The following is a 121,896-nucleotide window of genomic DNA, read 5'->3' as shown; positions in this document are numbered from 1 at the left end:
AACTATTTTCAAACACTGTAGCTACCAATTTCACTTTTGCCTACAGTGTCATCCATACTATATCATGTCTGGAATAAGCTCCTTTGTGTTACACTTGATGCTTTACATTCTCAAAGCACATCCAAATATCAGCTAAATGCTGACTGCATTAAACCCTACAATTTAATCACAGAATGTCTGTTTAGTTTTATGGCCAAGTTACATGCCCCTGAGAACAGAGTTTATGCAGAAACACTGGCACCAATAACACTAGTGGATGCAGCTTTATTTAGATGCAGTTAGCATAGAAAGCACCTGAAATTATTTATATTTTCTTATTTATAATAGAATAACTCTGGATATTTTCATAACTATATTAAGAATACATTTGTTAATACCCATTTTGAAAAGATTATATTTACACACAAATACATGAAGACTTGTTGCTGAAAGAGCAAGAAGGAAAGAAAAGAAGGTGCCTGATCCTGTGCCCTTATATACAGGGGTAGTGCCATTAAATCAACTCACATGAGTATGGGTCCCTTGTTTGAGTAAAAATTACAGGTTCAGGTCCCTAACGCTTTATGCATATATGATTTTGACAAACTACTATTTAAACTGTTTTTTACAAATACATTCTACAGTAACTGTGTCTATGGGCTCAGGCGTCCAGCCCTGAGAGAAACACGAAGTCTGTCCCCTGCATTTTGTAAAATCTACCACGTGGGGCACGTCCCAAAGTAGCTGCTTTAACAGCTCTGCAGTGAAATGCACGCATTCTCCCTACTGCAGGACACAATCCCTCAGTCTGCGTCTGAGGTAAGCCCCTTTGTGAAAGGTCACTCTTCCACTGATGGTAAGACTCACACAAGTGAGTCTTGGTGCAACAGTAAAACTTGCTCAAAATAAAAAACAACCAAAAACCAATTCAAAATAGATTCCAATTTGCCATCCAACTTGTTTGTTTTTATATCTACCTATAGATGTTGCTGTCCAAAAAAGAAAGAGACTTCAGTTCAAGATGATAATATTACATTATCTGTAAAAAAAGAAACTGTAAACTCTTCTGAGTACAGGGACTTTACATTCTTCATTAAAGTTGCTCTAACACTCTGAATACAGTCTTGGTTTGCAACATGTTTGAGAAGACAAACTAAACATGTTTGCAGTAATTTGACAGGAAAATGGAATTCTTTCCAAACTGAAAGAATATGAATTCTATATGACAATATTTTTGTAGGTAAAAAGTGCAAATTTGCATATATTACCTTCAAGCATTTTACACTGCTAGCTACAGGGAATTTCAAAGCATCCTTCATTTTGATATGATTTACCAGTTAAATAGTACATTTTGACCAAGAGTCATAAAGTAAATTTGACTGCTGCCTCCTGACTGTACAGATGCAAAGAACACCTAGAAAGGGGGAGAAAGAAAAAAAGGAAAAAAAATTACTGTCAGTGTACATTTATGAAAATATTTTTATCTATACGTAAAATATGAGAGAACATCACAGTCCGAAGTACAAGTATATATAAATCACACCTCAATTTTGAAAAAGAAAGTTTTTAAAGGGAAACAGTGCTTGTACTACAACTGGGGTATATTTTTTGCTATATATATTTTTCTATTTGGAAAATCACAAGAACACACTTTAAAATAATTAATCTAAACAGTTTAGGGGACCCAGTTTTCTAAATAAATCAGTGGGACTAAACAGGTTTCAGAGAACATTTATCCAGCACTGCTGTGGCATATGCAAGAAATCATACTTGATTATCCATTCTCCAGGTGCCTTCAATATGTGAAATCTTAGTACTGTTTTTTTTTTTTTCTTGTTTGTTTTGACCTTGATGGCTGCTCTGAGCTGCATGTAATTTTGGCAGCCCAGGAGAGGCGGTCTTGTATTTAGGCATTTTCAGAGCTGGCTCACCAGTCCTCCCCACTGCATGTGCTGTGCTGGAGTCTGCCCAGTCATCAATGTCTGTATTTGTTAGCACCTCTGAAATCAGTTAAGGCTAGGTGGAACAGGAGTTGTAACATCCCTGGGTAAAGTAGGGCTGTGTCAAGGTGTGGAATATCCACTGCTTTGTGCGTTCACTGACAACATTTGCTTTGGTTGGGAAAATTATACTAAGGTAAGAAAAAAACAGTGTAAATACATAGTTACAGAAATTAAATGGTCTTAGTTTTGTAGATGAAAATTACTTGGTTTTGCTCTATTAATACACTGTACTCATCTCCGTACCTTGTCATTTCTTTCGCATAGAAATTTTAGCTTCTGCGCTTTCTTGTGCATAAATACTCCTTCCAGATTTCCTGTTTCCACAGAGCGCAATTCAATTGCCTTCTCTCCCCAGCCCATGACCTGATTAGATTGAAGGTAAGCTAAAAGAAGAAAAAAAAGATTTTTTTTAAGTTAAAAAATGCCACCAGTACACTTGCCTGTTACTATCTGTACACAAGTAATTAATCTCATGCAAGAATGTTTTACAGAAGTGAGCCCCAAATGCAGATACAGCCAGTCATTTGTGGGAGTCCAATATATAGCTGGAATACAGTGCTAGTTTCAAAAAAAGGGATTCACACACAAAACCTTTGCTGATACATTTTTAAAGGCTAAATTCTTAGCTTCTGATGCAGAGCTTGAAAAAAGAGACTATGCAGAGATGATCTTAAAGCAGAAAAGAGTGTGTTGAGAGTGTTTTATGTTTCTAAGCATTTTTTTCCTATTTTTCTTTAATTCTATTCCTTACTATTTCTAATGACTCCAGTCTAGTGGCACTATTGTCCTTTGTTTTAACTCCTCTATAGAAGATCGAGGGTAACCAAAACAAGATTCATTCACCTCTTCTTTAGCTCACTCAAGAGCCTGGAACCTTTCTTTCTTTGTTTTTCCTATAATAGTTGTTATTTTTTGTTGTACTATGGATATAGGCTGTGAAAATTAGCTGTGTGGGCTGCTGCTATTTAACAGCTGAAAGATTGATTCTTGCCTTATGTCAACACAGATCGGAAGCATTTCAGTTTGATAACAACATATTCTGAATGACTCAAGTTTACACAAGAAGTCTTGGGAACAGTACCTGAATTTCAGTTTCTCACTTATTTTGGACTCTACACTTACCGTAAGTACACTATCAAATGTGCAACTTGTGCCCATTTGGTGTCTCATCCTTCTTTCACTCTACATGTCCAAGAAAAATCTTGACTGTCTTCTCCATAGCCATCTATTAGGAAGTTAAGTATGTTTGCTGCTAAGTTTGAGTTAGTCTGAAACCTAAATGCTTTGGAATCTGAGACTAAGGCATGATTCATTTACTGTCCTTAGCTACTGTCTTCCCATAATTTGTTTTTGGATATAAGCAAAGAAGACAGGTCTTTCCCAACCTGGATGATTCTAAGATATTCCAGCATTGCAGAAGCTTACTGTGTTATTCCCTTCAAATCTGGCAACTGGATGAGAAATCAGGATAGTGATGAAGGAGTTAACACTACAGACTTCAAATTAGGGACAGTTTCAATTAAAATCCTCTGATTACTGTACGTATTGGCTTCCAAGGTAAAAAACACATTATTTATGCTCTAGATAGCCAATGCTCAGAAATTATTGTTCTTGCTCAACTATGAGTTGTTTTTTCATTAGTCCGAGAACTGTGGTGCTCTGAAATATTCTAGAGGGAACGTGTGCATTTGACTGGTTTTTAGCTTCAGAGGACACTGCCTGCCTGTCCTGCTTTTTTAACGCAAACAATGTCTGTTCCTTAAAACCTTCCACGTTGATTTAGATTTTGTCTAAAAACTAGGCTTTCCATACACACTGATAACACAAAGCAAAAGCCTGTGATCCTGCTTTACAAGGACAGGAGAAAATAAAGGAAATATATTCCAGTGGTTGTATATTCTTCTTGTAGCAGTTGATTTAATATTACCTTGGAATCCTTGTTTTATAATCCTTGTTCAGATGTGTGAAAACTATACCTCCTTGGAAACATGTCCGTTTTGGGTACAGCGTTGACATTTTAGTTCCCCCAAAGTCTATTAATTTTCCCCAAATCTGCTTAAGTAGGCTTCTCTTTCAGTTATTCTTTACACACTGAAGGCTTCCCTGCCACTAGAGCTGAAAGCAAGAAAATCACTTCCCAGTATCCCAGTCATGTGGAAAGAGGAATAAACCTCTCCATGAAAAGCAAAACAGCATTGACGAGCTGAGGATAAGAGAGAAGAGGGTGGAGAGGAGGGATATTTTTTGAAATCAAACACCTGAAATCAACACTTTTTTTATTCATATTCTTTTCTTTATGCTTAATTTTCTAGCCTGTATGACAGGGTGCTGTAGGCAGCAAGAAAGACTCATTCTGGCTCGCTGCATGGCAGCACCCATCTAACGTGCAGTCACCTAATAAAGCAGGCCTAGACCACACAAAGTAAAGAAGCTAAAGATACAATACTCAGACATCTGCTATTTTTGATAACATCTGACACCACATTAACATTTGCAAACACACCAAACACGCAGGTAGGCTATGATTCCGGGGGGTGGGACAGCAAGGCAGGTCTGTGTACATAAACGATAGAACGACGACATTCTGTGGCTACAGTTTAGTATAGGGCATGTAGGTCCACCATGAAAGACCTAATCCACTCAAATTCTCCTTATCTTTTCCATTTGTGAAATCCGCACTCAAGTTGTCAATACCCTGTGTCTGTATCAGCCGTATCCATGTCTTTGGCAGATTTCAATTTGATAGCATCCTTGCAGGTCCTTGCATCCTTGAAAGCCCTGGATGACTGAGCTACTGCTGCTATATTCAGATTGGAACTGATCTCCCAAGCAGTATTACAAGAGGAACATAATAATACAGATATTCCATCTTCAGCCACTGATGTTCTCCTGGCTGGCCAATATATTGAGAACTTGTCAACTGACGATGGCAAATGTCAAAGTACAACTAGCACAAAACTCATTCCTGTAGCAGAATCAAGAAGTTTTTTCTCAAATTGCATCTGAAGACATATATGCTAACAGAAAGACCCCATTATACCATATTTGGGGTTATCCACTTATAAAAATTTATACATGGAAATTAATTTGGAGGGTAGCAGGCTGTGAATTTGAAGTTCAGTACTGAGTCTTGATAACCTTCCCATGAGAACACTTGCTCTAGAATACAAACGTGCCATGTACAATGAACTGCAAGTGGATTAGATACTCAGAATTAGGTCTTCTTGCTCTGGAACAAAAGCTCCTACACTATGTGCAATTTAGGAATAGTTCGAGTCCACTCTTCACTTCATAAAGCTTTAGATAAAAATATTTCGTGCTTCCAGCTGGCAACGTTTAAATATATTTATATTATGATGCAAGATTATACTGGTTTCTAGCAATCCTAGACACAGAGAGCTAGCTGCTCTTGTCCTTTGGACAGTAACTCAGCAAAAAACAAACAAACAAACAAACAAACATATATTAGCTCAGACTGATGTGCCAAAATTGCTTAAAGTTCTGGAGCAAAGTCACTCAGAGTTACCTGAGGCTCCTCTGCCTCACCCAGACTACCACGTATTTAGAAGATGTACAGTTGTGCACGAGCTGTGGTTCTTGTTACACCAATTGTGTCAGCTGTATGCCCTGGAGATCACAGAATACACACCATAAACTCAGTAGAGGGAAGTGGGATCAAAATCAGCCTCTTAACATCATGAAAGCATTAGGAACGCTCTAAAATTGGGTCGAGACCACCTACTTGGTGTTTCCTGTTCACAGCGTGTATTAGCATCGGGTTGAGGAGAGCCCCCATTCACGGAAGTGACTGCTTCAAGGGGAAACGGTTGAGAGGCAGAAAAGGTGAACGAAATTACTGAGCCATACTGAAACCATTAGCTTTCTATGAAGTGCCACTGACATGAGCTAATGATCTCTTAGTCTCACATCAGTAGCACACTCAGTCTGAGAGAAGTGCACTTGGTGTCACAGAGCCCAGGTACCACTACAATCTCACTTCCCTTCTTCAGTTTTCTTTTTGTCTTTAAATTCTTTCTCTTCAAAAATGCCTTTTCTGATCTCATGTGCTGAATTTGGCTCACTGCCCTAAGCAGTTATTCCCAACTTATCTCTACATGAAAGCAGAATCAGATCAGCTTTTTAGCGAAATAACATAAAATCGTGCTTTTCTGATTAGTGTTACAGAAATAGGGCAGGACGGGACCTTAATGCACCTTCTCCTCCATCCATATCTCTGTGCCACACCAGTATCACTTGTGACAGTTGATCGTCTAATCTGACCTTAAAGGCCTCTAGCCATAGAGACTCCACAAATTCCCCAGGCAACTGATTCTGTACAAACCAAGAGGTTGAAATGAACAAACCAAACACGAATTAAAAGATTCTGACCCACTTTTGCATGCGTGAGTCATGATACCAAACTCCATTTTATGAGGTACAAGGGTACACTGCTTTACTGAATTCCTTTTAGGAGAGGGTGAAATGCAACACAACAATAAGTACTGAATTTTGCTTTTCTGGACACGTTTGAGAAAATTGCCTCAGGCCAGTATGCAGCTAGGCAAGAACTTTAAAAGAATACCCAGTGATTTTGCTGGCAGTAAGAGATAGCAACTATTAGAGACCATACAGATCTTAAAACTGACTACATTTCTACTGAACCCTTCTTTGGCCCTTCAATCCAACCCCACATGCTCTGTGAAATCATGACTTCTATTGATTCCTGCCCTCTTTGGGAAAAGCATGTGGTGGTGTTGTTTTTTTTAATTTTTATTTTGGGGCGCAGCGAGATAACATTTTTGGTTTGTTTTAGACAAATGAAAGGGAGATGTGTGTGTTGAGGGCTTGAATGAAGATAACCCACGGAGATACCAACAGCGTTCTGCGATGTCGCAAAGCTCAAACCCAGCCTCAAGCTCTCCCGTGATGCTGCTGACCACTGATTAGGGACTGATTAGCTACTTGCATGTACTTCTGTCTGCTGCCCATGCTTCAGAAGTCACTGCCCAGAGGTTAAGCAATTTGGGGGAGGAAGACAGGGAAAGGAGACAGGAATTTCTCTTGTGCAATTCTATTAAATAGTTTTACTGCTATTACTTACGTTACTTATATAAGTTTTATAACTTATAACTTATATTACTTATATAATATAAGAATATAAGTTGTTTTTTTCCTTTCCTTTTCTTTTTTTTTTTTCCCCCCTGGACAAAGACCTAACACATACAGTTCCCTAACCACCCAAAAAAGAGCTACGACTAAATAAAATTTTGACTAGGAATCTTATTGTTTACTAAATACATGTTTATATGCATCTCTGTTCCAAAGCACGCCTGCTCTCAGTTGTTGCTTGCTCACTTCTGCAATTATTATTCCAGTGTAACTAATAACCTAAGTGAGAAACATGTTTAGGGCGTGAGGTGGCTTGTTTGTTTGCTGTTTGCTGGGGAAAACACTGCATGGGAGATGTGACCAACAAGAATCATTCAGATATGAGCAGGAGTTTCCTGTACATGAGTTGGCCAGCTAGTATTTCAAGGACTGGTAAGTGCGTTGAAAGGACACTACTGCAGTAATGCAACCAGCTTTTGGTAACCCTATCTGTTTTTCCACATAACATCATTTTGATTTTAATACGTACACAGCAAAGGAAATCAGGACTTTTATTGGTCCCCTACTCTTTGGGAATATCCGGTTTTGTGCCAACCTGCCAAGCAGACATACTGTAAATAATTCATTACTTGCACAGAAGGGCAAAAGTGCTCTCAAATTATATTAACTTGATGTTTCTTAAACCCTTTTAAAATCTTGTTTTATAGAAAGAAAATATAACAGCTCTATTTATATTTAGCCTTACATATATGAAATATCTTTCAGATTAAACATGGATAGAGTACTTCTACAATTTTAATTTCCCATTGGATTTGAGTTTCCTCTCTCCAATTTCTTATTAACAGATAGGTCACAGAGGTTCCAATTTAAAGACTGGGAGAGTAAGCTATATTTAGTTTCCCTGCCCTAAATCTATCAATTATAATGCACTTTTTTTTTTTTTTTTAAAGTCAAGAAACACTTTATCAACTACAGAAGTTTTCTTTCAAAATACTTACTTAAAGAAACTAAGAACTGGACAAAAGGTGGCTAGAGAGCACCCTGAGGTTAACACAAGACCCTCCTGTCTAAAGCACAGAGTGAAAACTTTTGAGATAAGCTCATGCAGACTCCTGTCAGACCTTGTGAAGTCTGGAAATTCCAGAACAGGATCTCTTGTGAAACTTGCAACTTCTCCCTACATTTGGCCATGTAAATAACACTGTCAGACTTCTCTCATAAGAGTTCATGTTTCTGTCTGGAGACTAGAATATCAGAGGAACAAGAAGATGAATAGGAGCTGGTGGGAAAAAATTTAATAGTTAACAGAGCGGTTTAAAGTTTGGGTTTTGTGTTGAGTAATAGGTTGGGTTAATTGGTTTTTAGCTGTAATGTGAATGCAATCAGAAGTCAAATTGATCTTGTACCACATCACAACAACTGAAAATTTCTGTTTCAAAGAAATCCAGCTCTGAGACCTCAGTGCTGTGGCAGCAGCAATAATGCAAGAGTTCTCCAGTTAACATACTGGAAAATTTTCAAATGACAACTGAGAGGGGGTGTTTGAAGACTGCCTCCCTTCAGCTGTGGAATCTGCAGAATTATAAACAACGAAAGAGTGACAGAGTGACACCTTTCCTTCCAGAGAAAACCTACAGTCTTGCTCTTTGAGCACTTGGGGATGCTTTGCAAAGACCTATCTGTTTACTCAGCCCTCTTTACCTTACCATCGTAAAAATTTCATCTCACTCACTCTTTGCTACCTCAGTAGCGTGCTTCATTGGATCTGCCTTAGCTACCTGTCTCCAAATGGGATGCCTTCCCATCTGGTGGAGCCCATCTCTCTAGACTGACCACAGAGAAAATCCAACAATTCAGACGGACAAGACTGCTGTACAGTAAAATTCTTTAGACAGGATACCACCCTCAGAGGTGTGTCTGCTCCAACCGCTTCCTATCTAACTGCCCTAAAATACTTTAACGAAAATGCCTAGGTCATTTTGCACTGATGGCTTTCCATGCAAATCATTATAATGGTTGCATACTTAAGAACAAGAGGAATGGCTACATGAGCATGTGGAAAGGAGAATGTCCAAATGGCATCTTTCTATTAAGATGTAATCAACCTTGAGAAATTGAGAATCTCATACCTATCCAGATGTAGGCAGAAAGAGGTTTTAAATGAGAGTAATTAACTGGCACAGAGGATCATATACTCAGCTGGCCCAAAGTGGTGAAGCTTTATTCACTTCAGTGCCAGCAGGGTACATGCAAGGAAATTTTTTACTGAAGTTAAGGAATTATGATTCCCAGGCACAAGAACGCTTTACAAACCTATCTCACGTTTCTGTAGGTTTGATGATTCAGTACTTTCAGCAAGGTTAGGAAAAAGGACTTAAGCTCCCTCTGGTACACTTCTGAGGCATTCCTACAAACTCTGTCCAGATGAAGTGAAAAAAAAAGCTTTGAGGGCAATCAGGACCCAGTGTCACAAACTGCAGATTTCCAAGCAGCAGTCATAAATAATTGCAATAATTCTTGCAATATCTCCCTTTCTAAAGTGAGATGTAATAAAGCCTTTTGTTCCTTATGTATCAACATTTGAAACACACTGTCTAATTACCTGATATCAGTGAATCTTTAGGCCATAGCATACAGTAAAAGCAGTACAACTAGAAAAGCCTGTAATAGCTACAAATAATCTATGCTTTAGCAAGTATTAAACATGAGATTAGGGTTAATCTCAAGCAGGACAGTTACATAAAGGCAGCTTGTTTTAAAATTCCATCTCTTCCCAAGGCAAGAAAAAGGAGTTCTAACCCACAAGGTACACGTGAAAAAACAAAGAGTTTAAATATTTATGAAAATCCGATATCATATATGCACACCACAAGGTGTATAAAACATGACAGTTTTTTTTAAAAAATGGTTCATGTTAAATAAGCTTGCTGCGTTTTTTAAGGCCTAAGGAAGTACTTCCCATAATGAAAAGGGTCTTGAAAGCTGTCTCCTTGAGATAACATTCTTCAGTGCAGCTTCCAATTACATTCAGTACTTCTTGTTAGAACTCTTCCTACACCCTTCCCGAGTAATTGCTCTTTGATTATTGATTATTTCTTAGAGTGTTTCTAACGTTAATTCAGAGGGGATATAAAATTTCAACATATCAAGGATTATTAGATTTTCATATGAGAAATGGAGAATTGACTTGATAGATTTTAATTGTGCCCTGCAGCTCTGAGTAGGGGCTGAAAAGCAGAGATAGGTGTATTTAGTGGAGGGAAGCAAATACTACACAGTCAGGTTATAACCTCACACCTGATTCTTGGAACTGAAGTACTTCTGTAGCTGAATTTTATAGTAACAGTGCAAAAAATACAAGTTCCCTTATAGCAATGTGTGTTCCAGAGGCGGGTTTCTTGCTCTCAGTACTGTTGAAAACCCTCTACAAATGATAGACTTGGTATTTCCTCAAGGGTGTTACTCTACTGATTTTAATGGACTTTTCCTAAAGCTACCCGACTAGAAGTGCAATGAGAAAGGTGAACTTTCTTCATTTTTCACTGTGGCATCCAGTTTCTGCCAAGCTAATAATCTGCTTTTGCACAATCTAAATGTCGTGGGCTTTTGCTGTTTGTTTGTATGTTTTAAGATCCGGAAGAACAGGAATGAGACAAAAAAGAAATTAAAAGCAACTAATAATAAAAACAAAAATCTTCCTGTGTTATGTTCTTGGTTTTCCCCACACTTAACATGAAGCCCTCTGGGGAAGGTGAAACAAGCAGCTGTCCTGTGCAATACAATGAGAATCTCCTCCTACAAAGCCACTGGAAACATGGAGAGACTGAGAATCTGTTGGAAATACCCTGTACTGTGAATTTGAAGTGATAAAATTAAGGGGCCATCTGACAGCAGTTACAGACCTTTTCAATAACTCACCCTGCTATAGTTGCAAATTTTTACGTAAAAATGCTATGGGCTATGAACAATCAAAGCAGAAAACAAGCACCTTTGTGTCACTAATTCATGTAATTCTCTCTGTGAAAACTCTCTGGAGGCTGCACCCCCAGGGAAGCTTGGCTGTATAGTAAGGGTATGATGCAATAAACGGTATGACAAGAATACAAACCCCGTGATCCAAACTTGAAGACCCTGTTGCAATCGTTGGCTGTTTTAACATAAACATACATAAACCTCTTTACTCTCCAGATATCTGTTTTGCTCAGAAGTTGCTTTATGTGCCACACAACCACTTTCGCATAGATACAAACCTCATAAAGTAGTCAGGTTTCATGCAGCAGAACCTTACGTTTAATAAAATGCAGTTTTTCATACATACCTACAGATGCTGGCATTTCTCCCCACTGTAAAACAGTTTCCTTTGTGAAATGCCCATATATATCAATGTAGATGCCTTCATCTTCGTAGGCGAGTAACAGTTCCATTCCGCTGGTGTTTGGGAGGATGATAATGGCATGTGGGCGAATAGTTCCTTGGATCTAGAATCATATTTTGCTAAGATTTATATCAGAAAATGGACTGCAATTTTAGTGACTATATCAATCTAACTAGCTTGACAGAGCAATAAAAAGAACTAGCTCATGGAAAGTGAAAGAAACGCCTGTTTTCAGAAAAGCTGTGCAGTTTGCAAGCTAGCCCCTGAAATAGGTTTTCTCCTCTCCTCCCCCCTTTAGATATTACAGTAGGTTTGCAAACAAGGCAATGTTCAGTATTTCACTTTATGTTTACTAGGATTAACGGGTTTCAGGAAGCCATGGAGCCACTGAGACACAATAATACTGACTTATTTATGAAACACCTGCATTATGTAAATATAAGACAGGTGAAATAAATTTGAATTCACAGTTATTTCAGAAGATGGAGGAAGAACAAAAGCTTCCATGTTCCAGGAAACCAGTGCTTTCACTTTCCATGATATTTCCCTATCCCCTTTCAAGCCAAAAAAAAATGTAAATTTAACAGTATTTACAGCAAGCTGAACATTGTACCTGGACCTTTCAAACACAAGCCACTCTATGTCCTTCCCTTCCCACATTCTTCCCTACAAATAGTTCCCCTTTTCAGTGTTGCTCAGCATATGTTTTCTGCATGCCACAAGAAACAGTGCATTTCACTCACACAAGTTATTTTAACAGCTGCTCGATGCACTAGAATCTCTCCCAGAAGCCAACACATGTCCCAAGTGAAAAAAAAAAGAAGTCAAAGTATACAACTATGGAGGTGGGGTTTTATGAAAGCACTTTTGAACGAAAACGAGGAAAACCTTAAAATCATTAAGAAAGCATTTCTTTTTGTTTTGTTTTTAAAAAGCACTACTCAAAACAGGATAATTAAGCAGTCAATTAAACCACTACAATGAATCTTTCTAGGAAGCACATGACTGGAGTTTCTGCATCATTTTCACAAGCCAGCAACACACAGATCTGTTTTCTTCAAGCACATACATTACACATGCCGGAAGGGCAGAATGAACAGTAAAGAAGCACCGAAGCTGTACTTGCCCAACTGAATACACCCAGGCCAACCACTTGACTCCGTGCCTCCGCAACAACTATCCGTAACACTAGAACGGGTATCCAGAGCCGCAGAGCAATTTTAATGCGTTGCCTTGGTACTCGCATGAGCGATCGAAGCAGGTAAGAGATGGAGAAAGAGGTGGGGAACCAGGAAAAGAGGCTACCAGAAAGCAAGAGTATCTAAAGTCAGCCTGTTGAAGTCTGCTCTGTTGTCACTACAGAGCTCCTTGAGAAAATCATCCAGTCTATCAGATGCTCTTTGAAATAATAAAATACCGAAAAAGAACTACCGTAGCAGCAGATTTATTTCAGGTCTAAAACTCTAAAGGGAAAATATATTTTTAGTACATGCTAACTTTTGGTTGAAGAGCACACGCAAATGGAGCCAGTCTTAAAGGTGCCCCACATCTTCAGGACAATCACCTGGGAAATCTCTCTCATCATGTGCATAATTATATCCGCAGCCTGTTGGAGAACTGCAGCCACTCAGAAGGCTCCCCTTTTCCTCTGCCTTTCACATCTTGGGCAATTATGCTGATGATCTTTGTGACAAGTCATTATTCACCTCGCTTAGCAACCAACTTCCAGGGATGGCACGCAGGCATCACGCTTACATTTATCAACTGATGTGAATTTTCCATAGCTGCATAGTTAACAAAGCTACTAATTGTTGGATTAAATAAGCCATCTAACAACACAAATATTAAGGCCCTTAAACAAACAAACAAACAAAAACAGGTCAGGTTTGTAGCAGGTGATTCAGCAGCCTGTTCTAAACACCTAGAGCAGTTTGCAATTAAGAGAAGTTTATAAACCATCATCCGTAAACACTGTGGCCATCAGAAAACACAGGTGTGACAATTTGAAGGCTGTCACTCGTCAGGGTAGCAGGGTGATCAAGTGGCTTGCCACAGGGCATGGGTTTTCGTTTGGTTTGAAAACACTGAGCTGAGAGAGGGAGGAAAAAATAAATAAAGAAATTAAAGGGTCTTGGACCAGGCTGCAACATGCAGATGTGGGATGAGATCCCTCCAAACCTCGAGTGTTACTGGAAGTCCCATCCCTTGGCATACACGGAAGCAGTGGCACCCATCAGCTAACACTCTGCCTGTGTGGAGCTCTGCTGACTTCAGGGAGGGTTTTCCCAAGTGAGCACAGAAGTTCCCCTGCTGGGAGCCCCCCATCAGACCAGAGTCATGGGAATCCACTAGCTTTTTGGACTTAATCCCCTAAATTTCTGTGGCTTTTGGGACCCACAACTTTGAAATGAACCATCTAGAACAGCTAAGAAATAACAGGAAAAAAAAAAAAAAGAAAAAAGAGCACAGATTTCATACTGGACAGCCCCATACCACTCTTACTTTTGCAGAGTAATTACTTTGCTTTTAACTCAATTTAGGCTGTTTTTAGCAGTCAACATCATCTCTCAGCGAACAGGTACACCATGCAACATGTACCTGAAATCAACATCTTCATGCCAACTTCTGCTTGAAAACCTAAGCAGAAAATCCTGAATTCTTTTTAATGTAAGGACTGATTTCATGGGCAACTGAGCAGTAAGAAAATCAGCAAATTTATTTGGCCTGGAAGCTGGGTTTCTGCAGAGTCATGACTAAAAGGCAAATCACATTTGTAGATCACATGAGCTCATGTAAATCATGTAAAATGAATGCAAGTTTGCTCCACAGTGAAGAAATTAGGATTATTCATGTGTTCACCTGTTAACCCATGTGAATGCATGTTTGGACTCAATTTATACGTGGCTCCTCTAGCTACAGGTACTCTTTGATGCAAAGATAACATGCCTGAAAGCAGATCAAGATTTAAACATATGCTGCACATCTTTTTAAACCAGGCCAAATTTCAGCTCAATTTAGTGATCAAGACAGAAAAACACATTGGCAGATTATGAAAGTCACCGAATTCAATATTGTGGTTTTGTATGCTTTAAAAAAGTCTTATATTTCCAGGATAAATCAATTAAAAATAGTACTGTCCATACAATGGCTTTCTGACATTAAACCGTTAAAACTGATACTCTAAATCTGGGGGGAAAAAAAAAAGCCTTTTAACAGAACTTCACTATTACAAAAGCATGCAAAAAGTCATTTTCTATTAGCTGGTATACAGTAATTATCCTCTTACCCTCTGTTTTGAAATACAGCACACCACTTAACCTGATTATCACCAATATACAGCCCAAATAACAAAGGTGTTTATGTAACTTTTTAGAGTGTCTTACATGTGTTGGAAGGTAGAGGTCATACACAGATCCAGAGTCCACATCAATAGCGTGAAAACCAACTAGAGAGCCATAGATCACTTTTAATCTTTGTCCATTTTCAACAGTCAGGTCAACTGACAGCGGTTTGTGATGAAGTGAGGTAAAGGACTGCAAGAAGAAAAATACACTATAGAATACAATAATGCTCTTGGTTTACAGATCAACATACATAATTTTCCTTAATCATTTTCAGAACTGAAAAGTTACCCGTTTTTGCTCTACCAGCACGTTACATTTAAGGAGCTAAGTATCCATCAACCTTTGGGCCACAAAGAGAGTTGGATAGTTCACCTGTGTTTTGAAAAAATCCATATTCTAGAAATGGACTAGGCAAAAATTAGGCTAAGTACCATTCATGTTACATTTCCTCTTTCTCCGAGGGAAATCAGCATCAGCTTCGTGAATTTAAACGTACATCTTGGCACAGCACTGAAACAAGTTGTTCACATCTAACAGAATCATGACTGTGACAGTTTCATGCCTGCCACCTCCAATGTATGTCAAATGAGCTACATTTTCTTTAAAGGAATATTCATTTTTATCTTTAACTAGAAATAAATGTTATAAAAAACAACAAAAGTCAAAAGCAAGGAGTAGATGAGAGACGGTGGTATGTCTGAAGCAAAGTGAAGTTTAACTTACCTTAAAAGCCATGAATTTGTGGTAAGGCTTCGGAGCCCAAGCATAAACCTCCACTGAGTTTTTCAAAGCAATTACAAGGAATTTGATTCTCTCGTATTTTACTGTAATACAAGAAGAACAATTCCTTAGGTATCAGACGCTTAAATCAAAGACCATCTCATTACATGAAATAATTTCAGTGCATTATTTGCAGAGGAAGACGCTATCCACTAAGGAGACTAATGCATTCTGGACATCCGTGTTTAACATCACCAGTGTCAAAACCCTGACTGCAAACATGTAGTCCCTTTATTCTCAGATAGCAACATTTATATATTGATTCTCATACATCTGTTTCTCTTCCTAGTCAGAAAAAAAGGTCTTGACCCTACAGCTAAGTCAGTCTACTTTATTTTTCAAGTATGAGCCCACACCGATGTTGCCGGGTGTGACTACGCTGCTTTTGCTCCACATGCTGAATTTTCATTTCACTGTTCATGTGTGGGGTTAAATCTCCATGTGCTAGTGTGGGCGAAGGACTCCCATGTTTCTGAGATGAGTAAGCATTTAGGAGAGATGAGCCATTTCTCCAAGTTGATTAAGCTCATGTTGGGCCCATTGAGAATAAACAAAGAAACATGCATTGAAAATTGAGGCTTCTTTCACGCTGCCAGAGGCAAGCATTTGGTTTGGAAACAGAACACCAGGGCATCACATCTCAGTGCATTCTCCCTTCATTTTATATTCAGCGTCTGCTTGGAAGACATTTTTAGAAAATGCAGGTGCTATGCTAACTGAGCTAAGGTTTGTTGCTGCTTGCAACAGGACCAATTCACACTGACCCAAACATAGAGCAGAAGCATTAAGAGTAGATAAGGGTGGATACCGATCAGGGAAATCTTGCAAAGGCTGAGATAGGGAAAGACAAAAACAAACAAACCCTACCAAAACACAAAACAACACATCCTTTTCTTTTGCTAGCTGGAAAAATGACTATAAGAACAAAGGTCAAGATACAAGAAGATTCACCAACAGGTAAACAACAGCAGCTGCTTTGTCAAAGAAGTAAACTTGGTTTGTCATATGTGAACACAGAAGAGCACCAAATGTTTGCCTAATTCTAGAGTAACTTAAAAAAAAAAAAAAGACATACCAAAACCAAAAATGAGCAACTGAAGTGGAATATGTGGTGCTTAGCTATAATCACAAAGAAAATGACACATCTGTTGCACATTTCTTTTTGGATTTAACCCGTAACATTTAAAGCAACGAGATCTAAATGCAAAGAAATGTCAAGCAAAGCATTTATGAGAGCCAGCCACATCATCGTCTCCTGCGCTTGTCTATATCATTTCTCTATTTGACTTAGGAAAAAAACAACACCGCCACTTTCATATACCATCTTTCAATAAAGCAGAACTTATGCTATACATTACACCCCCTCAGACAGTTAAATGACAGAAGCTATCACAACACTGATGTTCACCTTCACAAACGAAATACCTGAAAGCCAAAGAAATGCAAGATGGTATTTAAACTGCTACGGTACATACGTTGCCAGTGTGTAAATTTAAACAGAGGTATATTTAGGTCTTTTATGATCAAGACACAGCAATGAGCTCTAGGACATCAATCTCATCTACCTACAGACATCCTACAAACATGATTTCCTAGTACTGTACCAGTCCAGTTCAGCAGCAGTTACTCAGGGCCAGGAGGGAAGCTGGTAGCCTGGGGGTGGAAAACATCACTCTAATTGAAGTCTTAAGTAACTACAGAATTTCTAAACCCCTGACTGAGCAGCAGAACAGGGCTGGCACTCCCTTCTTCCAGCCTTCATGGGACATAGCCATAACACCATGTGCAAGAGGAGGTGCAATCTGGAATGACAAGGGGCAAAGCATCCACCATGTAAAGCAAGCAGGTTTGAAAGCAGTCAGAGATATTATGCCCAATACAATTTCGAAACACAGCTGAAGAAAAAGGCTGGTGTCATGAGATGACAAAGGATGATTAAGCATCTCTCTAAGGAAAAAACAAGGCCTTACCAACTTTGTAGTGTACGCAGCCTTCCAGGTCACCCACTGACACCCAGCCTTGCCGCTTCTCCACCTCTGGATCATTGCGCAAAATCTTATTTCTCAGCCACGATAAGTAATAGACCCTCAACTTATTCTTCTTCCCTGGGATTTGCAAGGGGGAAGAGAAAAAAAAAGATATAACTAACTTATTGAAGCATAAGATCTCCCCCACGTAAAAAAAGCTGGAGTTCTGTGACCTTGAGTACAGCAGATCTTTGTGCTCGTCAAGGTGACAGACAAATCCAGCAGCACAAAAGAAAAGCCTGGGGTGATGATGACCGCCAAGGGGTAACTGGAATATGAATAACCCTATGACATTTGGCATATGTGCTCTTGTGAATTAAGCTTCATGTCAGGTTTTAATTTCTGACTACAATTCTTTCCTCGTGTCAAAGAAGAGGTCTCTATAGATGCATGTATCATCAGAGATAATCACATTGCCTGGTGTTTGCTCTCTGATGTGAAGGAAGGAATACAGATATAACCTACCATGGGTATTTTGAGTAAGTGACTTTTTTAGTTCTAATTAACTGACAATCTTCATTACAGGTAACTATTTTCTTTTGGATGCCTTTCAGGGTGAGAATTACTTTGTCATCTTTTAACTCAGTCAGTCTTTCTATTGCTTTGGTTTGTAAATAAGCAAGATCAAGAGCAGGTCAGTCTAAGGAGGACCATGTCAAAAGCAGCTGAAACTGGCAATGTGGGACAAACAGCTCTTACCATCACCTACTACAGCGAGTCTGGAATGTAGAGAAGTGGCAGCCATTCCTTGTTGGACCTCCATTTCTTATGTACTACCTTGAGGCCACTCTCATCTGTGGATAATAACGGCCTCAGGACCTCGAAGGGCAGAGTCCAAGCTCTTTGTCAGAAAAGACTGAAGGTACTAATCCATTTAGCGTTACCAGTGCTTTCACAGCACGTATCGCTCTTACGTGACTGTTCATACATCTCATTGACCACAGAATGACGTTATTTAATGATATTCGAACAGAATTGCACTTAGATAGATGTTCACCCATTGCAGAAACATGTAAACAGACTGACAAACTATAACTTGCTGGGAAACACTCTATTTTAAGAATATGAAACACTTCATAAACTCTCACAAACCATTTTATACATTAAACAGGTAATGAAATATCCCAGAGCCCCATCTAAATCTGAAATGAGAATCTAAGTGTTAAAAATTCAAGAGAGTTTTCCTATTAACAAGAATAACTATCCCGTGATTTTCTGTAAGAGGAAATTTCTCAACCTATTTTATAACCTAGTTCTTCTCTAATTACTTCCAACCCCAATGCAGGTCAGATACTTTTAGACAGTGAACTAACCTGATATAGTAATTAGCACATTGAGTCCTTCTAGAACATCCATTTGCTGGAATCGTCTCCTTGTAATCAGTGAATAAACTCTTCCCTGCCCACTTCTGTCCAGTAGCCATAATCCATTCTCCGTTCCCACCAGTAAATTTACTCCTGTTGATACAGAGAAAAAAATACTGCATACATCACCCAATGATTCAGAAGCCAAGTGTTAATTGTTTTTTAGAATCAATTTTTATTTAGTCTTCTTAATGGTACCTGATAATTTCTCCGTTGCTCTGTGGATGACCTCCCAGAAAAACAGAAGGAAAAAAACAATCCCAACATTACAATTTTTACCCAGCAGAACACTTATATGCCCATGTAACCTGAAGCACGAGTAGTTCCACTGAAGTCAATATTGATTTAAAAAAAATAAATTAAAAGAAAACTCTGCGAACTTGAACTTCTCAGGTGACTTGTGTGCTTGTAAGTGCTGTAAAAGCCTCAGTTTAGCACCACTCCTCCGTCAACACAGGAGATCCAACTGAAGGATATAAGGGTCTCTTTCAAATTTTTAAAAATATAATTCCTCTTTTCCCCAAATGCAACAATCAAAATGCAGGAAGAAGACCAAAGTCACCGGAAGAAAAGCTACTGATATAAGCAAGTGGAGTATTTGTTTGAAAACTGGTTTTTGGAAGAGTGCTTTCAAATGCTGAATTAAAGGAATGAATCCATCTGAAATCCAATTGTTCCCCAGGAAGTGAAGCTTCAATGAGTTACTGACACCAGAGGATGCACCCTGTACAAAAATAGTGTTTGGCTGGCATGATGGCTACCTTTCCTAGTCAACAGGTTCTAAAGAAATGACATAAAATTTCCTGCTGTAACGAGCAAACTTCTCTACTGGCTATGCTCTGATGAGTACCTGGTGCTCTTCAACCTCAATGCAAAGTTAATTTACAGACTTTGCTCCATAGCTCTGTTCCTAATTTAAAATCTTGGACTCCTGCAAACATACATTACACAAAACCTGCAAAGCTATAAAAACTAGAAATCTGCATTTCCGTTGGATAATGTTTCACCTACTTCATTCATTTTCCATTCCAGACTCAGAAAGTGACGACAAGTAAACGTCTGAGCGAGTCCCATAGAATGCATCTGTTCTTCACAGGTAGACAGATGGTTAGAAGAACTCAAGAGCTTAGCTACAGTGAGACTGGGACTACATCAACAGTGGTTGAAAACTGGTCTGACTACACTGATCCTGTGTTTTTTTTTTTAATGCCATGTGAAGCTGACCCTACAAAAATGGTGATCTAGCAAGGTTCTAAGTCCTGACAGTGGAAATTATGGAAGTCACCCTCTTGGAAAGATTGATGCCTGACCTGCTTCAGTCTGTGGTGGCTAAAATTCTGAGAGGAAGGTTCTTGGAACCTCTGGTTTGGATAATTTCCATTGGGTCAGGGTTATGCATGATTAGCTATACTGATATGCAGCTAAGACAAACTGAGTATCATGAACATTTTTGCTTCACATTACCAAAACATTTGCAACTTTTGGCTCTTCCAGCAAGCGCAGTTTCAATTTTGTGCTTGATCAAAATGTTTTCTCATTCTGATGCACAAAATCCCTTGCAACTGTAACTCATCTGTTTGCCATCTTCCATCAGGAATGCAATATTATGCGAGTGACGCGTAGGTATGTTCTCAGAATTTTCTGACAGGAGAGGTGTGATACAACTGCGAAATCTAACTGCCATATACTGCCAACCTCTCCTGCTGCTGCCTTCCCTCTACACACACGCCCAAGCACTTCTGAGCTTACCCCACAAAGCAGCACAAAGGACCTCCGAGTTGAATTTCTTCTTGTATTTACGAATTTCTGGACTGTCGCTCTGCGGGCGGATATTTGTTGGGTTAACGTTGACAACAGAGCCCTTCCTTGCATTTTCTCTCCTGACGGGCTCGGGTTTTGCACTAGATGCTGAAAAAGAAGATATATGGAATAAAAAATAAATAAAAATTCAAGTGTTTGGCTACATCTCACATTTGACCTGTTTGCGGCAGAATGAGACAAACTCCAGAAAAGTGAAAAAACACTTTTGAGAGCATCACATAGCCAAAGAAAACCACACATCTGGAAAACTCCTCAAACATTCCTGAGCAAGCACTGTGGTGACACAGCAGCAGAGCTAGCAACATCTGGAAGAAGCACAGTGGCCATGCACTGAAATTCATAGCAATGTGGAGCTTAAGTTTCTGGAAGTGTTACTAACAGTTTCAGTTGCCAAGTGATAAGCTTCTCCCTTCCCTCGATTCCCACCCAGAATAACAAGAACAAAACAGGAATGAGATTTTATGAGGGGTAAAGCATACTCACAAGAACTACAGGGAGGTCCAACTGGACTGGTGGGAGGGGTGATTGGCAGAAGTCTGGGATCTATGAATGAAGTAAACGATGTTGTAGATGATGTACTGCTCTTTGAAGGTGTACTTTCAGTGGACGGGGTCTACAATGAAACACAAGAGCTGCTTCAGGATGATGACACTAGGGAGCAGACAGCACAGAGCCGTGTGGGTGTCTCTGAGGTTCAGGTGAAACAGCATGTTGCATAATTAGGTGTAATGAACATGCTTAGAGCAGTAGATAGATGGTACAAATTGAGTGACAAGAGGAAGCGTGAGCTAGGAGTTGTGTCAGGATTCTTGACCAGGCACTGCACTGCAATGAAGTAACTGGTCCCCAGAAGAATCTCCGTTTATGTTTCTCACTCCCTGCTGTTTCATCTGCAACAGGTCCATGCCTTGTGCACTGTCACCTGACGCTGGGATGGAAAGCAATCCAAAGACAATCATTAAAGGCAGATGAGCATGCTGTGTTGCTGGTGTTACAGGTAAAGGAGCAGAGGGTAAAAGCCCTTCTAGCTTGTGTGAAGTGGAGAGAGAAGGACAAAAACGTGGAACAGCAAAGATGGGTAGGGATCTTGAACTTTCTTATCAGTCCCCCAAAATATATCTTTTAGATAAAAGAAGGGGTATGGTGAAAAATCTCTCCTTTATAAGAGACAGGATAGATGAATTCAAATGACACTCAATCTCAGGCTCTCATGGGCTGGAGGGAAGTGGTGGTACAATTCATTCAATCTATAAACTTATCTCATACCTTATTCACAGATTTGTTCTGAGGTTCCTGACTAGTCAGTGGCACTTTTGGTGGGTTCACGGAGGAATCTGAAATTTGGCTCTGCTGAAGAAGATCTGGCAGGAGATAGTTTTGGTTGTTTATGCTCCAGAGGCCTTCTTGGGTGCTAGAAATTTGTTTCCCTAAAATCTGATCCTGCACATGAGAAAACATGGTTAAAGTCCACATTTGATATAATTCCAATGCACTATGCACCCCCTGTTAATTAGGGCAATAAGTAATGAGGATATGAGTAGGGGTGCTCTATGTAATCTATTGGATGAAGACAAACACTACAGAAAGATTAAAAAATAGGAAATTACAAAAGCATGTGGCAAACACCTGAGATATCAGCCTTGGCTTCCACCCCCAAAGTGCTCCAGAAACACTGCTCATCTACTGTATCCCATGCCATAGGTAAGGAAGGAACTTCATCCTCAGAAAGGCTTGACAGAAAATCAAATGACTTGTCTTAACAGTACAGATTTGACCTCTACCGTGGTCAGAAGTAGGTACTTCTCAGCTCAGGACCCGCATATAGTTTAAAGCCCCTTACCATTCATTTCATTGCTACTTCCCACTTACTGAATTAGGAAATCTTATTCTAGAGGGATCACATTCAGTAGGATCCAGTATCAGCATTTGCAGTACAATGAGGTCTGGTACTGTGGCCCTCCTTGTAGGATCCTACTAGCAATACTATGCAGGCTGTGAGGCACCATACAAACTCTCTCCCCGACAGACTAAAATACTGAGTCACTGGGACACTGAAGTTTCTGGGAAAACATGGCTAGAAGCTTTGAGAGGAAGAAAGAGGGGATTTGTAAAGCACGCAGTGTCCCAGATGGGGAGGGCAATGCAGAGGAACCTACCCCTGGCCATGAAAGGTCTGGTTACCCGAATACCATCAGCACTGGAACACAAAGTGTCAGGAGCCAAGTGCTAACCAACGGTATTCCTCCTGAATTATACCAAAGCAAAAAGCACCATCAAACTCAAACAGCTTCTGGCTGGTTGAATTCAAGGCACGTCTATACATTGCACTGGCTGATAAACAGCCTACTGAAATCAGCTCAGCTTTTTTGAATGCTGGTCAATATATCCAAAATATAGCAGATAACTCTGAATGAAAGGCATTTGCCTTTTAAAAGCCAAGTAATTAACCAGGAATAAAATCGATGCTGTAGGCATTTTACGTTTTTAATTCTGATATTTTAAAAAGCAACAATAAAATGCATGTCAGTATTTGAGTTCAGGGAAGCAAACCCGTATGGCACTTTTTTTGTTCAGTTTTAAGTCAGATTCAGCGGAACTGAGCCAAACTCCCATTTGAATCATTTGAGCAGCTTGGTACACCCTAACCACTTCAAAATGGGGCAGGAAATGGATGTTGAAAGAGTTCTTATGAGTCTTATGGTGGCTGTGGGTGGTAACACAGAGGTGGGAGGAACGGACAGGATTCTCTGTGAGAAGAGAAAACACTGGAAGGCATCAAAGAGATTGGTGAGAAGAGGTGAGAATCACCTATCTGTCATCCTTCCTGGGTCATTTTCCTCAAATCTACCAGAAAACATGACCTCTACTCTTCTCCTTTCTCTTCCACCTTCATTCTGAGTCTCAAAGACCCCACCTTTCTCCATATCCTCAAGCAGCCTATGTTCAGCACCCAGATATCGAGGGAAGGAGGAAGCGCTGAGCTGTTCCTGCCATGAGAAGGAAATGGGCAGGCTCAAGCTGGAGTGCCAGGAAAGAGCTCTGGCACTGGGCAAAGGAGGCGGAGAGGGCCTGGAGCTGGTATTGTTTTTTCCCCTCACCCCTACGTAGGTGGAGATGGACGGATCTGAAAGTAAAATTATTAAATGCAGTAGAACCTTTTCTGTCATGCTGTTGCTCTGAAATGGTAACCAGGAATATTCTTTCATTTCTGGCACAGAACAATAAGCTTTAAAATAATGCATTAGACTCAGTGCAGGTTGAGGAAGATGAACAGCATGAGCTGCTGAGATCATGGCTCAGTCTGGTGCCCCATGTATCAAAGCAGGATCTTTTCTCCTTAAGGATGCTGCGAGACAGGCAAAGTGGGACTCCTTTGCCAGCCTGGACAGATTTCTCTCTGGTCTGAAGCTTACGAAACACACCAGAGGCAAAGGAAACTCCTTTTTCTTCCTAGCTCTGTCACAGCTTACACAAGAAGCTCTGGGGAAAATGCCAATTTCATGGCAATTTATTTTCCCTATCTGTGAAACTAGAATACACTCAGTAATACGTGAGAAATGCTCTGAGGTTGAGAGCAAGTCTTATTACTGTAATTTTTTTGTTTTCAACCACAGAGAACATTGTTCTGCTTTCTCTGTTTTCATCTTTTCTGCACTAATATTTATCACAGGGGAAAATCCACACAACTTGAAGTCTCTGCTAGAAACTATAGATGGGAAAGAACCACAACATGACACACGAGGGAACGAGTGTTTTTGCTAAGCCCGTGCGGAGGGATGAAGTACTTTTCCTGTCTTTCAGTAATATTTTAAAAAGAGGTACTTCTCTTTACATTGGAATAAAGAAGGTCAACATTTTTAAAAATAGCAACCATGCACACTGACTGTAATCAACAGGATTGCTTTTTGCAACCTGCCTAGCGCCTTCATGCAGTAAGTTGGCATCAGCCACTACTACCGGGTCAATAATAAGGACAAATAAAGAGGTGCAATTTTGAACCTAGATGTAAGCCTGTTTGTAGGAAGCATAAAGCCTGGCACAGTACGCACTTTTTTAAAGCTTATAGCTGTAATTTGAAGTGACAGAGCAGGACTTCAGAGTGAAAATGCTGCTGAGAAGGAGTGGATACAGAGTTTATCACGTACGTTAACAATTTGACTCTCCCCACACTGTACCCAAGCCCTTACAAATGGCCAAATTACCTTCTGTTCTGCAGCAGTGCTTTGGGGTTTCAGTTCAATCCCATCTGGTACTTTTGTCCTTGAGAAATCTGCCACTCTGCTGCTCAGCAGTTGCCTGGTAACAAACTCCAATTAATGAACAGAACTACTTCAGCGGGAAAAAAAACCAACAACCCCAAAAAATACAAAACCCTACACCAAAACCCACAAAAAACACCTCCATATACACGAGTTCTCCTGAGCATAATTAACATTCACTAGTTACACGTAAGGGTTCCTGTACAAAAGCCAGCTGATTAGGATGTGCCTGGATGGACTGGTGCCCGAGGACTGCTCCCAGTAGGAAGCTCTCCCCACCTCAGTGGAGGCTTCCCTTCCTTCACCCATCATTTTGACAGGTGCTCAAGGCAAGTGACAGAAGGCCTGTCGAGCAGCCTTCAAAAACTTCAAAACTTCTCCCATCTCCCCTCGTACACTACCCTGAGGGGTGAAATACTGGCCATCCTGTTCCCAAAAATCCAGCATCGGCTGCACGCGGGGAGAGCTGTTGCTCCTCTGTACACTGCTCTCGCCCCCTGGGACAGACTGCACTGCGACTTCGTTCTGCGCAAGAAACGTGACCATCCTCACTTCACATGTAAGGCAGCAGAAGCAGAGAGACAGAAGGACTGGGTCAGGCCAAAAGCCCACTAAGCCCAGTATCCAGTCTTCCATGGTGTCCAAAAGCAGGTCCTGATGGACAGAGTAAGACCAAGGCGAGCATCTCTTGTGATATACCCTGAACGAGCAGTGGTATCTGTGTTTTAAAACAGTGTGAATGAGTGTGAAGGAGTAAAAGGGTTATTTTTTCACCCCTATGGGAGGTGTAAATATTTGTGTGCTAAACTTAGGAGGAATGGCAACACATGGAGCAGGATCACTGATTAGTGCAAGGTCCTGATCTTAAATGACAGCAACCTCCTATTTACTGGTGGGAGTAAGTACTTACCAGCCAAGAACATACCTGTGGCCACCTTATTTAAATTTGGTAATGAACAGCATACAAGGAGCAGAGGGAAGAAACTTAACTATACAAAACGAGCCACAGGAAAAGTGTGGGTTTTTTTTGTACGGGAATTGTGAATGATGCAGGTATCAGAGAAGGAAGCAGCCTTCTAGAGTGGGAGAGATGAGCATGAACGGAATATACATGCTATACAAGCAGGTAGGATGACGGCTCGTGTTCACTGACATCCCTCCTTAAAACAAAAAACTGGTGTTTGCTATTTACTCACTAGTAATAATGATGTATTTCCCAAAGTATCTATCTTTCAATATAAATGATGCTCAGCTGAGGTGAAGGGACTTCATTAAGACTGCACTTCCAGTTTCCATGAGGTTCTCACAGTGGCTGTGTGCACAGAAGGCCAGCCTAACAGGGATCAGCCTGCTGACCCCATTTCTCCAAAAGACCGGTGGGTCTCACACACACAGGAGATGCAAACAACACATGCAGATTTCCAAAGGCAGTGAGGCCTTTGGAAACAGCCTTTCCAAAGGCTGTTCAAATCATTAAGCATACAGGGATATAACAACCTAACACTTATGTAGCAAAGTCATTGTTACAGGGCAAATCCATATTTTTATGTGGAATCTTTCTGAGGTCTAGGATGAATTCTATGACCTAGAACGAATAAAACTTCACAGAGCAAAAAGATGTGGTTTGGAGAGGAACAGTAAGAAAATAAGGCATTACAGCAAAAAGACAGCTTTTTCAGGTGAATAAACTACAATATTTTTTTCTAACATTATCCCTCCTTATCCCTCAGCTTGGAAAATGAACTTCAGAAATGCAAATCGGGAATATACGCAGGTACAAAAACCTTATTCAGAGGAGCACAGTAGAAAGGACTGGTATCAGGCCAATGCTAGAGCTTGCCAACAGCATTACAAATCTGTGCATCTCTGTCTGAGGACTGACAAAACCACATGTGCAATTATGTCAGAAGAGCAAAAGCCCCATCCTAGACAGCTCTGTATTGCTGAGATGCACTTCGAAGTAAATACTGGAACTGAAATAAACTGAAGTTCTCTTTGCAACAAAATTAGAAGTTTTGTTCATCAGTACTGAAAACCCATTTTGTTTCTTGTTCCAAGCAGCAGGGCTGACTGACTGATCCCCTCTTTCACTCGGACAAGCAAGGGATTCATGCTCCATTATTTCACAGCAGAATACACATTCTGCATGACAGGTTAAACACCACAAGATGTCAGTCACAAAATCATCAAGAGAAACTGGAAAGCTAAAGAGAAACAGCTCATGTGAGATCAGCTTGGTAGAAGCTACAATGTACAATCAGCAATCGTATAAAATAACAATACTAAAAATACAGCAAATTCTACAAAATCAAATCCTGCTTACACCTCCCCCTTTATAAACAACCCAGGTGAAATAATCAGCTTTTCAGTGGTAATTATTTCCACTAGAGTGAACAGACCATCTGAACACAAGTGCTACGTTTGCCTTGCTTTTTGCACTGCAATCTGCATTTAACATAAAGATATACAGTTCTCCTTTTTTCTTTTAAAAATTCCATTTCAACGTAGATCAATGTGAAGTAATCTCTGAAGAAGCACTACCTATTGATGTTCAGTTAAAACGAGACATTTCCTCATTGTCCCAAGGCAGCAGGTCATCAAAGCTTATTACATTGCACACATCTGATGGAGCAAACATTTACCCCCAGGAGTTCATTATAGTGAGATTAAACTGCTTAATTACAGCTGACATAAATGACTGATAGCAACTTCAGAGGGGAGGCATTTATGTATGCCAGTTTTTTCCAGATATTTATAAGCGTGTAATAAAAAGAGAAAATAAATCAAGCCAACCTCATGTGGTTCATGTCATCTTCATCACTGCTGCCGACTTCGTCGCTTGATGAGGAGTAGTCTGCTGCTTTCCAGAACGAACTGGTGCTGTCCTTCCCCTTGGCAAAGGAGCCTGGGCTCTGAATAGAAAAAACTCAGTTTTTCCTCAAGGAAGAACCCATTGCTAAATAGCACGGGCAGGATTTTACTGTCCCAGCAAGGGGTCTTCAGACACCCCAGTCCTACAGGAGCTCAGGGACGTGCTCCCATGTTACTAGCCTGCACGTGACTCGTCTTCAAACTTCCAGCCCAGCCTCTCAGATGGACTTACTACCTAGCTAGCTATCTCAAGCACCAACAGAGGAGATGTCTGAACAGATGTGCCCTCAATGAAAACCATGAATAAATCCAAAATAGCAGTGGATATAGAAGAGCCTACCTCAATCTGGCCTGGATGAGAAACTTTTTCAAGCTTCTTGTGCAGCTGCAGGTGGTTCTGGGCCAAAGCGGTCTCTCCCTTGGCTGCTCCTGGGTTCCCTGTAAAAAACTTCCTTTGAGCCAGTTCTCAGCTCCCACTTCCACTCTGCCCTGGAGGGAAGTGGGTAGCAAGGGCCAGCACCCACAGGGCTCCTCAGGGTTCTGCCCGAGGTCAGGCACTGGTGACAGTGAAGCTGTGGCCCCGTGCTTCCCTCCCAGGTGCAGGGCTGGGGACCCGCACGGCTACTGAACACCCAAGCAATCAAGACCAGAGGAGCTGAGGCCACCCAGACGTGATGATGCCATCTTAGGAGGGATGCCTCCAAGAGATCAAGTGAATTTTCCTTTTCATTAACCCCCATAAAGCTACCTGGGAAGAGCCAAAGCAGCCCTGGAGAGATGCTGTCTTCTGCACACAACTCCTGATACGAGTGAAGGGAGAGAAGGCAGATGTGCCCCCACCCTGCCAGCAGGGCACACAGCTACCTCATTCAGCAGTTTATTTCATGACTGTCCCACTGCTACCAACAGGACTGCTTGTAAGATAACAGGGGGGAGAATTCAAGCTCATGCAAATTAAGATTTGTATTTGGTAATTTAGCTAGTTTTATCACAATGGCTTCAGGTACTCATGCATTTTGCAAAGCTTTTAAAATTCAAAATTCCTTATTGGTCAATGAGTACCTAAGCAACTCAGCAGCAGTATTAGTTTTAAAGTATTTATAGTCCTTTCCTGCCCAATTCACTATCCCTGTGGGTCTGGGAAAGCAACAAACTCTGGAACACCATATGCCAGAACTAGCTGTAATTTAACGACACTTAAGAATGCAAGGAGACAGTTTAAACCACAAGGGAGGTTTTCTATTCTTTCCATGGCTGGTGAGGTTTTCATTTCCCCATGCCAAAATAGCACAGGAGTTACACATCATGCAGACATTGCAATGTTGAACTGGGCTGTTGTACGCTGCTCATCATTATGCTATTATTCAAACATAAAATGACATAAGAGAAAAAAGAAACAAACCCCAAGCAGTTTAAACTGTGCTCTGGTTTTCTCTTGAAGCAAAGCTTCCTACTCTGTATGGTTAGTGAAAGCAAAATTGACTTGGTTGTGTAAATGTAATAAATAAGCAATTTGTTCTTCATTTATCAAGGGTTTTCAAATTAACAATGCGAGCCTCAGTTTAAAAATAAATGACCTCAGCAGCTCGCTGCTGCGGTTTCCAAACATTTTTAGCATCCACCCTGCCTTGACTTGGGCGTGATTCCCCATGTCACCCATCTGCATCAACCTGGATGTAAAGCACTGTAAAACACCAGTGCTTTGCAAAGAGCTACACAAGAAACTGCCCTAGAGTTCTCCCACAGAAAAGGCACTAAGGAACAGCAAATACAGGAACAAACCCCTCCTCTTCTGCTCCATGTTCTCTTCTGCCTGAGTCTCAGTTCACGTCTCAGGAACCAGAGCCTGTATTGCAAAGAAGTCTGCACAACCATGAGCAAGCCCACTGCGTTCTTCCATCGCTACCAGCGACATCAAGATCCCTTAAAACTTGCACTGTGCTTTCACTGGATGAGGCTATCTCCACGTTTAACTTCCTTTCCCTTTTTCTGTTTCACTATCTTTCTGCAAGTAGGAGTAGAGGAAGAATGTTTCACAAGCTGCTACATGGAGAGTCTTGTGTTTCCTTATGCTTCTTTCAGCCAGCACAGTATTAGAGTGTAGAAATATTAGTGTACAGCAACTGCTCATCTGTATCATCTTATTAGTGGGCAATGCAAAAAAGCAGCATATGGTTATGCAGAAAATGCCAATGGGTGAATATTAGCATTGAATTAGATCTGTGTATGTAACGTTGGCTCCGCTGAGTTTCAGTGGTGTCACTAAGTGCAACAGAACTGACTTTTTTTCACTTCTTAATTGACGTAATTAAAATTTTCTGTGTGGAAGTACATTCACAGTCATTTTTTTTGACTCAAAAAGGGAAGTATTTATATTTTAGGAACATGGAACCCTAAAACCAAGAGGGCTATCAAAAGCTTATCACCAGAAGACATCATTAAAAAAAAATAAAAAACACAAAAACATTTACAATGGAACATCTGACACCCTACAGAAGTCCATTTCCTGTGCTAGGAACTCTGGACATTGTGACTAATGAATCATTGACTTGGGAATCACCTGAGGTTGGTCGGCTGCTCTGATGAGATCCCATCTCCCACTGCTTGCTGCCAGGAGTGCTGCTGCTGTTTAGCTTCAGAGCATGTCCCCCAGGGGACAACTGACGACTGTTACTGAACAGAAGGACAAAAAACACATTAGGCAATTTGCGTACAGGAATGCAGCCTAGAATGCCTCCTAGACCACTGCACCAAGCTCCCTGCTGTCAGTGTATGATATAATACTCTTAATAAACAAAAACTTGGCATTCCTTGGTGCTCCAGGCAGGGCCACTCAATAGCAAGAGAAGACAGAGGAGACAGTTTCCTCTGGGAATTCATTCCAGGAGAATGCAGAGTCCCAAGTCACCACAAAATACCCAACTCCTTGTAATTCTCCCTTGGTCTCTTCAGACCAGTCTCAATCCTGGTTCCAAAATCTCATGGTTTTTACAAATAATGAAACCTGCTCTCCTACCCTCCTACAAGATACACCATCACCCACTTATAAATGGAGAAAGGAACATACAAGACAGTAAAACAAGCTGCCAAGCTTGCAAAGCAAAACTGAATCTCACTCAGTAATTCCAGGCTAAGAAGCCCCTCACTTTTAACACTGTGGTTTGCCTTCATGCTTCTTTTCTGCTTTGCCTCCTTTAATTCTTATGTAGAGAGCATTTAGGGTTTGACTTCACTTGAAAGTTGTTTCAGATGATGTTTCTGACTTTGGTTCAACAGAAGTAACCGTTCCAAAATGCTGTACATCATTCTGTTAGGTCAGCTAAAACTACTTCCCTTTTAAATCTCTCCAACCCTAGTTCCTCACTGCATTATGTTCCCTTATTAGACAGCCTGTGGGGGCTACCCTTCACCACTGAGCTCTCTGCATCCTTGGTCTTTTCTTCTGGGATGCCAAGTACACTCGCCTTAAGGGCAGACTGCCGGAATACTGCCAAATACAGCATATTTGTCTGTTCAAGCTACTATCAGGCAGAACAAAGTTGCAGCCACAAACTTCACAAACTATAATTAAAGTGCCTAGACATGGAGTTGAGGCCAGGGCCTAAGTCACTGAAGTATCCAGACAAAGAATTCCTCTTTGAAACAATGATGTAGGCCCTAAAGTGCCACAACAAAGCATCTCCATGAGCACCCTGACCAAGCCACTAGCACCACCTGCCCCTGCTATCCTCAGGTGTCAACAGGCTGGGGTCTCCAGTAACCTGCACCTTCAGCAGTCACTTGCTCTGACCTGAAGGGACAGTAAAGCAGTACTAAATCACAGGCAGCAGTTAAATTACTGCACTGCATAACTGGGAAACCAATGAAGAACTTGCATGGAAACCGCTCAGGCAAGCCAGGCAGACTGAAACAAATGAAACAATTCTTTGCAGGAATTATTACAGGTGGAACAGCCTTTATATATTAAAAATATTGCTTTCCATTAGAATGCAGAACTACCTTGCATGAAAAGGAAGCAATCTACAATAGGTTTGTTTGTATTTAAATCATGTACATTAGTCATTAAAAGGAAGCTAGCTTAGATGCTTCCTTCAGGTTTAAGATCAAGAGATTTAGTTCGTTATTTATTGGATGAGCTGACACAAAACACAAAATAAGTGTAACTGCCATTAAATGAGGTATGAACGGTTTCAGTGTTACTAAAACAGTTTTAGTGTTACTCAGTTTTAGTGTTACTGAGGTTATGGCTTTGTTTTTAAATAAACTGGATTCAGTTTTCCCATTGGCAATAAATCAGCATTAGTATAAGCATAAAACACTTAGGAGCTTACCTTGAATGGCATCTCTGATGGCCAGGTTGATCCCTGCTGTGAAATTTAGAGGTTGTCCTTTCTGGAACCTTAAGGATTTAATCAAATATTTTTGATTTGCTACTGATAGACTCAGTTAATAAACCTAACGCTTACCCTGTATTAATACAAAAAGGAGACTAACCAACATAAAAGAACAAGTGGGCTTCAGTGGGACCTGTGGATCTGTCTTTCATGATATTGGCACTGGATGCTGCGAGTCAGCAGCAGGTACTTCCATTTTGCTTTGAGCCTCTGCAATCTATCAGGGTGCAGTCTGTGAGAGGTTTGCACCTTTCCCTGGAGTCAGCATTATTCTTGGTCAATATTTAAAGCAGACAGAGAAACACATCTGCAGTCATTAACGCAGCTTTACCTAGGTGGTGGATTGCCTTACGTTGCTATCAAAGTGTGCATATTCAAGGGGAGGGGAGGAAGGTGGGGAGAACAAAAAAGGACAGACACACACATCCCACCTGCAAAGTAATAATACGAATTCACGCACATGCATGCCCATACATACACACATCCCCACACAGGAGTTCTGCCCTTTTTCTTAGGAGTTCTGTTAAAAAAATAAGTACACCATCGCCTGAATTATACAAACTAATGAGCTTTTCTGCAACAAACCAGGTTGTGCACAGAAAGGGAAGCTACAAATATTTGGTCTAACAAAAGATGGGTATCTGCATTCATTGATCCCACAGATACTATACACATACACTGAGAGCACTGACCTGCCTAATCAGTACAGAATCGTATCTTTATAGTCTTCTTTCTAGATTAGTGAGACCCAGTAAGCGTGTAAGTGATGGGATTTTCACTCAGCTTCATAAAGCCAAAGGGGGTAGATACTACACAGAGCAGAGGAACTGGGCACAGACAGTGCCAAACACCCAGCATTTCACATACCTTCGGGGGTTGTTCTTCATTTTGAATCTCACTCCAGAACACGTCATCTTGTCCAGGGCTGACTGGTATTGTTACCATATCTGACAGCGAGCTGCTGTGGTATGCATCTTTACTTGCCCGGAAATTGTCACACTTGAAACAAACGAAATACAGACTGAATTGTACTTCTCTGCCTCTACAAGGTGTCCCAGTGCCAACAGATACCAACAGTTCTCTCTGAGAGATCAAATTTTTATTAAATGTGTAACGAGTATTGTGTTTCAACACAGACTTACCTTGTTCACTGTAAAATTATTGATTTCCAGCATCTTAAGCACAAATATTTCAGGGTGAAGGCCACAATATAAATAAATAGTAAAAACATATATGCTATATGCACATCTCCCATCTTTATGTCTGTGGAGAAGCTGAAAGGTCACTGGCAATGCACAGAGAACTGCTGAATTGAGTGACAAAAATTACTGCTAAGTAAACTTCATACAAACCTGACCAATGACCCGCTTCAGAACCAAGACAGTACAATAATTGGGTGAATCCCTTCCCCTATCTGAGATGTTCCCTTCCAAGCTAGTCTTTGCAAGCCCACCATCAACCTACAGCCATTGCAGGCAACCTGCCACCTGGAAGTGCTTCTAACTCTCCAACAGAGTGCCCTGGCCCTCCTCTGTAACAGAGCTTTACAGGTGCTTTAAAAAAAATAAAATTTGAGCCTGCTGTAAGCAATTAGAAACTATGCCCACACTACATACACCTCATGCACAGTCACGTCCAGGTGCTCCCATTGAGATCACCTGTGTTTAAAAGCTATCAGCTATCGTTGAGGGTATCATGTTGGGACATTAGGACAGCAAACGCCCTAATTGGGGTGAGAGGAGAGGGGGAATACGGTGTTCATTCCAATGGAATAACATGTTAGCAGCGTACAACTCAATCTAAAATACTCAAGATTTGTTCCTCTAATTCTCTCTGTACTAAAAAATAAAAAGGAAAGGTCCTTTAAATTCTGTGCATTAATAATCTATCACACTCGAGTCTTCCAAAGGGGAAGAAAGGAACAGAGCTAAAAATGTCAACCGAATGTACTGATCCTCCCTGAAATGAGAAATCCTCTTGGACACGAGATTGAGACAGAATACATGGAAATGCTGTGTGAGCTGGGCCCATCTTGAGGGATTCCTATGCCAGAACCAATTTAATGTTACAGAGATAGAAAAATAGCAGAGAAATGCCTGAAGCTATACTACTTTGGGCTTTCTCTTCTCATGCAAAGCAAGACCAGGGCTCCCTGGGGACACCCACAGCCAGCAGGAACACTACGAGATGCCTGTCAGCTGCTGTCCTTCCCCAGTCTGGATTGAGCTTCTGTACATTACCAGTGGGAAGCACCTCTTATCTCAAGCGGACTGCAAAACAGCACCCTGACCACTTCCAGTACTAAGAAACAGGCTGGTAATTTTTGTCTGAGTCAAAGTTTTAATGTTTGTGTCCCGATCAAATTACTACAGCTCAGCTCAGAGGCAGCTGCAGTTCAGTTTCCCCAAAGAATGACTCAGACAAATATTTTATTGATTTATCAGCTAAGCGTATTAAAATTTTCACTAGTTCCCTCGAGCGAGAGACGTTACGAATGCACAGGAATATTATTTACCTAATATGTAATTCATTTCTAAGTGAAGTAACCTATATTAAAAAGTAACACATGGTAACTGAGAACTGCATACAGGTTTTCAATAACATAAGACAAGTATGAACCTCCTGTAGCTCTAAAGATCATTTAAATATCTCTAAGCAGTAATTCTAAAACTATTTAAAGATGCCAAACACCCATTCAATTGTCCCACCACCACCTCCAAGTCCAGCAAGGGGAAGTCAGCTGCAGAAAACCAGTCCTGACGAGTTCACCTGGTTAAATATTCAGGTGCTTTTTCTGCCTTTTGGGGAGAACATGTTCTGTTCGCTCTCTGTAAAGAAAATAGCTTTTTCAGCAGTTAGAACATCTCATAATCCGTGTCCTTTCATTTTGTCAAAATGACTTTTTTTTGTCCAACATGATTGTCACTAATAATAGTTTTCAGTTAACCAGAATTATTTTAACAGCAAAGTGTTCCCCTGAAGTGACTCATCTTGGGGATCGGAATAGGCTTTACAGCAAGTGTATTATTATCAGAATATAGGAAGATTTTCGTCCTTGCCAGTTTTTCAACAAGATACTTAACTTTCTTCCTAAATTTCAGCTTTTGAGTCCTGCAGAGTACCAGAAAACTACTCGTGCTTAAAAGCAGGGATGAGCTTTGCTGAATCATGATTTAAGTGACTGAGAAATTCTCAACTCCACACACACCCTCTGCAGATGGTACCCACATCCATTCTTTGGGCAGGGACAGACCAGTACTCTGGTTTCATGTAAAGCTAGGAAGTGATGCCTGTTTCTGGGATGATTTCTGTAGGACCTACAAAACCTTGCGATTCCACAGCAAACCAAAAATGTTTCAGATAACCCCCAAATCATAGCATTTGGCCACATTACTCCAGACAGAAGAGCAGATCTAGATAGCAAATCCTACAGGAGAACCACAGAATCAACTGAAAAAAAAGGAGTTCATTTCAGATGTGGGCTAAATCCCTCCTCTACTCAGACCCTGAGAGACACTGGGCAGAGAGGCAGACCCAGTGACTTTACAAGTCTCTGTGAAATCCTGCAGGTAGCCCAGTACAGCCCACCCCACAACACTGCAGCCAGCGAGACCCATCTGCTGCTGTGCTGCAGCTCACCAAAGGCAAAGCAGGTACAAAGCAGGTGGAAATGACACACTCTGATATGGGAATATCTCACATTTCCCTCACCAGACAGACAGGGTACACGACACTGAGAAATCCTGCTCCCTGCTCCTCGGGAGCTGCATTAAGATTTCCAGGGAAATCGTTTTGACAGAGAGTTGGGCAATAAAGAGGTGCCACACAATATCACAGAGTAGGATCGTTTAAAATAAGAAGTCTTTTTAGTCTGAGCAGAGCAGTGATGACAGATGATCCCTCTCTGACAAAGCTGTCTGGAAGTTCTTCAGCACAGACATCTGTGATGGATTCACCTTGCATTTTAACTCCACAGTTCACTTTTATTTTAAATCAACAAGGCACCAACGTACTGAACTCTCCGAGTATATTGCTGTGAGTCTTTTAGTCTCCAGGTGACTAACTGGCCCATCGCTCATTTTGCCTTATCACTTTATAAAGTTAATATATGCAACATTGCCAAACACTCAGCTATTAGCATCAACAGCTGCTGCCAACGAGCAGAAGGAAACACAACCCTTAAGAAGATTTATAAATTACCCCTTGAAGTTCATTGGGTTTCCATGCTAACACAGCAGGTGAGACCATGGATCAGCTTCTCCCTGTCCACATGGTCTCCACCTGCCAGAGCACTGACTTGTGCATGGGTAACAGGGCAGCTGCCAGCAGGGAGTGAAATCACACTAACCACTATATATCGTGTGCTGCTGTTAGCCTTAAGTAACACCATTGCTTTACATAGCATTAAAATTTTATAGTGTAGTTTCTAGGAAGGAATGTGAAAGAGAGTGATAATACTGCTTTATTCCTCACCACTCCCCAAAGCAGCTGGGAGAGGCACTACCAAATAGAGAAGCACCAACGAGGTGCAAAGGGATGAAGTGACTTGTCCTAGGTCTGGGTCACAGCCAGGCAAGGATGTAGCTCCTTTCATCCATGGAGCAGCACTTTTACAGGGCAGGACTCTCGTCTGTAAACCCACTGCGCTCCTGCAGAATCCCAGATGCCCTGCAATACGCTACGGGCCTTCCCACTCCTACTACAGGGCCGAAATATTCAGCTCAAGGAAGCTGCCAGTCTCTGCCAAAGGCTAAGATACAAACATCCTTCTTGCAGACCTTGCACCAGCTCTCCAGTGAGTCAATGCTACGAGCTGAGCCATCAATTTAGCCCAGTCACAAAACTCATGACTTAAAATGACAAATGGGCCGTGGAAAAAAAGGATGTGAGAAGATACACCAATATTTTCCCAGGGAAAAGCTATTGGGGCCCTTTTTTTCCCAGCAGATGTCTGTGTTGATTTTTCCATCACCACCAGACAGCAGCAACCTGAACAAGAAAAGCACAGCAGACTTGGACTTAAAGTGGCCAGCTATTACCTGCCTCACACAGACTCACTCTCAGGCATATATGGAAGCAGGATAGGGGAGCACTGGGCCATGCAGCCTGCCCTGTGAGCACCCAGGCTCTGGGGAAAGGAGGAGGGATGAGAGTTTTTTCTCACACTTCAAGAAATACAGCGTGAGGAGGCAAAACATCAGTGGTGCTGCAAGAAGGGCTGAGTTGGGACACGCTGAGCTCAACACGATCAGTATGCAGAGATGCTAACAAGGGCATGACTTTTCAGGCACATCCATATCTTTCATGCAGGACATAAATTCACAAGAAGCTCATGACAAGCAAGATTTCAGTGGCTAGCAATGAGCATAAAAGCTTGGGATAGCACCTCATAGTAATGACTTGCAATTGCAAGTAGCCTCAAAGAAGTCAGAGGGCCCACCCTGCTGTTAGGGCTCAGCAGCAAGGCAGCATGAGATGCTCCCAAAGCAGCTGAGTTGAAAATAACAATCCAGGCACCCCTCCTCGGTCTCATCTCCCTGCTTTGGCTCCAGGATCCAACGGGCCAGAAAGTGAGGCCACCAGATGCCGTACGTAGCAGTGAGAACCCTAAATCTGCTCTCCCAGAGCTGGTAGAAATAGCAGGAGTTAAAACAGTGTGAAAAGGATTCTGATGCAGAACTTTATCAGAGTGTTCTCACTCTATACACAGTTTAGGTACAACTTCTAACCTCTAACACTGAATTTTGTATATACTGTGGTATACAGCCTAAGATTCACGGATCTTACATCTGTAGTTGAAACCAACGGCTTCTTCAGTAAGAGGGTGAAGTGCTGATGCAGCACCTGAAGACTAGAAATGGGACTTCACAAACCTTCTGGGCTCTATCCGCAGGCAAAACCTGACTCTGCATTGGCAACTAGTCCTCGTTCCATCTCTATATACGTTTAGATTATTTCATAAGATCACTAACAATCTTGCTTGTGTAGATGGTCTTCAGGGATAAACATCTTGGCTTCAGACTTGTTTTGTGAAGTGCCACATATATTTATGGCGCCATATAAATAATACATCATCCAGGGACTGTAACAGAACAGCCTTTCAGGCTTTTTGTGAAACATCTAACAGTAATATCATAGAATCAGCAGAGTCAGACATCAAGTGTATAAAAATAACTGTTATCTAAACCTGAGCTGCATTTGCCCAAGTCTAATTCCACTTGTAACTTAGCAGCACACAGTGGCACTAAAAATCTGAGGCAGATTGCTGCAGGCTTCAGTCGTTTTTGCCAGGAGCAAAGGGAAACATGTCTCCGATGTGCTGTTCTGCTTAGGCACAACCAGTGCTTTCTTGTCCCTGTCTGGGCAGCAATGCCATACCTGCACTAAGACAGCTCTCTGCAGGGCAGGTGTGCAGGGGCTGGAGCTGCTGCCGGAGCCCACCCTCGCCTGCGGCGCGACGTCATGCCCCAGCACTGCAGGCCACTGGAGGGAAGGCTGGGTGCTGTCACTTCTCTTTCTTCGGTCCTCAGCCTGCAAAGGAGAAGAGAAAAGGCATGATGTGCCAGAGCTGCAGTCGGCTTCATTCTAGGCCATTCCATTTGCTACAGGCTAAGATTTTAGCTGGGGAGGAATCATCTCTCTGTATTTACTTACCTTTGACAGCACGCAACCTGTTTTGTTGTGCATTTATTACCCCCTTTCACAACGTTGACATTCCTGCAAGTGGCTTTGTTAAAACACTTTTAATGCTCTATTGTTTGGTATTTTAACTGCCCTATGGAAAAGACTGCGGAACACGATCTAGGAGGAACGGAGGTCCTTCTATTTCCTGAGGGCACTGCTCATTATAAAATCTCCGTCCTATGGTTTTGACCCCATGGCTCTTTGCAGTTTTATTCAACGTGACTGATTTCCATTCTGTAGTATAAATCTATTTTGTATCCTCTGATTTAGCAGCCTAGGAACAGTTCTACACCACAAGCAAGAATAATGCCATCTCACACCCAGCTGTCTCTGTCTGGGTGGAATTCCGAATGGTCTCACTCTATCTGGATGTTTGTGCCTACGTCAGGATGCTAAGTGTACTCTGAACACAGCCTAGGAACCTGCTGAGGAGATGGAAAATGATTCTCAAAGATCTTGATGGGAGGTGGGGGGAAGCCAGCAAAAAAGGTATTAAAACAAGCAACTACAGTTAATGCCAAGAAATTCTCGTCCCAGAAAACGTCACTGTTACACTGCTCTTGAGGCCAGATTTTCATTATTTGCAACTGCTAAGAATGAAAGGCAAATTTTACCAGGAGCAAGAAAGAAAAAGTGAAAATAGAGTGTTTTAACTAAGCTAGAAATGATCATTTAGCTACCACCTTTGCTCTCAAACAGCATTTGCATGCAATATACTGCAACCCAGATGCAAGCAGCCAACACTTTGGGCTCCCACAACTGACTCCAGCCCTGGCGCAGGCACTGAACTGGTGCAGCACCAAGCCCGAGCTCAGAGTCCTTTCTTCGCAGCTCATCAGCTTCTGGGATCAGACACAGCACAGGAGTGAGCTCACATCTGCACCCATCGGGGAAAACCTGCTCTGACCTGCCTGCCATAGGAAGAGCTCAAAGACAAAGAGGACGAATTACCCAAAAAGGGCTTTGTGGTGCCAAACATTAAACTTGAGGTGTTGGAGGGCTATAGGGTATTTTTTTAAATTACTTTTATTGTTTTTAATGTCTCAACAATAATTCCAGAGAGATTTCTTATATCAATAACTGGCCCTTGAAATGCCACTGATCCCTATAAATTATGGAAAAAAATAACTTACTCTAGAGTAGGCTGTATCTATCCCTGTGCAGATCTCTCCCAGTGCAGAAACTGGCACCTTTTCAGCTAACGAACTGGGAAAGATCAGTATTAGCAAGAAGGAATTCATTGAATTATTACTGTTAAAAATAGTCAAAACTTTAAAGCATTTTTGAATTGTCACAAACCGTTATGAGTGCTAACATAAAGTCTCAAATTCCAACCAAAAAAATGCAATCCTGTTGCACTAATTAGGATTTTAGTGGAAAGTGTCTTCCAAGAAGTTTGTGATTAAGTAAGTAATATTGTAAAAGAATTTGCCCTCAAAACCAGACTATATTATAGCAGCCATGATGACAAACAACAGCATCATGCTGTGAATCCAAAAGGCAGGCAAATCTGTGGATATGATTTCCCTTTTTGCAAACCGTTTGCTTCTGTATGTGCCTAACTTACCTGCAACTAGTAGCATTTTATTTCACGACTAAATTAAAAGTTAACGGTGACTGCCTACACTGAACTGCATAATACTTTTCATTCTGCTATGAAGGGTTCATTTACAAAATGCATGCCAAAACTAAAGAGTATTTGAGCTGACATTTTGCAGTTTTTTTCACTTTTAGCTACAGTGAAGTAGAAAAGAAAGTTAAATGAAATAAAACAGTTGCATATTCTCTCCACCCACCCAAAGCCTAGCAAAGGCAAAGCATTTCTATGTCTTTGGTGACGTGTATTTAGCAAAAGCAACTTACTTCTCTGTCCACACCCAACTTACTCCCCAGCCAGAATAGGACCCAGCCCTCTACCACCAACTAAATACCAATTTCCAAAAGAGCTCATTCAAATTTCAGTAATGTTTTGTTTAACCAGTCAATGCAACAAAGCCTTTGGATCGAGGGCGTTTTTTGACAGTTAAGTTTTACTTGAAACAGAATCAGGCATTCTCTTGTTTTCACAAACTGCTGCTCTAACAAGGGCCTTAGTATCTGTTCTTTTCTTGATTTCATGTTGCTGCTTAGCTGTTTGCAGACTCTATCCAGTTATTGATATTCACCATTTCAACAATCCTAGCAGAAGAGTTTCGTTTAGCTGCTTATCAATATAGAAAATTTCACTCAAGGGAGCCAGCTGCAGCACGTGCACACACACAGAGGTGATGTGCGTGCCCACACATCAGAGTGGGCACTCGCTTAAAGACTGCAGCAAGATGTAACTAAGCAGTGCTCTGCGTTCCTCCTACACACGTATGCACAAGCTCTCCTCGTGCTTTGTTTGGGTATTTAGGGAAGATGCCTTGTCAGGAATACACAGACTACCACACCTAATATTCTACTTGCACACAGCCGCCCCGGAGGAGGGGACTGCAGGCTGCTGAGATTTCTGACACTGACCCAGCCAAATAATGTGACAATCGCACCAGCTGTAGAACTGGGCTCACGCACTGGGGGTATATCAAAAAGAAAAATGAGCATGCTAGGAATAATGAGATAACATAGGTAAAATGGACTTGTAGCTTTTACCCTTACGATACTAGTAAGCAGAAAGAGTTGGATGGCAGAAAGAATTTCAGAGTTAACAAAAGAGTGAAATGGACAAGAACTTTTAATCAAGGATTTTACACGGCTACCCCTTATCTATCAAATCCAATAACCTGAAATCCCAGGAGACAAAGAACAAGAAAAGGCATCAATACCTGACATCAGGGGCACCGAGACCCACGCTTGAAATGCATGACAGTGTTCTGTGTCTGAGTCAATTCTGTGAACCCTAACATCAGGCGAAGGCATCTGTTAAAACCTCAGACGATGCTACCTTAATTCATTCCTCTTTGGGAGACAAGGGAATGACAGCTAGTCGACCAGAGGGATTATGATTTTCAGTTCACCACAGTCACACCTTTCTTTGAACTTGACTGGAAGTGACAGAGACTAACCCCTCCTTTTCCTTATCCTCTACATTAACGGAGATCAAAGGCTTTTCTGCAGCAAAGTGTGTAGAAAGACACAGGTCAAGCTGCAGATTTAGGTTTAAAGATCATCCCGTTCTCTACTTCAGGATCACCACAGCATCATAAACTTCAACTGCACCAAAATGCTACATTGGCTGAGTTGGTACCTCTTTGCCTGTGTTGCTTGGTGGAGGATGTGCTGCTGAATTTGAACTCTTGGAAGGCTCCTTCTTCTTCTGCTTGTGGTCATGCTGGAGAGACAGCAGCTGCGTCTGATCTTTGGGCAGGGTTCGATGCACCCTCTTGTTGTGCTGCACGTCTTCCACTTTTTTCTGAAAGCAAAGAGTGGTGAACCTCAGAGAGAACAATGCCTTAGAGGACAATCGAGTTGACTGCTGGAAATACTGGCTTTTCAAAAGAACCAAGTGAGCACAATTGCTGCAGGGCTGACAGAAGAGACACAAACCTGAGGAACAGAAAGCATAAAATGATCCCAAACACTCTAAGTTTGGCTTTTGGAAGAACACAACAGAAAATCACATTTTTTTCCTTTTCCAAAAACAGAGGTCTTTGATCAAACACTCCATGCTTGATTATGAATCAGGTCACTAGCTGCAACATTAGGAAAACATTGTGGCCAAGGCGCCAGACTTGACAATGTGACTTCAGCATTAAAAATAACCTCCACTTCATTTTTATTTGTGAAAAAGAGATCGTCCTTTGCACAATCTGAAGAAAGACTGGAGACTCCAGAGATTTAAGCTTAAGTTGAGCTCATGCTGGAAGCTTTCAAGGTAAAGATATCTTAAATCAGATTAAAGTGACTGAAGACAACTTCAGCGAGGAGAAGCAGCAGGGACAGAAGTGCCATGCTCAAGGGAGAGGAAGTGTCATTGCTGTAGATAAGGAAGGTGACTCAGTAACATGCCAGTTAACTCCAAAGAAAGTTGCATGTGAGACCAAGGGGCAGTAAATACATTTAGAAAGTCCCTCTCTGGTCTGTGACTCAGGGGATGGCAACACCCTCAAGGGAACTGAGAAAGACACCAGCTACAGGAACAGGGAGCTGTGAATTGCTGCCAGTGAACCCCGCTTTCATACCTGCTTCTTTTCTGATTTCCTCTGCCCATCTCCTATGAACCGTTCATCATCTTCCACAGCTCTTTTGTCTTCCTTACATCTCTCCTCTTTCCTCTGAACATCCTTAGCCTCTGGCCACCTCTGCTCACACTCCTGCTGCCTTCGGAGCTCTTGCTCTCGCCTCTGATGCTGGAAGAGAGCCAGGGAATAACACTGGTTATTTTGTTTTCTTTTTGTACCTGCCAATTATTTATGCCAGTATTCATTAATCACGAGGCCTATTTCCTGATGTGCAATCAGTAATAGGGGATACCTGATACACAGCCCAGCAGCAGTGGACAGCCACAAATTGCCACTGCAACGACTATCAAACCTGAAGTGAAACCTTTGCCCTTTTGGCAGCCAAGGGCAGATTTGCCACTCATTTAAAGCAGGCATGTGAGCTCTCTGTGGTGGCTGGCAGCTAATCTAATGACAAATGTCTTCCTGTCATTTTGTGAAGCAAAGGTTTTTTCCAGAGTCCCCCAGTTTTGCTGGAACAGCACTATGCTTTGCCAGTTTGGGAGTGTTTGCACAATGCTTGAATTTCATCAGATGCTCCTGAGAAGAGACATGTTGGTGATTTAGCAATCCTGCAACATCACAGTGCGTCAGACAGCTGAAAAGGCAGCTATCTTGTAACATCTTACAAAGAAGCAGGGCCAGTACCCCGGATCAGGAAGACAGACTCAGAACTGGGCAATGCACGTGAGAAAGAAACCAGGACGTCTCAGCCCTTCTGCCTAGGCTTCCACCACCAAACAAACTCAAGCACACGCCCTGCGCCTGCTGCTCCCAAAGCTCAGGGCAGGTTGTCAGCAGGAAAAGGACAGAGCCCTTTTAAAATCATTTAATATCATTGTGTTCAGAAGTGACAGTTCTCCCAAGGTTAAAGACGACAAGACAGGTTGTGCTGACAATTTAACACAGCCTTCTTGCCTTTCAAAGACTATTGTCCACAGGCACGTTTTTTGTTTGTGATGGGATGTGGAACAACAATACAAGCCAGTCCTTACATCCTCCAGCCTCCTCCTCTGCTCCTTCTGCTGCTCAATGCGCTTCTGCCGCTCTGTCAGCAGCTGCTTCTTGTATTTCTCCTGGTCCTTCAGCTGCTGCTGCTGGCGATGAGGGTCAGAACGGTTTTTGTTTTCCTGTTGCAGCCTCAGAAACTCACGACGGAGAGTTGACTCCCCTGGGAGATTAACTATGGAGCTGAAACAAAAGGCAAGTTGCTCTATGACTAAACATAACATTAAAGCGGAGAGAATACAAGGTGCATTGGGAATTGCTCGTTGTCCTGTGTTAGCAAATGAAAATGTTTCAACAAATCTCTGCCATGTTGGCTACACATCTGCATTTACTGTGCTACAAGGCAGCCTGAAGCTGCTTATTGGCTTCTTCATTTGAGATTTTCCTCCCTATTGCTGGGGAACAAAGCAGCAGCTTATTACAGACACCTTACACTCAGAATTTGTATTCAATAGCTAGAAAACAGTTAAAGCTACCAGAGGGGATACAGGAGATAAGGGATTTAGAGGAAGTTAAAAAACTCAATCTGTCTGAGGAGAGCTGTCTTCAATGAGAACAGCTTGGCCAATCAAATTTTATATTCATGTCATAAAATTAACCTTGGTTCTCCTTCATCTTCATTCAGCTCATCATCTTCCTCCTCACTTCCACTGTAATCATAGTCTGTTTCTTCTATTAAAAAAAAAAAAGAGAGAGAGAACAATAAATGCCAGTGGAGGATGACGTTATTTAAGATGTTATCTCAAAGTCGCCTTCTGAGTGCTCAATCTGAACTACATGCAGTTCACCAGGAATTTAAAAGCCTCAGGTTGCACTAGGAGGCTGAGGGGATGCAGCAGAAGAAATCCAGGTGTGTAACTCAAAACCTAGCTCAGACCACAGGTCAGTGGGCAGCCCCTTTACACGTTTCTACTTTTTCCCTTGACGGGCTACGCTGGTTTTGCAAAACTAACCTGTTTCGACAATCTGCAATATGCTATGCTAAGCCCACAGAGATATCCAACCCCATAACAGCGTTAGCAGTGGGGTTTTTTCAGAAATAAATCTAGACAGGGCATAAGACTTATACTGCCCTTCTCTGCTATTGTATGCCTTCTGCAAGGCTAAATTGAGGCCTTCAGTAAATCTGTGTTTCTTTTGTACTAAAATTAATAATTAAAATAAAAGAACCAGGGAGATAATCATGCAATGCTGGTTTTAACACAGCCATTCAGGAGAAGGTGACCCACATTTTTAAAGTTCTCTTCAAGAATATCATGGAGGCAGCTTTTAAGGGAGGATTTCAAATTAGCACGCCATACAGCCAACAATACAGAGTAGGACCAAAGTAGGACCTAACTTTTTTTGACATCACTAATGTGAAGTGTATAGTCTGGCAGTTTCACACTGTTCTCCCTTTTAGGGGAGCTTTGATAAAAAAAATAGCACCTTCCAGGTCTAAATAAAACTATCTGTCAACATGGGATTGTTATCACCACATCTTTACCCCCTCAAGTGCATTTTTTGTGAAAACCTTTAACTGTCTGTCTTTCCATTCAACTGTGCTTTGAGATCCGCAGCTGAAAGAGGTGGTAGAATTTATGTCGACTATTGGAGTCAGTAAATTTACACTGCAACAGCAATTCCATTTCAGGCACAAATATTCTTGTCAAATCGATACTTAGAGTTTGTAAGTCATTTTCCAACTTAACAGAGCTTTCTGAGTTTGCCCTCATAGCCACTGATCTTCACAGTACCCCTACCATTATAAAATATACAAGAGAAGGAGGGGAGAGAGGGCAGGGAAAATCATGGGGTGGCAGGCTACGGCTGGCAGGCTACATGGCATGTCAACATGCCACTTCAACACTGCTTCTTCCAGGTTTTGCTCTGAATAACACTTGGAACCACCTCAGCTTCTCTCTTTTTCCTTCATGTATCGTGTGCAGTAGATGATTATACCTGTGTGTGTGACTGGATCTCAGAGGCCTTCTCAAGGACTCTTGTGCACTCCAGTGCAAAATGCTCTTTAGAGAGCATTACTGACCCCGAAGAAGTCAGAAACTATAACTATAATGAGATGCAAACAGTAAATTAAAAGGATCAGGAACCAACGGATGAACTGAGAAACTAGGGAAGGCTCGCGGAGTACAGATTGGATACTCTAGAAAGCAGAGGCCTAGACGTTACTTGGACTCCTTGGTCACAGCAGCATTTGGGTTGCGTGCCGTGAATCAGTGTCAGTCAGAACCCAAAGACCTCAGCACTTAAACACCATTAAGGATCTGGGCTTTGGCAAAGAGATTTTCCAATTGCCCCACTGCTATCATCAACTAAGCTTTCTCACAGCTTTTGTGGTACCAGTATTTCAGGTGCATCTGCCTCGTACTCTGCTGCCAAAAATCAGAAGAGGACCCTACTATCTGCAACGCCTTTTGTTTTTGCCACATTACCTCTTTCTCCTTTTTTCTTCCTGGTCCTATCCAGGTGGTCTTTCAGCATGATGCGCACTTGCCGTTCATTCTGCATGTCTCGGATAAAGGAGTGCTTAAGCAAGGTTTCGGTGGATGGACGATGCAAATAATTTTTTACAAGGCAGCTTTCAACAAAGTTAAGGAATTTTTTTGACCTGAAAAACACAGAATAGCAGGGTAAAGTAATAAGCCTTTTCAATGTGTGCTAAACACTACGACAGAGTGATGGAAAGCACTAAATTTGCAAGGCTTCCTTTTGCACTGGGACTATGTGAAACAGAACTGGAGGTCTGCCACGAGCCCAGCGCTGAGGATGAGTGAGGAGGGAACTCCATCCCAGACTGCCCTCTCAGTGGAGTTATCCTGAATTTACATCAGTATCAACAAAACCACTATCTGGCCAATACAGCTTTAAAAAAAAAGCACTTATCCTTTTGATATGGAGAGGATTTTCTTTATAAACTTCATTTATATGACAAACTAATTCTCTGTAAGCCACAAGGACTGCCACTAGCTCCACAATGTTCATGCAATCTTCTGACAAAACACCAAAACCCAAACAGCCTATCTGAACCGGAACGGCAGCCACCCATGCCAATCGTTAGTGACTGCAATGACTGCTGCAGCTTAGCCAGAGTTCAAAAGAAAGGGGCTGCTTCCCAAAGGTAAACTATATCTGCACCTGTGGCTTTCCCCAGCACTAGAAACAGTGGAGGAAAGACCTCACAAATCATTGCAGGATCTGACAAGATCATAGTCTTGGACAAGAGAGCTCAAAATCCTCCTAAGCCCAATGCTGCGAAAATACAGTTTGCACATATCTCCTTACCATTTTCTGGATTTCAGCTTTGGGGGTGGGTTACGGGGGATGAGGAAGAGTGCTCTCATGGGGTGCATGTCACACAGGGCTGCAAAGGAGATCACACAGTTAAGGGCACGTATCTCCCCCATCCCAACCACAGCCGACCACCACCACCCACGCAGACCCCACTTGCTTCTCCCAGTTCCTCCAGCACAGCACCCGCCGCAGGACCTTGGCATCAGACAGTGAAATTCACACTACAGACCAGAAATGAAGTCTCAGAGTACAAAGAAAGCTTTCATGACAATACATTGTTATTGCCAGCTAAATGAGGTTTAGTTGAAAGAAAACACAACAATGGCAATAATGATTGCAGCTTTCTTCATTTTTTTTTATATATATATAAAGCTTCAGAAGGACATTAAAAAAGCTCCCATCTCTAATATACCAAATGGGTGTTTTTGCATAAACGGAAGTTAATTTTTTTTTATGGTTCAGATAAATGATAAGCTAATATATATTGTTCATGACATAAGAGAAAAAAGCAGGATGAAGAAAACCTGATGCGAACCAGACAGCCCATAAACTGTGTCACTTGAGCAGAGTGTAATGGCTGAGCACATATTTCATCTATTCTGTGTTTTGGGAGCATGAGCACCATTATTAGACAATCTGTAAGAAATCCTCCCCATGCATTCAGATGCTGGTTTCTCTCCAGCCCAATGTACTTCTGTTTAGTGTTACTGTTGTGGAAAGTTAAAACTACAAAGAACTTGGAAAAAAGTAAATACCATCATCTCTCCTATACCCCAGACATTTTGTCTGGAATTATGAACATGCCCCCATCTGTCACGGAGAAATATCGAGGGTCAGAGTTTTTCCTTCACACAACAGAGCTGCTCCATGACTACTGATAGGATCTATACGGAGGCTGCTTTCTCATGATATGCAGGTGTTCAGCAGTGATTCTCTTAAAATGAATAGATTTACAGTATTACAGAACTAGTAAAAGTGAGAAGGCTGTGGTCTGGCGAAGCCTTTACTGCCTTCTATTTCTTTCTTTGCCTGTAGCTGCCTGCCATCATTTCTCACATCTGGGTTGTCTTTTCGTCTTTTTCCTTTGTATTTTCAATAGCTTGTGGTACAGTGGGGATGGCAGGCAGAAGTCTGGTTTCTAGCTATGGGTCCCAGAGTCTGTTGTAGCACAAGTTAAAAAAAACCAACACAATGCAACAGAATATAATCCATTACAATGCCCTGCCAAAACTAGTGAAAACATAAAATACAAGCGGAATGAGGAATTAGCATGTGAAGCTATAAAGGCTCTCTCCAAGGAGACTCCCTGCGGACTCACGTCTCGGGACTAAGCTTCAGCTAGGCAGGAGCACTGTGTCTGGAAGTGCTCCTGAGCTCCAGCTGGCTCCTGAGTGCTGCTAAAAACCAAGTCTGACAGGAAAACAGCCAAGAGTGTTTTTAAAACACAGCCTACGTGCTCTCAAGCTCAGGCCAGAGTATAATCTAGTTCATCTCCTGCGCTCTCAGCAGTCACCAGAAACACCCTCACATCACAGCTGCTCCATGGGTGCAGGGGTGAAACAAGGGGTCCTCCGTGGAAACAGAAGATGTACAAGGTCCTTGCATCCACCCTGCAGCTGCCAATTCCTGTCTGACGGCTATGAGACACTGACCGGAGGAGTGAGGGGGATAGTCAGGGTCAGCGAGGGTCTCCCTGCACACTCCTGCTGCGCGGGGTCATGGACTGAAGCCACGGTATGAGCTAATACAGTATTCATCCCAAAACCAGGCAGAAATCAGGTCAGGCCCTGAGTAAAAAACCTTTAAGCCTAGCTTTGTCCACTGCCATTTTTTTTTCCAATAGTGACCTAAAACCAAAACCACTCCTCAAATATTTCTGCTAACACGTCCGTCGCTTCTGCTTAGCTGTATCCACAGGCAGTGATCGAAGTAATGCTAATAAAAGCTCTAAGAAAAATGTTGTGTTTCCCTAGCAAGTGAAGGCAAGGAATGAAACCAGGGACTTAGGGAAGCCAAATGAGAAAAAATCACAGATTATTTGTAAAAATCCACCCAAAACCATAAGTTATCTTAACACAGAACATACTCACAAAGTATAGAGCCCCCTTTCCCCATACCAAATCACTTACGAGGAGCTCCTTCAGCCATTTCAATAGCAGTGATTCCCAGAGACCAGAGGTCACTCTGCAGGAAAAGAAACATTGCACATTGCAACTTGAAGCACTCAAGCCTTTTTTTTTTTGGTTTTCTTTTGTTATGTTTTTTACAGTTTCCCTACAATTCTCTCAGACCGGGTCATGTTAATGCAACTGTGACATACCTTCTGCTCCCTCCCATTCCCTCCTGAGCTTTTAGGAAACGTGCTAATAGCCAGAAGCTTCCTATTTCCCGTGCAGCTCTGAGTAGCTGATTCATCATTTAAGCAGCCAGCCCCAAAATGCAAACCTTTTGCATTCAAAAAAAACTAACCAAAAGAGCCAGAATACACCAGGCACCATTTAAATATGTATTTTAAGTCTCTAAGCTGTTGTCACGAGGCAGTGAGACACAACAATGCCAAAAGAAATCTTGGTCTTAATGCTTCTATCAATAGTCATTGCTGAGTTTCTACGCTGATAGAACAAAAATTATAGCCAGGCCCCAGGGTCTGACTTTTTCTGTCTATAAAGTCTCCAGTCACATGTTTTTGGGCACACAAAAGGAGGTTTAGTCACAGTCAGACTTATGCTGTAGTGTATGTTCAGCTCAGTGAACTTAGACTGGAGTTTCCTTTGTCAGCTTATCTGGATGCTAAAGGCCAGGTTTTGACCATGGAAGGTAAACTGGGAACATAACCAGAGCCTCTAAAAACTTCACAGGCTTCCACCTGATATTATTTTACTATTTTTTTTGTGTCTAAATGTAGTCAGATGGGAGGCATGTGATGAAATAAACTTGCAGGGGATTCTCTCAAATTATCTTTTAACAGGGAGCAACAGAAGACAAACCTTCAAAGATCAGATGCAATATGCCATTATGTGAATAGCAGCTCAGACCCAGCCTGGCACCCTAACTGAATTTGCTTTAACCAACAGAACCTTCTCAGTCCAGCTGCTGTGAGCTGCTTTATGTGAGCTGAAAACCAGTGTTATAGTCTGTAGAGGCATCTGAGAAAAAAACTGGTGGGACCCTGATTTGTTATTAAATACATCACTGAAAATTAGAAAAATCTTCTAGAGGCAGTATTGCAGGCTCTGGGGAGAATGGGAGAAACAACCAGGCTAAAAAAAAAAAATTGGTTTCGTGTTTCAAGGTGTCAGAAGCAGACAGGTGAAAGGGAAAATAATACCAGTGTCTGGAAAGGCCTATGTGTTTATAGATGTATTTATGCATATATATTTTCACTCATTCGTTATCATTTCTGTCAAATTTTAAACAGAGCTGGACCAACAAAAAGTTACAGATGCCACAGAATGGCTTCCTTCTACTTTCCTCATCAGGTCAGCCATAAACCTCTGTAGAAAAAGACAGGCCCTGTGCCACCTTCTGAGTCACAGCACCATCTGTGTAATGCGTCCAAACCCCTCCACTGACCAGTTTTAAACAACTATCTGCAGAATCTATTCCAAGGTAGACACAAAGGCAAGCAGATGAACCTTGTTTATTATTGAAGGCAAGGAAACCTCAAGAAGTCGGGGTGCGTGTTCCTAACGCTTATATGTTCTGAAAAGAAAATCAACGAAGACAGGAGATTCATTTATTGAGGTTTCAGGATGAGATTTACATGGTATGAAAACTAAAATCCAAGAACATTCTTTGGTCATGACTGCCACTCACACAATGTGGCTTCACGCTGCCAGTGCAGCACAGAAGATCTCAACAAGAATGATAGTCTGTGAAACAGGAGAAAGTGGAAGTAATAACAGGCTCTTCTAATAGAATTTCTGAAGCCACAGTTAGAATGAGAGGTGCAAAGTGGCAACCAGGAGAACACCTGGAGCAAGAGAGTGACCAGAGGCAAGGGCTGCTGAGAAAGCCTTTCCTGGAAAACATCCTGCAGGGCAAGTGTAGACAGGCAAATGACAACACTGCCGGAAACAGGCCAGAGGACAAAGAATAAGATTTGTAAGTCTCTTCAGAACAGCATCAGTATACTATAACAGCTGGAAGAAGAACCAGAAAAAGTGTTTGATAGCTGTTGCTGGTATCCAAAATGCACAGCATGCAGCTCACCTCAAAAGATAAAACAAATTTTTGTGTCTTTGGCATCAATGAAGAGGATATAAGTATGTGCTTGTACAGGAGCAAAAATGATGGCAGGGACCACGTAAACCAGTCAATATGACAAGAACAGGTAAGGCCCGTGTATTTGCTCAGCCTTTTCTGCTTGAGAGATTGGTTGTGAAGAATCAGCTGCATTAGGATGAGTGCTGCCAGTGGATCAGGAGAGGTGACAATTCCCACCTGCTCAGCACTGTCGAGGCTGTATCTGGAGGGCTGTGACCAAGTCTGGGCTCCCCAGTATGAGGCATAGTGGGGTAGATGCAGCAGTGGGCCACGAAGATTATTAAGGGCTTGGAGCTGGGAGGCTCCAGGCTGAGAGGTAAAGAGAAGAGCAATACCTTGCCATATTACCACGACAACCAATACACTGTTTCTCAAGCCTTTCTTTCAAATTTACCTCTTCCTTTCTTTCCCATCCTGACCTGTAACCTCCATATATCAGTATTTCACTGCACAGAATAGTTCCATGAATGTGTATATCTCATAAGAACCATTCACAAAAAATACTCATAGTGAAACTCCACTCTTAAAAAATTAGCTACCACCCGCATACTGCAAATGCTTCTATTTGTACAGTTATAATATTATTGTGGTTTAAAAGGAGGGAAGTTTGAACTTTTCATGTACAGTACTTGAATGTTTTGCTACCTGAGGCAGAGTTGTAACACTTACTCTGTAATCATACGTAGAGTCTGGGTTTTCCTCACAAGCAATGACCTCAGGTGCCATCCAATACGGCGTTCCAATAAACGTGTTTCTTCTCCCAATAGTTCTATCCAGTTGGGCGCTTACACCAAAATCCACTAAAAAGCCAAGTGGGGTAAAGAAATTAATGAAGGGTTGCATCCATGTGGCAGAGTGTTTGCTTAATTGCTTGCATACTGTTTAGATACCAAACCTTTGGCTACAATATGTATCAAAACTGAGTTTTCACAATACATCTTGTCCAATAATTGAAATCAAACTGCCTCTTGCTCTTTTTGAAAGAATGATCCAATAAACTGCATGCTAAATCTGGCAGGCAGGTAACAACAGACATGGACTGGTCTAGGAAGATATTACAGAATAACGGATGTTTAATCTAGATGATACACTGAGTAGAACCTGAGATCTTCAGTATTAGAAAGGAAAAACAGTACCTGTGGACAAGTCAAATTTGGATGTACCTAATAAGGCCATTTGTGAAAGCTGGAAATCATAAAAAAATCACCAAATAATAAAATCATAATAAAAATAATAAAATCATAATTGAATCGCCATCGTAATCACTTTGTTTTGAACCATTTTAAATAACTCCTTCCCTGCATTCAAAAATAGCTTAGAATAGGCTGAAGGGTATATGGGTTTATTCTGATCTTAGCCTCGTTATAACTGGGGAGTTGTAGAGTTGTATGGTGCTCTTTGTGCTGAAAGGATGTTACTTTCATCATGACTGTATAGCAAAATGGTTTGGCTCAGATATGAAGAAGGGCCTATACAACCGATAATTATGTAACTGTATTTTTCTTTGAATGAACTGCTCAGATGCACTAACTGGAACCACCAGGCAGAGCACCTGAGTGTTATTCACACGCAAGACAAAAAAACAGGGAAAAGAAAGGACTGGAAAGAGACAGCCCTATTGCATCAAGGAGCAGATTTTCTCACCCGTGTTACCTCACTGCAGACCATCTGCATACCGTGGTCATTTATACTACTGCTTAATGTCCCTGTTCAGCAAACCATCTTCAACAGGAAGTTGGACCTGACTTTTGGGATCATCGTGCCTTCCGTGCAATTGATGGGAAATGAGAAAAGAATTTTTACAAATAATGCTTACGCTGAAGTGGAATGAAACGGGACTGAGGACCTCTTGGTTTTCCAGCTTCTCTGTTTTAAGAGCTAAATCTCTCTGGAAACACTTTTATTTATTTATTTATTTTAACGCTTAGTTTGACTTGCTCCAGCCAAGCATCCTACCCCATATCCATAGGCTATGTCTATTCTTCTTCTCCAACTCTACAGTTATTTCTTTCAGATGAGGAAACGAGATGGAGAATAAAGGACCATCCCGAATAAAAGAAGGGTCCTCCTTGAGCCTGCTCCTTTAAATTACTGCCATGCATCCTCTGTGATACCTTCCAAAAACATGAAAGACATCCCCTCTTCCAGAGAGATAATGTAGTTGAATTCAGTCTTAGGAAGTTAGAAGCTGTCAGCATTGATATGTCACAGCTAGAAAAGGAAATGAGTGAACTCTCAGACGTTCTTGAGAGATGACTTAGTAAGAGCTCAGTAGCAGCTCTCACACAAGTAATTTCATCTATCATCAGATTTACGAAAATCTCTAAAACCACTTCCCATAGACAAGTAGATTAGCATAATGTATTCTCCAAACTTTTTTTTTTTTTTCGAAATGTTTTGTACACTGGGAATCTGCTGTGAAGGCCTGGTGGTGCTGTGACTTACTACACAGGTTTTGTATTGACTGCCCAGAAGTAGCTGTATTTTTCCTACAGGCTGTGAGTGACATTCTTGCAGAATACATCCCATTTTTATCTCTTTCTACATGACAGGCACCTTATATACACAAGCATTAAATACATCTTTAAAAGTCTTTCCAAGGTAAGATGGAAATTGTAATTTTTTTTACAAACAGGTTTCTAGCACACATTTAAGGAAACTTACCCAGTTTTACTTCTGCATTTTCTGTGAGAAGAACATTTTGTCCTTTAATATCTCGATGGATGACATGATGAGCATGAAGATGTGCCAAGCCCTGAAAAAAAAAAAAGTGAGACTTTCCTTATTCTCGTTATCACAAGCTTGGCATTGTTGCATTTATACACTATTATCCTTCTTAGAATTCATTCATGGGCAAAGCCCTTTACATGGGATTAGTAACATGAAGACCCCAATTCTAGCAAGGAGAGAAGACAGCAAGCAGAAGGCCTGACACTAGTGGAACATCTCTGAAGTCAAGTGTGAAGAGAAAGGTACCGATATTTTTTTACTTCTGTCTCAGAAACAAGGGATGTCTCTTTACACCACACATTAAAAACAAACAGGTGAAAAGCAGTGCAGAATGCTCTCTGTGAGGTACAGAGACAGCAGCTGGCTGGCTACAGTGGGTTATTCTGCATTCAGCAAAACAGTAAAACTCTGTATTCAATAGTAAATGGCCACATACAGTTCAAAATACCATCTCAGACAATTTTTGTATGTGGCAAACATTGTTTTCATTCAGCTAATATTTGCAATATTCTGGCTCCTCCTTCCTTCCCAAGTTGTCCGTGTAACACTACGATAGCACAGACATAATGGAACACACCAAAATAATACACTGTAGTAAGCCAAGGGATATTTCACTCCAAATGTTTAGCCTCTACAATATAATATTCATGACTTCAAACAGAGCTTCCTCCCAACCCCTAAATTTTCCAGAAGGAAGCATTTTCAACCCAGATGCAACAAGTTATTCCCTGTTTTCAAATGAAGATCGTTCAATCCAATTGCTTGTTTTATGCAAGCATGCTGCTATTGCTTTCAGTTGCAAGAGCGTAAACCAAAGGTTTTAACACCAATTGCTTTAGGAGAGACTTTACAGCCACACAGACACAAGAACAGCAACCTAACCAGACCATTAGGATTTTTTTTTCACAAAAGGGCCCTCCCCACAACCTCCAGCTATAACTATTACAATGTGCAGTCTAGTGCCAAATCCAGGTGAGATGGCTGATGTTCTCCACTGAGCACGCTTCCCAATTCTGCTGTTACTGAAGCAAAGATTTACCCCTGTTCAAGCATTACTTTGGCACGCTATTTGAATTCTGGCTCCCAGAATTCGCATTTGTTTTACTGTTATTTAGAAAAGAAGTAAAACTCCATTGGAAAGAAGATGGATCAGTAGCTCTGTGATGGGTTTTGAATTTAGAATGACAGATTCCAACATTTTATTTATTTATTTATTTGCCAGGCTAGTTCATTAGATCACATTTAGGAACTGTTTTATCCTCTATACTTTCCAGGAACAAAAAATAGCCGTAAGCTGACACAGAATGAAATATAGTTGCAAGAATTATCTTGGGGAGTACTGCCCCAGCAGGACCACCTTTAAGATTCTGGAATGCTATCTACCCAACACTGCTTTTAATAGTGCAGAAATAAGGCCCCTGAGTGTGTGCAGGTAAAGGAATTACAAGCAGAAAGACTTTGCACAGCATGCACAGCCAAAGCAATGAGCAGTAAGATCTCAAGATGTGAAGGCAGATGGCTATTTGCCACAGAAAACCATAACCCATGTGTTCTTCATACAGAAAATGGGATTAATGAGAGTACTATGGGCTGATGAACATCTTGACCCTTCTGAACCAGAACCCACAAGCCCCACAGATCAGAACCTTAAAAGAGCAGTGGTCATTACTGTGCTACACGAGCAAGCAAAGGCTGGGAAAGCCCTTTTTGTTGCAAATGACCAACAAAGCTCCAGTGGCACAACTCACCCTGAGAACCTCTCTGCAGATGTACGCGATCCAGTCTTCCTTAAAGCAGTTCCCTTTTGTCTTCTTCACCAGATCAGTGACAGAGCCAGCACCACAGTACTCCATCACCAGCTGCAGAGAGACAAATGCAATGCACCCTTATCACAGCACTGGCAGGGCACTAGTACAGATACCACGTATGACACCCACTGCCCCCACGAACAAGGTATGGTGAATTACGTGCCACCTTCCTGGGTGCCAAAGGATGTAGAACCTCATTTCCTGAGCAAAGCATATTACTGAATGAATGAATGAATGAATAAAATAAAAATAATAAATATTATTTATTATCGTATAAATAAATAAATAAATAAATATTATTTATTATCGTATATTTATTATCGTAACAAACTTTACAGTCATCCTCAAAGGAAATCAGAGGGGAGGAAGGAAGATGTGTAGGGAGAAGGGATGTTCCTTTTTTGTAAGTTACTTCTCAGAACAACAGCCTCAGAGTTTCACCTAGACAGGGTCCAGGCCAAGTATCCTGAAGCTCTAAAGGAAGGAGCTGGAAATCTGATGGACACAAGGAACACTAAACACTTACCCAGAGCTGATCATCTTGGCCTGCAGGGCTTTTCTTTACAAACGCACCATAATACGTCGCAATATTCCGATGATGGGAATATTTTTTTAGCATATTTATCTCCAGCTTGATTTCCTCTTCTTCATTCTGCAGCAGAAGAGAGCAGAAGGCTCTTTAGGTGACCAGAGATCACTGAGCTCCAGGGCTACACACAGCAGCTGTGCAACCTCCATCCTTGGAGGCTTTCAAGACGCAACTTGAAATGGTCCTGAGCATCCTGGTGGGATCCCAAGGCTGGCCCTGCTTCGAGACCTCCTGAGCCCCCCTCCAAGCTGAACCATTCTGTGAGCCTGAGAGTGCAATCGGAGGACAGGCCCTAAAACCAAGGACTGAATCGCCCTGATCCTTGGGCCTAAAACAACAAAATGCTAAGGTTTGGGCTAAAGAATCCAGAAATGTCCCTCCGTGGGTAAAACAAACTCATATCACCTCCTCATGGGGCTCAGGCAGGACCAATAGCTCCCCTACCTGCAGTTCTGTAAGCAGTAACTTAGTCTAGAGCAATTAACCGGATTTAAAATGAAATAAAAACGTTCCTAACACCCCATTACTCAAACACTTGGGACAGCACTGCGCACACCGCAGCCAATTCGGCTCCCCCGTCCCGCGGAAGTCCTGCTGAGAGGAAACCAGAGCCAGGCAGGAGGTGTCCCGTCGCCAGCCAGAGCAGGGGCAGGGAAGCTCCATCTTCCAGCTGTGCCCCCAGCCCGCTCGCCACCTGAAGAGGTCTTTTCAGACCTAGCCTGTTTGTTTTCTTGCCACCAAGAGAACCAGGGCACCACCCCCTGAGAAATGCCTGCAGGTTTTGCTGTCTTGTTTGCTTTAATAGGAAACACGTAGTGCTGCAAGGTAGCCGTGCATCAGTGAAAAGGAGAAAGACAATGCCGAAAATTAATTTACCTCGCTGCAGAACGTCCCTGTCAGCACTTGGTAGCTGAAGGGGAAAAAAGGAAGCAAGCAAGAATAGCTCAGACCCACAGAACATTTTTCTGCCCTTTTTCACTATTTTCCAGTAGCTTTGCCATCGAAACATTCCTTCAGCCATCACAACAAACTGCTTACAAAATCAGCTGCCCTGTCCTTTCTACCTGTATGAAAACATGAAATCCTGGCAGGCTGAAGCCAAATTCCCTCAAAGTCTCATTCATATGATATGTCTTATTAAATCCAACCCCCAAAAAGCGTTCCCAACAGAAGTGGCCAAAGAACTTCCCCAGTAACTTCAATCCACAGGAGACGTGCTGCCAGACCGAAGCTTATTTGTCTTAAGCTTTAGGAAAAAGGAATGTAAAATAACTCCACGTGAAGCAAGAGCAGCTATTTCAGGTTTCAGAACAGCCCCTCTGTTGAACACAGGCTCTCGAGCTGCACACACTCCTACAGGTATTTCATTTGTCTTATGTTTGCAATTAGGGAGAAAGGAGGACCCTTAACTTTGGCTTGACAGGTCCCTGGATGTCATACGGCTTCGGGAGGGAAAGGAGGAGCCCCGTGTAGCATCTGGAGTCTCTGAGAGAAATCAGAGCTGCGTCCCAGACAGCGTGCAGGAAATCCTCCAGGAGCAAGGTCGCATTCTTCTCTGCACGTGGCCAGGGCAAGATGAAAGGGAGCCGAGAGCTTGTGCTGACGCCTCTGGAGGGGAAACGAGGCTCTGCTCCCTCTGGGACTCCCGGCAGTGCGTGTGAAAGGGTGGGAACGAGCAGGTGAGAGGAAGGGAGGTGAGGCAGGGAATAACAACGTTGGAGTCACCATCCTGGACCTGGTTGTGTTTGTCTGGTTTAACTCCGTCCATCTGCATGAACTTTGCACTGGTGGAGCAGGGCTGCACAGCTTCCCTGCTTTCACAGAGTTCCTCTTGGGGAGCTGGCAGACCTCAGCCGCTTCCTCACAGCTCGTGCCTCTTCCTCCTTTGCCTAATTAACCATGCTGGCACAGCTCTTGCCTGAATATTTTCTGTTTTTCAACAGTCTTGCCTGGGTGCTTTTAAAACAACAAAGGGAAGTGTGTGTGTGCCTGTTGGTGAGCACAGCTGCAACACCACGTAGGCTCTGCCACACTCACTGGCAAGTGCAAAGAGTCGTACACGTGTGTAATGCTCCTTTCCCATTACCAGCAAGACAATCCTTGCCTTACCTCGTGTCCTTACCTATTTACCCAGCAGGCTGGGACCTCCCTGCACCGCCCTCTTCTTCCCCTGCCCATCTGTGTCCCAGAGGCAGCTATCACTGCTCGGGTACAGGATGAGTGCGGTGAGCTTCCCTACAGAGCCCTGCTGCTGCTGAGCAGAAACCCTCGGAGCTAAACTGTCTTGTCCTCCAAAGGCAGATGTGACTTCAAAATAAAACAGGCTGTAAGGTGCCAGCAGGTGGGTGTTTCACAGACACAAAGTACTCCGTCCTCCTGTATCTCGAGTGAACTTTGAAAGAACTGCTCTGTTTCAGATGGAGAAACCAAAGCAGAAGAGGAAGCACGAGCAATTCTGCCCCATGGCCCATGCCTGAGGCTCAGCTGGGAACTGAACCTGCACTTGCCAAGCCTCAGCTCCATGCATCCTGTGAGCAAGGAGCCTGGAGACACCCTCAACTCTTCAGTGGGTGTAGGAGCTCAGGACTTCCACTTTCCACCACCCCTCTGTTAGTGCTGCCATCAGCCACATCTCCCAGGGGCCTGGAAAGCTGCTCACAAATCATGCTGCTCGGGAGAAGGAAGCAAGCTCACAGATGTGCAGGTGCAAAAAGCTGTTTGCTTTTCACAAACCAGTGCGGTTCTGGGTACAGATGGCTGCATGCACAAAGATGACAGGTTCATGATCAAAGGCTATTTTTGAAGACGTGGGCTTATCCGCAATGACATTAGGAAGCAAAGAACTAGAAAGCACACGCCTCTGACCTCAAACAGAAACAAGATCACCAGCTGATAAGTGCTCCACCTAAAGAGCCCTCAGTACTGGGGCATAACTAATAACGGGTTTCTCACTTCAGTGTTATTTTGCTACCTGAAAAGCCTGAAAGCAATGACAGACAGGGAATGGCCTGCTGCAGAAGAGCTCCCTGATCACCTGCACCAATACCGAAGAGGCGAGCAGCAAGGATCCGACCTCTCTGCGAGCACTTTGTGTGCTTGGCACCGCCACGCAGGAAGCACAGCCTGCGCGGAGAGGCCCCGTGAGCGCACACTGCCATCAGCTCCACTTCAACAATTTCAAAGGGCTCCCCCCGCGCCCCCCCCCTAACGTGACACTGCAGCACTTCCTGACAGATGTCCAGAGGATCCCGCAGTGACCACAGCATCCTGCTGCTGCTCTTCAGAAAGCAGCCCGGGGCTGCAGCTCACAGCAGTGCAGGGCAGATTTGCTCAGCTCCTGGTGTGCCTCAGATCTCGGAGCTGAGCAATCACAGCTGGAGCTGGTCAGGAGCTTGCTGATGAAACGATTTCTTGCTGGAAAAAAATGTAGATTTGGTGAAAGTCTTTTGGCAGAAATGTACTAGTTGTGATGAAGCGCTAGCTGGAAGACTTCTTAGGTTGGACTTTATAGTGAAAACAGGATGCTGGGGGAGAGCAGCGCACTGCAGAGTATCCAAGAGGCGTGGAGGTAGCTCAGAACCCCTAGGTATGAGGTATCCTCCTCCAAACCCTTCTCTCCCACGTCAGACAACACTGACCTTATTACTGAGCAGCATCGTGGGCTAGTGACCCAGCCACCACAGACCTACCCTGACATGGGGCTCCGTCAGACTCGGTCCCTGCCACTGAGTGAATTTCTCCTGGAGGCTGCACCCGGAGAGCCTCCGAGCAGGCATCCAAACCACGAGGCCATGCCAGGCATTCCGCTCTTCTCCACTTTTTTGGACACAGGTGAAGGAAAAAAAGACTGCATTTGCCCTGGTTTCTTCTTTTTTTTTTTCTTCTAAAAACATCTTCCTATTTTCTACCACACGAAGTTTTCTCTCCCTAAGAAAAGCACTCCCTGTGCAGCACTAATCAGATCCAATAACCACCCCAAGATGAAGATGACCACAGGGGCTGGGAGCCTCGCATCTCACTCGAGCAGGTTTACTGTGACAGCTTCCATTTCTCACGAGCCAAACTCCCTGTGAGATGTTGCTCTCAGGTGCAATTTTTATATGCAGGACGTTGAAGAAGGGGATTTCAATATTTTAAAGATTTTATTTAATGCCTCGAGCCAGTTTTTCAAGCCCAAAGGAACAGAAAATAACTGAAACTTGAGCAGACTGACAACGCAGGAGAAATACCGAATCCTTGGCAGGCTGAATTTATCACACTAAATTTCTGGAGATTGAAAGGATTTCTGCGTTACAGTTTGCACCCGCTAATGCTGCGAGAGGCTTCAGTACCTCCATGCTGTGAAAGTTTTTGCTATTTTACAGGCGGAGGGCTGAGGTTCAGAGATGCCCTGGGCACATCCAGCAGCAGCCTCAGCATTACCCAGCTCCGACCTCGTGCAGCAGCAGCAGTGTAGATGAAGCAGAGGACTGGATCCGGGTCTCCCAACCTGCGCCTCAGCAGCAGGAATGCAGCCAGCCTGGTGTTCCTGAAGTGGAAGTAACAGCAGAAAGCCTCACACTCGCCCTGCACCGAGGTCAGAGAGCAGGAACGCTCATGTCCAGCTAAAATGGATTCGCTCAGAGCTTGGGGAAGAGCACCAGGGAAACCCCCTAGGTGGCTGCACCAGCACGCTCACTGTTAGACTCTGAAACCGTCACAACTGCTTTCGTGTTAAGCGACTCAATGTGAAAACAGCACGATCTGTTATCGTTGCTGCTCAGCCCCTCGAGCGAGGGGACAGATTCCCCAGGATGGTGCTGGCTCTCCAGCCTGCAAAGCAGCAGCAAATGAGACCTGAGCAGCTGTGCTTTGTCCCCAGAACCATGCAAGTCCATCACTGGGGATTCCTGAAGCTGAAGCACAAGGCTGTCTTCCATCTAAATTTTGTTTCCAAGCAAGCAGACATTACTGCGTGCTGCATTTTGTTACTTACATACAAAGGAGACTGCGTTATATATAGCAGAAGGGAAGGAAATCTTTCCAAGGTTCCCTTCCTGCAGTTTTTGCTTCAATTGTTTCATCAAGGAAGGGACTGTCACTTGTGTTAACATGACAGCCCACAAGTGACATCTCTGGCCAGCCCTCAAGCACTGCTGGCAGGCCCAGCAAAGCGTGAACACATTCTACAGAGCAGCTTTGGATCGCTTCTGAGTCCCGGACAGGATCTCTCCTATAAATTCCTTTGTCAAAAAAGAGCACAAAGGTGCTCTGACCCCAGGAATCTGTCTGCGACTCAAACCCGACTTCTTCTCGCTCTCAAAATCCAGCAGCCTCATGTTCGGTGACTGCTATGTCTCTGAGGCAAAGCACATGATGACGTATGTAACTGCAGAGCTATAAGCTAAAATTCCATCAATTTAATGTAGCACTGACTAATCTACCCTCCTCTACCCACAGACAGGAACAACACTTGGAATTCAACTACGCATGCTTATTTTACAAGGTAGCAGCCACAGCCAAACCAGGCTGCTCTGTAAAGGACTGCAGCAGCAGCAAAGTTCAGAAAAGCAGTGTGCCATTCAGAGCAGTCGCTGCTCAGGGCTGGATTCCTACACCATCAGCAGAGACAGCTGGCCTGGACCCGTTCTACGTGACAATGCCCACGCAGATGCTAACTCACTCCACTGTCTTCCAAAACAAGCAGAAGACACAAAAACTCAGCCAGAGCTTGCTTGTGCTTGTCCAAAATGCTCCATGTATCTGTAGCATGCGCAGACTTGGTCCAGAGGACCTGTTTCTTATTTTAGGCTATGACCCACAGCATCCCAGGAAGACTCTAACATTGTCTTGGTGTTTTGTGCACCACATCCACGCTGCCAGAGTGAGAGAACAAGGAGCTGGCTGTCCGTGAGAACAGATGCATCCGACCAAACATATCCTCACGCTCGAGGACACAGGCACATCCCAGCCCTTCTGGGGCTCAGGCTCATGCAGTGTCAAGGAGGCAAGCTGCTTCGTTACATGCTGCTCTCTGAAACAAAAATCAATGCTTAGCTACTTTGTTGACACCCTGTTCTAGCACAGATACCATCTCATACATGTGAGCAGTGACAGTGCCAATTAAACCCGTCTCCTTCCCTCATCTGTCAAATGGCAATAAAAAAGTGCTACATTTGCATTTTTAACATGTTCCTGCTTGCTAGTTGTCAGGGTAGATACACTGAGGAACGGCTGGCAAGGAGAGGATGCGCTTCAACAGAAGGGGCAGCACAGAGCTACAGGAAATCTTTTACTTGCTATCTCTGCAAACAGATAATCAACTTGAAATAAGCAGGAAGAGAGTTCTCTTCATTATTTCAGAGCATCAAAATATATAGATGTGCATTCCCTTATTGCTTTGTTGCCACTAGACAGGCACTACTGAAAATCTGGCTGTATTAAGGCCTCTCAGTACTCCAAAAACCATAAACCACTGCTCAGTTACCATAATTTATACCTATGCATCATCTTATAAGCCACCCACATTTTCACAATTCTCTGATTCTTTATTTTCCTTTACGCCTTGATAACATTTTATTTTATTTTTGGTTTTGTACTCACCTCAGTAACATTCATCACTTTGATTGCTGCTAGCTGCCCAGTCTTAACATGGCGACCCTGTTAGGCAAACAGAATACTGTCAGTAAAGCATGTGTGTAAACTATGCACATGGCAGCAAATGTGCATTTAGCTCGTCTGTCAGAGCACAATGTGGAACGAGCTTATGGGTCTCCATCCATCTCCCATGGAAAAGGCATAGCCCACGTGACAGATAACTGGTAATTTTAGACTAAGTGGTTAGTTTTTCAAGACAAAGTTAGGAAAAAGGAGGCAACAGGGAATAAAGCTATTAAAAGAGCAAACTCAATGCTAAGACTGACAAACTATGGTTCAGAAGCATGTGTTTCAGAAAAGCAACCAGGAATCTCGCTGGAAAATTGCACAGCTTCTTGGCATGGTTAGATCAAGTTGCTCAACAGATGCAAAGCACAGTGTTTTCTGACAATACCCAACACTCATCTCAAGGACTGTATCAAAAGATTTGTATGAACTGAGGGTTGGCTGCACTTCCTAACTCTTCCCTTCCATCAAAGGTTCAGAAATGGGTTTGAAGCTTTAAGACTGTAATTTTGCTCCTGAAATAGTGGTGCCTGAGAAGCTGGATATTGAAATAACTAACTGACATCAGTTAAGTACGCCATAGGAAATCGGGAAATCAAACATGAAATGCTGTGGTTTGCAGACACAATGATTTGCAGGTGCAATTTACACCTGCGAAATTAAAAGCTAGGTTGATGTCATTTTAAAACCCAGGTCCTATCGTACAAAATTGCAGACGAGCGTTATTTCAACGACTAAGCAATTTTGCATCAAAGAAAAACGATGCCTTGTTCTCAGGCAATGTGTCACAGTCATATTTTCTTTTACAGAAAACTAAATCCTGCTGAGATTTTGTGTATTTATAAGTGCCCTCCTTCCCTGGAAGCACCCCTGGGACTGCAAAGCTTTTTCTCATGAACTTGAGCACTCGGATTTCTGTATGATTGCAGATGTTGGAGGAAGACGAAGCAGACGCACACCCCCCAAGCCCACACCATGCAGCACCGTGGTGCTGTGCGCCAGCAGGACAGGGACATCGGCATCCATCTCTTCCCAGCTGGCCAGCTTCCCCGGAGCAGCCACGGCCCCGCTGCTGGAGGGCATTGTTTGTGAAGGCTTCCAGGCATTGAATGTCTTGGCAACAGAGCGAGAGAGGGCCTTCCACGAGGCGAGCAATGCCAGACAGGCTGGCACCCTGGTTTAACTCCAGCTCGCACTGCACGAAGCAGCAGAACGACCCGCCGAGCTGGTGGGATGCACTCAGATGTTGTGCAGAGGACAACGTCATGGATTTACTCTGATTTTCATAATTACAGAGAAGCATGGGATGTGTTTCTTTTCTTTACTAAAAAATAAATCACTAGTAGGATACTCAACGCTGAATATTCAGAGTAGGGAAATGGGAAAGGCTTGGTGTTCAGTTTTGATTTCAGGGTGAGACCTGGTCAGATTGTCCCTCTGCACAAAAGCCATGTTGTTTTGCAGCCACGGTTGTTCCCACTGCATGCAAACCTGCTGTTCTCACTCACTTTTGCCTTTATAAATGAGAATGCTGAATACCAGAAAAAAAAATGGTTTGGAAAATCAGCATTTAGGGGAAAGAAAACAGCGTGTCCTTTTGTTTTGTGGGTCACGAGGCATCTCTGCATGGGATGCACCACTCGACCCTGCTCCCCAGCTCCTAAAAGCTCCCAGGTCTGCAGCCCTGCCGAGGGCTGGGCGGGAGGAGCTCAGCCTGTGCAGAGGACAGGATCGTGCCCTGGACCTTCTCTCAGGCACACAGCTGCCTCGCACCCAAGTTTCTTTCCCCAAGAAAAACCCATGGGCCCATATCCTGTCGTCCATCTGCAGGGGTTCACCTGAGATAAGCAGCCTCCGACTGGGTAAAGCAGCCTTTACATGGACTCGCATTACATTAACTGCACACAATTCCCACCCTTATCTTCTTCTAGACCCTTTTATTACCCTGGAACAAAACAGAGAGAGGGGCAATGCACAAGAGAATCCAAACCTTTTTTGAGAGGACAAAAGGAAACGATCAGAAAGTAAAGGGGCAGCAAAAACTCATTGGTTTGCTCCAATTCTCAACTGGCAACAATTTATTCTCAACAACTGTTATCAAACCTTTTGAAGAGAGCTTTCCGCAGTTCTTGGTTGTATGAAGCTGGACAACCTCATCTCCGCCCCAGAAGCTTGTGCAGGGTCATGCCAAGGGCTGCAGGTTAGCCTCAGGAAAAGGTTATCTAAACCTCATGTAAATTATCTAAAAGGGATTAATTAGTTTAGGAGTGTGTTGAGACCAGGAAAAAAAAAAAGACTATCTTGGTTACTGCAGCTAAATATTTATCTATAGATAATATATCTACGTTTTAATAATGAGATAGTTTTACTGCCATTTTGGAAAATTTATTGTTGATTAGTTGTGCATATTCCTAAAGTATTCATCGTCACTGTAGAGCAACAGATCTTCTCAAAAGTCTCCGAACCTGCTAGCATATGCCCCAAACAGCGTGTCAGAACTACACAGCACAGACCATCATTTCCACTTACCTCTCACACCACCCTAACACGCACAAATAAGAGGACACCTATGTATGTTCACAGAGGAGAACCACTAATGCTTGTGCAATTGACTGAGCAGGGCAACAGGCCGCACGTTGAGTTGCTTTAAGGCAGAGACCACGACCACCCTGGCAGTCAGAATGAAAATCTCAGGTCCTTTACGCTGCTTCCTCGAACTCTTTCAAGTTCATTTGCCTCAACGTTTCTAAAAGCAGTAAACATCCTGAGCCCAGCCCCGGGGTTCTTGCTAACACACTAGTGGCTACGTAAGGAAAGGTTTCAGGGCCTGGCCCCACTTTTTTGCATTTATCGATAAATCTCAGAGGTTAGGCAGAGTTCATGGGAACTTTTACACACTTGTACTTCTGCTGAAGCCACAAGTTTGAGCATGTTTGAATTGTTTTTAGAAAGGTGGTGCTCTGATTTTTTATTTTGTGTGTGTGTGCGTAAGGCTCCCAGCAGCAACTGGCTGTTTTAACTGTTGCCCAACTGAACGAGATCTACAGATGCACTTACTTCCAGGGACCAGACATAAATGTATGTCTTTTTTGATTTAATCCAGACCGTGAGGAAGAACAAGGGGCACAGCACTCCCAGTCCTCTGAGCAACCTGCAGCAGCTCCTCCTCTGCAGACCATCACCAGGCACCAACCTGCTGTGGTTCAAGACCCAGTGTTGTTTATTTCCAGAAACTTATGCCCAGAAACTGGACTGAGGGCAGCAGGGCTCTGTGGGCCCCTGTTTCACTACTACAAGGTTTCATCTTTCACCCAAATGCTCAGTTTGGGAGCATGTTTTGACTCTTGAAAGTGCAGCCAAAGCATCCAACAGCCATGTGCAACTCAGCCCTGCTCCCACCCACAATACAGCGTTAAATGCTATCCATCACACACAAAACTCAGACTGGAACGATTCAGAAGTTCAGCGACTTTCTAAAGCTGAAGTTCCTGCCTACATTTTGGTGAGGCAGCCAAGTTGGAAGGAATCCTCCCATTAGCTCCGAGTCCAGCTAAATTCCTCTTCTCCCCCAGAAAATATTTCCACTTAACGTCGGCTGCAATTGCCAGTTAGTCGCTGCAGTAACATGCTGCAAACCTGGGGCCAGCAGACACGTTTCAGAATCTGCATGCTGGTCATCACAGCCACATTTGCAGGAGATGCTCGTGCCAAAGATCTGTTTCTGATGAGCTCCAACTGCACGTTGTCTCTGCAGGGAGATCTGTGTGGAACGGGATGGATCGCTTGGTGTTATTCCGAGTGAATATGCATTTATCTTCTGAGTTAGATAGATAAAGGCATCATTTATCTATGCCCTCTAGCGAGGGTCAAGACAAACATTATGCAATTTAGAGCAAACAAGAGTATCAGCATTAGCAGTCAAGCTATTAGCTGATAAGGGGGCTTTACTTGAATTAAGTGTATTTACATAAAATTTCATTATGCACAGTACCTTTTCCTCTTGGATCCAAACAAAAAAAAATTGCGAGTCCCTGGCTTGGGCCATTATTACAGGTAGAGCCCCGAGGTCCCAGCTCTCGGTGACACAGACCTGAGACCGCCAGGCTGTGGTCACACAGAGCGCTGGGTTTGAGAGCTCCCCTCCCAGACCTACCTTGCTGTGTGGCTGGTTACAAGCTGCCCGTGTGCAGGGTGAGGGCAATATCACACCAAACACCCTCTGCCATCACATGTGTGCGTGCATCACTCACACTGTTGGTCAAAACATCCGCAGCAGGCTCCAGGGTCACTGGAGTTACACTGCCTGCCCAGTGAACCCAGTGAGCTGGCAGACAGCACAAACTTAACCCTTAGGGCCATCTCTGTATCTTCCAGGTTTGTACTTGAAAGCAAGGCTGTCTGGCTGAGGTGGAAGACTTCAAGGCTGGAGGACTTTCTTACCCAAAGGCATTGACTGCGCGATAACCTCTGCAGCCTGCTGCCAGCTGCTCTGGATGAGCAGGGTGAAGGCTCAGCTGTTGAGCTGCACGTTCCTCCTGAAAGCACACTTCGGCAGGCAGGTTTCCTGTTGAAAACCCACTCAATGAACTCTGAAACCTGAGCCCATCTCGGGCTAACCAACGCGAGGCCTTGCGGTTGCTGGGAGGCTGCCAGCTCGGCTTTTTGCACCCCGGAGAACGGGTCCCCACCCTTCTGGTCCTCTCCCCTCCACCCCTTCCATCCTGTGGGGCAAGGAGAGCCTTTATGAGACTATGTGGCAAACAATGATCTGCACGGGGAGCCAGGAAACACCACGTCCTATCGCAGGCGACCCCAACGAAGTGATGGTCTGTATGAGGTACCTGCAGGTACGCTGCCCTGTCCAGGCGCAGCCGCCGTCTGGCAGCGCACGGCTGCTCGCACCAGACATCCCGCTGTCCTGGGGGTCTTGGCTGGTGTGAACAAGCAGGCAGGGTTTGTATGTTTGTGGCTGGTTTTTGTTAGTGAATGGTCTGAGGAAGAGCTCAGGGTGCTGAACGCTAGCACTGGATTCCAGAAACGATCCATTTCATTTTAAACACAAACACGTAACCCACAGCAATTCTGAGAGCTGAGTTTAAAAAACAAGAAGCACACAGCAGTCTGTGGCAGATAATTCCCAGTTTCAGAAAGCCTTCTTGTTAACCCCCAGGAAGAAGCCAGGGCAGCAGCCAGGTGGGAACGTGGCTATGGCTTTGATCACAGCTTCATCCTTTTAATCGTGCAGCCCAGGCTGCTGAAAGCCTACCCTGACCGACACCATAAAGCTTTGGGGGCACTTCTATTGCAAGGTCTCTGGCGTCTTTTGGGGACGTAGACCAAAGAAGTGGAGAGCAACATAAATATTAATATACTGTTAATAGTCGAGACGTGCTCTTCAAGGTTTATCCCCCCTCATAGGCTAGCTCCCACTCCTCTTGCTGAGTCAGTGTGTTCCAAGGAGCCAGGCAAGATTTTATACTTTCAGTATAGGACATCCTGTGGAGCTGGACACTGTCCAGCATGCCCCAGAACTCAGGTTGTAAACCATTAACAGTAAAATCTAACGTGGTTGCTGGTAGACAGATAAAGAATACAAGTTAATTAATAACACTCAGTGCACTTTAAGGCAAAGCACGTTAAATTAATAAATATTAGATACATAGTATGCGCATAGAAATGAAAGCATTCAAAAAAATGAAAATGTAGCACTGCATTCCAAACTAAAAAGGGTATTTTTGCAAACGTCAGCAAATGTATATAGCAAAAATGACTTGAGCTTTCAGTGGAAAGCACGTTCTTTTCCCAGCAAACACCACTGCCCTATTTCCGTGCAGGTCATTCTGCTCCTTCCATTGCTTCCCTCCCTCCCCAGTTTTATCCCATCCCAGAAGTAGGTAAGTATTTTGCATGCTCACCCAAACTGAAAAATACTGGTTTGAGAATTTCTATATTTTTTTAGTTTTATAAGTTTCAGGGGTAAGATTAAAATAAATAAATAAACAAACACACACAACCCAACAAAACCCAGGAATTCCTCCCGGTGCTCCTATTTATGTCACACACTTAGAGAAACAAGAAAGAAAACAACAGCACTGGAACTGAGTTCACTGTAGAAGACAACTAAGGCAGCAGTGGTACAGGACTTCCCGTAAACTAAAATAGCAACCTGTTAGCCAGAGAAGAGATCAGAATGTATGATTTTTATCAATCACTTGAAATTCTGCCCAAGCCACACCAGCTAGAGGAGAGGGATGGACAAGAGCCATTTCATTGGTACAACAGCCTTGAGGAAAAGGACATTTTTTTACTCTTGATGCAAACGACTGTACCACAGCCTTCATGGCCCAAGAGCAACCAGAAATAGTTTTTCTGTCCATTTTTTTTTAAACCTGTGCAGTTCCCGTTTCCTCCCATTGTACCAGTGGCAATGCAGATTGTTTGCTTTCCCTGGTGTTTGTCTGTGTCTGACTGCAGAGCAGTGGGAAAACAAAGTGAAACAAAGGAGGGAATTCCAGCCCTTTCGCAAACATCTATTTGAGTGTCTACGCTTCTGCAGTATCAGTACGTTACTCACTCCATCAGATTACTGGCCTTATGCAAAACACGAACCACTCAAGGCTACTGCGTGCTTGTGTAAGATTGTACCAGAGATGGATCTCTTGGGATTTTGAAATCTGCCCTCAAAGAGGTCGTTCATGTTGAGATTAGCAAGATCAAGCCAAACACTAATCACTTCAGAAAATACCATGCTACTCAAACACAACAGTAGTCTTGTCCACAGCTTATTTGAAACTGGGGGGCAGCAGAACATCTGCTGTCATCTCCTGCTCCTCCATGCCAGGCTGAGGAACCTGGAAGGGACCCTCGCCTGGTTTGTTATTCAGCTAAAAATGCAGACATGATGCTGCAGAAATCCTACTGTCACCTGAAGTTCCCAAACAACATGAAAGGGACACACGGATCTAGAGAGCGATGCTGGGGGCAGTGCAGAGAATGGGAGGGGAGGCACAAAGAGCACGCTGGCCACTTCTCCCCTTTTCCTTGTACTCCACTTACTGGGACATAAAATTTCTGAGCCTAAATTTCAGAATTTACACAACTAGTGGTTCCAACAGCCTTGCCATTCACCGCGGATTAAAACATTCGTGGTGCCTCTTAACATCCATCCAAGCCTGCTGCCATGTTTCCAGCCTCAGGGACCCATGGCAGGAGGGCAGGGATGCCACCACTCCCAGGGACGCACTGCCGTGTCTCCAGCCCCAGCAGCCCGGGGATGTCACCCTGCCGGGGGATGTGGCCATCCAGCCTGGCTGACTGCAGCCCCACAGCCACGAAGCCCTGGCCAGGAGCCTGTCCCATGCAGCACCTGCGGTGCCCAGTAGGGATCTGAGACAGCAAAGATCTGCTGTGCCAAAAATCTGTGCATCCAGCAAAATAAACAGTTTTGGGAATAAAAAAAAAGTTTCATTTTGTAGACCGAGGCCTGTTGAGAAGTTAAGTGTAGGGAGAGGTACAAACCCCTCCACCCCAGTGACTCACGTCCATCCGCTTACAGAAATTCAGGGCACTAGAGAAAAGCCACACGCAGCACATCTCTGCTGGATGAAGTCACGGGCGGTCGGATGCGCCTCACCGGCCCCAGCCCACTGGAAGGAAGTCGGGGCCGGACCTGGGGTCAGCTGATGGGTGGCCGGGCTTTCGGAGCAGGCATCCAAAGGAGGGAATTTTGGCTCGCCGCCACTGCGAAGCTCTGAAGGTTGAGCTGCACAAAGCAATTACGAATCTCATGTGATCAGATTCGTGTTTTAACCTTGTAAGTAATGCAGCCTTCCCAGACACGTGCCAGTAAACAAGGCTTTATTGGCCTTCTATCCCACATAAATATGATTTTGAAGGCACATTAACTTCTCAGCAACTACATCACCAAGTTTTTGAAAAGCATGATTAAAAAGTCCTTCACCATTCTCATGAACGATAAATGTAATTGAGTTGAACTTCCTCTTGCATATAAGGCACAGCATGAATAAGGTTCTGCATGGGGTAAAACTGTGTTGCTGTTGTGTTTTTTTGTTTGTTTGTTTAAAAGGACAGTAAGGGAGCACAGCTCAGACAGATCCAGCCTCGATGATGAGAGTTGTAACAATTTTAATGGTGAATTACTTTTTCTCTCCATTTCTGCTGGTGTCTTCCTTACACAGATGGCAGAGGCATGGATACGCGGCTTTACGTGGCTCTGCACAGGATGGTCAGCCCGATGCTAGAACCTGGTTGGCATCACCTGGCTCTATCTTGTGGTCTCTGAGCCTTTCCTTCAGGACTCTGTAACAAATAACCTCCTAGAGCTCCCTTTACCTGAGATGAATCCTGAAGGCAAAATACACCAAGCACTACTGTTGAGTTCAGCAGGTCTGATTATTGCCTAGGGAAAGGGTGTATTTTCCAAACACCTACACAGGCTTTCACAGAGCATTTCATAATGAAAAAAAAGAGCATCTCCTCTTGCTGTCTTCTCATTTGGTTCTGATGCACCATCTCCGAAAAGAAATAGGGAGTTAATGGGCACAATTAGTCTGTAAGAAAATACATTAGTCGCCAGACTTCTGAATGCAAGAGATGAAGTGCATGGCGCTGATCTTGCAAAGGGTCAGTTCCTGCTCCTTCTAAAATCCTATTGGCCGGGTGGTCCACAACATGCAAGGGAATAGGAGTTAAAAGTTTGGAAAGATTTTCCATGTCAAGTTGGTATCCAAAATGAAACCTGACTACCTAATTATTCTTAAAAGCAAAATAAACTTTTCTTCTGTAATTAAGAACGAGGAGAGCTTCCAAGTCCACTTTCCTAAAGAAAACTCCCGACTCTGAGAAGAGCCTTGGTGTTCCTTTTTCTGAGCTGACCTGATCAGCCTCAGGCAGCAGAAGCAGGCAGCAGAGGCCCTGCTCAGGCACACCGTGGGTCAGACGTGCAGCAGTAGCTTCTCACCAGCTCTGAGCCGTTCCTTTCCAACGCCCTGCCTTCCAGTCTTCTGCAGGGATCGAAGTCAATCACAGCAGAGAGAAATGAACGGCGAGCTCTTGAGTGGAAAAACAAGCAAACACAAAACCACCCCTGCAGAAGAATTTCACCAAAATAGCTGAACACATCACAGCTGAAGAACCGCAGAACCTTAAGCAACGCAGACGGGCAATTGCCAGCGCGTACAGAACACAAGCAGCAGCTAACCGTTTGAAGAGTCGGTCACCAAAGGGACCGAGAGTTTCCTGTATTAACCGCTGAAGAGCTTTACCAGATTTCTGAACTCTGGTCTCGTTGCCTTGCCCCGTGTAAACCCGCCCGGTTTACTCAGCTCAGTGCGGTTCGAAGCCGTACGCTGAGCGCCTCGAGCTCTCGGGCGTGCTCCTGCCTCACTGAAGCCAGCAGGATGGGAACACCGCCTGCAGTCCTCACTGACTACAGACACACACACATTCACTGGCATATGCATCTGATCCCTTTCCTCTCACTCACGTATGTCGTATCAAACTTTCCCAGACAGGAATGGCTTCTTTGCAAACCTGTACAACACCAAATGCCACGGGGTCCAAGGCAGCATGGACAAACGTGTGCACGCACACACAGATTTTCAAAACCGTAAGATCGAAATCCTCTGGCTCAGCCCAGGAAACCACAAGTGTCAGTGAAGCTGCACCAGAACCCTTCTTGTGATTCAGTCTCCAGCCCAGCTCTCCTTTTCCCAGCTCTGAATGCTATCTGCTTGCTTGCAATAGCCTGTCCAGCCAGCTGCAGCCCATCACAAAGCAGCTGTCAAGAAAGAAAAAAACAGAACAGCAAAACAACCTAAACATTCCACGAAGCATCCAGCTAGTGCAGGAAGCTGGCCAGAGAAATGTTGAATAGCATATCTATAACCTGCTTTATGTATATAATACAAGCTTAAAAAACTGGCACCCCTGCTTTAACATCTTCTTCTAATTGTGTTCACATTAAATCTGACTCTGAAAGTTTAACCATCCACCAGTTTCAAAATAACTTCCTTTTGCAGCTTCCTCGCATATTCTGTCATCCACATCCAGATGCCAAAATACACCACCAACAGCTCATTGCTCCTCAGGATAAATCTGGTAATAAGCACAGGAGAAAAAATCTGCAGGGCCAGCTAAAACCCTACAGCACTGCCCATGCACATATTTAAATATCACAAATGCTAGGCAAACCCATCTCCTGAGTGTTTTGTGTTGCCTTCTAGTTTCTGAACCTTTGGGTGCAGGGAGGGACATGAAATTACACAGAGCTGCAAGCTCTCCTCCAGTATCAAAGAGCTCAGCCTGGTCTCTTGACAAAGCTGGGCTCAGACAATTGTGCTGCCCTTGCATCCACCCATGTTTTCTCCTGCCAGCCCACATCAACCAAAACTGACAGGCAGAAGTCACAGAGATGATTAAAATCCTAAGTGCTTTCCGAAAAACAGAGACACAGCTGACACCCTCCAGAGATGAGGGTGACAGAGCGGGCTCCATGCTGCCCGCCAGACGCCTGCAGCCAGCCGCAGCGTGGCAGCAGAGGTGGTGGCCATGGGCACACACACTAGCAGAGACCCTGAAGGACCCAGCAAAGGAACTGGGACCGCTGAGGACAGAGACGAAGAACGGGATAAGAAAGGACAAACTTCCAAGCAACTCCACTTATTAGTTTTACAATGTTGTCTCTCCTCAAAACCCAGGAGGTTTAAATGACTTCAGAATTCACCTTAATATAAAAACCCATATAACATCAGCGCTTACAGGCTACTTTCTTTTGGTCTTAGCATTAGCACTACAAGAGTGCTTTCTAGTTTGTACCAGTGAAACTTACAGAAAATACATATTTTTGACATCAGTTTGCACAAGAAGGTAATATTCAATAAAGGAAGGGTTACAGAAACCCAAATGCCAAATGGGAAGGGGTTTTGAAATCAGTCAGAGAGCTACCTTTAGCACTGGCTCCCCAGCACTGATTCTTTTTTGCCACTTTGCAAGCAAACGAGAAAAAGGTGAGCACTATCATGTTGCTGTTAGCACTTTACATCCACTTTGAAGAGGTAAAACAAATGACACCATGGGCAAAAGGCTGGGGAAAAAAAAAAAAAACCAACAAATAATTATTTTTAAAGACCTGGTTGGCATACATGGTTGCCCCAGTTAAATTAGAAATGTATTTCCAGCCCAGCTTTGTCAAGCGTGGACACGCTCGCTGGCCTGCATTGCTTTTGCTCGTCACCTCCCTTTCACTGATCTGGCCGTACTGGACATGATTTTCCAAAAGCGCCCATCTTTCACAAAACTCTGGCCCTGTAGTTTCACAGGGGCTTTAAAAAATAAAGAGAGAGGCTAATGGTGAGTTCTTTGGAAACTCCCCTTTAGTTCAGTTACCAGCTTTTTCTGCCCCCCCCATCCTTCCCCCCAAAAAGATTGGTTTAAGAAAGCCAGCAATGAGCACTGATTAGAAGGCTGAGTGGTGTAAGGTTAATAATATTCATGTCTCGTGATCAGTGAGAGCAGGGTTTTGGTTGCTAACTGGGACAGCAAACGTCGGCCACACTTAGGGCTGGGTCCGGCTGGTGGTTTTGCCCTTGCAGCAGCCGTATGTGAGAACATGTTTCTGTGGCAAGGCAGCAACCTCCTACCTGCTAAAGCTTCCTTTTGTTTTTGCCAAGAAGAAAAAGTCAAGAGTAATAACGTAAGAAACTATTTTCTGCCAAACCTCAAGAGTGCTGTTGTTCTGCTTCATCACCAGCTCCACACACACACCCAGTTACGTAAAAGCACCAGCACCCATGCAAAGCAGCCCTGAGCAAGCGGGTTGGAAATACCAAGCCTCAGAAGCCCATCTGCAGAAATGAATGGCTACACTGATGGTAAACAGAGATAAAGTTAAGAGAATAATGGGGAAAACAAAAGAAATCCAGAGGCAAAGCTCTCCGTCATCTCAAGTCTTTCAAACCCTGCTTGCTCATAAGGCTTCCTTCAGTGGGTGCTGATGCACAAACACAGACCTCCTTCTCCTCCTCCACAAGCCAGCCCCGGCTTATCAGATCGCAGCCCTCTGCAAACACCTAGGGAAGAGCACAGACAGCAGCAGCCAGCCCCAGGGGGTGAAAAATGCAGAAGCAGCAGCTTCCCCATTTCTCTTCCTGGTCCTGCCCAGGTTTAGAGGAGATCCCTGGGAGCGAACGTGCATCATGCAATCCTGGGGACTTTTCGTATCACACAATGACTACAAGAAGCAAACAGCGTAGATAGCAGGGCACTGTGTAATGACATTCATGTTGCTTGCTTGGCAGTACAGGAAGCCAGAAAGGAAGGAAAACCCACTGCTGGCACACAAGCACCAGGAATTGGAAAGAACCACCCCTCTGGAAGTTCGGGCAGTGTTTACACACAACAGGACTCAGCCGGCCGCGCTCCCCATTAATAATCACTGCGCCGTCCCCATCCCAAACCCCACTGGCGCCTACAGTCCCCATTCGGCCCCAGCCCCATGGGAGAGCTCAGCGCTGCCTTTGCCAAGCCTGTCGGAGTCAGCCTAGAAGCCCAGCTTTGCAATACAAAGGATTTCTTTAATACTAATCACATCAACAGAGAGAGACCAGCCAGGACTCCGTAATGTAAGCAGTGCAGGGTGCTGCAGCTCCCACAGCTCAGAAAGCCAAGCTGCCTTTCCTCGCTCTGACATTCAAAACCCATCTGCAGGGCAGACAGAACAAGTGCCACGCGGGCTCCGAGATTCACCCTGGGCTGACAGGACGTTTTCTTTCATTCTTGGCCAGAGATCTGTGAATTTGGAAGAAGCAGTTGAACAACGTTACATGAACTAACCAAGAATTTGTTGCAATTCTGACCAGCCTCACGAAAGCATTATTAGGGGCTCTGCAAACCTACAAAGAGCTCACCCCCTACCTGATCACACACGTGTCTGCAGGTGCAGATTCCTGTGCCAACATGAAAGTACTCTAATTTCAACATGCAAGCCACGAACACGGACCATGCAAGGTCTTTTTCCAGGTGGGTACCTAAAATCTGACACGTTACAAAGAAAGGAAGACAGTGAGATAGGAAAGGGTGAATCCTAAACCCTCTCTCTCTCTAACCTTTACTCGCCAGCCTGCGGGATCAGAGACCTGAGTTTCCAGCCTTTGTTTTGCAACTTCCTTTATTCAAAACATTTCTGACTAAAGTCTTTCAAGCGTCCAGGAGAAAGGAAGGTTGGTGCATCTCTTTATTCCTTCATCCTCTCTCCATATTCAGGGAGAGCAGGCTACAATACGTGTAGTTTCTCCAGGTCCAACCTCTTTTTCTGCCAAGGAAACAGTCCCGGTTGGGCATCCAGAAATCCGACACGTCCTGTACATGTGCAAGCCTCCTCACCACCACGTGAGCAGGAGCTCAGTGCATTTGGGAAACACCAGGCCTCTTTAGGCTGAGCTGCACATGCACAAGAAGCCCAGTGTCTCCTGAACACGGTATGCCCCTGGCATGCACCGCCCGTGATGCCCGAGCAGCCCAGGGCTCGGCAGCTGCCGGCTCGCTGGGCACGGCACAGGCAGCAAGTGTTGGCACGGCTGCTGCCCCACAGAAGGCTGGCTGCCTTCCACCGGGAGAGACGACAAAACCTGGGCTTCTGGAAACAACTCGCCCTTCGTCAAAAAGGGGTCACGGAGGAGGAACGGAGCGGTGCACCTGAGCCGCGTGTCGGCGCTGCCCGTCCTCTTCTGCAGGGCAAACAGCACGGCCGGGTTCAGCTCCCCCAGTGGCAAGTGGTGCACAGCGGGGATCCTGCACCTCGGCACAGGGACCAAAGGTCCGCAGCACCTAACTCTGCCTCCGATATCAATAAAGGGAAACCAGGTGTCTGCTGATGTTATTTGGCTGCTGGGCGCAAAGAAGCCTCTCGCGATGAATATTTCATGTTAGACTGCAAAAAGCAAATATTAAAGCAAAGAAATTTTCTCCCGGCTCTTCTCTGTTTTCCATGTTACACGACAACATCATGGACAATCTGTTTAAATAATACATTACAGAGTCCATTATCTAAACCATAGGCATATTTATTTTATACTGGTTTTGTTGCATATTTTAGTATAATTGTTCACAGGTTTAAAGGAAAGAATACAACAAGAGAAGACAAATCTGCCATGGCAGAAAAAAATGAGTAAATTGGTTATTCTTTTGCCATTATTTTTAGATACCAGGAAAAAAATTCCATGCCAAAATTTAGTATAATAAACAAGAAAGCTAGAAAGTTCCATAAGTTCAGTAATACTCGTATTTTCAGAAGGCAACCACACATCTCTTTTATGCCCTTTTCCTCAAAATATTTGCACAAAGAAAAAAAATGACATCAAAACTGCTGGTAACAAATGTAGCAAGTGAGTAACTGTAGAGCCAGAAAATGGAATTCAGACAATTCCAGTATTCAGTAAAACTCCACAAAATGCCTGTATTTTGCCAACTGCTCTCGCTTTCAGTTGTAAACATTCCTTATAAGATGGAAATTCAGAACTGTAAGAGTTCATTAATATTTACATATTTATTCTGGCGATGCCAAATTACTTCAGTATGACAGCGCCTTCCTTTAGAACGCGCAGCACTAAAGACAATCCATGAAATATTAAATATCCAGCTAAATTAAAGTGTATGCTTAGAAGAATGAAGCAAACGAAATGCCGTGTTTTGACGTTTCTGAAGCAAGGGTTCCAAACGAAAGCCAACTCATTTCTTAATTTTTTTCCACTGTTTCTGTTGAACTCAACGGGTTTTGGTTCGGATGAAACCGTTTCCGAACGGCACGATGCTCAGTAAGTGGCTGCTATCCACTTCTCCCCAGTCAGCTCCCTAGGTACACTAATTCATTTCAAAGAGAACCCCAAAACACTGCAAAAAATAAGGACTGCCACCATCTGGGGGCATTCAAGGAGAGGTTGGACGCGGTGCTTAGGGACATGGTTTAAGTGGGTGACATTGGTGGTAGGGCGATGGTTGGACCAGATGGTCTTGGAAGGCTTTTCCAACCTTAATGATTCTATGAATCGTTATGTGCTTTCAAGAAAGCAGAGTTTCAAGGCAGCTCAGAGCCTTGGATGACCCTATTAAAACCTGGGCAAGAAACAGCACAGGAGGAATTTCTCTGTGCAATTTTGCCCCCACAGCCTGGCTCTTCCATAGGGGTAGAAGGCAGCAGTGCTCCTCAAAAAATACCGCTCATACAGACTAAGTAGCAGAAAATGACAGGCTGGAGCAAGAAGAAAAACTAGATCTCCTGAACTACAGCTGCCCACGTCAACCCCTCTCTTGCCTTTATGAGAAATTCTTCTTACATGATGGGAGTGCCTAACAGCACAGGCACAGACCACGTGCTGGCCTTACATCTTGGCTCATACGATCACTTGTGTAGGGGCTGAAAAGGCCACAAAGTTTGCCAGAAAGGACATCTTCTGGCTTGTTTTTTCCTAAGAACTCAGAAGTTTCTAAGCCTTCATGCTTTGTTGGGGAAAAAGAAGGAGATGAGACAGGCCTTTGAAAAGGCGCTTCTAAAACAAATCTTAAAAGCCTTTCAGGAATCTCATGACATTGGTAGGTTATGTGGGCAGGATGAGAACACACAGAGGCTTTAAAAATAAGAAAGCATACTACAAACAGCTGAGAAGTAGTTTCTTCTTGAATTTTATTCTCAAGACCCGTATTCACAGTTCTGCACAGGCCAGGAGAATTAACACTGGCCAGCAGCCTGAGAACAGCTGAACACCAGACAGGAGAAGGATTTGACCACGCTTATGGACATTACAACGTAAAACCGCTTACTGGAAACTGCATCACAGCAAGACGAGGGGCTGACCTGCGCCTTGTCTACTGACTGGGCAAGCCGTCTGACCCGAGCTCCCAATGAAAGCCGGCTTTTCAGCTCCGTTTCCTCACAAATGCCGCGGAAGGGCAGGATTACCAACTGCCCGACCAGTGTTTGCTGCTGTCCGTCTGGGCAGCTGCAGCCTCAATAGTTGTGCTGTGGCCAGACATGGCCTTGCTTGGCCCCGAGCCCTGCAGGAAGACCCCGGCTGTGCCCAGCACCGTGTGTGGCGGTGCACCAGAGCTGTGGCACCCCAAAATATCCCCATCAGTGTTCCTGTGTTTGGGGAGCAAGGCAGAGAAGCTGCAGGGATCGGTGGCAGCATGTTCAAGCGTCACTGAGTGCAAGAACAGACCACATATGAAACCTTCCTGGCACAGGCATGGAAGTGCTTTTAATTGCTGTTGGGTGGCCATCAGAGGGCAAAATTATACCTTGACAGCTACATGTACTAGCTGACATTACTAGTGCTTCTTACAGTGTTATCTCAGGACTGCTCTACACGAGGACAGGGGCTCAACAGGGGGAGTGAGTGCGAGCTCACCTCTGCTGCAATGGCATTTCGCTGGGGCAGAACGAACCATGCGCGTTTTGCAGCTCAGACTGACATCTATTCCATAGGTCTGTGACTCATCCAGAAATAAGGAAAGTTACTAAAGCTAGCCTGAAACAGGATTCAAACATCTAGAAACCAAACACTAGATTTTGTGCTGTTTAAAACCAAGGGACATTGTTTCCTTCATTCACCCCAATAGCTCGTTACATGCCCTGAGACGTTTTTTGGGCTGCACAAAGACTATTTCTCCTAAGCTTTCCCTTAATTCCGCTAATTCTTTCTACGGAAGAGATAACACAGACAATAAACGTTTCAGGGTAGGTGAGGCATGGTACAACTCAAGCACGCAAAGTGCTGGTCCCTCTGATCCATATCTTCATGTGGGCATTAATCCAGAAGCTGCCGAGCAGTAGGAGGGACTGAAACCAAAGTCACCAGCGATGTGCTAGAGCAGGGAAATTAAGAGGCTGAACTTATTATTTCCTCCTGTGCGTGGTGTTGTCACCAGTGCATTTTTAGCATGTGCTCTTACCTTCAAAATAGCATGCCCCAGTGCCAACATCTGAGCTCAAAATGCCACCAGATTATGACAAAAATGCACTATGCTCTCCCAGGTGGACATTCAAGTCAAAAACACGGAGGAGATGGGAGCAGCAGGCCTGACAACAAATTATTTGCAAAGGTTTTACTATTCTCTAATGGCTGATGTGGCACATCTAATTATTGTGCATTGCTCTGCTCAGTCAAACGGCCTTTACTGTATTAGAAGCACTTCTCAGCTGAGAGGATTTTTCACATCCTTGCTCTTCTATTTTTGATAAACTAACCCTACATTTAAGAATCTTAATTGAATTCCTCTAAAATATTCACTAACCAGAACCAAGACTTTATGACTTGCTGATTAATTTCACATGTATGATCCATTATTTTAAATTCCAGGGTTGAATAAAGCACGTGGACATCTACGTGAAGGTACTTAGGAGCTGTAGGCAACTGAAAAAGGAGGAACAAACACATCCAGTAGGTATTTCACAGGTGTTATTACAAATCAGAGGCACGAGTTAAATATCAAAACACCCAACCGTGTATTTAATGTTATTACAACCATTAGATATTAGGCTTCCAGGGCAACCTGTTCATAAGCACGACAGCATTTCAGATCTCAAGACAACAGCACGAGCACACACTAAGCTCAGACTTACTCCTGAAGGAAACCCCGCTGCCAGGATTAGCAGCTCACCTCCCTTAGCTGCTCACACTGCTGAACCAAGGATGCACACAATGACTTGATGACCCCCCCAATACGCCGCAGCAGTACTTTTTTTATACACTCCTACCTACAATTAACTAGCTTTTCAGGGGGACAAGCTGATCAGCTACAAACCAAATAAAGCAAATGAATAGACAACCAAGCACTTGTACCAACTGCTGGTGGAACAGAAAGCAGCATTCTATCATTTCCATGAAGAACAAGCAGTTTCCCCACTCGACTTACGAAAACCTCAGTGCCCTGAAGGCTATGGTTGCCTTTAAAACCATAACTGACCACAAACGATAACAAAACACCCTAAGACTATACGGCATTTTAATGTCTCTGTTTGCAGCAGTCTGCAGACTCTGAGATTCCGTTTCAGCCCTGAGCAACATTCCTCAGAAGGTGCCCGCTTCTGACCACCCCCAGAAGAGATGCTTTGAAGTTTTCATCTTACTCAAGGCCTTCTGGATCGCACTGGACATAATGGAGACGTTTCTTAAATTCAGCTTTCCATTAAGTGCCTGAGGCACTGCCATAGATTAAGGTTTCGAATGCAGTCCACAGACTTCCACACTTCATAATTTAGCATGGTCTGGTGATTCTTTGCATGGAGCACCAAACCTTCTTCGATAAAAAACCACGTTGCTTTCCCCCTCCCCTTGCTCTCAACTACTTCAGCCAACGACTCAATGAAATGAGTTATGAAGGAGACTCAGCAGACTTCCAAATTGTTTAAGATAAACAGAAAAGTCATATTTGTGCTTCATTACCCCCCTGCCACGTACATTAACAGCGGAGTAACTCATAACTCATGTCAACAATTGAAGCACGGTTCAGTGCCAAGAAGCAGTTGTATTACCAACCAGAAGAGGCACTTCATTGCTCAGACTTGCTTCCTTTGTGTATCCGAGGTCCTAGGTGACTACACAGAAATAAAGATAGTGGCTGTGCAGCGACTACAGGAGGGCTGTACTGCTTCCACTCTCCACTAAGCCTCAGCAACAGCACCGCTTCATTTTAATCAGCTGCATTACTGAAGTCCACATCTTCCCTTTCAAACCCCACGGCCCCAAAACAGAGCACTCCTCCCAAGCTCTCTGTGCCCTCAGACTCTTTAGAGGTACAACCATTCCACTCACCGAACAGCTGCAAATGTTTCATGGTTCACCATCGTGCCTGCAAGATCATGCTCCAAAAAACGTCACCCCCCCAGAACATGCCAAAGCTGCTGGGCCACCCAAAAACGCTGGCCCCACAAAAGGGATAATCCACACTGTTAGGACAGAGGAAGTCAGAAGCCCTCAACAGGTGCCTCTCAACATCAGAACACAAGCTCACTGCACAGATGCTGCTGATGACCTCATTTGGCCCGTGAAAACTTTCTTAGAAGGCTGAGGGCTGTCAGAGTACAGCTGAACTAGTAGGACAAGGAGTGAATTCTCTATCTTGTTAACCAAAAACACCAAGAATCAATAAACTAAGAGTCCTAAAGTCTCTCCCAGAGTAGGTCTCTGCTGCAAGATGCAGCCTCATGCTCACTGAGAGCGATCCCACAGCCACTGACTCTGCGATGCTTGCAAAGGTACCACCTCTAGCAGCACACCACGGTGTAACAATAATACAGTGACTACCAGCAAACCAAAGAGGTGGCAGCTCCTAAACCTACGGTGCCTTCTACAGCTCTACTGCCACCCCAGAGGACACCTGGCAGCACTCGCCCAGGCTGCTGTGGAAGGAGACGCAAGGCAAGGGGCCCGCAGCTCAGCGGGGAAGCGAAACCCAAGAGCTTGCGGGTGACAATCCAGCAATCTCACTTCCTCCCAGACGACATGGCAGTTGGGCGATGCAAATCATCGTTGACCCGGCCGAAGGTCCTTGCAGATCAGCAGCTCCCCAAAAACGTCGGCCCTTGCCCTTTGGAGAGCCGCCCACCCGCCCCACACAGTCTCTGCGGGGCCTCGCGGGGCAGACGGAGGGGCCCAAGCAAAGAGCAGTGCAGGGGATGGGATGCTCTCAAACTCCTCCTTCCCCTTTTTAATACCTAATTCATAGTTTTCAAAAGGCTGAAGTTGCTACTACTGGCATGTTTACATCCTACTACTTCATAAATTGTCAAAAAATCTGCTAGCTTTCAAGCACTTATTACATGCAAATCCCAACTTTATAATGTTTCTAGACAGCTCGAGCACTATCATGGGTACAATTTATACCCCTTCCGTGTCATTTAAAAGGACATGACCTGGAACCAGTCTAGAATGATTCACTACGAACAATATCCTCCTTCAATAAATCTGTTAAACATTGTTTTCTAAATCTAATGATGAATCCTCTAAGTTTTATTTTCATTTTTATGGAGCTGCATACATTAAAACACATAGCCTTATGAGTCATCGCCAGAGCCAACCGAGCAATTTAGTAATTCTGAACACTGTTTATTTAGCCTGAAATAAGCTTTACTTTGATTATGTGCACTACTCTGTGTATCTATTTCTGAATGTGTGGAAGATTCTGATGCCTCTGAAGAATAAAAACATGTGCTAATGACCTGACTATATACGCAGACAACAGGGAATACAGAATAACTTCAATATTTACAATCTCAAGCCTATACTCGACCTAGACAAACTACAAAATGATTCCAGTGTTCCCCAATACACTCCATCACTCCCAACATTGCATAGATCAAAGGACATACTATACAGCAGTGAAAAAGCAAAGCAAACACCATTGCCTAACTTTTTACGGTCCCTTCAGAAGCTGTTGTTTCGCTGCAGCTGCCCTCCTTCAAAGAAAACAGATATTTCTTCTGGCTGCAAGGCCAGCACCAGAGAGGTGCTTCCTGAGTACATTCAGTTGGGATTCAGCATCTCCTGCGGAGGTGTTTCCAAACACACAGGGGCTTTGGACCGTGCAGAAGCTGCTGGCAGTGTAGACCGAGCTGGCTGCGGTCTGGAGCGTGCTCTTTGAGCCCGTCCTCACCTGCGTTGGTCTGCCGCACAGCATGCACTCCTCCTCCCGCACAGAGCAGCTCCATCCCCTAATCAGGCTCCAGTAGAAGACCCTGCATTCCTGGATCCCACATTTGTATGAGCAAAGCCCTCATTCTGGGTGAGGGGCTGCACGCAGGCCCTCTCTCTCCACCACACGCACGGAGCTTCCCCACGGCGCCCTCACGTGCTCTCAGCCCACGAGAGGCTGGCTCCCCGCGCGCAGCAGTGGTGTTGCAGCAGCTCCAAGATCCAAAGCGCTCGTTACCCAGAGCTGCCAGACCCTGGTCTCGTGTGCTCAGCAGGGAGTAGCCTTTGGGTACGATTTTTAATTTTCTTTGTCAATATTTCTTATGCGTTTTGGCAGCTGACATTCAAGTGAACCACGGGATCGCTTCGAGCATTTTCTTTAGCGGCAGAGAAGCAAGCTTTGCTGCTCCTTCCTGGTGCTGCCATGATTAAACAGCTGATTCACTCTCAACACCCTTGAAACATGACTAGATTGAATTTTTTCTCTCCCAAAATAAAATAAATCCAGACATGAAAAGAAAGGGAACTTGTATGGAGGCTCTTTGGGAACTTTAGGATCTTTTACAGGCAAAAATGTCTATGATTCTACCGATTACAGCACCCCTAAATGTTTCCCGGCTTCTGAACTGCCCGTATGAACCCTTAAATCTCTGTTTTCAATTTAATAGTACTGACCTCAGTATGTGAATGATAACGTCAGAATCAGCGCAGGCTTAATCGCAGCAAGACAAAAAGTTATATGAGAAAGATTCTGCTTCTGACATGAAAATAACATTAAAATGTATATGGGAAAGCAGAAACCCCTCAAACGTGCTTCTGCAGAGGATTTTCCTGAATGTTTGAGAAAGCACCTACAGTTTCAAAATGCAATCACAGCAAAACTGACACCAGAGGATGGACTCTGAAATGCAAGGTGTGTTCAATGCACTGCAATCACAGAAAGACAAAGAGTCCTCCTACATTTCTGAGCGTTAGGGAACCAGTGCAGGAAGGGCTGGCATCGAGGCAAAGGCTCGTGATGCGGGAGCTTGCCACCAGTGGGGTTTGAGGGAGAAGCAATGCCACACAGCTTCCTCCAGTGCCGTCACTCTTCCCTTCTACCTCCAGCGGTCCAGCAGCATGGCCTTTTCCTTCCTCTGTCTTATTTCTCCAAATCGGAGCAAAGCAGGCTCATTTCCCTATTTTATTCCCTCTTACATCACTCTTAGGAAAGGCTTCACAATCAAAGAAAACTTTTCTAGCCTTATTCCTATACCTCAGTCAAAACGAACATAACATATTACGGCAGACAAGGTTTAATTGCTCTAGTTTGCTGGTAGGGCTGCTTTGATACCACAGTGACAAAGGTAATAATGGAAACCAAAAACCTGGTAGCCTGCCCACAGAGCAGGGTCAATTCACGCCCGTCTTGAAGAGCTCTGGTGTTTTAGCCTGTGCTGGGCTCACCACACAATCCAAGCCAAATTTAGCCATGACTGATGTTAATTTGTGCCAGCCGCCTATTAAATAATTTTGAAGAAGAGAAAAATAAGCACAGGACAGAAAAAGCAGGGCAGAGGGAAGTCAGTACGGGAGCCAAGGCAGTTATCTACCCTGCAGCAGAGACGTGAAAACGGGTCAGGAGGAAGGGGCACAGTTTCAAAGCTGACACCATTTTGCACTACGCAGAAGAGACAGCAAGACAAAGCAGGCTATTACTGGAACAATGCTGTCCGGTTCCTAACGGGTGCTCATTTCGGCTTTAGGAAAAAACAGCTTTATCAACAACGGCATCACAAAATAAAGAGGTGTCCAAACCTTGTAGACTTGTCCATATGTCCCATTTCCAACAACCTGCACCAGTTCAAATATTCCCGCAGGGTCCTGCAAAAAGCAGAAAAAATAACATCATTTGCAGCAGAGCAAACACTTCATAATGGAGCGTAACTGTTCACAATCAAAAAGTCTGTGCCACGTCTCCTAATGGCCTGTGTTACGCACCAAAGGGGAAATAACCAAAGAATGGTGTAAGAAATACATTTATATTAAAGTTCCCAGTCAAGTTGATCAAAATAACTCAGAAAAGATTTGTAGCACAGCAATATGGCAGGTAGACAAGTACAACAGGTAGAACAAATACATGGAGATGTGTGAAGAATATGGTAATTCAATTGCTTCAGTTTAGCAGTAGAATAAGGAATAAACCCCACAGTTGCTATGCTTTAGAACACCAAGCTAGCCTGCAGGCTCAGCTGCTGTCCTCTGCTATGAAACACCTGGCGTTAGCAGTGTAACAAAGGAAAGAACCTCAACGACAGAACTGGAAGATGCTCTATAAAGCATCTGTGGCTGGCTCCCTCGCAAAAGGAAACCTCTCACCCCAAACAGCCTTAACACCAAACACAGGCTGAGAATGGTCAACTGGCCTGTTCTGCAAACACAACCCGGTGAATTTGACCGATGTCCTGAAGTGTTGGCTTTGAACCCAAGTCAGATTGCTGTTAATTTACGTGAAAGATTCACGTGTCGGGTGATCAATGTACCAGGTGAGCCAACATATGTCCCGCTGGGTTAGCATCAGTTACCCTAAAACCAGCCACCTCAGCACGTGTCCTTCTCCAGTAATGAGATCTCGCAGCCCTTCTGTTATCGGGAGAACATCCTGTCGCAAGGCAAGGGCAAGGGAACATTCGCTCCTGCATGAGCGAGCGCATTAAGAAATCTGTAGCTTCGGTTAAAACTCACTTGAGAGATTGATACAAAAACATTAAGAACTCAAGAGACCAGTTTCCTGGTTTCTGGCTGAGCCATTTATCAGTCCTGCTCATTTCTTGGGATGATATCATCGAGAGATTTATATAAAATATTATTAGTTCCATGTGTCAGTTTTACCACATCTGTTTCAGCAATCTGTCATGGCAGTTGATGCCTGTTGGTACTGCTGAGGGATGCGATACAGAAAAACAGCCTTTACCTCAGAACTCCAATTTCTATGACCCTGGATGGAAACTCTCTCTCCCTCTTTTTTCTTTTTTTTATGGTACCAAGCTACATCTCCACTCCACTTATATGTTATTCTTTTAATACAAATACTGCCTTCTTCGTATCTCATCTGGAAGTTTTTACTTAGGCAGAGTCCCATTGGAAATACACAGACTCTTTTCTGAGTGGATTCTGCCTTTGCTGGCACGACCGTCATGATAAATGGCAATAGCTTTTGCTGTCAGAGCAACACAACAGAGCCTTCCACAGCGCTCACAACTGAAGGAATTACTGAGTTCATTTGGTTTGGTCTTTAAATTAAATGAGTTTTAATCTTACGCTTCCTGGACTGTCAACCTCACAAAACTTATTCTTTATTTTTTAAACCAAATTAGCAATGCATAAATGAGACCAAACCACTTTTGACCTGCCTGTTGTGCTGTAATGGGGCAGCGCAGCCAAACACACGGTGGCTCCCGGGATTCCCGGACATGGGCAATTCCCCAGGGCATACCATCACGCTGCTCCCTCAGGAAGCGTGGGCGGCACGCTGCTCCCACACCTTGTCTGCAGAAAGCAGCGTGGCTGAACTAAGCCGCGCATGGGGCATGAAGCCCAGAGGAAGCTACACTGCATTTTTCAGCTCTGAGCATGCCACCGTCCTGTCCCTCTCACTTAAGCGACTGCTCTGCCCTCCCTCTTTTCCCCTACACTTATTTATTATGCAAATATAATCATTTCATGTGCCTCAAAATCAGTTTCTCTCTCTCCGTCCAATCAATTTCTTTCTGACTCAGCATCCTAATACCTCACATCTAAGGTCTCAGAAGCTCCAGGAAAAAAAAAAAAGCGAAACCCAAACAATTATCTAAATAAATGTCAGCTTAAACTTTAATATAGCTAAAATCTTACCCCCTCTCCTTGCTAGCCAATTGAGCATTAACCTCACAAGTCTCCACAGCTCCAAGCGCAGCCAAAATACTTGGCCACCTCTCTATTAATCAGGACGCAGCAGAGAGCTGAGCCTTGTTGAGAGTCATAAAGGATATTAATCTGGGCTCTGACTTTGGTCCTTGGACTGCCCTTGTTTGCCTGGCTATCAGCACTGCATCTTCCGCTGGCAAAGTCTTTGCAACCGGCCAACTTCTTAATTATCTGGGAGTTGGGCATCACTGTTGATGTAACGCTTCCGCCCAGCTAGCATTTAAGCCCCGCAGTCCGTCCAACCCTTCACCAGCCAGCCCCTGCCAAATCGCTGGGTTCACTTTGACAGATGCCAAAACGCCGGCCCGAACATCCATCACTTTAAGGTTAATTACTGTAAGGCACTGTGCCATATGGCGGGCTACTTGCCTTCTCCTGCAAGTCACCTGCAGAGCACAGCGAGGCTGCTGACCCTGAGGCACCCAGGCCACGTCCACCTCCACGCACAACGCAGAGCCACGCGTGCAGCCGGAGCCCGACTGAAATCCACTGCTCACAACCTCTGCAGCTGAACAACAGGCGGGTGCCTAAAGCCCAGGTTCTTCTATCGGGCACCTTGGCACACAACATGGAGACTTTTCAGCCACCCGATGGCCCTGATGAACCTGTGCTCGGAAAGCCCATAATTGCCCTTGCTTCTTCCACCTGAGCACCCAGGAAGCCCAGGGAAGGAGGGCTGCAACGGGATGCTACAGCAACACCTGCAAACCGTGGCCCAAAGCAGCTCTCTCCAGGAAAAGGGGAAGGCCACGGCGAGCACTCCTCAGGATTGCCAAGGCCAGCAGGCACAGCTGGACAGCGATCCACTGCCGCCACTGCACGCCTCCCACCAGGCCTCCTGGCAGCCCCCACCAGCCCCAGGAACCCCAACGACGAGGTCAGGGGGAAGCGGCTGTCTTTGCTCAACTTCTGCGGGGCCCAGCCTTGCCCACCTCCCCTCACCGCTAAGCACAAACCCCGAACGGAGCACCCAAACGGACACCCCAAAGGGACGCCTCTGTCCTTCCTGCTGCCAAGGCCAGGACTCGCAGCGCTTTTTTATTTTTCTGCATGCTGCTTTTGACACAGAGCCTGCCCGCTGGCTTGCACCACTGCTCTTTTCCACGCTTACGCTTGTTTCTCTTCATTTATTTGAAGAGCGAAGGTTCATCTGCTAAGCTCAAAGCGAAAACTCGCATTATTTTGTCTTGCTCTGCTGACCAGAGCCAGGCTAAATGCCTGTCTGCCCGGCCAACAGCCTGGTGCCATCCTCACAAACTTCACTGACCCTGCTGCCATTCTTCTCCCTGCCTGGTTTGGAACACCCTCCTCACCATGCGATTTTGTGCAAAGGCTCTTCCCAGCCCTCTTCTGATATTTTTAGCAAGAAACTTGCTTTGGTTTCTCTGTCTGGGGCTGAGTGTGTTTTACCACAACTGAACTCTTCCCTCTTCTGTGCAGAGTGCCCCAGAAAAAAAAAAAAAAAAAAAAACAACAAAACCAAACCAAACAGCTTTGGTGGGACAGGGCTGGTGAGCGGTCAGCTGCTGGCGAGGGAGCGGCGCGGCGCTGAGGGGCGTCCTGCGCTACCCGTGCCGTGACACGCCAGCGGGGTGGCTTTAACTTGGACAGCGTTAAAAAGAACGGGAAAACACCACAGGGTATCGATAAAAACGCAAAGGAGGTGACTGCTGCCTTAGCTCTCCAAAACCCAACACCGAACAGCCCCCGTGCACACGTTTCCCCCCGAACTCCCCGCAGGTTTTTGGTCCCCCTGCCCCGAGCCCCCTCTGAGGGACGGGGCCGCCCGGTGCCGGCCACCCGGTGCCGGCAGCCCCTTCCCCGCCGCCCCGCTCCCCCCGGGGCCGCCCCCTTACCCTCAGCGCCGCCAGGTCGGTGCCGTCCAGGCTGCGGGCGGCGCAGTCCCGGGCCATGGCTGTCCCCGGGCTCGCACCGAGCTAACTAACGGTGCTCCTCAGCCCCGAGCCCCGCGGCGGCCCGGCCGTGCCCCGGCGAGGCGGGGAGGCGGGCATGGCGGCCGCGCCGGAAAGCCCTCCCCAGTCAGCGGCGGCGGAGGAGGGAGCCCCCGGGCCGGGCGGCCGCGGGCAACTTCTGCGGAGACATTTCCTCGGGAGAACTTGGCGAGGAAGTGACGCGCCCTGACGGGACGGGACGGGGCGAGGAGGGCGGCCGAGGGGCTCCGCCACGCGTGGGCACCCCACGGGCACGGCCGCGAGCGCGGCTCGGTGATGGCGCCCGGCCCGGGCGCTGCTCGCCCAGGCGAAGCCCACCCGCCTCGCCCCGAGCGGGGGCTGCGTGTGAGGGGGCTTGGCGCTGCTGCTGTACGAGGTGCTGGTTTGTGAGAGGGATAATTTATCCTCCTGCCTTCCTGCTCATCCTGCTCTCGGTCAAACTAAAAGCTGCACTGACACCAGCTTTCCTGCTGCTGAAACCTGGCCCTGCAACCAACCCAGCAATGGTCCTTTTTTTTTTTTTTTCATTTAAAATTAAGAATCTCAGCCAGGAACATGCATTCTTGTATCACAACTCTTTGGGGCAGCCCCATTTTTGGCTTGTTTGCTCCCCAGCCACACGGCTCAGGACCATCCTGATCAAACCCTCAGCTAGGATAGGATCCGTGCAAGGCCCCCACTGACACCCCTTCAGACCCCCATCACACAGCCCTGGGTGAGGGCACTCTGTCGGGAGACACTTTATACGAGGGTAACAATCAAAAATTAAAATACAAAATAACAAAGAAATCAGAGTAAGGTCAGGATACAAGAGAGAAAAAACAGCGGTTGCAAAGCAAAACCCCAATTACACGTCACCGCGATGGACTCGCGCAGCACTGCTCCTGCACGCGCAGGGAGGAGCCGCAGCCAAGCCCTGCAGCCAAGCCCTGCAACCACAGACCTGAACGTAAAAACCTTTCGGGCGCCTGTGTGCATGCAGAGGATGTTTTGTATTAAAAGGGAAGTGCAAGCGCGAAGGGGGAAGAACTTCCTTTGTTTCACCAAAGGAAATGCCATTGTACCCCCAGAAGTACGGGGCCGATGCCGAGCTCTGCAGCCCCCCTGTGAGCAGGGCGCTGGGCCCAGGGCAGCGGTGCTAGCAGTAACCGCCCCTGCCAGATGCGAGGCTCGGTAAAGGAAGAGAGTGTTTAAAGCTGAGGCTCGAATTGGCATGCTGGTTGTTTCCTTTGGCTTTGTTTACACTGGGGTCTCGGCTACAGGTGTGAAGTTGGCAGGAGGAAAAAAAAAAAGATAACCCATAACAGAGCAGGATTTCCGGTCTGCAGGAGATAAACAGCTTCTCGAAATTCGGTTTCAGCCTGAGTTGGACAAACGGACTCTTTTCAGCATTTCTCAATTCTCTGAACTGTAATTTCAGAAAAACTGCTGTTCAGAAAGCCGGCCTCATGGGATCTTCTCCTTGAAGCAGCACCCAATGCTGCTCGGGGAGCAGACGCGCCTGTCACCACCACGGCCGCCCGTGCCACAGTGGTGGCTGCAGAGCCACCCCCTGCAAGCACTGCCCAGACCTTCCAGCATCCAAATCCCAGCTCTACATCAGGGTGCTCAGAAACCCCAAAGCCTGAGTTCGGCTCCCTTTTGGGGAGTTAGGAGGCAAATGCTGCATCCAACTTCGTGGTTTCTTTGCTCCCAGCTTCATGGCAAAGTGCCAGAGTCCGGCCCCAGCATGCCTGCCCTCCCCAGATCCTGAATAAAACAGGATCCCTGTAAACCCTGGTACCAAAACTTTCCCCAAGAGCTTTAATTTGCAGGAAGGTTTCTGGCCTTCTATAAGCAAATTGCATTCTGCCCACACCAGAGGTGCCTGTTTGGCTTGCTGCAGGCTCTGAGGCTCAGGCACCAGCACCTTTTTTCCAGAGTAACAATCCTTCACAAAATTCCCCATGACTTTTTGACTTTTTTTTTTTATGACCTAGAGATTTCAGACATCGCTTTGGTGTTTCCTTAGAGAACAACCCTTAGCCAAGAGGCAGCAAAGTGACACAAAACCCCGTAATACCTCCTTATAGCTGCAGACCTCACCTTCCCTCTTTCGCAGAAGCTCTCAGGATTGCTCAGAGAGGAAGGGCAATCTTTTTGCCTGTCTCACACTTTCAGAAACCATTTTCTCCTCACTTGGTTGCACCAGAACTGAAAGATGAACAGCTGTTAAATGCTGATTACAGGAGAGTCAATGGGTGGCAGCAGCCAGCACCGTATTAGCCCAGCGTTCGTCCATCAGCAGGGGCCCCTGGCTGCTGCTTGGATCCAGTACCATTTACAGCCCCATCCTTGGAGCGATTTACTGTTATTAGTGGTTTTTGTGAAGTCCTGGAGTACAAAATATCTGCTGCTAAAAATCTTCATTTTGTAGGCCAACTTCAAAAGTTGAGCCCTCCTGTTCCCAGTTTTAGCATGGTTCCTTGCCACAGGAGGCTTTGGTAGGCTGTCAGGAAGATGATTACACATGAAAAACCTGCACGGGACCTTACAGGGCCTGGGTCTGCCTCTGTGTGGCTTGGTGCAGTCAGCGCTGCCATCCACACTATGTCACAAGTGCTGTCGGATGAACACGGCAAAGCAGAGCGCAGCTCCATCAGGTCACACCTTGGAAAATAGCAGCACAACTTATCTCGACTGTGGCAAGAACTCTGGATTGCAGGGGGAAGATCTGAGCTTCAAGTCAGGACACCCACTTACATTCCACTTTAGTTAAAAGATGTTAAAACTAACGAACCAATGCTCCCCCTTCAACCCAGTCTGCTTTTTAACTTCAGTATTTCTATGACCCATCCCTGCTGTGCTTTGAAATCACAGTAAGACGTCTTTGTTTTCAATGGGTTTTTGGATCAGGCTCTGAATATTTCTCATGCTTTCTCCTATTTGAACTAAAGAAAATTCCACTTCATTCCAAACACACTAAGAAGGGGCCAGGAAGCAGCGTCTAAACCTGAATCTGTCTTCAGGCTTGTGCTTTGCAGAGGTTCCTGGGATCGAGGGACAGGGTTGCTACCTTTAGTGAACTGGGCATACCAGAAACCCAGACAAACAAACAGTCATTTCCCATACAATGCTCAGCAGCACATACAGTAGTTTTCAGCTCTTTAAAAATTAAATAACTTTTTCAGTTCCTGGCAGCCGTGCTAGTTCAGCTTCACAGGATATCCAAAACGAGACCGAACAGCTTCCTTCCCCAGCGATTCCTGAATGGATGGGGCGAGTTGGAAAAAGTGCCTCTCACCGCTGGAACCGCAGCCAGGACGTCCACCTCATTTCCCAGGGCACAGCTTAAAATACCGGCCTCCCACAAAACCCACGTTAGCCCAAGTGCCACTCTCTGGGACTGCAGAAATGTATTTTCCTTTCAATTGCACACAAAGAGGCATGCCCCGGCGGCATGTCCCGGAGCAGGAGAAGCCCTTCCCTTGCAGGACCGATAACCCCTCGCTTGCCGTTCGACCCCTGACTTCATAGCATTGTTCCAGCTCGGCACCTCCAAGCTTCTCCAGCAGCAGCAGCGAGGCTGCGGGAAGTTTCCCATTTCCTTCCAGCCCAGCACGCTTCCCTGCTGCCCCAGCAGCAGCCACAGAAGAGACTTAGTTTTGGGAATGATGATATTCCACATTTCTGGCTTTTGTATTCTCAGTTTCAGAGCCAATTGAATCCTTGATTGTGACTTACTGTTATAATTCACAAATCATACCAATAACCATTTCCTTGCACGAAAGCCATTTCTGTTGAGTTGTCTCTGCATTAGAATTGTTCCTACTCCAATTTTCTTTCCTTTGTCTTTGGGTATTTCACCTTGAGTATATGCCAGTGCGGGACCTGCGTGCTATGGCAACATCAGTGCATGAAGACTGGCTTGCAAATTTGCAAAATTAAGAACGAGGTAATTTATTGAAATAAACTGAACTCATACATTTTCTATTACTATTGTATATTACTGCTGTCGGCTGAGCTATCGGTTTTTCCCTTCCCTCCTATCGCCTGCAAAGTTCTCTCTCTCTCCATTCAAGTGGCAACCATTTTAAATGCTTTGCAAGGAACAGTAGCTATATGTTACTAGGTCATCAGATCCCAATGGGTTTTCTGAATACCATAATGAGTATCAGCCCAACATCTGTCTGCTCTCTGAAACAGATGCAATTATGGGAAAAAAATAGCTGCTGCCGCTTCATAGGCAGATTTCTCAGAAAAAAAAAATACAAAGAAAACTGACATAGCACAATTTAATCACTACCACATTAAATTTAATCAGTCAAAATATCATGTGGCACACACCCAATTTCTTCTGTGAAAGAGAGACAAGTTGTGGTAACTTTTCTGACAGACAGAGGTTTTTTGACTTTTAGAAAATCTTGTAGGCACAGCTTTGATTTTGCCAACCAAATGCTAACCTCGGATGACTCAGATCGGGGTTCCCTTTTATCCAAACCACTGAAGTTTAGTGGTTAGCTAAGAGGGAACTTGTATCTGAATCACCCTTGGTTTGGGGGAATTGTCAGATTAAAAAATAAATAAGCAAAAGAAGGGCCTTGGGCTTCAGGGTGGGATGTTTGGTTTGGTTTTTGTCCCCTTTCACCCCAGAGGAAAGAAAAATCCAGCAACTATGAAAGCGGGGACGACTTTCATGTACTTACAACACCAAAAAAATTAGCTTTGTCCTATCTTCTTAAACTTCTCAATGTCATGTGTCAGTCTGGGTACATTCTCAGTAAATCAACCAGACTTTTTCAGTCGTGTTGCAAGCCTAGCTTGTGCCTCACAAAATTACACAATTTTAAGCTCATCTTTAGCTACAAAAAAAGCCTACCTCATTGCTCAAGTCCCTGTTACACATCTGCAGTTCCCAGGCCCCTTGCTTCTCCTTTCTTAAAGGAAAAAAAAAAAAAGGGTACAAGAGGAACCGTAATTTATGAGCCCTCATCCAGCCCCTTGGAACAAAACCTGCCCTCTGTGACCTATTAGACATCTTCAGGAAAGTCTCCTCTATTCCCGCTCCAATTTCCACGTAGTTCCAAGTTGCTTTTCATCTCGGTACTTTGTCAACTTTGAACATTTCAAACACACTTGGATGCCCCAGCGCAGTGCCTGAGCCTTTTAAATCCTCTTCTGTTCCTCAGGGGAAATGGAGTCCCGTCCTCGGGATGCTGCCTTTTTTGTGTGCGAGCCTGCTGGATGGGGAAGGCAAGGGGAAGCTCATATGAGCCTCGAGCAACAGTGTCCTCTTCCAACACTAACTCATGAATAAGTCTGTGCCTTTTCCTGTAGATCCTTGCCAGTCCTATCTAAACATTCTCTATCTTTGTATATTAATAACCAGCACACAACTTCCAGCCAAATTTTGATGCTGTCTGCACCACCGTGCTCACTCCAGAGCGGGCAGCATGGCTCTCGGGAGGCTCCAGTGGTATTTCCACTGCACGGGAAAGCCGGGGGTAGGTGCAGTCGCCTTGCGGCTGCACGGTGCAGCTGTCAGCTGAAACTAAATATTTTAAAAATTGAATTGGACAGGTTGTTCGGCGGCTTGGGAAGAACGGGAAGCCCCTGTAAGTCTGCCAGTCATTCACCGACACTTGGTCACGGTAGCACTGTGGGTAAGGAATGCAACTGTGGCAGAGGTTCGAGACTGCATTCACTGTTTTTAACCAATAACTTGGAACAAATACTAAATAATCACTGCTTTGTTCACAGGGCCCAAAGAGGCCATGAACATCCTGGTGCTGTGCTGTGGCTGATGGGATTGTGGCTGCATAAGCAGAGAAGCCAGACTGTCCCATTTGGCTTTGGCGAGATGGATGCTGGAACAGCAGCTCCAGTTCTGCTCTGCATATTACAGGAAGATGCTGAAGGCTTGGATTCAGTGCAAGGAAGTGGCACAAAAATTAACAACCGAGGACAAAATGGCTTATTGTGCCCATCTTAAAGAGCTAAAGCTCTTACCTTATTAAAAAGAGAAATGACTTGATATTTTCTCCTAAGGATTTCTCCTTAGTGGCCACTTGAATCACAAAAGACATAACGAGAACCAGTAGCTGAAGCAGAAACCAGGCAAAAAAAGGGGGGGGGGGAGGGGGCAGGAAAAAAGGCTCCACATTTTGACAGACCAGTTAGTTTCCATTTCTCATGGATCTCTCTTTCTGGTTCCTAGAGCCAGTGCAGGAGCGCTCAGACCTCCCGAAGTTACAGATGCTTTCAGCAGACGGCCTGCCTGGTGCAAAGCCGTCCTGCCCACGCACCCAAGAGGCTGCAGCAGCACCCAGGAAACCTTTCCCCTCCAGAGGCTGCCCGGCCACTTCCCAGTCACAGCCGAGCCCAGAACTGGCACCCCACTGCGTCTGTGGGCTCAGACTTGCAGCAGGGGATTTAAGCCAGCTTCCCTTTTCACAGTGGCTTAAGTTCTTTAAGGAGGTTAGCTCCATAAACCAATTAAGCATCTTTAAGTCCCTGAGCCCTCGTACCTTCTCTGAGCAGTCTGCATGCTGACACTGCTTTAAAGAGCAAAAGCTGATTTCACCCGGCTGAGACCTGAGCGCCGATGAGGTCGCGGGCAGCAGCCCCAAGCTCAGCCCAGGATCCCTGTGACCTACACCGGGGTGCTTTGCTCCAGCAGCCTCCCTTCTGCCAGCAGATTCTTACAGGTTTGGAAGAGGCCAATTTGCCCTTTCTTTCTGTGCTTTCCAAAAGCCGCAGTTGTAGGTTATACAGCAATAGATAGCTTTACACACTCATAAACCTTACACGCTAAGCGTTTGGGAAAAACAGCTATTTCCCTCGTTTCCACATCCAGCGTAGTAGCCCAGGCAGGCACAGCTGACGTGTCCAGCAATACATCCCAGAGGGCAGCACAGTCACCCCTCGAGTCCCACCCCAATTCCTTATCTGCCCTTTTTCCTTTGGATTAGTCAGCTCTACCAGGAGGACATTAGTACAGCCATCTGATATCCGAGTACGAAAGCTTACAGTCAAGTCTCTGAAGTAGTGTTTTTGTTGTTGTTTTTTAAATAGGCAAATCAGCAACATCCCAAAAGCCAGGAAGCCACATCGTAAGATCTTATGCAAGCCTATCACCAGCCCCCTTTGCTTCCTGTATTCTATCTTGCATGGCTACATCCAATTACATATAAAGCTTATAGATTTGCATTATACACATATAAATAAAATTACTGTGTACCTTCTACATGCTGTAACTGTCATAGACACTTTTTAGGCAGTTAATAACCACACATCATTATGTCATATTAAAATACAGCTTTAACTCCTGCCCAGGCAGGATAGCAGGCTGCGATAACAATGTGGTTCTGTGAACAGTTGCGGATTAGCATTTGGTGACCACTGAATCTTCTCTGTGATGAAAAATCCCTGCCAGCTGCCCAGTCTGCCTTTGTCAGTAAACTCTGCATCATTTTATAGCAATAAAAACACAGTTCGCCCACTCACTTGAGGTCAGTCACATGCCTCTGACTGAAAAGTAGCATTTACCCGGGCATTACGTGAAGGGCAGACCTGCTCCATTACTCTGGAGCCGCTATTGCCATTGCTTGTTTACAAGGTCACCGTCTGTGCCTGCTGAAGCAGCGAGATACGGGTGTTTGCACTGCGGTCGCAGCCCTCTCCACAAGGCCCACAGAGCGCTGCAGCCATCGGCCCAGCACCCAGGTGGGGCCCTCTGGGATGAGGCTGCCCCAAGGAGGACATGGCATCGGGGCACAGCCCCCGGGCCCTGAAGCAGACCCACAGGCTGGATCCTCACACCAGTTTCCTAAGATGAGGACTTCCTGTCCTGGGAAGGCCCTGGGTGCAAGTCATCTCCAGACCTATGGCTCTAGCCACAAAACTTCCCAGCCCCAAATTTTCCCCACACAGGAGGCACCTCAGCATTCCCTCCCTCCCTGCAAACATCAGCATTTCCTGCAAACCAGGCAGTGTTTCAGAAAATTACCTGCCCTTCAGATCAAAGTTCTCCAAGGCCACGCAGCTCCAACTAAAGGCCTCATCACACAGCCAGTGCCTCCAGGCCCAGAGCAGGGACAGCCTGCAGGACACATGGCCACTGCCTGATGCCAGGCTCCTCACCAGGCAGGGACACAGCTGCCAGCAGGGTGGTGACACAGGTGTGGCTGGTTTGTGCCAGCTGCCTCTTAATAGAGCCTTTGGTGGGCCTCTTCCTTACAGCTCCAAGACATGAAGTGGGTGGCTGTGGGGCCTTCTGTACAAATTACTGACAGCTGAGAGCCTCATGCAGCAATGCCCTCCACCATGGCCCATCAGCCTTCCTCCTGAGCTCACTGATCTATTAATTAGGAGCCGTAACCAGAGGATGGCCCTCTCCAGACATGCTCTGGTCCCACACAGAGATAAATCCTTACAGAGACATCGCAGGCTGCGATGGGACAGTATCTGTGGGTTATTCTGGGGTTTTAGTCAACCCAGTGCTGCTCCCACCCTGCCGTGCTCCTGGCCGAGCTGTTCAGGATGCCACATAAGGCTGGCAGGCCGTGCTTGGCAAGGCTGTGCTTGGATTAACACCAGTGCTCTGTGTGCTTTCTGCTCTTCACCCCACTCAGTAATCCTGGAGATGTTCCTCACGGTGCCAGTGAGAACACACGCACACCGCCTTGTTCTCTCACACACACCTTTCCTGAGCTCTGTGCTTTTACCACTTCTTGCTTTAAAGCACAAACATCACCTTCATCTTTAAGTTTAATTTAAAAAACAAACCAAACCTGCAGTTTAACTCTGCAATAGCAAACCCTTTTGTTCTTGTTTTCTGGCCTTGGGTTACCCCACAGAGATCGATTGCTGCCTTTCCTGTGAGGACAGGTTGGCCTGCTCAGCCAGATAACTCCGCTGCGTTGTGTGCCTGGCTGGGGCTGCTCACATGCCTGTGAACAATGCAGCAAAGGTCTGTGTTTGTGTTCCCATTTGCTTTTCTCTTCTTGGCTTATTTTGATGATTCTCCCACACTGATGTTAGCAGCTTTTTCTGTCATATTTAATCCCCTCTGTGGCCACCTCCACTTTTCCAGTGCGTGTGCTGGTATTGGACTGCCAGTTACCCCGTCCTAATTTCCATGTTACAACTGCTGAGAGGATAATCATCATTTATCTTTTTGGTTTTTTTTTGGTTGTTTTCCTCTTTGCTATGTCCCTTTGTATTGTTTGTTCTTCATCTAGATTGGGAGGGCCTGCAAGTCCTTTCATGACTATTATTTTTTCCACATGTCCAAGCTCAAACTGAGAATTAGTAAGCTTCCAGGGCTGATCCTGACTTGGCCAGCATTTCTACTGCATTTTTCTTTTTAACCTTTTGAGAGCATTTTCTGCAGTTTTGCCTTCCTAAATTATCAGACATGAGACCAGAGGCAGCAGGGCTGGGTTGAGAGCCAGGCCCCGGGGTGACTGCGCTGGGGCCTATCGCAGAGACATGGCTTAACAGAAAGGGAACTGAACTTCAGTCAAGCTGAAACCTGCTTGCATATGGGGTCAGGAAGGGAGATTCTGGCCATTACACTGTCACTTTTATGGTCCTTTACAGTGCAGCTCAACCTGGGAAGTTTTGGTTGGCTTGAGTGGGGAACATGGTTTCAGCTCGCTTCTTAAAATTTGGTGAAGTACCTAATATCTTACCCATGTAAACTCTGGGTGGGAGGCATGGTTTTCTATTTCAGATGTCAAACTGAAAACACACCTGGTAGCTTCCCTCTGTGTTAGAAGGAACCACAAGTTCTGCAAGGACGCAGCACATTAACCAGAGTAGGTACAGAAGCACATAACCTGCAGCACACGGGCATTTTTTTATCCTCAGTAGAAGCTGTTGGATCAACTGAAGTCAAATGCTCAGTGTTATTACCATCTTCCTTTTAAGCTGCTCAGATTAATGGGACAAACTCTCATTCAGAGGAATCGGGTACAGATCCCCAGTGACTACACTGCCTTGACTCTGGCTGTAGAGTAGTACAAATTACAGAAGAATACCATTAATTTCAGCTGTCCCCTGTTCTGGCAAATTATCATTCATCTCCCAAAATGGATATCTCAGCTGGAGACCTTTATTTTATCATCTTAGTGTAAAAAATCCCCACTGCTTCCTCCCTCCAAATTAGCAGCCTGTGGTTTCTCTGGGGAAGTCGATCTCGGGCGTAGCACTGTGACTTATGTTTGACTAATAGCACCAAGACTAGACACGGCACCAGAGCGTTTTTACCTTCCAACACATACCTGAAATCTCTCACCAGGTCCTTGTCTGCCTGCTCAGGAATTAGTCACTTCCTCCGCAGCCTGTAGGGAAGAGAGCAAAATTAAAGAAATGTTGCTGTTTTCCAACAAAGCCCACGGTCAGTGGCTTGCTGCTCACCCGTGCGCTGAAGCCCTGTTGCTCTGTAAGCAAACTGCCCAGGATGCAGGGTGGGATCCAACCTTGGTGTCATTACCGCCTTCACCTGGTTATGTGGGGCTTATCTGGGATTATGCTCCTGAATCAACCAAGTACCATAAGCCGAAATTTGGAATTGTTACAGTGAGCCCTGCTGCCCCAGTGCTGCATTTTCCCTTCCCGCAGGCAGGGAGCTGCCTAGCATGGTGCTGTGCAAAGTACAAGTTAAGCATCAGGAGAAGCACGTAGCATCTGCGACGGGCTCTGCAGGTTCGGCAGTGATGCCCCACTGAAGTGGCTGCTTACCTGAGCTTGTTTTGCCTCAATTACTGTGTGGAAACATGCCTTCCACATCACAATTTTCAAGTACAATTGAAGAAGCTTGTAACTTGGTACAAGTTAAAATGGTCCCGAGTAGGTTACTTGGTGATACTTGAGTCTAATTTTGACATCGTGGATTTACCATCAGCGCCAGTCCCGGGGTGTTTGGTGGCTCAGGGTGGGTAAGAAGTAGGAACTGTAAAGTTTGGTGAGGTTTTGGGGCTAGCGGGGCCTGGTGGAGGGGTATTGAAATGCTATTGAATAGGCCTCTTCCAAACCTGTAAGAATCTCCCGCTGGGGAGCAGGCAGCCCGTGAGCCCCTGTGCCTGGGGTGCTGGCCCCAGACAGGCATCCCCATGCAACCTGTTGCATGCCAGACCTGCGCAACAATTTGGTCTTTGGGTGTGCTTTGGGTGTGCCTTTGCTGAGCGAAGGGAAAAGGCTGCCAAAGGGGAAACCACCCCAAGATCAGCCGATCCCATCACAGAGAAGCAGCCCTCAGGCAGCACAGCTCGGGGCGCTGGGATAACGGACAATGGGTGCTGTGCTTCCCCCGAGCTCCAGCCGCACCGGGCACCCTGCAAGGTGAGCCTCAGGCATCCCAGGTGGGCACAGGGCTTTGTCCCCTCCTGCCCATGTCTGCCTTGGCTTCTGTTACAGCCTAGCACAACCAGTGCTTTCCCTGGGCTCTCTTGGGGAAGTCTGTGCTTTACAGTCTTACTGTAAAATAACAAGTCAGGCTTCTAAAGTGAGGAAGTGTCTCCGACAGTCTCCTGTGCTTTTGCTATAATTGCTCCGCATGCTCCTCTGACAATTCCTGTGACCTTATTTCTCCCAAAAAAAGCAAAAAAAAGATAAAGAGAAGGCAACTCCCATCATCAGGTCTCAGTAGAGCTCTCCACACACTGAAGGAGAAGCAGAGGCTGCCAGCTCTGTATCTGGAGCTCTTCTCGTACGTGTTTGTTAACCCTCAGGGTACAATGGATGCTGAGAATTACACTTTCACAACATTTCTTTGGCTGCCAAAAAGGAAAAATGATTAGCAGCTCAAAGGTTACACCACTGTGTTTTGCAAGAGGAGTGCTGACCGCGGAGACAAAGCCGCGCTGCGCCGCTCCTGCTCATCCTGGCACCCGTGGTGCAGGCTCGGAGATTTCCACCGTTGCCCTGCCCTGCAGATGTGTCCTCTCCCCTTCCCTTGGAAGGCAGCTCCCCCTTTGTCCATATAACTGCACCCAGCATTATACTGCACACTCCTGGCTGTCACAATGCTGCTTCAATACCTTCTTCAGGGACGTGGGTATCTTAAAGACAAGTGGGATGATGAGTTTGTAGCATACAGTTAATACATTAAGAAAGGGATTTAGAACAGATTTCTGAATTAATTCCTAGTATTGATCCTGTTATTAGCCCCTTGTAGCCTCTAGTTGCACGTCTGCTGGGGGCAGAGCTGTCCGGGTAGGATTTAGCTCTGGTTGGGCCCCGTGGAGCTCAGGAACTGCATGAAGCACCGCGCCGTGGCAGCTCTCAGATACACTCGCCCAGCCCGATGGTCTCTGCCTTGTGGCTCCTTGCAGGGCACTAGCGCTGGCATTTCACAGCTGGGGGAGTCTGCCAAGGAAAAGCCAGGCCCACCATGTCCATGGATGTCCCCTGTTTGTCATCTCAGGCTGCTCTTTTGAGAGAGGGCTGCTGTGAGCTGCCTGTGCACTCAGAGATACCCACACCTGCACCGCTCTAGGCCTTTTGCAAGGAGAAATTGTCCCGATGGGTGCCTGAAACTTCTGGCCCTGGATCGACGCCTTCCTCGCAGGCTGGCACTACCACATCGCAGATGCTCGTTCTGTTCATTATGCTGATGGATGTTAGCGATGGAGTTTGAACTTTGTTCAGATTTTCCCCGAGTTTGGCAGCGAGGAGCCAGAGCTCTGATGTGGGTTCAGGCTGGTCATTAGGTATAAATTACCTCTCAGCCCAATTTTTTCCCTGTTGTCTCCTTTTGCCAATAATTTGTTGCAGCACAGAGATTTCCTGTCGTCTCCTCTTGTCAGTCTGTGTCCTTCCAAAACCACTTTATTGCCAACGACTTGCAATAAAGGCTTCTGCCTTGTCACCTCTTGCAGGGAGCCGCTGGTCCCAAAGGGAGGTGTGGCTGTCAGCTCTGGGAGGGCTCTCTCACGTCCTCCGAAATGTGTAACCCACCTACCGGACATTCAGAGGGTGCCCGTGCAGACAGGAACAACCTTTTTTCTGTTGGTTGAGAGAAGATGTGGCCACAGAGCGATCCACTGTGAAATCACCAGTTCAGTCGAGGGACCGTTATCCACTGGGCAGAGCTCGGGACTGGGCGACTGGGGGCACAACCCCAGCTCTGCCGTGGCTTTTGGTAGGATCTTGGGCAAAACGGATCCCAACCCTGTTCTTCATTTGCTAAAGAGAGGATGAAAACATTTCTCCAGCCCAGTTAGGCATTAGATTGTTTCATGATCATAAAGCCTTTGATATCCTTTAATCAAAGAGCTGTTAAGGGTTTTAGAAGTTGTTATTATTTGTGGAGTAGATGCTAATTTTCTGTGCACAGTCTACGCAGACCATGGATTCTAATATTATCTGGGGAGTAAGTATTAAATGTTCCCTCTTAGGTGCTGGCAGAAGTTACCTTTAAGCCTCATACACATCCTGATTAGAGTACATTGTACTTTAAAAGCTTCTTCACATCTCATTAGACCTTCTCCTCTTGAGCCGTCTCATAAGAGGCTAATTTACATTAAGTCTAGGCCACGTCAGGGTCTGGATTTCTCATGAAAATATGTCTTGGTAGTAAAAGCAAAGCCCCTTGCGCTCCCTGCATGAGAATCACTAATGCTCTCCTCGACATCATAAATCCCAGGGCCGTGCTCTGAATCCCAAATAATTTGGATGTATATAGAACCGAGACACACGATCCTTCCTCTGACAATTCTCATTTCCACCTTGGCTTGCCTGCGCTGCTCCATTAGTAGAGGGCACCAGAGGCTTTGCAAAGCCTGTGTACAGTACGAGCACTGTCTTAACGGGTGCTTTGCTCTCTAGCCGTCACCCAGCGAAATACTGGAGCCTGTGAGCATGGCGGGCGCCCCCCCAAACTCGAACATAGCCCCGTGGGTCTGTTGGCTCTGATGGGTTCAGCAGGAGCTGCCGGTGCTCGTGCTCCAGCAAACCACTTTGCATACCCACGGTGGAAACTTGCAGTCAGGAAAGCATTTATCACCCGCTGCTGTGTAAAAAGGAATTATTTCACAGACTGGAAAGAAATTGCAAAACTCGGGTAGTATAAAATACATTGTTCTGCCTTTGTGTTTGTCCTGAAGAGGAGAAAGCTCTTAAAACCTTGCAAAGCCAATTACACTTTATCGAAATGAATTACAGGAGTTGCTTATAGAATACCTACCATGAGGATCTGGCTTAGCTTGACAAACTGTATTTTTATTATTATTATTTATTTGTTTTCCTGCTTGGCCTGTAGCTGTACAATGATATTGTAATGAAGCATAAATGCTGACAGGTCATGTTCTGCTTCCATTGGCAGTGCTACTGTTCTATATTTACATGACAAATATCCTGGCAAAGCTCGGTAACTTTTGCTTTATATTTCTTTCTTTTAGACATTGTTTTATATCTCTCTGGAGCAGCCTTATTAACCTCTGAATTCCTCCAGTGGCACTGAAATGATCAAATGTCTTTTTGCGGTAAGCAAGGCAAGGCTGTCCTCCATTCACCGTCACAAACACTTCATGCCATTCCTTTAGGGAAGCAAAGTACCTTTCAGCAACAACAAAATGTAGATCAACATCATTCTTTGTGTTTGCCCGAACGTGACATGCCATAACTTTCCATTTTTGAATTCTGCTTTCCTCCTGTAACACACAACGGATTCCAAAATCACGTATTTTTAACGTTTGCTGTGCTAACTGATGCCAGAAAGGAACTATTTGAATCACTGTTATGAAATTTTAAAACCTTAAATACTTCCAAGACCATGGGGGAAGGGACTTTTATGTATTTTTCAGTATTTTATGACTAAGTAGACCAACGATTACATTAAAGAAACACCATCGTAACGCCCAGGCAGCCACCTCAGGAGCTGTCATTTCTCACAGCCCTAACCAGCACAGCGACGGGGGCAGTATTTGCAAGAGCTGAGGACCAGGACTAATTCCCAAGGGCTTTTGATAAGATCTGGCTTAACTACAGTGGAACAGCAGGCTCTGGCTGTGGCTGCACTGCTCAGCAGGCTGCAGGACTGAGACTCCTGGGGATGGTACTGATGCAAACTGATACAGCCCCCAGCAGAGCTGCCACTGGGGCTGCCCTGGGCGGTGAAGTTCAGCACCCACTTTCCTCTTAATGCTGGGCCATGCTTACTGGTAATGGGCATCCAGTGGAGCGGAGCAGTTTGGTTTGCTGGAATGCCTGAAGGAGAAGCTGTCCTCCTGGTGACAGCATCCATTGCACAGCACAAACCGCTCACCCCACGCTGCTTACCGGAGGTGATCGATCTAGTAACACCTCTGGCATCATGTGTGTTTCAAACCCGCAGGACCAACACAAAGTATCAGTTTCTACTTTGTGGGGGATTTCCACACACATAAGCTGAAACTTTTTTTTGGAAAAAAAAAAAAAAAAAGGGAAAATTTTCCATCCAGTGGGAATTGCAATATAATTTAAAAAGGATCACAACAAGGGGTTTGAAGCAAGTGAGCTGGCAAGAAATGGCATTTTTCTGGGGAGCTTTGCCCAACATCCGTCGAATAGCGGACAAACACGATGCATTCATGCAAGAGCTGTCACTGTGCTATACAGAATCAGCATTTCTCCCTGGAAAACACTTGGACACAACCACTCTCTTCTTCCTCTCCCCTCCTCACACTCAGCACTCATTCCCTGGCCTCCCAGTAACTTTGCAGCCCCAGCATGAACCTCGAAGGGGAGCAGCTGCACAAAACGCTGCGGGGAGATGGAGGTGCCCTGCAGGTGGTACTTCTAACCAAGCCCATGGGATAAGCTCCCAGTCTCCCCAGTGGGACACGAGAAAAAAGCCATTGTTCTCGGTCTGCCACTGAGCTCCCAGCGAGATGTCGGTGCCAGGCCAGCAAGCACTAAGGACTCTCTCCCATAAGCAGGACTGTGAGGGCTGCCAGCTGTCCTGCCCTAACACTAGCATCTCTTCAGAGACTGAAATGAGAAAAGCTGCTCTGAAGCCCTCCACCAGGGCACAATTCTAAAAGCAGATAAATACCACGATTTTTGGCACTGGTCTACGAACTGCTCTTCTAGGTCCCAGCTCAGTTAAGTATTTCTCACTGAATTAAGGGGAATTTAAGTATGTGCTTATGCATTTGCATGAACAAAGGCTGCTGAATCAAAAGAAACTACTGAGAGTGGAGTAGAAGCCCTTAAAAATCACATGGGTTTTGTTCTAAAAGTATCTGTTATTTATTCCCAAGTCCTTATCTTGTTTATAACAAAGAAATGCACAAAATTCCTTTCCCAAGGCTGGACAGTCCTGGAGCACATCCGCACCAAATGGGGACAAAAATAAGCTTGATTTTAGACAGATTAAATAAGCAAGCAAGAAAATCTCCTTACTTCTTTCTGCCCTCTTTGACTTTTTTTATTTCTCTGTACACAGCAAACCTGGCGTTATGGCCTTATCGTAAGTCTGCTGAATTTGATGGAGCTCTTTCTGCTGGATTGAATGGATTTTGGAGCAGGCCTTGCAGACAGAAGACAGCAGTATTTTAATACAGCTTTCTCCTCTGGTTTCTAGAGACAGGAATATTAAATTATTGAAGCACTGGTCCACCACACAGCCCACCCCCAACTGTCAATATTCATTCTACCTTGTTACTTAAATCAAAATTACCCTACTTTCTCTCTGCACTTTCTTTAGGAATGTTAAATATGTAAAGACCGAACAGGTTTCCAATTTCTAGCTCATTTCTACAGACAACCTTCAAACCACAATTGCTTCTTAAGCACATCACTGACAAGGATAAGCATACAAGCAATAGTTTCCAAACATTGCAACCAACCACTTGAAATGACCGTGCCCAGACCAGAAGCCCCACGAGGCTGCAGCGAGGACGTTTGCTGCTGGTGACTTTGTCAGGCTGTGCAACAGCCTGCGGCTGGCAAGGGCTGCGCGTTCACACAAGCGGGATGCGGCACCCTGGCCTCTTCCCCAAAAAATCCAGCTGAATAAGTACATGGCTTTGGTGAGACAGAGGAATGCAAAACACCCTTGTTTCAGCTAACGAAGTCTGCGTGAATGAGCCAGGACATTTCTGCCTCCATGGCCCTGATCCAGCTGCCACCCCCAGCTAGGGGGGCGATTCTCAGGGCTGCAAGGGGGGACAAGCTCCCGGCCTCTGTGCCAGCCAGGCCCCCCCAGCAGATGCAATGCACTGCTTGACGGTATTTTTCCAGACCCTCACTTGCTACCTACGGTAACACTCGATCTCCAGCGTGTCGCAGCAGTCTTACACGAACCTGAGTCAACGTGAGAGACCTCCTGAACTCAGGTCCCTTCCCCGCCCTGAAAGCAGAAGGGTACAGGCGGTTCTGATTCATGTATATATTGTCAGAGCACTCAATACACACTTTGAAATCTTAAAGCAGGTCGTGACGTGTCGTCTATAACTAAAATATATCGATACACAGACACACAATGTGCTTTTGCAAAATGACAGAAAAACTGTTCTTTTCATGGTACCTCAATACAAACATGGCTGCATTTTGCTTTTTGAACACTACTGCTCTAAGAGACATATTGGAATCAGGTAAATGAATTTCCTACCCATATTTAATCATTGTAAATAAAAGAAGCAGACCAATCTGCATATGGATTTTTTCTTTTCTCTTTTTTTTGAATTTGCATGCTTAGTACAGAACTAGTAGGTTTAAAATCTCACTGAGCATTCTATGTGAATTAACCAGATTCTAAAGTAATGTGAAAAGGAAGATAATGAAAAGTACAGCTTTTCATTTAAACATAGGCAGCTCTCTTCATGCAGGGATTTCTTTAGATCTTCTTTTTTAAAATTACACTTTGCATTAAAGAACATAGCCAGTGTAAACACAGTCCGTAACACTTATAAAACAGTGCAATTTTTGTGGATTTCTGGGAGGAGGTTGAAATACAGATATTTATAATGGAGGTAAAATCACTTTCTCAGTAGAAAAATATGCATATTAAACACCTATCTCTATGTTCTGAACTTAACTTCACAAAAGAGCAAGTTATAGTTCTATACTGTGTAATAAATTAGCATCTCTCCTAGATTTCTATTTTGGTGTTAGTGTCAAATGCATAATAATACTAGAAAAAGCAACAAGAAAAATGTATTGTTTAGAATCTAAGAAAAAAGTTATAGATAAAAATTGATGTAAGAGGGCAAAGAATAAAGAACTGGGGAAAGAAGCAATGGAAAAATACTGACCTCTATGAATTATAGCACATTTGAGATCATTCTCATGGCCTTTGGGCCAATTCTGGATACTTCTAAGTCTTAGGTCAGCGTTTGTTTCCACTTAGACTGTAGGGTACAATTTAGGAACCACTGCAAAATGTGAAGGATTTATTGAGCTTGTTTGCTGATGAAACCACAGGCAGCTGAGTGCAGAGTGCTAACTTTTATCCATGCGAACATAGAGAACAATGCAAAAAACATACTGAAATTCAGGCAAGATCGCCTGCCATAAAAGTATTTCTGGGGACTTGCTCCAGCAGATCTTACTGAGACAAAACTCTTGTGTCTACCGTGTTTTCATTAACGCTATGCCAGAAAAACTGCAAAACTGGCTTCTGCCTTCGTTATTTAGAGCTTTTTCCTTGAATACTGTTGTATACTGAACTCGTAATCGACTGCGGCTGGGAATCTTCACGAAACACACTGCTCTGAAGAAAACTCAACTCGCTGCGTAGCAATGCGTGATGCCGAGTGTCTGGGCTGCCCCCTCATCCACAAGCAGCAGGAATGCTTTCCGCAGAAGGTAAATGACAGTATCCTCATGTGACTGATGGGACCACGTGCAGAAGTGAGAAATGCAAGACCTGGCCAGCTTTTTAAAAATATCGCTTTTCACTACTTGCACAGAGAGCGGAAATATTCCTGCTTCAGCTATATTTTAAAGGTATAAACTGACAGGTAGATTGGGAAAGAACTTGTCTCAGGTGATTATCGCTGCAATTGAAGTCAGACTACTAGTAAACGTGAATAATTTAGCACTTCATCTCTGAATATTGCTGTAGGAATTATTTTCTATTGCTGATGTTCTCAGAAAGGTTAATTTGAAATTGTAACTATTGATTTTGGGGAAAAAGCTATGTAAAATTACATTGCCTTTACTACAAATCTTAAAACAGCTCAAGAGATCTTAAGAAATTTCAAATCAATGAATTCACCAACAAATTTATACCTAATTTTAAAAAATGCCATTAAAAACCTTGAGAAATTATGAAATAATCTATAATCCACAGAAAAATTGTTTTAAATCCTCCTAAACATCTTCCAATATTCTAGTAAGTTGTTTAATAAAAACACATTGCTAATCATTCACTAGGAATACAACATGCCTCAATAATAAAATGAAGGGATGCTGATGCAAGCAGGTGATTTATTCTGCAGTAACTGTCACTATGCACTTTATCAATAAAGATTCATCTGCATTGTTTCAGCTGGTCATTTTCTAAAATGCGTTTAAAAGAGAATGTTACTGGGAAGATTTCCTCCTCCTTCCTTTTGAGAATGATTCACCCCTTGTGGTCTGTGCAGGAGATAATCATTTTTGTGGCATGATATGATATTAGAATTTCAAACCGTACTGAAGTTTATATGAAAAAACCAACAACTTCTGTGTATTTCAAATACTATTACATAAGTATGGATGCTGGATATCATATACAGTGAACTTTTATCCATCCCAGATTGTAAACCTACTGTAGAATGATGGGATGTGTTTTTTCTCTCCCCCCTCCCCCCTTTTTTTTTTTAAAGAAGCAATCAAGCTGTACATTAAAAGACAGGAAGGACATTACTGACTTACAAAAGAATGCCCCCTTTGTCAATAATTTGTAAATGTAAACAAAAAGTTCAAGTAGAAAAGCAAATAAGTGTGCCGCTGCTTCAAATATGATTTGTTGTCCCATGGGGTTTGGGCAAAGTTCTTTAAAAACATGTCTTCATGGCAGTCATGAAGCATCTCAGAAGCGTCCTGATCTTCGCTACCAGATATCACTGGTGAAGCTAAGCTCCCTTGCTGATAAAGGTAGCAAGGGGTTGTTCCTGTGAAACTCCTGGGGATCCTTCATGGTATTGTTAAGAGGTAGCTGTCCGTTTAGTAGTGTCAAAGGGATGTTACAGTATGTGTGGTGGTTGCTTATGGAAGCTATAGGCAATGTTGCTGCTGCCACGTCGTATTCGTATCCTCTGCAATAATGTCTCATTTGCACAGAATCTGCTTGATGGTAATCAGTTAAATCAGCCCGTGATTCTACCAACGTGGCAGAAGTGCCTGTGACGGCAAGGGAGGGTACAGTCTGGAGGTCTCCAAAAAGGCCCTGCTCCGCAGAATCCAGGACCTGACGCCGAGACACCACCTCCTTTTTCTTTCCTGGCATTTCAAAGACTAGGCGCTTCCAAAACTTAGAATTCAGTTTGCTGCTTCTTGGTCCTTTCCACTTCACCACTGAGAGAAGTTTGATGGTGTGCTTTAAAGATTCCACTTCGTGATAATTCACTTTCCCTTTTAATTCAGTACACTCAATCAAAATAACTTTGATTTCTCCACTGACTAGCATGTTATGGAGTCTGTTTTCCATCTCAAAAATACTCCATCCTCTCCTGAGAACATAGTCTGGAGTTAACACGATAATGAGTCTTCTGCTTTGCTCAACACATCTTGTGAGATCTTCAATGTAGGCTACAAATTATAGAAAGAGAGAAAGAGTAAAGAATAAAGAAGACTATTGTATCAAAACATCAGGCTTGCAATTAAGTTTAACAAAATCCTATAGCTCACTGATCCACGCCATTTAAGACAAGGGGCACTTCACAATATACTCCAACAGAAATAGGATTGTGCATCACAACACATTTCTATTGATAGAATACATACAAGAAAACTCCTCAATAACATCCTCAATCCGTAACTGTTTTTCCCTGTTCATCTCAACAGAATGGCATTTACATAATATCCTCACTGTGTAGATGCATTACTAACTAAAAATACACAGTTCACTTACTGCCAAATTATAGGTCAAGATCAATGTAATGTTTGCGTAAATTTTAACATTAACACTGGTTATGATTAAAGTCACATTGACGGAAGCACACTCTGGGAAGCAGTTCTTGTGTTTCAGATGCAAGGGCAGGAGGATGCTGCAGGGTGTGCAAACCGTAACTAGCAAGTGCTCAGAAAGATATCAACCTTATCACATGCAGAAATTGTGCTATGGCATAGAAGCAGCATGGCAGCTCTTTCTTCTCTAGGTATTAACCACAAAAACACAACAGCATTTTTTGTGGCTCAGTGGTCTGCTTTAATATTGCAAACCTGTGCTTCTATGTACACCAAGGTATTAACAGAAACTTCACAAGTGACGGGAACAGATGGAAAATTTAAGCATATTGGAGGTGTTTATTTGCTGAGACATCAGTGATGAAGAAAACAGTATTCTTCTTTCATTCATGCACACCAAGAAGTTGTGAATGATCAGTGTAAGCAGAAATGCCAGCCCCATCATCAGCTCCATGATGTCAGCTTACTGAACTTGAAACCGTTCTTGAAGTTGGACTTGGGTTTCTGATCCAGAGTTTCACTTGTCCCAGGGATGGTAGGGAAGAGATGCCAATTATAGTGGTCTGACATGGAACGGGATGGGAAAGAGGTCTACTTACAGACCTGATCTAAAACCCATTTAAATGACAAGACTCCAAGAAGTTTCAATGGGTTTTGGGTCAGGACCAGAAACATGAAAACACTTGAAAGAAATATTAAGATCAGAAATGTGTTCACTGGTTGCAGAGCATCGTGATTGTGAGCTTAGAGACAGGAAATTATTATTTTAACTACATGAACCTTTTGACCATGCTACTCAGAATGTGCTATCTGACAACAGAGGAGAAGCATGTGTTATAAATGAAGACTTGGACACAAAAGCTGCACAGAACAGATCTTTACTCAGCACAGGGCAGGGCCTCTCTTACACACACTGCCCTCTAGCAGGAACAACGATTACAAATAACATCATTAATCAACATCTGTTACTGCAAGACTCATTTTTATAGTCCCAGGCACCATACCACAGCATGCTTATTCACACCACTTCCAGTAAAGTAAATAGCTACAAAATAGGCCAACAGGAACATTCTAAAATAGCTTATTTTCATGAGACTGAAGGCATAGTTAGCATCAAATCTGCCTTTACTAATGTTTTATTTCACCACTTAGCAGCAAGAAGAATTTCTTTCACAAATGGAAAAAAGAGGCAATTGTAAACATCCCACAGACACACACAAAATTAAGACATACACATACATTACAAATCTCTAGGCAACAATCCTGACTTTCAGTTTTATGATTCTTTAATCATGCAGCATTTACAGTTATTTTTTTTCTCTTAAAATATTTTATGAGGAAAACCGCCACATTGCTCTGTGTAAAATAGTTACTCATTAACGAAAAAAATTCAACATTATGATCCATGGGAGAGGCAGCAGAGAGGGGAGAGAATCAGCAACAATGAGAAAATGATAAGCAGAACTGGTGAAACAAAACTTAGGGAAAGGTAGAAATGTTCAATACAATGGAAAGAGATTATCCCAATGTATCAACAGCTCAGACTCTTCATTTTCTTCCTTTCTTTCTGCTCCCAAAAAGAAAGAATTTAGGTGGGAAGCTTCATCATTAGAAGTTGAATCTGCAAGATACAGTAAAACAACAAACTATCATGCATCTTTCCTGAGACATATTCATCCCTCCTCCAAACACCTCAGAACACTGCTATGTACAAGACAATTCTCTGCAGGACACATTCAGTACTATGTAGCCAGGTTAGTGCTAAGCACAACCACGCATATCCTGTACACATCCAATTCCAAAGAAAAAAGTCACTTCCCTTTCATATCTTCAAATATCCAGCAGCAATAAGTTCAATGGCAACAACCCATCCATTGTACCATCTCAACCAGAAACTCACCAGACTTTGCTTTAGTCGAAGAGGGAATGAGGTAGGAAGATGAGAGGAAAAATCCCCTATTTTCTCAGATGGACACTTCTCCCTTCTGTGCCTCTCCCATACTTTGGTATGCCCAGCTTACTTGACAGATGTTGCAACAATTTGGAGCTCTTCCTATAGACAACTCTATAGAGACCTTCACAAATAACCACTAGGTGCAAATTCCAAGTTGCAGTTGGTTCAACGATAGACACAGCCAATGTACAAGGGGTCTGCTGGTGCAGTGAGGATGAAATACACCGTATTACAGAAAAGCGGAAACCCAAATGAAAGGCAAACACATTTTCCAGCCATCTGGCCCAGAAGCATTGAATAATCCCAATAATTTAAGCTTGGGACTACTGCTACTACTTCCCTGGAGTATGTGGTTTAATTGGGTGCATCCTACAGAATGCCCAATGTGTACAACAAACATTTCTGTGAGGAAAAGCAAAGAAGGACGGGTTCCTGTCTTTCTAAAGCCTGGAAATTCATGCTTTCCCCTACCCTTCAGTGGTACAAGACTGCATAAATCTTGGAGTTGCTAAGTCACCCACTCCCTTTCAATTCAGAAGTACAGACTGCTCAAAATAACAGAGGGTAAGCTGTCTTAAGTGTTCTGTCCATTAGAAATGTTAAATCCAAGGCAGCTATATTGCAAAGGGTTGGTTTTGCCTTTCTATTGAGCTAAAAGGTAATTGTCAAGCAATGGTTCTGTTTCACTTTCAAGAAGAAACTGAACAAGCACTTCAGGATTCACATCACCAACCATCATCAACTGCAAGACTCCAGACAAGTGTATTTTCATCAGATAAATGTCATTTCATTAAAACTTCATTGTTGTCAAAGAAGGAGTCAATTTCAATGACATTTCATTATGAGGGGAGAAAAAATCTTGACAAAATCAGGATAGAATAATTTGGGTTTATTTCTCAAAATTATATTGTATCATAAAGTATAAAGTAAAAATAAAATGGCAGAATTAGCATTAACCTACTTGATTTTATTGAAAAATGACATTTTAATTTTGACCTTTTTTTCCTCCTCTTCTTGAAACACCGTTTTGCAATATGGCACAAAAACAGTTTTCAAAATGTTAGTATTTCTCATTAAAAAATTACAGTTTTGGGAAGCTCTATCGGTAACTTACTTGTACTATGGCCAATGGGATCTTCAAAGAAGTATGGACAACAAGAAGTTTTAGACCCATAAACAAACATGTTTTTTGCATGGTTGCCCATCAGCAATGAAGATAGATGACCTGACAGCAAATACACACTCACTAGATACCGTCAACATGTAACGATGGTGAATGTAGTGTGGAGCACTGAAGTCTGAGACACGCATCCTATTTGCAAGAGTGTAATCACCCATAATTGCCTACTGAATCCTGAATGGGCTATGCTAGCCATGGGCTGGGAGGAAACACAGACAACCTAATATGCAAGTGGCCCAAGATCAAGAAAACTAAGGAATACCATGGACACAGAGTTGCTTACACAAAGAAATATCTGACTAACTAGATTCAAACAATCTGCAAAAGCGGCTGAGGGAGAGAGAAAAAACAGCAATCGTATCAGGTCTTATGGATATTTTTGGCAAATGTGGTCTGCAGCACCACAAGGACCAAAGGGTATTTGCCATCAACCATACTGGCCGGTTCCTGACACTCTGAAAATAACCAGCCTTGCTGCCTCTGGCAACATGACTATCACTTGAGGAAGAGTTATTTATAGAAGAATAATTCAGTCCTAGTTTCCTAACCGAATAGTTCCCAAACCCTAACTTGAGCTACTTTATTACAGCAAAAATAACTGCTTGTCTTGCTTTTCCTATTTCTTAAACATTTGTTGCTTGTTTTAGCTCCAGCCAGAACAGCAATGCAGTCAGCACTGCTGAAACACAGAACAGAGTGATGGCCCCTGCCCCAAAGAAAGCACAATCCCACTATAAGCTAAGAGACGGGTGATGAGTACAACAGAAAGAAACAAATAATAGAATAGAAGATGGCTTTGGCAATATCTCCTTGGAGACTGAAGTGTCTGAAGTTGGTGATTCTGGTGAAACCGAAACTGGTATAGTAGTGGATGTCGGAATCAAAATTCTGAGTATTTAGAATAAAAGACTTGTAGAATCACACGGGCTGGGATCTGAAGGTCTCCAGGTCAATCTTCCGCCCAAAGCAGGAGCAGGTAAGATTGTTCAGGGCCTTGTCCAGTAGAGCTTTGAAAATCGCCAAGGATCTTCTCAAGGCTTCTTCTCCGGTGGCTTTGGGTACTGTCCTGGTGTCTGATCACCCTCATGGCAAGGAAAAATTTCCAAATATTAGATTGGAATTTTCAGCGTTGCAACTTCTATCTATGGACTCTTATCCAACGACTGTACATCTCTGAGAAGAGTCTGCCTCCATATTCTGTGTGCTTTCCACTGGAAAGACAACAATAAAATTCCCCCTTTGCCTTTCTTTTCTTCATGAAATACAGTTCTTTTGGCCTCTCCTTTTATGCTATGTGCACCAGCTTCCCGACCATCTTGGTGGCCTTCAGCAAACCACTACAAGGTAGACATCCTGTCCTGGCCGACTCTAAAGAGAGGGATTTTGTTTATATTTATTCCACTTTTAACTATCATTCTGCTGGATTTCATTTTTACTTGCCTGGCATTAACTGTAAGATTCATACAGAGCAAATAACCAGGGACTTTGTAAATGAGTTTGTGGTGCTGAGTGCTCTATTTCCGTTCCACGTAAATGGTGTCACATATCTAATAAAGGCTCCTTGGGAACCCCAGGCACACTGTCCAAGTGGGTTTTCTTCATCCAGGAACTTAGGAAGCTCAAATTCACAAGTCAACAGCAACAACAAAAAAACCAAACCAAATCAAAACAACAACACAAAAGAAACCCACTGCAGATGGGCAGACAAAACTACAAACTGCCAGAAATTCAATATTGACTGTTGGGTGCTTTTTATTGGATGCCTGAGGTGCTCTCCTGTCATGCTGCTAACCTCTTATTTCCCAGGTAAAAGCAAAGATTTTTATTCTATTAGTGTTGTTCTTTTCAGTGCCTGATCTCTACACCCTGGGCTGAGCTGGAGTGAATTGCTGGTGTATTTTCAATCCTGTCAAGATCAAATGCACATATGCTTAGAGAGCAACTAGATGATGTTCTAATAGATTAGTATTGCTGGTATTAAAAATACAAATAGACAGTCTTGATCTCTTCACTTTCAGAGTTTAAAATAATTTGTAGAAGCCACTGGAGAAAAATATCTTCCTCTGATGTAGACCCAATTTTAGAAGAATCAAGTGCAAATATATCATTCTCTCTGTAGAAACATCTTTAGTGAGACAGAAAACGTCTCAGATAAAAATGTAAGTATTTCTACTTTTTCCTCTCAGCTCTTCAATTTCCTCAGGTCTCCTAACACTGAATTAAAAAGCTCACAGGATTTGAGAGTCTGGTTGGCTGTGGAAAAGGGTTTGTTCAAAAAAGGTCTTGAAAAGTAATAGGGTGGAAAAAATAATAATGGTTAAGAAGAATTAAGGATCACTGTCTCCTTATACAGGCTGACATGTTCACTGGCGCCTTAGGTGCCTAGGCAGAGAGGTATACGTCCTGTCAGCTTTGAGGGAATGAAGAATGCTCTCTGTGTCATTACCAAAAGATACTCTTTAAGAAAGAATAGCTGGAATTAAAGTCAAACTCAGTCTTGCTGCTTACACAGCACACCACATGTTGCGTCTTGCTGCCCTGTCACCCCTCCGGCCTGCACGGCTGCGTGGGCTTCTGTGTGAGGGAGAGGAGCAGAGGAGCAGTGGCTGCTTGAGCCCCGTTTCCACCTCACCAGTTCAGGGCTGGGTCCCCTCATGCTGCTTTCAGGCGACACCAAGAGTCTTCACAAAGGTCCTTGCTGGCTGCTGCGAAGTGGGCATCACCGAGGCCCTCAGTGCCCTTCCTGAGGGATCTCCCACTAGGACAAAATGCTCCACTGGGATAGTAATTGTATTCCGGCTTTGCAGGGCACAGAAACCAACGCTTCCTGCAAGTGTGACTCAGGCTCATCTGACCTGGACTCCTGAGGCCAGGAATCTGCTTTCCAAAGCTATGGCCTCGGCCCCCGCAGCCATCATCTCTGTCCTCCAAGGGCCGGCAACATCTGTTCCACACGGCTCCTTCAGACAGCCAGTCCTCAGCGCAGAGCCAAAGCGCGGAGCTGGGATATGAGGTGGGGACACTGCCAGGGTCCCCCTTTCAGCAGAGGAGCTCTGCTGGGTGAGCAAACCCCTGCTCAGGTGCATCTGGCTCGAACCTCTCCCTCGGCTGCAGAGGGGCATGCGGAGCCTATCCCAGCTTTTCCCTAGAGGTGAATCACCAGGCAAAATCATAATCAAAATTGTCCTGAACTTTTCTGAAGCCAGCTTTTCAGTTTGTTCAGAGAAGTATCCAAGGAAGACAAATGAAATACTATTTAACATATCTATTTTTTGCTTGCTCTCAAACCCAAACAGCAGCTGTGTTACTACATGCCGGGAAGCAAGCGCAATAATGCACACCCTCCTGTGGCAGCACCTTAAAACTGCAGAGATTATGTGAAACATCCAGACTTAGAAAACACCCCAGATTTGCTGGAATCACACATTTAAGTACATGGGAAAAGATACAGAAGGCAACATCAGCACGGAGAGCGGGAAAGCATTATATCACACAAAGTCATTTACACCAAAAGACAAGGAAATGCGGTACACGTGAGAAGAAATATTTCCTGAAATCAAAAAGGATAACTGTGACCAAAACCCCATTCTTCTATAGGAATCTGCCCTGAAAAGCCATATATTTTGTCACATCTGCCACTTTTTGTGACAGTCACTCTAGAATATATTTGGTTTGCCTCCGAAATTTCTAGCAGGTCGATAGCACATCATGCTGCCTGCTCTCCTCACTACACACTGCAAGTCCTTGTAAGACTGGTGAGCATTGCACAAATGACAGAAACAGCCACGTTCCCTTCTCCTCTGCACACCAACAGCTTGCAAATACAGGAGGCTGAGCCTTTCCTCCTGCCCCATCACCTCTCCCTCTCTCTTGTCCCCCTCAAAATCAAGTGCCACCCCCCCCATATATTTTTCAAAGCTGGAGCATGCAAATCACGCTCATTTCAGATCCGTATTTTATTCTGTATTGTCATTATGTCTGATTAAGCGTTCTTGAAGCTCCATATGTTAGAATCAGGCCCTTTCATAACACTGAAGAAGTGAGTTTGAGAGGAAAAAAGAAGTATTAAGTCTGTGAATGCTCATAAATGAGAACTGACATTTTCAGGTACCCTACATTTTCAGGAGAGGTTTAATGAATACCCAAAGTGATGACAAGTATTTGCTGAGTGTCTGACTGACAAAAATAGACAAAAATAAAATACCATGCTGGCTGGTATAGCAATTGGAAAGAAGGATCTCATTTCAGATTAATCTGTGCGTATAGTTATTGGTGAAAGGCCAGATTTAAACTCCAATTCACTTGTATAATTGCAATGTATAACTGCTATATGGTTGGATATGAAACAACTATTTACTACAGTCCTGTGATTTTTAACACAAAAAGGCATTTTCTCTTATTATCTAATAATTCAGTACCGCTTGCTTGGGCTGTCAGAAATAAAAAGGCTATAAGCCAAGTCCCCCTTCTGGAATATGTTTCAGGGGACTAACAGAGTAAAACTCACTCCTCGCAGGGGCAAAGCACAAAGGAATAAAGGAAGCAGCCCTGGCCTAGGAGCTGCAAATGCACATGATCAGTTCAAGCCACTACAGGGGGCTTTGCAGGATCTCTGCCTAGGCTCTGACTCCTCTCTCCCAGTGGGACTGGAGTCAGAGCTCTGCTTCCAGCTCCCTCAAATAGCAAAGAAACAGGCTTCAACTTCTGGGGCAGGCACTGGGTTTGGCAGCAGCAAGGCAGCAGTTTCAAGTCTTTGGCAGGCAGGCTGCTAATGCAGTCATGTTCTAGCTGTTTCATGTTTGGGGACATCTGCTCCAGTACAGTCATTGCTTTGTTTTCTTGTTCCTATTTCCTATCCAGTAGCATATACAGAAATAAGTTCATACTCTCTTTTAGCATTTTTCATGGAAATGATTTGTAGCAGACAGAATTAGTGAAAAAAAAAAAAAAGCATGTTTTTCACATGGGTAACATTTCAAATAAATACGATATTAAAGCAAACATATTGTGCCATTCAATGAAGTGATTCATGGTCTTTTTGACTTGTCCAGAAATGAATTTGGAAGAAGAGATGCCATAACCACAGCTCAGAAAGCATTAACTGTTGGTACAGACATCCAAAGGTGCTGCTGAATCTTCAGACACAGCAGCAAAATTGATTTGAAACGGACAGCTGTATTTTACCATCAGCATGGAAGACAGCATCAGATCACAGGACTGTACACAGTCCCCTGAAGAATTAGTATTACTTACACAATACCGATACTGCTCAGAAATGCAACACTTGGTCAAAACCCTAATGAAAAACTGCACGTTTGCCATTAATTGGAAAATTAATGTAGCTATTTATAAGGCTTCAAAGTTAGGGAAAAAAGACACAGACAAAAAAGTAATTACTAAAAAAAAATCCCATTTTCAATAATAAAACAGAAACCACAAATCTTTTTTGGAACTTTCATTTTTAGCTCCTTGTATCTGACACAGAGATTTTATATTACACTATTGCTTGCAGCGCTGCTGCCTCCCCCGTTGAAAGGTCCAGCTTCTGCCTCCACTGAAATCAATAGCAGCTCCCCCTCTGGTTTCAGTGGTGCAGGAACAAACTCTAACCTAGAGCTCAAATCTGCAGCAGTGAGGAAACTTAGCTGCTCCGACAACCACTTCACAAGGATGGGCTTTCCCTGTCTAGTATTTATTGCACAGTCCAGGCCTTCACAGCACATCGGAGAGAATTAAAACTCAAAGGTCAGAAATACTTACTTCCGCTAGGAATCAGGTCCCGATCTGGAATGAAGAGCTTATATCCATAGTGCTTTTCGAGAACGTCTGGCAGGATTTCCAGTGCAAAGTGCTCCTCTTCATTATTATCACAATCTAATGCATCGGGATCCACTTTGGTGTATGAAAGATAAGCGTCATATTCCTTGTTGTCTGTAAGGAAACAAGTTCACGTTCAGCCTGACGTTTGCAAAAGCACTGTAAAGAGCATAGGACAGTTCTAGAAAACTGTATTATTCCTAGAAATGATCACGCCAACAAAACTGGTACTTTTCATAGGAACATATAACCTGGCTTTTACAGAGAAATTAGCTGGCTGGCAAGTCTGCCTCATGTGGTCAGTGTACACACTTCATATCTGAAAAGATCTTGGGAAAAATTCAAATACAAATATTAATGCTGGAACTTCTTATTTTAATCCTTTCTCTGGTGCTAATGGAAATCTTTCTTTCAACTCCTGTGCCTCAAGAGCGCTATGGTTATGGGCAAGTTTTGAGCTCTCACTCAAAGGAGAACTTCCTTTCACAAATAAATGTGACAAATGCACAACTTAAACTCAAATGAATACTGATTATACAGAAAACAGTGACAAATGTGAACAGTTCAAAGCATTCTTTCAGAAAATCTTCCAAATGTTAAAGCCAATATCATAACTTTAGAGGTCATTTGATCCAGGACATTTTACATACCTGGGGCTCACCTTATCAGACCTAGAAATAACTCCAAGAGCAAGTGTGGAGCAGGGAGAGACTTTCTCCTGCACTAGGATGCCTGCAGCTCAGGGTGGAAGCCTCAGGGCTTCATCGAAAGGTGGGTGACAGAGGGGACCCCAGAAAATGCCTTATGAGGAAAGCTGGGCTGTGACACAGAGGTCTGGCAACGCAATTCCTTGCTCCTCCTGCACAGCACTGGGGCTAGACTCCAGCTCTCTGCATCCAACACACAGAGCTGCGAGCTGGCAAGCGTGCCAGGAACAGAAGTGGCACCGCTATCGAGCTTGAGATCCATGCTGTGATCAGGCTGTCTTAGTGACATTTCTCTTTGTTATTCCTCTGCAGTAATGGAAAAAAGTGTATTGAAAAAGTCAACCTTCAGCAATTTAGTCTCCAGGGAAGAGCACAGCTGCCATTATTTACAGAAATGAAAAATCAAATAGTTAATGTTGTGAGGACAAAACTGCATGAATGGGGGATTGCTGAGTACCAATTATCTGTGAAGAACTGTGCACATGAAAGATAATGGAAGCAGTTAAAACTCATCAATACATTCCAATAAAAAGAAAAAATAGCTAATCATAATACAACACGTTCTTCAATGACCTTGGAACGATGGTTGCTTTCTTATAATTCTTGACATAAAGCCAGACCCATGAGGGTCAGAGCCACAGACAAAGCATGTGAATAATTGTCTGTAAAAGGCAATTTGCCTGGTGTCACCAGAGCTGTATGGGAGGAGGTTCACCTGGTGTGCTGGCACTTCTCTGAAATCGGCAGCTCACAGAAATAGCAGTGACTGATGGAAAGTTGACAGAAGAACTAACAGCAAAGAAATGAAGGCCAGTTGGCTTTGGAGCCATGTCCAAAACCTGCTATCTTGTCCGTAATGAAGCTTGTTGAAACCTTTTAAGAGAAGCCAACTACCGCGGGATTCGGGAGACAAACGTCCCTGGAAACATCTGAGAGCTCTGTAAAGGTAGCAGAGCAAACCCCCGAGCACTGATGTGCTTGGTTACAAAGCAGCACGAAAGCTGTGCGCTTA

The 121,896-nt window shown here is 44.2% G+C and overlaps 1 protein-coding gene and 1 long non-coding RNA gene across 5 annotated transcripts; one reads left to right on the top strand and one right to left on the bottom strand.

The window, feature by feature from the left end:
* Positions 1–247: 247 nt before the first annotated feature.
* On the bottom strand, positions 248–98,335 carry NRK (Nik related kinase). 4 transcript variants are annotated; one of them, XM_083796756.1, is made up of 31 exons: positions 98,133–98,335; positions 86,046–86,111; positions 63,484–63,540; positions 56,839–56,964; positions 56,253–56,363; positions 54,439–54,529; positions 52,444–52,574; positions 49,638–49,692; positions 47,500–47,578; positions 46,650–46,825; positions 44,817–44,889; positions 44,205–44,400; positions 43,171–43,338; positions 42,237–42,401; positions 38,705–38,857; positions 33,194–33,325; positions 32,264–32,331; positions 30,493–30,605; positions 28,273–28,370; positions 27,855–27,973; positions 25,005–25,098; positions 22,069–22,242; positions 21,286–21,415; positions 20,731–20,889; positions 18,931–19,074; positions 17,561–17,695; positions 15,534–15,634; positions 14,850–14,999; positions 11,410–11,569; positions 2,226–2,365; positions 248–1,393 (listed from the first exon to the last, which is right to left on the bottom strand). In XM_083796756.1, the coding sequence occupies exons 3-31, from the start codon at positions 63,496–63,498 to the stop codon at positions 1,310–1,312; spliced, it is 3,540 nt and encodes a 1,179-aa protein (XP_083652882.1). In that variant the 5' UTR covers positions 63,499–63,540; positions 86,046–86,111; positions 98,133–98,335; the 3' UTR covers positions 248–1,309. The 4 variants fall into 4 exon arrangements, with proteins under 4 accessions (XP_083652882.1, XP_083652881.1, XP_083652884.1 ...); XM_083796755.1 differs by lacking the exon at positions 98,133–98,335 and adding an exon at positions 90,050–90,492; XM_083796758.1 differs by lacking the exons at positions 38,705–38,857; positions 42,237–42,401; positions 43,171–43,338; ... (10 more) ...; positions 86,046–86,111; positions 98,133–98,335 and adding exons at positions 33,469–33,589; positions 33,679–38,011.
* LOC310880638 lies at positions 2,372–8,453 on the top strand. Its single transcript, XR_014571833.1, has 2 exons — positions 2,372–3,105; positions 4,740–8,453. It is a non-coding gene; the product is annotated as an uncharacterized lncRNA (long non-coding RNA).
* Positions 98,336–121,896: the final 23,561 nt, after the last annotated feature.

The sequence above is a fragment of the Anser anser genome (genome assembly GCF_964211835.1).
Source record: "Anser anser genome assembly, chromosome: 13".
In the NCBI taxonomy this organism is placed as follows: Eukaryota; Metazoa; Chordata; class Aves; order Anseriformes; family Anatidae; genus Anser; species Anser anser.
Note: the sequence above shows the minus strand (reverse complement) of the source record. Positions and strands in the feature narration are given on the sequence as shown.

Excerpts from the sequence above, each read along its gene's own strand:
- NRK (XM_083796755.1), bottom strand. The coding sequence starts at position 90,106 with ATGGCCCGGGACTGCGCCGCCCGCAGCCTGGACGGCACCGACCTGGCG. Across the intron at positions 86,112-90,049 it reads CCGACCTGGCGGCGCTGAGG|GACCCTGCGGGAATATTTGA; the intron begins GTAAGGGGGCGG and ends TGCTTTTTGCAG. Across the intron at positions 28,371-30,492 it reads GAGCAGCCGACCAACCTCAG|GGAACCCAGGAGCAGCCAAG; the intron begins GTGATTCCCAAG and ends AGTTTTTTACAG.